Below are 121,896 nucleotides of genomic sequence, written 5' to 3' on the forward strand. Positions count from 1 at the left end.
AAATACCTGCCTAAAACAGAGTTAGTCGTACGTTTCAAACGGCATCTTGAGCATGAGTTTAAGAATCACCATCAGATAGTGATGGTACCAGTCGTCTTCTACAAGACAGACTGTCCTACCCCGCCAGAGGCAGGGGTCACAAACACGTGCGTAGGTAATTCAGTTCTTGACATCACAAGATATCAGGTCATGTGTTATAAGTCGAAATGGGTATTTGCACCTGTCATCATTTTTGTCACAGGCGCTTCATTTGAATAGTATCTTTTAATAAACCTTTCTAAATATTTATTCTGGCTTGAATGCTGTAACCGTGATCAAATATCTTTTAAAGGGAAACGTACGAAAACATAACGACTTGTGTAGTGAAGGGAATACGGCGTTTGGTTTTCTTGAAGATCCGGTTAGGATTGTTCTTCAGTAGCCCATGCTTCTTGTAAGAAGCGACTAATGGGATCAGGTGGTCAAGCTCACTGTCTTCATTGACACATGCTATTGTATCCTAGTTGCGTAGGTCGATGCTCAGCTGTTGATCACTGGATTGTCTGCTCCAGGCTGGATTATTTAGACCATCGCCATATAGCAGGAATACTGCTGAGTGCGGGTTAAAACTTAACTCACTCACTCACTCTTCATTTGTAAGGCCTGTATTCGATTCAGCTCTGGGACACACAAAGAGAAGCACATCCCCTGAAGTGACACTCTAGGGAAATTTTAAAAGGTAAGGAAAACCTACTGACACACTTTTGAATTTATCAATTTTCGTACCCCTTTTCACATTCCATCAGCGCCCAATTATATCCTGAAGAATTCTATACACGAAGGTGTAAATCACGCGGTGTGAATGGGTCTCAAGGTATGTCAAGGTACACTGATTAAGATGAAAGCCTCAGGTGGGACACCGACATGTACACCAGTCATTACTCAGGCTTGTCGTGTTCATTCCACACCTGTTAGTTATCACGTAATGAAGGTGTCAATATTCTGACCGGATGTCGAATGACGTCATTATTATGCAACTGATGTGAATTGATCGTGACACGGTTGATCGATGCGCATGGATGGACTTCGAAGATTGATGGTGATATACGCGGAGGGATATATATTCCTCCATCTCAATTATCTAGATTCTGAGAATAATTCTCTTGGAAACCCACATGGTTTCCTGTTAAACGTATGTGTTTTTTAAAAACTTTGACCAAGCTTAGGATTGAATTCTTGAGTTTTACGCTGCATTCAAGCGATATTTCAACTGACCAGATAAACCAGTGACTCTCACTGACTAATATCGATATATGTCATTAAGACATTAACGTCTCCCTAGCGTACGAGAACCATGGGGCCATTAAGATGAGTTCGAATCCAGTCAGCTTAGGAGGAGGAGAAAAACTGCCTCAACGTATATGTTGCGCTATCTGTCTGATAAATCCGCAGTTACTAATACGATTAGATGACAAGGTAAAACCAAATGGTTATTGTATAATATGGAGTAAACATTTCTGCATTAATTATAACATCAACTTAAAATGTGCTAAAGCCGATGCACATGGCGTTGATATTCCGGTGTGTAACAGAAGGCAGAGCGTCCACGATATGCCCACTGCACCGGTTCACCACGTTACGTGCTGTTGTCTTCATCACTGCACATCTGACTTCCCCACTTACCATCTCAACAATGTCCAAAACAACGAGGTTGAGGAAAGACAGGCAGTTCTGTTCTTATCGACACTTCCTTAGAAAATCGTATTACTCAAATAAAGCGTCATTGGCAAACTGAATAAGCATAACACACACATGTTCCATTGATTGAAGCACGCTGAATCCACACTTACCCACGCAAATCGGAGCGTACCTGCCCAAAGTATATCAAACGCACATAATATGAAAGGCACGTAACGAACAAAGATAGCACTATGTGAAGCCTGCACCCCTCGTGAACTCCGGGTTCGAATCAGTCTCCAAACCGCTTACGCGTGTAAATAAGAGCCAACTTAATACACAGAGATACCCGGCTTGGTGCTTGCACCTCGTCCTGCACCCGTATTTCTAACCAAGATTCGGCCATGTGAGGCCCTCCTTAAGAAAGCTGGAACATTTTATTTGCAGCAATTCATAAACATACAGACACACACGCATATAGACAGACAGACAGACAGACAAACAGAAACTCGGTATTTTCATGTCTAAAATAATGATCGAGAATGTTTACCAACACAAACACACGCGCACGCATGTACTAACAGGGCCACCTTTGCAATGTTGTTTCTTAAGATACCCGTTTAGCGCTTAATCTTGACAATTTTAAGGCAGGTCTGTCTTTGTCGATCCAGCTGTAGCGTCAAGAATGCTCCTTCCATGTGTTTTAAACGATCGGACGACGGTGGAAAGTATGAACGATCCACCAAGCTAACAAGCTAACAGTTCTTCAAGAATTCACACAGTGACGTCGCTCTGTGCAATAAATAAGAAGTTGTTATCATGAAGTCTTAATCGTCGTTATTGACTCACCAACTTTTAGCATGCATGCCATCTTAAATATTGTTTACATCCAACATGGACGACTACCTGTATGGAGTCCAAGAGGTTCTCGTGTAAATGAAATACTATCTCTCAGTATGACACCTCATGTTGTCAATGTAATCACCCGGTCATTAAAATATGCAAAGGTGTCGATTTTTGAAAATGTAAGGCATACTTATACATGTTGTTTTACTTAACTGATGGCTGCACTGACACGAAGAAACATAACCAGTGTTGTACAATCTGTAGAATTCAGCTTGAATATTTCCTCTTAACCAGTTTTCCATCCACACTCGTCAACATTTCCTTCCTTCCTGGCAGAAGGCTGATCAGGTTGTCACCTAGATTTACACAACCATCCGTCTAACTTATCTTGACTAGGACAGTGATACATACATGTCGTAGGTGCGCATGTACATGTACCTTGCTATAAATGCATCGTGACCTTACCGTGACCTTCACGTGCGGAACAGCACTGATCTTATTGGACAAGGGCTGTCATGGTTAACGTGTAAAATATCATTACAGTGTGAGCTGACGTTTTATTTTTTAAAATAAATGCTGGCTCCGGGTATTTGTGAAAACGGAAAGAACATCATTTGAGAAGTTATATACGTACTGTTAGCGAGAAATGTGCGTGGTATTGCTCGCCCATCGTTCTAACATGCACTCGATACAATGATTGTATAGGAATGTCCATAATAAGCAGCGATGCATATTAAAACAAGCTTCAATATAATTTCATAAAGCCGCAGACATGTTTGAAGGCAACGGACATGTTTCAGAATCACAGACATACTTGAAGCTACCAGATGTGCTTCTCTTCTGGTGTTTCAGCACCATGATATCCCGACATGAAACACGGCAGATACACGCCATCAGAAATACCCACTTCCCATTAAGTACATGTTTGAATGGTAATAGCATGACCTGTTTGTGTTGAAGAACAGCTCCTTTGTTGCAAGCGTTTAAGTACACAGCTTCCGTTGTAGAGCAGGAGACTTAATGTCAATTATATAGTCAGTTTACAACCAAAGGGGTTCATCATTTCACATTCCGGGTACTGTTATACGGGTATGGGCGCCGTCCTGTAGTATTTACGATACCAGGGAATCCGACTGTTCTGATAATATCAGAATAAAGACTCTTTGACCATCCACGTACAATAGGCAGTTTCCATTTCACTGTCCTATGTTTATAGGTGTGTGACCACGTTGTGTTAAACGCCTGTCAAGTTAATCAGAAATCCTAGAGCGAGTTTGACAGTACGTGCTGTGGGCTAAATTAAATTTGAACGTGTGGTAGGTATCGTTTTGACTTCTTCGATATATTGATGACACGGAGACAAAACGTTACTCATTTGTTGACAAAAGTCAGACACTCAAGCAACACCCAGACAATCAGGCACCGTTCTAATTCCTCATTTTTCAGCACGACGTGTTGTGGATTGTTTTCGATAAATAACAACACACGGATGACGCCGAATTACTTCATTGTTCTCTATGATTGATACACAGAGTTTAAACGTGCGTCATCCGATAGTTAGATCGTGTCACTTTGGGATGACATACGAACGCACTGTAGCTACACATGCCCATATACAAAAGCTTTAAGTGCATGCGTAATCCTTCCTTCATCTGGTGGCTCCACCCGAGCTAGAGTAAATTAGGATCAATGGGACTGTGTATACAAAGGTACTGAGAGTGACAAATAAACCCTGTCTCAATCCTGCAGGGGAAAAAACCATATACTTCCTGCTTGCGAATGATATAAGAATCTGTATGGAAACGTCACTATCACGAAATAAGATTGTTATCCATTGAGTTTGTGCAGTGAGATATGACATTATGCTTTCTAGTAGTAACCATTCTTTTCACCATGAGCATATACAGTGGAAGGTGTCAAAACCGGCATCTGTCCACTCTGGCAAGTTGTCAACATCAGCTTAAAGTCTCAGTTCCACCCGTGGCTTGTACATTTATCACCAGCTCTACAATCCAGCACGTTGTCTAAAACGGACCATTTCTTCAGTCCTGATGAGTGCCGGTTTAGACAGCTTCCACCGCATTACACTTTCCCAGTATTTTTCAGATGTTACTACGTCTGTACCAACTCAATTGTACTAGAATCGGTGTTTTAATGAGTAATCCCATGTATAGCACGTTACATCTGACCACTTTCTATATGGCATCGTGGTTAGATGCGTTGATGCACTACAGCTTCAGGCTCGGGTGAGCACATTTTGCAACATTTGAGGTATAACCTTCTTGCGTTGTCTAATAAGAGTTTTATCCCTTATTTCCTTTTAACTCTTTCAAAATGTTTCAGGATAGACATGTAGAGTACGGGTCTGCATGTGCTTGAGACAGTTGAGACAGGTAGGGACTAATACACAACCTTTTAGCTATCGCCACGATAAATAAATTCTGATAAAAGGTGTATACTTTTTGTTAATCAACAAATCTTAATACATTGTTAAAATGTGACACAAGTCATTGTCACTGACCATCACTGAACACATGATTGTCAAGGCGAAGGTAATCTGTTCTTGTATGGTGACCATGGCAGTCAAGAACTGCCTAGTATCGTCGCCCAATGGAACCAATTCGATTAAGAAATGTGACCATGGGAACGTACAATCGCTCTTCATATTGTGCTTGTGCCAACTGTTTCAGTCGTTGTGGTTGTTGCTGACGTGATCCCCGAAGTTGATCAAGAGCATCCCATGAATGCTCTATGGTGTTTAGATTTGAAGAACTCCAGAGCCAGTACAGTATGTGGCATTTCTTTATTTTTCATTTACTGTACATTTCTCTATTTTCCATTTGCTGTACACGTGTTACGACAGACGAATGATAACGGAACGTTTTCACAGATAAATAATTAAAATAACACGTGTATTTCATATTGGTGTGTTTGGTCGCAACTCTCCCACGTGGTTTTTATTTTAAGATTCCCCATTTGTTTTCTGTGTTTTTGACCGTTCTTTTTCTGCTTGCACAGTCACACGCGAGGAATTGGTGTTCTTGTTGTATTAACAGAAATAAAACGCAATAAGATATTTTCAATTTTTTAAAACTTTTGTTTTTCGTTTTTCACAGTATACACGTTAATGGTAAAGTCCGACTCGTTTTGTTATGAAATACTTCTCTCAAATCTCGTCTCATTTGTTATTGTTGGTTGTACCATGGTTGGTTGTACCATGGTTGGTTGTACCATGGTTGGTTGTACCATGGTTGGTTGGAGTCTCTAGTATAACGCACTCCAACAGAAAATACATTCGTCTCGGACTGAGGCTGCAACGTAGTCTTCACTGAAGCTGGCATTTTAATTTGACCTGAGTAGTGAAAGTCATTCACACGTCACGTGATGCCTGCGTGTCATACCAGACCGGCGACTATATAGGTCACATACAGATCTCAAATGCCCTCATTGTGATTGTGACGTCATTGAAGGATTTTTAATATGATTCTATAAATTTCGTTTCAATAAACGTACTGAACATAGAAAAGGTGAAAACATGATCTTAATAATAAAAATGATAATAATTTCACCGCGACTGTTTGCTAAGAAAACATCTAGCACATGATTTCGTTAGTGTCTATTAAGTACAACGTTGTCTACAGGTACAATGCTGTTGAACACTTCATACAAACATACAAACAGGATCAATATACATATTCTAAACAGCCGGATTGACAAGGTGTGTATCTTTGGTGAGAGAGTGGTTGAGTGAGTTTTTAATCATATCGTAATTAAAAAAGGTACAAATTTATAGTACTTGAAAGAAAATATTAAATTTCTGTCATCGAAGGACAGTAACAAAACTAGAATATCAAAGATATAAATTTTGAATTTAGCAAATAAATCTAAAATATCTTAACTACACATGACACAATACAATATGAAAGCAGGCTATAGATCGCCAACAACTGAAGGTAGATCACCGTAGTAGAGACCATGGGCACTTACATTGTATTTGTGTCCTGTATTGGCCTTAGATGGATGTAACCCATCCTTCAGATGGTAACAATTTTGGCCCATTTAGCCATAAATACATCTATTTCGAGGCACTTCTGGCAGGGACAAGTGTTGCTGCAGTGTTAGCATGGGAGAGAACTCTATACGAACTGTTCAGGTCTCCCCATTATATCAACCTGACTCTAGATCATACAATTCCGGTTTCAATGACGAATCGCCCTCCACGTGGAGACTGTACGACTGAGACGGATTCATCAAAAGACACAGAAAATTAATTGCCACTCTCCCTCAACATAGATACCGCTTTGAAACATAACTGCTGTAGCTTGGATATTAACAAGCACGCATGCCAAATCAGTCTAGCTCAGAAGATAATGGGTTGTTGTATACAGCAAAGAAAAGAAGGGTACAATCTGTGATAGATATACATTTTCACGGTCAAGTGGACAATAGGGATTAGGTTGATCTCAGGTGTCTGCACCAAAGTCTACGTGTACAGAAACACGTCTACACGTTGTGCTGTATCGTAACGTTTACATCGCCATCTCTTTAAACCGTCACACATGACCGAGCACGCCCATTGGTCGACGTATGTCACATGACATGATAAATGAGCCTCTCTTTCACTGTCCAATCCTGTGTCGTGTTACAGTTGTTAAGAATATGGCCCGTCTCAATGGGCAGAGATCCTCGTTCGTTTTCTTAGCGAAAACAGATATGGCATAAATTGACATGCCAAAACGTGGGTAACCTTGGAGCCAGCGAGGCTAGGGATTTAGAAGACACGTTTATCACCCTAGATCTTATAAAAACATAAACTTTATTCAGGTTGATCACCTTCAAAATTACACGCCTATCGGATGGGCATTTCTTAAGCTTGTATTAGTAACGATGCTAAGATTCAGTTTCGTTGATATCATAGAAACTCACGAGGTTTGACGTTCTCCGAATTCAGAGTAGTTAAATATGGAAAAGTACCCGTATGTGGGATCTTAAAGTAGAGTGTATGTCTTGTCTTTGAGTGCATTTAACACCTTGAAGAATAGCACATGATCCTTTGAACCCAAGTTAGTGACAAGTGAGTTGTTTAACATTCGTAGTGCATGTGTGGGGATTCTCCATTGACTTTCACAGTAAATGTCCAAATACATTGAACGATGGCCCAATATAGATTTCGTGCTTGTCTCCTGTAAGTGTTACTGTGGCAGTTTACAGTTATAAAGTGGGAGAGCAAGGGGCTTTAATGCCGCTTTAGACAGTTTTACTGTTGGACCCCGTATGTCACATGACCAGATGGCGGCCACACGAATACTTCAAACTCCCAGCTGCGGGTACAGCAATGTGCAGCAAACATAAGCAAAGTGTGACTGTGACTGTGACTGTGACTGTGACTGTGTGTCCCAGTCCACCCAGCTGTGCATGGGTACCCCGTAAGGATGGGAAAGCCACGTTAACTTGGTGCGATTAGTAGGTTGCAAGAGTTATATGTTCCCCAGGGAGTTGAGAGTGCAAATACGATGTGCCGTTGTGATGGGCATCCAATGATCGGGGAGAAAAACAAAGCGCCCTTGATCAGTTGAACTGGTGGACTGGATATCGGCGCTGTACAAATGTCTAGTATATATGTTATTACGTGTCAGTTTAATGGGATAGGAAACTGTAAAACAATACTCACTCATACGATACGTTACCGAACACTTTATCACATCAGTGAGGTCCACGATTAGCAGATTCTGTGACGGGTAGGGGTGATAACTATGAGCAGGGAATAAAGTTCTTCAGACGACTGTGAAACACATAACACTTTCGTTAGATATACAAGACTTCACGTTCAACATATTTTATTTTTATTGTATCCTATGTTTAGCAAACTATTATTCCAATATTTTTTTAACTTTAAAAATACTGTTCCGTGTTGCCATTGCTGTTCACAATATCGTTAGTAAGCTGAAACAACCAGTCCGGTGTCTGGTAAGCAGAAACAACCAGTCTGGTGTCTAGTAAGTTGAAACAACCACTCTGGTGTCTGGTAAGTTGAAACAACCAGTCTGGTGTCTGGTAAGCTGAAACAACCACTCTGGTGTCTGGTAAGCTGAAACAACCAGTCTGGTGTCTGGTAAGTTGAAACATTCAGTCTGGTGTCTGGTAAGCTGAAACAACCAGTCTGGTGTCTGGTAAGCTGAAACAACCAGTCTGGTGTCTGGTAAACTGAAACAACCACTCTGGTGTCTAGTAAGCTGAAACAACCACTCTGGTGTCTAGTAAGCTGAAACAACCAGTCTGGTGTCTGCTAAGTTTAAACAATCAGGCTAGTGTCTGGTAGGCTGAAACAACCAGTCTGGTGTCTAGTAAGCTGAAACAACCAGTCTGGTGTCTGGTAAGCTGAAACAACCAGTCTGGTGTCTGGTAAACTGAAACAACCACTCTGGTGTCTAGTAAGCTGAAACAACCACTCTGGTGTCTAGTAAGCTGAAACAACCAGTCTGGTGTCTGCTAAGTTTAAACAATCAGGCTAGTGTCTGGTAGGCTGAAACAACCAGTCTGGTGTCTGGTAAGCTGAACCAACCAGTTCGGTGTCTAATAAGTTGAAACAACCAGCCTAGTGTTTAGTAAGCTGAAACAACCAGTCCGGTGTACGATGAGCGGGGTGTGTCAGGAGAAAACATGTTTTTATGGGTTTTAGGCACTGAACTATTTTTTATGTACAGACATTCAACAGTATCTGCTTATTCCTTCATCGTAGAATATTCACTTATCCGTGAAAACGATCACAGTTGGGAAGATACCTTACAACAGGCTTTTAGTGGTATCATGGGGTTTGTTTGTAGTTGAGACGGGAGAAACCTGATCAGAATAATTAAATACCACTTACCTCCATTATACCAGGATTGTTGGGCTATAAAAGTTAACCCTAATATCCCATTTTGACCGGTAGAACGCTCACAGCCCTCTTCATATGCGAGTGCTGGATTTATTGTAGAGGTGTCTCCAGTGTGTAATTGTTTAACTGCATTTCTAGAATGTCTTGACAGGCATAGATGCTGCGACGCCAGTCCCCCAACCCCTTTAATTCATCCTCTCCCCCTAACACCCTACCCCCATCCCCCACCACCTAGGCCCTCCGTTCCCTCATCCACCCATCCCGACCCTCTCCACACCCATCCCATTCCCGACGCCTGTCCCATCCCCGTCTATCCACCCACTTCAACCATCTCAGACGAACATCCATCCCACACCCATCACCTATGCCATCCCCTTCCCGTTACATCCATCCCGGCTCCTTCCAGCCACCCACCCCAAACACCATATCCCATCCACAAAACCTACCCCATCCCCCCCCCACCCCCATCTAACCCCCAACATCTCTTCCATCTTCACGCGCCAACACCTTCCTCCACCACCCTTATACACCTGATTCCTCATACCCCTCATCTTTCCATCCATCCGACCCCACCTCTTGCAATGCACACACCCTGCCCTCGTTGCCCTCATAACCAGCATCTAAACCCCCGTTCTCTAGTATCCAGTGTGTGACATCTCCATACCATGGTCAGTGACGATGCAGTGATAACGTTCAGCCAGTATGCCATGAAATGCGATAACCCTAATGATATGTTTATATTTTTATGCTTCGAGATTTTCATCTGATTCAGTTTCATCCCCAATGTAAACCGATATGAAACATACAGAGATGACCAAGACTGTCAACCAACGTGAAGTATTTCAGAAATGACAACGTGCCATGGTATGCAGGCTTGTACAGCACTACGCAGTTATTTTAACCCCTAAATACTTATAAATACCAAACCAAACACAGGCCAATGAAGAATTTGTCGGTAATTATGCTTGATGGTGAGCGGAGTACTTCAATAGTTTATTTATCCCAGGTAAATGAGTGATTAGTTAGTCAGCTGGGCAGTATGTTACCTACATACCAAACAGGTAATCTAGGATTTCCACCTGGAATGTCTCCAGCTGTTTGGGGCAAGGGTTGTGAAGGGGGAGAGAGGTAATCAAGTGATAAAGTGTACAACTAGACGGTGAGCAACAGGTAAAGTCAGCTAGGTTGGTTAATAGAAAGTATTACTAGCCAGAGAGGTCAAGTGATAAAGCGTATTATAAACCAGCTAGATTGATTGATAGAAAGTATTACTAGCCAGAGAGGTCAAGTGATGAAGCGTATTATAAGCCAGCTAGATTGGTTGATAGAAAGTATTACTAGCCAGCTAGGTTGGGTGATATAGAGCATTATAAGCCAGACAGATTGGTTGATAGAAGGTATTACTAGCAAGCTAGGTTGGGTGATAAAGAGTTTTATAAGCCAGGTGTAATGTGATAGACAACACTCACTCACTCACGGTATGGTCGATGGATGGCAATATAATGCTGTAGAACTGACATCTCTGTGTTCTGTCAGAATGGGTGATAAGGAGTTTTACAAGCCAAGTGTATTGTGACAGACTAAACACTCACTCACTCACGGTGTGGTCGATGGATGACAATATAATGCTGTAGAACTGACATCTCTGTGTTCTGTCAGAATGGGTGATAAGGAGTTTTATAAGCCAAGTGTATTGTGACAGACTAAACACTCATTCACTCACGGTGTGGTCGATGGATGAGAATACAATGCTGTAGCGCCGGCATGTCTGTGTTCTGTCAGAATGCCACACGTTGTCATGGCAGTAACCTACATGATGGTCAACCCGTGAACTGACCATGCCCTGCACTGTCCGTAACGGACAAATGCAAACTGAATGTGAGCGAATTTGTTCAAATGACTGTTTCAGGTGCTTTAAGCATTCGTTGTATCCGTAAAAGACAAATATTGTATTTCTCCTGATGCAATGCAGGAAGATTTGGGATGTTGTTACATATGTCATATTTGAGAGATTTTTTCTTAAAACAGCACGTTAATATCAACGTCAAGTTCTGACAATATGACGTAGAAACATAACTGATTATATAATTTCTAGAGAAGTACTTAATATAGAAGTTGTACAAGACTGCCACAAGATCGCAAAAACGGAAACTTTTAAGTTGCCTCCAGAAAACACATTCAAGGAAATACAATGAAATACAAGGAAGTGATCAGGCAAATGTTTTTGTGTTGGAAAACGTTGACTTGAAAATATATGTTAACTTTCATGAATACCAAATTAAATCAGCACGGAAATACGAGCACGAGTCCATTGCTATTGAACAGTTCAAAGTTCAAAGTTGAGCATTAGCATTAGGTACCAAATAAGTAGTGGCAAGAACCAAACCCTCACTGCAGAAATCCAAAACAACAATATCACCCCTCCCCCTCCTCAAAACTCCCCCAAACGTACAAAGATACGATGTGTATGTATAATTGGGTTAAAAAAAACCCCCAAAGCAACCCCCCCCCCAAAAAAAAAAAAAAAAACCAAAAAAAAAAAACCAACAAAAACACACACACACACACACACACTTAAACCAAAACTAAAACAAAAAAAGTCACCCACCCAAAAATACACACCCACACTCACACCCAAACGCACACCCACACCTACACAGACACCCACACCCTGTTTAGGTGTACAACTAAGCCGATTTTAGTAGCTGACTAAGCATATCTGGAAGGTTATGCGACAGTTTATATAAGAACTAGACATCGTATCACTCACTGCCTTCCTCCTAGTGGTCGGAGGTACATTTTGTGCATTCTGCTCGCAAACTATGTGGACAATTTGATACCCAGATCTTTCCACTGCAGTAATCACTAGGTTGATGAGAGCAAAAGGTGCATCCAAATTTCAGTCAGTCCGCCGTCGTGATGCATCTGAAATGCATCTGAAATTAGTCTCGCCACCGCTGAAGCGGGTTGTGGGCCAAGGGAGATAACTTGTCCGGAGTGTTAAAACTGTGTTTCTGCACAAGTCGATACTGATATACTGGCGAGCAAAATAAAAGCAACTCTGGCTTTTTGTCAAGTTTTTAAACACATAAACATGAACATGACATAAACATGAAAGCTTACATTTATGAGATTTCATTTTTTCGAAACTTGCGTTTCTTTTGTTGTTCATTATATTTACCACAGTCAGCTGGTTCGGTTATCACACGAATTTCATTTTCAAAATCAGGGCTGAAAAGCTTCGCAACGTTAGGAAGGTGTTGTTGGAATAAAAGAGGTAATATCTACCCTCGGATAAGAATCATATGACCATGGGTCGATGCAAGCTAAGAATACCGGAGCTGACCAGCTCAGGCGTGAGAGGGGCGGTGGGGTAGCGTAGTGGGTAAGGCGTTCGCTCGTCAAGCCCAGGTTCGATCCCCCACATGGGTACAATGTGTGAAGCCCATTTTCTGGTGTCCCCCGCCGTGATATTGCTGGAATATTGCTAAAAGCGGCGTAAAACCTAACTCACTCACTCACTCAGGCGTAAGAACTTATTTGTCACCCACAAGCATTCCGTCAACTTCTTCAGTCTATAAGCATGAATAACTAGTGCCCTGTACTTGATGGTCCAGCGAACCAGTTTAAGGGGGAGAGAGACTGCTAATGCCATTTGATTGTGATGTCATGGTAACCGATGACATCATGATGTGTTTTCTGAATGAATATGTTGTTGATCCATGCCAAGGATATCTCCATTGGAGGCCTGGTTCGCACTAGCGACAAGGAATCAGTGAAAATGCAGCCCTGGCGGGGCGACTGACAAGTCTTTTCACTAGATTAAGAGCAGGAATGTTTCAATATTCCAGCGATGTCACGGCGGGGGATACCAGAAAATGGACATCACACATTGTACCCATGTGGGGAATCGAACCCGGGTCTTCGGCGTGACGAGCGAACGTTTTTACCACTAGGCTACCCACCACCCCTTAACGTAACGACTGTCGTTACTCTAAAATATCGCATTGCTGGGAAAGATTTGTAGAACAACAGATGGAAGTGTGAGAAGATTAAACTGGTAGTTGATGCGTGAAGGAACGGAACCAAGTCGTATGAAGCATTCGTAAAATATAAGCAGCAAGTACGATAAAGGCGTTTCTTCCTCTTGACAGCGCTTATCCGTTCAGGTACGTGTATGTAAGGCTGAGTTCCTCTTTGGTAAACGGTTCATCAGTGCTCATTACAAGTTAGGAAACAGACGTATTTGGACCACAAGCCGTGACAGATAGGAAACATAACAGGTGTTCTTGAACTTTTCGTAGGACATACGTCTTGCCCAGTCGTCTGTGATGCGGGAATTCGCTGCTCAGTGTTGTAAGCCAGAAATCTCTCTGATCTTTGGTTCGAATCCCGGTTACCCCTGGACAATACCATTATTGTGCCCGTGGGTTCCACCGTAGTGGTATACATCTGAGACCTGCCCGCACAGTTGGCAGTTATTGGGATCTGAATACGAATTGTAAAAACGACGTTAAAGGTATATCGCTCACTCACTCATCATGTCTCGGCTTTTCTCAGTTAAGAGACTGAAGAAGGTTAGAATGTGTTTTTAGTTGTGGGACCACGGAGTGAGTGAGTTTAGTTTTACACCGCACAGAGCCATATGCCAGCAGTAGGGCGTTGGCTTGTAAATAATCGAGTTTGAATTAGGCATTCTAGTGATCAACATCATGAGCATCGATTCCTTGCGCACATCCACGAAGGAGATCACGAAGTCCATAAGGTTATGGGAAATGCACCTGTAATTACATCGCACCTGGGGCTCACGTCATGGCGGTGAAAGTATTCCCAGTGTTATGATGCCTATTGTCTGGCAGACATGACAGGCTGCAGTACGTCCATCATAAACATACACACAGGGGCTGAGAGAAACATTCGATGGCACTCGCTGGGACAGTAAGGGCATTGTCATATATGGACTAGTTTGTTGAAGTTTCCAGCTATGAGGAATCAGTTGACACATCTTCTGTTTTTAGCATCTCCTGTTAGTGGGGCTGGTTGCACACGTATGCATCGTCAACTTCTCAGCAACAATGTACAATCGATTTTCAGAACATTTAGTTCAAGAACGTAAAAAAAACCCCACAAGCATGGTATGATCTTACCACAATCTAAGTGGCTGTACAATTGATTGCCAGCAGAGGACTCAGTGCATTTTCCTTCAGCGTTTTTTGAAAAAAAAATATGTTTAAACATTAAAGAATCTGTTGTGGGATTTGCATAGAAGATGAAGACAAAATAGTTCATTTTTAATCACGAACTAACGGTTAGATCTTACATATTATATACATCTTTTTCTGCAAAACATGTTTATACGAATTTGCAAATTTGAGACTTGTAACGACTTCTGTGGGTATATACTCTGTTGCTATACGCTATTTATCAATAAAACATGCAGGAACCATTTTCAAAATATGTTTCAAGTAAACTCAAAAAAAAAAAAAAAAAAAAAAAAAAAAAAAAGAAAAAAGAAAAAAAAGAAGAAAAATCTGATCTGATTTTCAAGGCCTTGAAACATACGTTGCTTCTACAGGTTTCAATGTAAGTATCAGTTTCGGTATCAACTCGAAATGGAAAATACATATATTTACGAATCCCTGGTAGTGTATTTGGGTGCGTGAGTATTCAGTTTCAGTGCAGACGTACTTGGGTTCGTGCATTAAGTCACGTGATGAGTGTGCTTTAAAAGGGTGGATCGCACGTGAATCAGGCACTGGAGATTCACGACTGACGGGGCAGGACTGTGTTGCTTGTCTCAGCTGCACACTACAACATGGAGCACTTTTCGGATGACAGTGTTCAAGATTCTGCTTCTCCGAAACGTTCTGAACAATTCAAAGGTGACGAATTTCAGTCATTTCAGCTGTTCCGTGACTATTTAGACGCTAAACTCTCTATACTTAAGAGAGAACTTATCAGTGAATCTGAGCAGCTGTCTTTGTCTATTGCAATGAAAGTAAAATATGATAAACATCCTGACTTCAAATATATAGGAAATTCTGTACAATATAAGCTTAATTGTGAGATTTTGGATGGTTTAGACAACATTAAGTCATCACTATACAAGAAAGATACCACTGATATGTGTGAAACTATTAACTCTCTCTCTCTGTTAAGAAACGCAACAAGCTCATTCGTTTAGCGGACAAGTCCCCAGCTGGTTGGGGTGTTGTTACAGAGCTGGAAGGTAGCGGCGACCGCCTCAGATTCTGATGAGGAACGTCGTTTTGAGAGAGCCAAAGCTCTCAGAAAACGTAGCCGAGGCAGCATCAGCAGTTCAAGTTGTCCATATGGCCCTACACATACACAAGCCAATCAACGTACATGGCAGCAGGAGATGCACAACTATAACCAGTCTACTTTTCGTAGCCAGAGCCGGAGGGGTCCCAGACCTAACCAGCAGTGTTACTTCTGCGGAGAATTTGGACACTGGAGGCAGACATGTCCGTCAGCAAAAGTGTTGTCTTCCCGTGGCATGCAGTACGACGTCACAGGTTCTGCCACCGGGTGCGACGAAGCCGACTACAACCACAGCAAGCAAGATGGCTGATTTAGGTACTGTACATACGTATTCTCGTTCTTTGAGTAACGTTGATTCCGGCAGGAACAGTTCGTCTGGTACGTCAGTAAAGGGACGCTTGAAAGCTAACGTGAAATTCTGGGAGGAAATTGGAGCTCCGGAGCTAGTTTTGCAGTCTATCAGATCGGGATACGTCATTCCATTTGTGTCAACTCCAGAGAGGATGTGTTCTAGGAATAACAAATCTGATTACAACCTTTCGAGGTAGCTATTTCTGAATTGTTAGAAAGTGGATGTATACTAGAGGTATTTTCACCTCCCCATGCAATCAGACCGTTGTCAGTTTCAGCACAACAGTCGGGTAAAAAACGTCTAATCTTAGATCTGAGACAGGTTAATTCACATGTGTGGAAACAATCCATAGTTTCTGAAGATCACGATTCGGCTTTACAGTTTATTTCTAAGTCAGGTTACATGTTCAAATTTGATTTGAAGTTGGGATATCATCATATTGACATTTGCGAGAAACAAAAAACATTTTTGGGTTTTTCGTGGCATTTTGGTGGAAAAAATAGATATTTTCAATCTACTTTACTTCCCTTTGGGTTGACGTCGGCTCCGTATATTTTCACAAAAGTTCTCAAACCCTTGGTCAAATATTGGAGAGGCAATGGGGGTGAATATTGTGGTTTATCTTGATGGTTTCGGGTTTAGTCAGTCTTTCCTTTTGTCAAAAAGATTCCAACTTTGTGTATACTTTGACAAAGGCGGCTTTTATGTGTTTTGTTGAAAAGTCAGTATGACTGCCTACACAAAACTTGGATTGGCTTGGTTTTAATTGGAATTCTGAACAGGACATTGCTTCTGTTCCCCAAAGAAAAATAGACAATATTGCACGTGAATTAGAACAGGGTTTACAAAGATTTCCTTCATTTACAGCCAGATTGTTGGCCAAGATCACGGCTAAAATACTTTCCTTGACTTTCACTTTTGGAAATGTTTGCAGGATTATGACTCGACATTTGTATAAACAGAATGTAGGTCATGAGAATGGGCCAGGTAGTACGTCAGACCGGCGGAAGGGTGCGTGTCGGATTTGATATTTTGGAAAAATAATCTGCAATGCCTTTCATTTAATGTGAAATTCTTTGAAATGTCACATTCGCCGAGTTTGTCTATTTTTGCAGGTGCGAGCGCTTTCGAACGTGGAGCTTTTATCCCACACTCAGACAATAAGTTCTATATAGCATGGAACGAGGATGAATCCCAAAAGAGTTCGACTTGGCGGGAACTCAGGGCTATAAATTGACTCTGTGTAGTTTTGTTGATACAATAAAAGGAAAGTCAGTCAGGCTCTTTTCAGATGATCAAGCTGCCTGTCAAGTGGTTCAGCACGGCAGTACAGTATCAGAATTACAAACGTTTGGAAGGAGAAGGAGGTGCTTAAACATCCAACTTTGATCAGTTTATCGGAACAGTCACCAGATTTTGTGTTGGCGTCCAGAGCTAAAACTACTGTGAAACAGTATGAAAGTAGATTTTTGAAGTTTGAGGCTTGTTGTAATCAGTTCAGCATCAGTTGTATATTGGCCTCTGAATTTCATATAGCATTGTATACATTATCCCTGAAGCAGAGTGGAAAGAATCCTACATCTATTCAGTAGTCTGTCTATGCGATAGGCTGGGCACATAGTTTAGCGGGCCTGCCAAACCCATGTCAATCACATTTTGTCAAGTTTGTGCTTGAATCTTTTCGGAGAACTCTCGGTGTACAAATCAGGCGAAAAGAGCCTATTACAGCAGATATTTTACAAAAGTTAAAAGATAAGTGTCCTGTTGACAGCTTGTATAATCTGGGAAATTTAACATTCTGTATAGTTTCTTTTGCAGGTTTCATAAGGTTTCCGGAAGCAGCTAATCTAAGATATTCTGACATCAGCTTCCGGGAAGATACTTGGTTATCTTTCTTGAAAAAAGCAAAACTGATAAACATCGAGATGGCCATCACTTGGTGATTGCTGCGACTCAATCAGAATTGTGCCCAGTTGGTATGATGAAGTCATACCTAGAACAAACCTTTAAAACGTAATGTGATGAATATATCTTTAAATCAGTGAATTATTGTAGAAAGTCAAACACCTATAAGTTAAGAGGTAGCAAGCCAGTCTCTTATACACGCATGCGAGAAATTATTCTGAGTACGTTGGAGGCGGTTGGTCTTAGGAGACAAGATTTTGGAGTGCATAGCCTCAGGTCGGGCTATTTAAACGCCATGGTCGGTGGCAGTCGGACACTGCAAAAGACTCTTATGTTTATTACAATAACTGTTCAAGAATAATTACTCGGAACCTACTAATGTAAAATCTACCCTAAGCACACATCCATTTGCCTATGTCCTGTTTATGTGTTTATTAGCAAGACTCAGTGTGTCGAAAAGCTTGGGAATCTGAATGGTATCTCCTGTTATAGTAATAAATGATTAGAAAAAATTGTAATATTCTTGTATTTGCCCGCTCTCTTAGTTCTTGAAGGCGTGCCCAAATACAGAGTTCTGTGATCATTTGTAAATGTTTTATGTTCGGTTGAGTTTACGAATTAGAACATAAATATATTTACGAATGCGTGGTAGTGTATTTGCGTGCGTGAGTATTCAGTGCAGACGTACTTGGGTTCGTGCATTAAGTCACGTGATGAGTGTGCTTTAAAAGGGTGGACCGCACGTGAATCAGGCACTAGAGATTCACGACTGACGGGACAGGACTGCCCGTACGCCGGCCAAGGTCAATATAGGTCAAGTGAAACTTACATCAGTGGATACTGAACTGCGAAATTAATCAGGCGGAAGCTGGGTCACTGGGTCATCTATGAATTGGGTCACTGAACCCATGAGTCTTCACTGGTCTATTCATGTGTTTGGTCAAAGAACCAGTCTTAAAGTCAAAGTGCACAAACAACTGAAATTGATTTGCGAGGGATAGTGTACGACAGTATAGTAGTGTATGAATGTCAGAAATGCTGCAATGTATTAAAATAGTTTTCTAAGTTTTTCCAGGTTTCCGGTAATTCAGATCGAGAAACTCTACCGGAGCAGACTGGCAGATCAGGACGTCCGATAGTAGAGCACTGAAGAGCCATGAAGACAGTGTTTGGACGTGACGCTCTTGGCAACTTCGTATTCAATGTATATGAATAAATTTGCAGCCCCGTCAGGCGACGTGAACGTACCCAAATACAGAGTTCTGTGATCATTTGTAAATGTTTTTGTTTGGTCGAGTTTACGAATTTGAACATAAGTTATGTGTAGGTATCTCCACTAAAGCTGGTAAATGAGGTATACGGTGGTTAGTGTGTTATCTTAGTGTTACTAACTGCATACAGAAAGGCTTTTGTCTCCGTGGACTGAAACCATTTCTTGTTAAACTGAACTCGGTAAAGAGAAAGGATTCGCTATACTATAATAGTAAAGTAACTGTTACATTCATGATGAAAACTGGAAATTTTACAAAGATCATTTTTTCATTTTAATTTGGGAGCTATGATTATGTGGAGAATGATGATGTAACGTATGTTGTCATATTTTTCATGTTCCAAAGGAACACTGAAAAGTACATGAAAACACCACCATGGACCAAATAAATGAATTTAATATGTTTTCAAGAATTAAAGACGACTTGGTAAATTGACAGTGTATGAAGAGCACGATTTTATCAACTTCGCAATGTTTTGCGATACTTGAACACATAAACAGGACATAGGCAAATGGATGTGTGCTTAGGGTAGATTTTACATTAGTAGGTTCCGAGTAATTATTCTTGAACAGTTATTGTAAATATTTGTTGCAAACATAATCAAGACGTCATTTTGAGGCCTTACACTTTCATGTAAGATTGCTACCAACATGTAACACTTAACAATCACCTTTCAACTAATCGTTTCGTACTTACATGTGACAGAAAACTATTTGAGACAATGGGAACATATATTTCTTCCCATCTTCCATACTATTCCAAAATATAACTTGTTCATTCAGCTCTGAAAACAACGTCCAAGGTGGTCAGTATTTCAAAAATCAAAACGTGGAATCTCCAAACAGAGCTGATTAAAGAATTTTTTATAGTTTCGTAAAATTGGTAATGTATGTTTTTGTATCGAATTTTTTTTTGATGTGGTTAATGGTTAAAAAAGGTTAATGAACTTTTGTATGTTAGGTATAAACATCTTGGTAGCATAATGTTTGGAACAAATAGCAATAGTTCATAAATATTACTTTTATATGTATGAGGCAGTAACGACTGTTTCATTCTTAACGATAACGTTTCCAAATTAAACACCGAAGTCATTTGACAAACGTGGCCGTGTATTTCTATTTGGGGGTCTTTGTTTTATGAAACACTGATCCTCATTACAAAATTAGAATTATTTTCCTAATAATGGTTTTATCTCTTGATTACACATTTATGCACCACACGATATACTGGGTATCTATGATTAACTGATATTTACGATTTTGGTGACAACCGAACAACTACTGATTACAGAAGATTAGCTATTATTTTTAACTTCTTATCTTTTGACAAATTATTGATATTACTTCTAAAACCATCAGATGTTTTACGTGCGACAGTAGCATATGTCTCACGTTGATATATACTAAATATCAAAAGAAACGCAACGTTTTTTCTAAAGTTTTACAACAGGAGATACAAACATGAACACTTAAGAGATTTCAGTTTTTCGAAAGTTTCATTTCTTGGCTGTTCAGTATATGTTTTAAATTAACATTTTTGTTTAAAAAAGGGAAATGTTTGTATATGATTTTCTTATACACCTTAATCAGCCAAAGCTGTGTTGCCGTTGGTGACAATATCAAACAATATGTACAGTTTTATTGAGAACGCAAGCATGATTGACATTGAAATCTCTTTGAGTCGTGTATCAGTAGCATCCCTTCACCTTTGAATCAAAGTCTAGCAGTGGAAGGATCCATGAATTGAGCAAATGTCAGTTAAAGTGTTGCTAATGAGATCCGTTCTCTGATTGCAGAAATTCTGCAGCTGAATACTGTATGGTCCCTGCATTGATGACTGACACCTGGAGCAACGGCTGGTAGGATCAACACTCAATTAATTGCTCCGTCCTCCAGGAACTCTTGAACATTGGTTAGAGTGAGTGAGTGAGTGAGTTTAGTTTTACGTCGCACTTAGCAATATTCCAGCTATATGGCGACGGTCTGTAAATAATCGAGTCTGGACCAGACAATCCAGTGATCAACAACATGAGCATCGATCTGCGCAATGGGGAACCGATGACATGTGTCAACCAAGTCAGCTAGTCTGACCACCCGATCCCGTTAGTCGCCTCTTACGACAAGCATAGTCACCTTTTATGGCAAGCATGGGTTGCTGAAGGCCTATTCTACCCCGGGACCTTCACGGGTCACATTGGTTAGAGTCGCCTGTGCATGTTGCAGCTGAGTTTGATAAGCTTAACCTTACACGAACATCTAGAAATATCTGTCATTGATCGTGATACTTACGGGGTACTGCATTGGTTCTTATTTCCAGCAGTTGTTTATTATGCTTATGGGAAGGGATTTGTCTATTGGTAATTCCATTGTCTGTGCCTACCATATCTCTGAATGACGTGATTATGAAGTCAAAGTAGTACCTTTCCAACTCTCAACTCTTCCAACAAGAAAGTCACACACTGTAGTATTTATGCAAACATGATACCGCTAACGTAACATATTTTAAAATGTAAATCAAACAAAATCAGCTTAGATGCAGTGTGTATCTGTGATCCCCCGTGTATATGTGGACGGACGTTTGTCAAGGGAACGTGTTACTGTACGCAGATATAAGATATTCATGTATTGTCTTTGTATGACCGAGACATAGTCCAAGAATACAAACACATCATATACAACGTGAAACAACAGTATGGAAAACAACAACTTTATTGTCAAGACAAACAAGTCTGTATGTACAGTGATAAGATACAACACAACAGGTTATATGTTTTTACATACTAGTATTTCGCCTCAAACAAGGCAAGTGTCAAGCGAGGGAGAGACATCGAGGTTGATAGAACCGGATATATGATATGCAAGAAATGTATTTGTGTTGAAAGTACTTATTTTCTGTCTTCGCGTAGATTTGACTTAAACAACGCCCAAAAAGTAAATGTTCAAAAACATAGTTCAACATTTAATTTCTATGTTTATGATTATCCTTTGAATATTCAAGTATATGAAGAATTATACATTAGTGAATACAGATGCAGTAAAATATCACTTTGGATATACACATTTTCAATTCGTTATTTGTTAAGCTCGCTGCATGCTGTAAAGCTGAAAAATAACGGTAACATTTCCAGACGCTATGAAAGAAGAGAATACAATTTTTGGTGGTTTACTTAAGGACTTTTTGTGGTGTATACATAATTCTCACGTTATTATAAATAGAACATGAAAAAGTATGAAACGAACTGTAAGGTTCTATTGTGTAATTTCGTTTCAATTCGAATATATTTAGTCGTTTTTCACCGTTTCGCAATCTCTGCAAATAAACTGCAGCGTCTTAAATGATAGGTCAAGCACAGATGTTTAAGAAAAACAAGAATGCTAAAAAACTGTATGGAGGTGGACATATAATGTTTTTTTATAAGTGAGAGTCACGTCGAGATAATTACATACATTTCGAGGTAGCCATATGACAAACTACAGAAGTAGTGGCCTAACTGAACTCGACCATGAGTCAAACTGACACTGGTACATTCAAACACAATAGATATAGAATTTCATTTATAAAAACATAAATGACTATAAAAACCTCAACGTCGTTTTTTGCATTGTTCGAAAACATGGATATGAAAGTAGATCATTGTAACACAATACATGCCTTACATGGGTTACCCGTTGGGTCAGTTTAAAGACGTGGGGCTAATCTTACTAAGTCATGTCTCTGTTCGCAACGGCTGTCCTCATACAGTTCACGTTGGGCGGTGGGGTAGCCCAGTGGTTAAAGCACCCGCTCGTTACGCTTAAGAGCCGTGTTCGATTCTCCACATGTGTATAATGAGTGAAGACCCTGGGTGTCCCCTGTTGCTGGAATAGTGGAAAACGCGGTGTAAAACCATACTAGCTACACGTCGGGATATCTTTTGTGTGCACATGAGTTCAAGAAACCGTTCAATAATGTACGTGATCTTTGTCCTTTGTGACACCAAATCAATAACGTCTTTCCGGCCTTATACACAAACATTATTGTCAGGTCTGTGTCAAAAGCAAACGGACAGGTTCATTAATGGACTCCTTGTAGCTATTCTACATCCGGCAATTGCAAAATTATCACTTTTTACAACAGTTCATGTTGACGTTTCATTCCATGTTTCCAAACGTTTAATGTGTTTAGATTACGCCGGTATGAAGCCTCCGAGCTTCTCTCTATTTCCTAGGGTGGACTAAATGAGCGAAACTGAAATGAGTTGTGATCAATGATTCGCTGAGTTTATTGCTCCCCCGATAAACTGCTGATATAACTCGGCTGACATAAAAGCTAAATCATTGTTGAAACCAGGGATGAGTGAATGGCTTCATGTACAACTGCATTCAACAACAGACAATGGATAATGGCAACCCCCCAAGACCACTCAGACGATATTGGTCTGTTTTAGCAATATCGATTTGACTGTAATTCAAACTGTGTGATATATAATGTATCACTTGCCTTTCATATACGTTTATTTATCTCTTGCGCCAAATAAAGTCTGTTTCGTAAGTCATCAAAGTTACATCTCTCGCATTGATGTTGTAGAATACATGGGAAAAAAGTTTGTCCTTATTATCAATACTGACAGGAACTTGACAACAACAAAACAATCAGATCAACGTGAGCTCGTGGCAGAGGGAGGGGTGTTAAAATGTATCGCGGAATAACAAGTGAAGCAATATAAAAAGATGCTTGTATGTGAAACCGAAATTTAAGAACGTTCATTCATATAAATCAGAGTCTTACAAAGAATGTTATTATGCTAAAAATGCAAGATAAAAAAAATGAAGGCTTACAAGTCACAACGTCAGTTTATAACATTATTTGCACGGTAGCGAAAACATTGATATATGGAAACCAACAAAAGCAAGATAAATGTAAACTTTCCACTGAAGGTTAAAGATCAGGGCTGTCAAACTCATATCTTTCTACAAGGACAAGTCTTCTTGGTAAAGGGAAGGGCTGACTGGTTGGTGCGGTAACATGAGGCTCCTTAAGAAAAACAGAACGGTCACGGCGACAATACAAGCATACCAACATCACATCTCCCTTGTGTTATATACAAAGAATAATGTAACAATGTTAGACTAGGTTGAATAGACATAAGATCAGCAGTATTGATCACAGTTGGAGTCGAACTTAGCACATTCACAATACACATTAGTATCTCAAATCTCATCTTTCAATAGATGTTTGACCGTACGCAGAGGTAAAGCATACCATTTAGTATTCATGTACACAAAGAACTGGCTTAATGAAGGCACATCATGGGAAAAAACACCACCTTTTACACTTGTGGCCATTGTTGCTAAGCACGTGCTTGAACATATGTAAATCCTGCAAAAATACAAGTGAGCTGAACATATAACATCAAGCCATCAAAAGAACAGGGTGTTGACTGCTGACTTGCTTTAGGCACCGGATGTAATGCCCCGGATAATCCAGCGTTTCAAACACTGGATAACCGAGGGTGCAGCAGGTATGTCTTTATCGGTTTATTTAGTTGATAAATGAGTGGAGAGGAAGAACGTAAGTATAGCCGACCTACACTGACAGTCGCTTTATTTGCTATAGGCGCAGAGGCCAGACATGACAGATAGTTCCGTTTAGTTATACAAACACACCTCCTTTACGAATCAGCAGGGAACACATGGTGAGATGGTAACTTTCGCTTATTCTGTATTTCGGCCTCTCAGTCCTACCCATCCAAATGTTTCCGTATACAGTAGAACCGGGTTATGAAAGTATCGATTGCCTTATCTGCTGTTGGAATGTGGGTGATTCCCACTTGAATAAACCACTGAGAAACGAGGTGCGTATTTGGACTGAACAAAAAACAATAACTTTCTCCCACCACACCATTTTTCTCACTTTAAAAAACAGACCTTTCACTCTCATACATTCCCCTCTGACTGCCACAGAAGATCGCATCACGTGCAATGAGAAGTCCCCTTCTTTTAAGTGAAGCATGCGTCATTCTTGGGCCAGTCCGTTGTCAGTGTGTCTAAAACTATTTAAATCAACTTCTTTTCCATCTTGATTATAGGATTACAACATATTCACTTGCAGTTGTCAGAAATAGGGAATGTCACGACGAATGGGATAGGGTGAATCTTCATGACACCATATTCAACATAAGTAACAACTACTATTCACGTGTCGGGACGTTTTTTATGCATATGCATCATGCACCATGCATCATGCATATGCATATGCATGTATTTCATGATATTGGTATAGCAACAGTGAATGTCAGAGTACTTCGGATTAAAATATAAATTTACCCTAAGCATATAAATAAGGACTGATTTATAGTGCAGTGGCAGTCTCCAGATATTTAGCAAAATAAAGAAGACAGGTCTACGGGAGGTATAGCAAAAAGTATTTGGTAATATGTCATTCTGGAGCGTTTCCGTGGTTCGGCTGAGCAGTGCTTGGATCTGCACATGCATTCCCAAATTGAAAATCACTATTCATAGTGAAGATATATTCCTATATATATAGCTGTAATGTTCTCTGAACAATAGCATGATTATTATGTAAACACACCAAAATGACATATTCCCTGACACTTTCAGGGGTGGCAACATTGGTTACTAGATACCACATGCTTTCTTAAGGCGAGTGAGTGAGTTTTGTTTTACGCCGCACTCAGCTCCCTAATGGTATTAAAAAAACGTGTATATCTCCAGTAAAGGTGTTTCAATATTTTGTACCAAAATGTCACTGTATTCATATTCCTCGTGACATATGTGAACACAACACTTTACTTCCAAGTGTGTGTGTTCACATGTGCGTAAGCGTGTGTGTAGGGGCATATGTGTGAGTGCATGCATTTGTGTGGTCTTTGGGTGTGTTTGTTTGCGTGTGTTCGTTTAAGTATGTGCGCGCGTCAGTATGTCATTTGAAGTGCACCTTTCTCAATGGTAGGCTCTGAATATCACAGATACGGACTTATTTATCTTACGTCACACATAAATGTTGCTGTCTGACTGGCTGAGCGCTCATCTATTATTTTCAATGTACCCCGCTTACATGAGAGGTACATTTCAATTTACCCCGCTGCCAGAGGCAACTCATTCGGTATTTCGAGGCAGTAATTCTTTATCTCGAATAACATTGAATTACATGTGATATACGGAAAGTACCGATGTTTTGCATATGCAAATTGATGGACGGGGGTGACTGTAAATCTGTTTTTCTTGTCAGCAAAATCTCGAATCACATTGACATAAGTATGATCAGGGAGCCTATATGAGTGTTATAGAGTATCCCTGGTATGATGTATACGTATGACGTATATTATAACGTTTATTGTCAAAGAATTCACTCGTTGATTTATTCATCACACATGTCTGTGTGTTTTCGTTCGGCTTCATATGTATTACGACATTACTAACACGCTCAACTGTTTCAAAGATATCGGTATTGTATAGCTGTCATCGGTAACGTTGTTTGAGTTATCACTGAGTACTTGACGATATATTACTTAATTTCTGACAAACGGAGTACAATTATTGATATCTTAAAATGCTATAATGTTAAAGTATTTCAGGATATCTCTAAAACTGTTACGATATCAATAAACAAATTTCTATCCAACTGTACATGACCAATATAAAAAAATAACAATATCATAAATCTACTAAAGATATCTAGAAATAATTATACACATACACAAATGCATTTAAGATATCCATATGACTTTTCGGTTATATCTTAATTCCTTTCAGATATCAATAATTTATTTCTGACTTTTTCGCATTTATTCAAGACACGAAGAAGTTAAATAATGACATTGATAACACCAGTAATGTCGTGATAAATGTGATTGCTGTTCCATACACTGAACTTCTGTAAACTTCTGACATCATGCTTGTATCGGCTTGGTTTATAAAAAATATATATATACACAATCCCTATCTGTACAGCAAAGGCCTTGAAACTTTCAAAATAGACAGTTCTCACCAATACCACCACCACAACACAACAACAACGTGTATTGTGCTCTCTTGAGTTGCAATAGTCAACGATTTACCACAAATCACAAATCCACATTACAAACACTGATTCACGCCTTGCCAAAGAAGGAGCTGACGTTGGACTTCAGGAGATGCAGGTGTGCCATGATGGAAAGAGCGTCAGCCATTATAAAGGCAACTCCAAGTAAACTCAATAGAATGCAGGCAGCATAACCACCCGCTGAAGCTGACGGCCGTTCATCAGTTGCGCTCTCCTTCTTCCTGATTGTTGAGGACAAGTTCTTGGTGTCCACGTGAAGTTCTTCCGACACCTTCTCGGCTCTCTCGACAGCCGCCTCCAAAGGGGTCTGATTCGGTTTCAGTGGAGGTGGCTTACATCGACATGTGCATGCTTCGTAGATCAAACGACCGTCTTTGCTGTAAAATACCAATGGACCTGGGGTTGTAGGGCTTCCGCTTGTAACGCCTCCGGGACTAGATGTTGTTGTTCCACTTCCAGGACCAACAGTAGCACTGGATGTAGGTCCTACTGTAGCGCCAGGAGTCGCACTTGCAGTTGCACCTGCAGTCGCGCCTGCTGTTGCACCTGCTGTTGCACCTGCAGTTGCACCTGCAGTTGCACCTGCTGTTGCTCCCGTAGGTGCACTCGGTGTCATACTAGCAGTCGCACCTGCCGTCGCACCCATTGTCCCACTGGCCGTATCCCCATCTGTCCCACCAGCTGTGCTTCCACCATCAGGAGTTGCACCAGCTGTTGCGCTCGCTGTTGCTGTGGGGTTGATCGTCGTCTGGACGGCGTTATCACTGCTGGTAGAAGGTATGTCTGGTGCACTTGAAGACATGTCCATCGTGGTAGACATCATGAGGCTAGAGTCTATAGGTGACGAGTCGATGGTTGACATCTCCGCAGATGTAGACATGTCAATACTAGATGACTCTAACATTGAAGACTCAACAGTCGAGGACAAGATGGAGGATGAGCTTTCTGGAAAGAAGAGTTGTAGTGGTACCTATAGAGAGTTGATATTGCTTAACACGTTAGTGTGCATTATTCCAACCATAACACATGTTCCATAGTCTTACATTATTCCAGTAATACTAACCCGTGACCGAGAGGATTAGTAACGATCTACGAGTCTAACCACCCAGTCCCCATCGTAGCCCTCTGACTTGGTCATACAGTGCCATACATGAATATGCATTACATGTGTATACTTCATTCCCCTAATCTCCATCAACGCTTGACCTACATAACCGCTGCCTGACCGCTCGCTGTGTTACATTCTGCACAACTGTGTCTCACTCTCACATTAAGACTTCGGTGAGTCGACATTATGTTTGTGACCAATTACCTTAAATTTGACTCAGTTGTATTGTACATGAACCCTCTCTTGTGAATCTGTATATTTTTGCCTTTGTTTGCTCAATCTAAAGTAATTATTGAAAATATCAGAAGAGTTGCAGTGGTACCTAAAGAGAATTGATACTAGTTAAGACTTCAGTGTGCAATATTCCTACCATAACACATGTTCCATATTCGTACATAGTCCAGTATTCGCAATACTAACCCATGACTGAGAGCATGAGCAACGACAGTATGTGTGACGAAAGCATGAGTAACGATCTACGAGTCTAACCACCCAATCCCTATTGTACTCCTCACTACAGTGCCATATATTAAAAAGGCATTACATGTGTACATGCAGTCCAACTCTTTATTTCCCCAAGATATATCTACTGTTCAAGACAATGACTTTTAGTTTTTGCTCTGAGCAACAGCATTCCGTTTTTATCATCAGCTAAACGCGGGATTTAGAGTTTAGTTTTACGTCGCACTCAGCAATATTCCAGCTACATGTATTGCGGTCTGAAAAGAATCGACTCAGGACCAGACAATCCAATGATCAACAGCATGAGCATCAATCTGTGCGATTGGGAACCGATGGCACAGGGATAGAACAATCATGCTTACACAGGGATAGAAAAAGTCACGATCACATGAGGATAAAACAAATCAGGATCACACTTGGATAACACCAGTCACATCGTTACATCATCACACAGAGAGACAATCAATCATACTGTGACAAAATCACACAATTCAAGGCGAGGGGATATACCACATTTGCCTACCTGGAATGGTCCACGTCCCTCTGATGACGAACATTCCCCCAACACTCACCACGTTACCTGAAAACAGTTATACGAGGCTGAATAAAAAAAAGTGATATGTTTTTCGAGTATCGGCGCGTCCCTTTGATTTTTGCGCCTAACATTTTCTTATTTAACTATATGAGGTATTTATTATAGCGATTGTTGCAAGTCTTTCTTACAGTGGGATGCACGCGGATGGAAGGGAATATATCCAAATGACAAAGCTGGCAATGCAATGTCACCTGGGAAAGAAGCTTTGGTCGTTATTCCAAAGGGGAGACAACTCTAGCATTATCACAAAAGCCATAGCGATAGTGCTATGTAGTCTCAGTTGCCAACATTGAAGACCGGGTGATTTCATCGATACGAAGCGAACACCTGGTATTCCTAAACACAGGTAACAATACACGTGAACTTTGTCGCATAGAAGATAATGACCTTGTTTCGAGAAAATGTCTTCTAGTCTGTTTTAACATAGTCAGGATGCAATCAGTGTAACAATAGCCGAAGTAATAACCATATCGCCCTGGCCAATTTAGTAGTGTATAGCTAATTGTAGTGTTGGAAATTGGTTTCAGTCTCACAGCTGATAATTGTTTCATTACCAGCGAGCAATCATCGTAAAAAATGGTGAGCTTCTGATTTTCCTATTCAGATTGTCTCCTTGAACAAAAACGTCTTGGAGTCTTCAAGAACTGTTCAGTCATGTCTTTGAAGAGCGTTTTCTAAGAATTAAACAGCAGCATCGACAGTAGTAACAGTAATAGTAGTAGTAGAATAAGTAGTAGTAGTAGAAGTACAAGTGATCAACAGCATGAGCATCGATCTGCTCCAATGGAAAACGATGACATGAGACAGCGATCCCGTTAGTCCCCCTCTTACGACAAGCATAGCCGAGCATGGGATGTTGGATGCCTATTCTACCATGGACCTTCACGGGTCATTAGTAGTAGTAGTAGTAGTAGTAGAAGAAGAAGAAGAAGAAGAAGAAGAAGAGGGAGAAGAAGGAGAAGAAGAAGAAGAAGACGTAGTAGATGTAGTAGTCGTAACGTACCAGACGGCCCTAGAATGGAGATGGTGGCGCGGGGGTAGGTGTAGTTGTTGTCCCCAGGCTCCAGTATGACACAGCCACTTTTAATGGCACTGAAGGTCTCTACCTCTCCTTTCCCGTCAAGTACCTGCAACAGACCACCAAACAGAGAAACTAAATACATGTTGCCATATGTTCACATATTCCTTCATCCAAATGTTGTCTCTAAAACTACTCTAAAAATAACTCTAAATCTTCGGATAATAACCAGGCAGCACAACGTGTTTGAGGAGACAATATTTGGAGACATAAAGACTGTTTGGGGATCAGTCGACCTGTGTGGAGGAAGGATTAGGATGGTTCGGCTGGTTGTTTAGCGCTGCATGCAGGAACATTCAGGCTATACGGAGGCGGTCTGTGAAGAGCCTTGACTAGGCGATATAATGATCAACAACGTGAGTATTGACCTACACAGTTGGGGTACGACAACATGTGTCAACAAAGTCAGCGAGAGAATCAATCGATCCTGTTAGTCGCCTGCTGAAGATCAATGCTAACACGGATCTTCACGGGTCTGCGGAGGAAGGAATTGTATAGTTACAGTTTCGGTGTACATGGACTTGATCATGACACATTGTAACCCGGTCGTCGGCAGGACGAGCGAACGCTTTAACCACAAGGCTACCCCACTGTCCCAGTGTTGGATTATAAGGACAGTTGAGTTGTCAACATATCAAAGGTAACAGTATGCAGGTTGGAAGAGGATTTGAGGACTAGGGACCTGTCTTGGGGCAGAACGATTGATTAAGCATGAAAGAGTGGAGAGAGAGAGACACACATTCACATGGGGGGGGGGGGGGAGGAGAGGCAGGGAGCGGAGAGAGAGAGGGGGGAAAGAGAGAGGGGGTGGGTTTGGGTGGGGTGGGGGGTGAAGGCAACTAGACAGTATTTGTACTGACGGCATGGAGTGTCCCAGGTGTGCTGGAACAGGAGCTAGACATCATCAGGTTGTACGTGGGGGGCATCACGTCAAAGTACAAGTTGGTCAGCTGACATTCTTCCTCCTCAAGAACCTGTGCACCGCTCACAAACGCCGTTGTTTCGAACTGCAACATAATGAAGACTACTTGCAACGAATGCATTGACAATATATCATTACTCATTAAAAAGATCCAATGATTTACGTCTGTGTGTGTGGATTTGTACAACCATTGTAAAACAAAGAATACTATGTAGCATCATAAATTTGGTCATTCGAACACAGCAACCTTTACATTTGTTGATTGCCACATTCACTGTTACTTTTGTCTTAAATGTGACTTTCTTATTGCTGAATATTAATCATAATTTTTCCACAAATAAAAAGTGCTGGCATCACTGACAGCATGATCAATCTAAGAAGTTGCTGATAACAGAACTGGAGTCGTTTTCTGACAACGGACTCAACGGACTATTTTCATCTAAACCGGACATCGTTCATGTTGCTGGTGCGTGTTATTTCGATGTGTCAGTGACATTTCTACCTTCTACTTTCCAGAGGCCCTGATTATTGCAGCCTTGACCATAAACATTTTCTACAACATTAAATGAAGGCGTGTTGTATACACACAAGTGCAGAAAGTACATCTTTTATCACGGAATCGTTTATTTATTCCCTAGTTCTAATTACAACATAAGTAAATAACAAATAACATTCAAAACGCATGATGATGGTCTGAAGTTCCCACCGTCTTGAGATTTGTGCTGTTGATGACGACGCTCCCTAACTCGGTAGTGGCGTTTAAGCCCTGGTAAAACTGGACGAAAGATTGAAATCCTGAAACAATGAGACATATCCAGATCAAATATATACTACTACCTTGTGAAAATACTATTTTTGCGATAGTCAGTTTGAAGGAAGTGTAAAAGTATCACGGTTTAGACGACTACTGTCAATATTTTACAGTCCTTCTTTCTAGTACTGATAGCAAAGGCGTCGATCACGTGTAAGATCACTGTCCCTGCAACATGGCGGCAGGCAGACCGCTTTGCGATTATTTCCGTCCAGTTAACGGTCTTTCACAAATTTACAACAAAAAGTATTTAGCTCATTGATAAACCTTGATGGTGCAAATACATCGAGTGAACTGAATTTGCTTTTTAATGTCTATGTGTTGAAGATTAAGCATTTTGTTTCAATCGACATGCAGACTTAACGACAGCTGCCGCCATGTTGGGATGCTGGTAAGGCACGTTACCAGCGATATCCTAGGTACAGTGAAGATGTTCTGAGCATGGTTGATACACTAGCGACACCTGTCGCCATGTTGGGATGCTGGTGAGGTACGTTACCAGCGGTATCCTAGGTACAGTGAAGATGTTCTGAGCATGGTTGATACACTAGCGACACCTGTCGCCATGTTGGGATGCTGGTAAGGCACGTTACCAGCGGCATCCTAGGTACAGTGAAGATGTTCTGAGCATGGTTGATACACTAGCGACACCTGCCGCCATGTTGGGATGCTGGTAAGGCACGTTACCAGCGGTATTCTAGGTACAGTGAAGATGTTCTGAGCATGGTTGATACACTAGCGACACCTGTCGCTAGATGTCACGTGACTGGTCACGAGATTACTGAGCCCATCACAACAAGCAGTTAGATGATAATTGGAAGACTCATCTCACACTCGCTCCCTTTCGTCAGCCATTGTTATGGGTTTGTTTACTAATACCGCTCACAAAACAAAATATGTACCTCTTGTCGGTGTCGCGTCTGAATCAAACACGAAGGTTGAAATGCGTTCTGTGAATGTAAGTGCAGCCAGCATCCTTTTATCGGTACAGCGCTGTGATTGGTCGTAAAGTTCCCCCCTTATTAAATTAAGAAAAACCTCGTATATACTGGGTCGCAGTTTATGAGAAATGCCGCATCATGCATGGCATACCTTACAGAACCGAATACGTTGTAAAGTGTTTCTAAATAAACGTTTTTCAAACGTGAAGATTTACCTGACGTGGCGTAGACGCTGCTGGCAGCGGTTCCGCCGCAGAGTTGCGCGTTGTCGCCATCACAAAGCGTTGTGCAGTCACCTTCTGTTTTCAATGTGATTCCGCTGGGTGCCCCGCCACTGTCGGCCACGCAGTAGCAAGACGTACCCTGTGGGTGGAGGCAAGGGACTCTCAGTTACACAGCACGTAGCTAATTATCTTATATCACACTTAAATGTCGTTTCCTGATTAGCTGAGCGCTCTTCTGTTATTTTCAATGTTCTCTGCTTACAAGCGAGTAACATTTCTATGTACACCGCTGGCACTGGTAACGATTGGTACTTCGTGGCTGTGATTCTTTGTCTCGAATAACATTGAATTACGTGTAATATACCGAAAGTACCCATGTTTTGCAAATGCAAATCGATGGAAAGGGAATGACTCTAAATCCGTTTTTCTTGTGAGCACAATCTCGCGCTCGTCACTGGGTTTTCTGATCCTGACTCGATAAATGACATACAATATATTTGATAGCAAAGTTCAATAGCAAATTGGTAGCAGTTTTACTATATGGGTCTGAAATATTGGGGGCAAGATACTTTGATGTTACAGAAAAAAAAATCACACCCATTATTTAAAAGTTTTCTTACAGGTTGGCAAATTTGCATTTTGACATTGTTGGTTCGAATCACGGATGGACTTCAACGAAAAGAAATACTAGATTTTGTACTAAATTAAGAAAGTGTAATCCCAAATATAACATATGTTACAGATAAGGGTAATAAAATACTGACTGAAAATACTTCAAATTAATTGTTCTAGACATCCATACAGATGCTATGTAATGGGAAACAATTTAGATGATGCTTGATAGCAGGGCTTGTTTTTTATCTCTGAAATGTGCTATTTTACAAGATTTTACCCACGTTTGGTAAACAAGTATGGGTGATTCTATCATGTTTACAACAAAAGTGCAAACAACAGTTGCAAGATATTGATTGCCAAAACCGGCATAGTTTCATATCATCTTCACACAGTTTAAACAACTTTAGTAGTATTAATCATTGTTGCCACCTGAAAAATATTTAATGTTTGTCCCGAATAGGTCATTGATAACAACCGTATGTAAATTTAGAATACCTCTTCATTATTTTAAAATTAACAACCTACGTAGAAACAAAAAAATGAACATGGATATAAACTCTCTGTTTGCAATGTGATCTTCACTTTATGGAGGACGAGTCCCACGTCCTGTTTCATGACCTGAGACTCAAATCATCTCCCAAGCCTATTCAGTGTTAATTAATATTCAGTGAAACTCTTGTGTAGTATTATATTGAATATTATATTAAATACATATTATGAAGATACCTTACGAACACTTGGCATTTTTCTTAAATGTTTTTTTATTGAGACGTAAATCGAAATAAAAAAATTGCTGTATTGTTCACCACTTGGCATGCGTTCTATCAAATACAATTGTATTCTAGGTTGAACATTGAATAAGTATATATCAAACATCAAATATTGTGTCCAATTCAAGATTTACACTCATTTTATATCCCATTTCTATTCTCAGATGCATTGCATATAAGGCAATATACATCACATCCTTGAGGTACACGCATAAAGATATACAGGTATAAAGGTACACAGAATATCGTGACAGTTTCTAAAGAGGGTATATATGATTAAAGAATTAAGGCTAGCTAAAGTGAATCACTCTTAGTGACCACGTGTAACAGTTAACTTTCTATCCAGTGCTGTTGATCGATATCACAAACTCAGATTCCGTTGAAAGCGGCGTAAAACCAACCATTCCCTTATCGGTAACATATCCACAGTCCCCTGTTTTAGCTGGAATACATACCGCCAGTGCGAAATACGCTGTCGCCGTGCACTGTTCGAAGCATTTCATGATGTTTATATTTGTAAAGGTTTGGGTCGCTGAGCCTGACGGTTTCGTATAGCAGCCAAGGTATCCTGAAATATAGACACAACAACTGGTGAGACGACGTATGAAGACGCATTACAATACGAGATTACAATGTAAACATTTACGTGAAACCCCCTAAATGTACGAGGACTTAGATCCAGAATGGGCCCGAAGACTCGGGTGTACAGGAGAATAGATCAAGACGTGGTCAGGAGGCTCTAGATATGCTGGACATGAGATCAGACTCTCTAGATGTACTGGACATTAGATCAGATTCTCTAGATGTACTGGACATGAGATCAGACTCTTTGGACGAGCGAGACTTGAGATCAGACGCTCTGGGTGTACGGGACATGACATCAGATTCTCTAGATGTACAGGGCATTGGATCAGACACTCTGGGTGTACAGGGCATTGAAGCAGACTCTCTGAGTGTACAGAGCATTGGATCAGACACTCTGGATGTACAGAGCATTGGATCAGACACTCTGGGTGTAGGGGACATTGGATCAGACGCTCTGGGTGTACAGGGCATTGGATCAGATTCTCTGGATGTACAGAGCATTAGATCAGACACTCTTGGTGTACAGGGCATTGGAGCAGACTCTCTGGATGTACAGGGTATTGGATAAGCCTGTCTGCGTCACTGTGTAAGAACATGTGATCAAGAGGTGTCCGCGAGACTGTCTAGCTGTAAAGGACATAACATCAGACTCTCTGGGTGTACGTTAGATTAGATCTACATGTATGGGACATTAGATAAGGAAATGCCATGTTTGACCTGCTGGACACGAATGCCCTTCTCGCTAATCGAGGAACATTCAGAAAGGGCCAGAATAGTCGTCTAGGTCTACGGGACTCGTTGGTCCAAACACCAGACAAAGCTGCATTCATGACGTTTCTCATCAAGTCATATTTTACGGCTTACCTGCATCAGGCATGTCTTGTAAGGTGGAATCACTGGAGATGATAATCTCCACCCCGTTGAACGTGTCACTGAGGTAGTGACGCGGGTTGATGATGGACAACAACGTTGTGGCTGAATCATTATTAGAATCAAGGCGAAACCCGTCATTCCTGGAACAAGAGGTGTCTGTTGTAAACATGGCGGGGTCATCGCGAAGGTAAAAGAGATTAAAGCGTCAAGGTTTATATAATATTCGGTTACCATAGCTCAATTTAACACGAAAATCACGGTCTTGTTGTGTTTTCATGACACATGAGGACGAGCTAGGTTGGACGTGACTTAGACTTGAAGATTGTCATCCTATCCAAGCGAGTCTGAAGAAAGATATTGACGGAAAAGACGAGAGATTAAACATGTCTCCTACACAGTATATTCTCTTGTAGCCACCACTGATCCCGAGAAAGGACATGTTACGTAATTAGTATCTGTGTATGGACAGTCGTCAGTTCGTAACAGCTCCTCGCCGAGGTCGTTGTATACGTGCATAGTCATCTGGAAGCAGAAAAAAATGTTACCAGAAAGGGTTCATTGTTCACGTGACAATGTTGTTTATCTGGACGTTCAGATAGGACAAGATGCCCCAGGGAGAGTTCAGTGTGATGTATAGTATAAGTGAATTCAAACGGAGATACATTATGAAGGGGGGCCCATTGTGAATGTCGAGTCAGCGTGAATTAGTGTCAGGGAACCGTGCATTAGAGGTAGTTCAGTATGCACCGAGAGACTTCATACTTAAGATGAAATATTCAGGGCGTGTACCGCAAGCCTCAGTGAATCCGTCAGGGACATCTAGACCAGATAGCTTCCACCATGTAGTTCTTACTACAGAAGGAATGTCCATTTTCCCAAGTTCATCAAGAGAGACTATCTGGGGATACTTCGTATACCTTGTTAAGCTGATAAGAATGGGTAAAGAAGTGTTGGTTTAGGACGAGTTACGTCACATCGTATTGTCTTATGTCTAGCATGCTCTGAATGCAGATTATCATATTATTAATTATCATTATTCGTTTACTGAGAAGAAATAGGATTATCGAGTGTTAAACTATCGAATCGTGTACGTTAGCTGATATATTGGATTTTTTTTCCATTTTGAATTTTTCTCTAAGAAAGGACATATGGGTGAGGATATGTAAACGTTTGTAAGCTTGTTCCTGGTCGCCCATTAGCTTCAGCTGATAAATACTCTGATGAGGGAGAATACATAGACTCGAAGACTGGCATGTATGTAGGGCGAATGGATTGGTGATGTTATACATTATTTAGGCTGGAGGGAATTTTTAATGAGGCTGTGCCTTCATAAAACAAATGGTTGCAAAACAGAAAACAGTACAGTATAAAGAATTAGTTAGCTGGAGACAAAATGACACGACCTACACTACAGCGACGAGACGTGCTCAGAAACGACAATCTCGCTGCTTCACGTCTATTTCAAACCAATAACAGTCGTGTCAATAACAGGTTAATCAATGAAACAGAAAGGAAAGTATCGATTATACCCGTTCTCGGTTCGAAATCGATATCTCCATGAGACATGTGAAGGTATATTTCGAAAAAGAACACGTTTCGTATCACGCTGACAGGTACCATTCCGCTTCACCTGGTAATCCGTTTGTATTGGGCACGGAGCTGTATGTACTTATCTAATTCATACTAATTCGGTTCATTGACGAACGGATTGGCTGTCTCATTTAGTGTCAGATAAATGGTACCCAGGTTAGAATTTAGGCAGGGATATGTGTGCCAACTTCGACGTTTATTGTCTGGTCTACAGTCGAATATTTACATACCGCCGTCGTATAGCTGGATTAGTGCGTCGTTATTGTCGTTAAACAACAATGAAATAAACAAACTGTTTGTTTGATGGAACACTTTCTTGGATCAATGAATCACGCACTACACGTGTCTTACTCACTAACATCTCAAATATATACATGAGTTTATAGGCGTTTTCCCCCTCCGTCCACCGTTGTACAACGTGTAGGTCCCAGAACAAATGTCATATGACTGAAAAGTGCATCTAGCGTCGTAAAACTGCAATTATTGATTGTTTGCGAATGCTGCATTAACACCACAGGTGTTGTGCTTGTGGATTTATTATCACTGAAATCCACAGCTAAGTCTAAGTTAAATCAACTGCGACGTAATGACGTACAGAACGAACAAACCCGTGAAGGTCCTGGTTAGACATGATCTTCACTAACCCATGATTGCCGTATGAAACGACTAACATGAGACGACTAACATAATCCGGTGGTCAGGCTCGCTGACTTGGTTGACACATGTCATCTTATCCCAATACCGTAGATCGATGTTCATACTGTTGATCTCTCGTTTGTCTGGTCCAGATCCGATATTTACATACCGCCACCATAAAGCTGGAATATTGCTGAGTGCGACGTAAAACTAAACTCACTCACTTAATGAGAGATGATCAGACATGCATATGACAAGTGGGTGTGTGTGGTGATATTGACCGAGGACAAGGCTGGGCGTGTTAGACACAGTTGTCTTGCTAATTATGAATCATACGTATATCTTCAACAGGTCATGTTTGATTTCTATATTTTGTTCTCGTGATTTTGAACCCATGTGATAAACTTGTCACGGCTCAAGACTTGCAACTTCTACAACATTAAATATTATGTAGGTACATGTCTTTGTGAGCTTAAAATACCTCACAGTATTTTATACTTTCCATTTGATTGAAAGGGAAAACATGTACATCTTTACATATATGATTATATAATTATGTATGTTGTAGAATGGAAAGAAATGGAGACAAAAACAAGGCATGGTTGTCCAAATCATATACATGTATATAGAATAATATGTCATTGTCACAAATTACTCTTGTGGCATTTAAAACGGACAATCAGTCTTCATTGTTTAGATCACTGATATAGAAACAAAGATTACCGTGACTTCTTCGTAGAAGCTCAAGTTGAACATCCGTTCGCTGCGGAAGGTGCCTTTAATAGCCAAGTCCTTGACAGGAAGCGCTTCGTCATCCACACAGTCGTTCACTCCTACCAGGGTGCTGATGTCGGCATCCCAAAGTTGGAAGGGATCATACATGCCCCCCGCCGGAACCAACATCAGTATCCCACTCTCCGTCACACCTGGCGAACAAATATACATTATAGGTACAGATGGAGTGAACAGCTTCGAGGGGCAATGCAGGGCTCCAGGCACAGATAACTTCATCCGTCCTCTCAATGGTTGACGCAGATTATTTTCGTTCAGCAGAAACAACAGTCATTAGAGGCTTAACGTGGAGAGATGCCTTATAAACTGACGTCAACAGATATCCCACAATTCATTTGCGTCAAAAACCAATATTCCAAATGTGTAATTACTCATTATGTTTCTGGCAAAGGTTAACACCCCAATTGTTAGTGCTTCCGTTTTTTCCCCCTCTTTTAATGTTTCGAACAAAACGCTCTAATTACAAGCCTGAAGATGCCATGGCTGAAGCATGCATTGCAAAACTACCTTGTTGTTCTGTTATTTCTGTATTTGACAATTTGGTTTATGCTGCTTCCGGTAGTGAATTTGAGGTTGCCTGCTTGAAAGTTTAACTCGTAGTTCAGATTTTGGTAGATTATGTTTTTCTTATGTATATCAAAATATACACACAAAGTTAATGACCCCTTGATCTAATTCACAAGTGAAGGAGCCCCGATCTTAACCCTTTGGAGCATAGCTGGGACGTGATTGGTCGTCGTGTTCAACAAAGGGATCCTTCTGTACAAAACCTGCCCAATCGGAGGCTGTTTTACTCGAAGAATGGTGTAGACCGTACCTTCAAGGGGAATCAGGAGGCTGACAGGAGGTATGAGGAGGAGAGTGCTTGCTGTCATGTGGAGATTACACTAAGTTTTGATTTTAAATGGTGTAAGGCATGCAAAATGACGGATTGAATGTTCGCGTTCATCAATGAATTGTACATTAAACATTAGTCCCCTTATTGATATACAACCTGCGATACGATACATCACGATACTAAAATGTTTGTCTCGACAATATATTGCCAAAGTATCCTGCACTTGGTCTGCGATACGATACATCACGATACTAAAATGTTTGTCACGACAATATATTGCCAAAGTATCCTGCACTTGGTCTGCGATACGATACATCACGATACTAAAATGTTTGTCACGACAATATATTGCCAAAGTATCCTGCACTTAGTCTGCGATACGATAGGAATCCCAATATATATGTGGTAATAAGATACGTATCACGACAGTAAAACCTTTAATTAAAACACCAAGTAAAAACTCCCTATGATCAAAGTAAAACAGATGTTTTAATGAAACAAACTTAATGTCGAAATAACTCACCCTAGGCATTTTTTCAATGCGAGAACGATATACATAACATAATACTGTTACAAACATAAACAATATATCAAAAACATCTTTAATATTTGCATGTTTCTGGATGATGTTACTTCAGTCACATTATAGAGTAAAGTTTGTGCTGGTTTTCAAAGCAGCATATCTTGACAGATATCGCGACCCGGCAATATTTATATGATATGAAACAAGTCTCCACTTCCCACAAGCTAAAGCTCGTGACAAGGCAAATTAGTTGACTCGGGACATAAACTTGATATGAAAGGGGAACGAGTTTTGTATCCTATTTATTATCCACGTCTTAAATAATGAAAATGTCGTTAAAATAAAGCAATCTTTTGCTTTCCTATATACACCCATGTAACGCGGATTAATACATCATATTGGTTATTGGAATGTCAACCGCTTCACTCCAGGAAAACGTAGACGGCGTAGAGGCTATGTATTTCCTAAAATTAATAACAAAATAAACAAATTAAGACAGAATCAAGTCGGAATCAAAATTTAATTCTTTTCAATTGAAGATTTGGCATGGCAGTGGCAGTACAACACACGATTGTGTGGAAGGACGCGAGTGGATGCGGTTGACTGTGGCAGTGATCGAGATACAAGAGCGCCGCTCATCTTTTGATGTTGTGTGTTACTGTGCAGTCCTGACAACATACACGCTGATGTTGTTCAAACTCCAGATTATATTCACAAGTCTTCGAACCAATTGTCCTTCAATTTTGACCAAATCAAGAACTTTTACGAGCCATGCCATATTTGTTTACACTCACGAGAGACATACTATTACAGAAACTTGGGTTATTATAGGGATGAAAATAATGTTTGTAACCACACAAAATGAAACAGATTTTATTTAATTCCATGGAAGAGTTTTCATTTTACATGCTCTCAGAAGGTGTAGAAACTTCTGAATGAAAATCATAAATGGAATGAGTGATGAAAGTAGTACCAGTAATGTCAAAGTTCACGTATTAGCCAATCAAACCACTAGAAGGTGTTAAGACAGATATGTGTCATACCAATTTGTTATGAAACACCTTTACGAACTAGCCGTTAGTAATGATCAAAGTTAAACGTCGATGTATCGTGGTCCATTGGCAGTATCGTATCTGGATGTACGACAATGTAAATCTTTGCATCGATTCACCGATGCCATGAATCGATGAATCGATGCGTATCGATCGTCACATTCCAGGACCTTACTTGTATACACATGGTTCTGTTTTTAAAAAATCAGTGTTTTTTTTCAAATGAGCTATTATCATAATAATATCAACATGAAGTACAGTTCGTTTTGTCGTCCTTTATGAGTCAAAGGACCATACGTTTCAGAAATGGTCATTTCTTGCTGTTGTGGTCATGAGACTTTGTGTGTACGTGTTGAAAACCTGTCAGTGCTGAATCAAGTTTTTTTTGTATATGTATCTTACTTAGAACAACACAATGACAAACACCGTCAGTTTCAATGAACGTCATGTCAGTGAAGGAGACCGAGGTAATGCTCGTTCGATATTTGCTTTAAAATGGGTTATTTGTTTCTATTTCCTTAAAAATAAACCACGTTAACATTTTGGATTTAGATATAACAAAACTGACGAAGTTTGTTGTTCTATGCCATGGTGTCTGCACAGGATGTCGACCTTTGGGTAAAATGTCACTGTTCAGGTAAGAAAAAAGGTCGACGTCCAGTCCAGTGGACACTATACCAATTAACCGGGAATTAAAAAAAGACAAAGAAATGGTCCAGTGTTTTCACAGGCGATAATCCGGATTATGCGGGTGAAAGCACAGACAACAGGAAATAAATATCTCTGGTGCTGATGAGTCCATCCCTGAGGTTATGTCTGAGGATGTCCGGGCGACGTTCCAAACCCCTGTACTTCTTTTTCTTCAAGGGACGTTTTTGGCCACCGGCGAACTGTAATAGACGGACTTCTGTGTGGGTCTGTTCTTTAGCAAGAAACGTGATAATTTCAAAGATATTTCATGCGCCATTCCAACCAATCTCTTCGAGTCGAGAATGCCGCCCTTCAAGGTAATTGTTGGTGCACGGGCCGTCGGAATCGTGGTGGTTCCACTATGGTCTATGGAGGTCACCCTCGCCCCACATAGACACTTACATATCGGCATCGTGGACTTGTAGCAATGGCTCCACATGAATTTTCTGATTTCGTCATTTTCACTGTAGGCTTTCTGTAGTTGGTGATGTTGGGTTTTCCTCTATATACACTGGATGTAATGGAAAAAGCACCCTTTCCATTCTGCTTGGGGGAAGATAACTGCAGAGGTATTCCGCACAGCGATCTCATAGTCCATCTGTGGACGCCCAAGTTACCGACGATCTTAAAACAACACCTACTAGCGGATTAGCGTGACTCTAACAACACCTTTCACATCAAAGTCAGCCGCAGGTCGACTTCGTGTCCATATCAAGATTTCAAAAGGTCGACTTCGTGTCCATAAACCCATGCCACACTGGGTCATCCGCTGATGTGAAGACCTTGATGAGAGTATTTCCGGTATCATATCAACGCATCGCCATTGCGTCGAATGTACAAGCCAACGCTCACTGCCTCCACACATGCGATGAAAAAATATGTAGAGAGTTATATTTGAAATAAGAGACAATACCCTAACCTTGTTCCGCACCTAATGTCACGTCACAAATATGGCGGCTGTGGCCACGTTGCCAAGGAGGTATATGACGTTTTGTGCTGCTTTGAATGAATTATTGTATGTACAGTCGGAAAAGACCACCGAACGATGATCACACAACTCCCATTGAATGATTTCAATCCTGCTGAACTATTCCAAGCAAGGTGGATAACTCTGTTTCTGTTGATTCCAACAGCAATAAAAACATAATCTTGTTTCTTATCAGAAAAACATGTTTCATACAACAAGGCCCTAGATGTTGTAACAATGATTGGAGAGTTTTTCCAGCGAGTGTTACAAGGTAGGTAAAGTAAACACTTCAAATACATACAGTACAGTCGGAAACGTTCAGTCGACCCGACGTCTGGCAAGTACATCTTATGATCGTGGAAAGTGTTTAGTCGCTTTTGTTATCATATTATTAGTTTCCATAATTTATCCTGCTATCGATTAGAGATTAGATTAGACACAAGAACAAAACTATTCGTCAAGGAGAACCAACCCATTTGATTATCGATAATTCCAAGGATGGTGTTGTTAGAACATAACAATAGTTTGTAAAACTAATCTGAAGTTCTTGCGAGTTAATGCCACTGCTTGTGATTTTTACGTCTTTTGTGAGGTCATAAGTAGATTCTAGTGGGAATTGATGTTTTAATGGATTTTTCACAGACGACGTAGCGTAATCAGATAATGTTTTGTTCAAGAACTTTGCAGATTTTTTTGACAATATACTAACGTCAGACCACAGGAATGATAATGCTGCTTTTTTAAATTGAAATTGGTTGCCTGAACTGTGTAGACAGAATGTCTGGATATCTTGGGTACGTAGCGCCTATTGTCTGTGCTCTAAGGGAATGGCATTGGTGATAGTAGAATGAGGACACAGAATTGTGCATAATTCATACACGGACGTGAAATAGTTTTGTTATTAAGTTCCTTGAGATACACGTTCACAAATTGCTCTGCTGGAGACCTGACAACACAACCGCCACTAGAACACTTAACATGGTTTAAACATATGTATTTCTAACAATGGAAACAGATTGGTAAACAAGTAGAACCTGAATATCGTTCCTTATTAATGCTCTTCATGTACATACCAATGTTATGATGGTCCCTACAGAGCTGTAGTGTTAAAACAAATTTCGTTCCCACCGAACACCCCGTACGATATACCCACTCGGGTGCAACGTGTGAAGCAATTTATTCTACCCTTCGGAGCTGGAATATTCCTAAAAGCGGCATAAAATCACACTCACTCACCCTAACCACTTACATGTCATTGTAACATGTACATACAAAACATAATACTACCCGCGCTAAACGTTTTATTTGTGAGTGCGAAGCAAGCGTTATTGAAGCAAGTAGCATGTATTAAATCGGACGATTACCTCGCAGTGTCATGCAAAATCCTATTGTCCATCAATCAAATACATATTTCATATTTTACTACAAGTAGAAAGTAGTTTACATTTTGTGACTCTGTGAAAAAAAATAAACAGCATTTATTATCAGACTGTCGGACTTTTGCGACAGGGCGCCGCCATCTTTTTAAATCGTGGCGTCATGGCCTAACTTCAGTTTTTAGATTGTAGTTTGTTTTCATCAAGATAGGAAGTCAACGATTTATAACCATCATGACAACAAGCGATTTCGGTAGAATCGTCTATGCTTACAAGTTGTAACTCGGAAGCTGGGCGAAACAGGTGACACGATTAAATGGCAGTAGACTGTGAAAACATAAAGCTTTAATTTTTCAAAACAGGTTCAGACAAGTCTGAAAACAAGATAATTTACTCTCGGAAACGTACTTGAAGTCTACAGTGTCCAACTCTGGCATACCTCACATTACGTCACCTCACTAAGGTGCTCATCTGATTGGTTGAAATTTCGTTCGCGGGAGAGAATTGTGCACTGTTGTCAAAAACGTCGATTTAAGATAACAAAATGTCGAAATGAGCGATGTTAATGACTGGGTTTCATAACGATTCCTGTAAATGATTTATGTATTTGTACCCCCAAGAGTATATGTGATCTATAAAGTTGCATTCTCATATGAAGCAAAAACATTCTCTGTGTACCTGGAACCGCCAATATTGTGGTATTCGTGAACGAAACTACACATCACATACGCTATGCATATGATAGGAGAGCAGATCAATATATCTGGTCCAATATTTAAACGTATTGACGGCTGTACATGAGTGTGGGACAGGTCACCATTGGAGTACAAAAACCTAACGTCTTAGCAAATATTTACTACAAAAGTTCTTATAGATGACTAACAACAATCCTAAAACAGTATTTGAGACAGGTGGGGTTAATACAATATGGATTCAAAAACATCTGTTTCTAATAGCTTATAATGTCAGAACATGGTCCTGTCTACCTTGCAAACATCATGTACCTACGTACACTCCCTGCACTTACTCATTTGTGAAATGTACAAACAGGTGCAACGTGAGAGACGCTACCTGGCGTTCACCTACATGTTCGTCTAAAATATTCAGTGCTTCTGAGACAGTATCAATTGTCTGCCGGAACGAACACAAAGCCGGTACCCAACACATCTTGATGCATCAGAGCTCCACGATAGGGAAAATGTCGCCTATTCGTCTTGAGAACACAACATATTGCAATTTTCAAGAGCCCATAAGTGCCTGTAACACAGTGCACAAGTTTGTGTGCTCATGCACTACATACTGCTTCCGGTAACCGACAGACTCACATAACCTGTTTCTGTTACAACGAGACGCTGAGAATTTCAGAATGAATGTGTCATCATACTGCAACAGGCCTATGGCTATCAATAAATGTGAGCTATATATTATACGAAAGACCTACTTTATGATAGCGTTGTCGTTCAAACTGATAAAAATCAATAAAAGTATCCAATTCTCACGGGAAAAGGAATTTTTTTGCGAAACCTTATTTGGCAAAATTTGCTGAAATTCAATACGTTTATCCTTACTCTATATGTTGAAGTCACAAGGTTCCCTTTCCCTTACTGTACAATATGAGAGAAACGTATCCAAGATGATTTTTGCTACACTTTTTAATTATCTACCCAAACTATTGCGTTTAATTCAATATATATATCATGGAATATATCATCATAACCTACCTTTTCATAATATCAAAAGATTACCATTAATAAAAACAAAGGAACTTATTTTAACCTCAGTTTAACTTACTAGCTGAAAAAAGTAAGGAATTTATCAAGAGACAATTAAGAGGCAAACCCAAACGAAGGAAGGACGAAAACTTTTAGTTTATTCCCAAAAGCAAACATGGCAATAATGGTCGCATTTAATATTGTCAAAAGCAATGGTTATGTGACGTTAACAAGTGTGTCCATTTCCAGGGTTCTTTCATACAATGCTGAATAAATCACAGAAAATCAACAGCCGATGAGTATATTAATATCTGGTGTAAGTTCCGTTAACCTTAATAACAACTCCTCTTCCTCAGTGGCGTATGAGACGATGAATTTGACGATTAGCTATTGCCTACCATCCTTGCTAGATGGCTTGTTCCAATACACTAAGAAGAGAACAGGAGTGTATTCAGTAGTATTAGGACCAGACGGCTTATGATACAGTTGACAAGTACAATATAAATTACATGTGATACATCAATGCATCAAGAGGCTGTACTCGCGGATCACTCTGGCGTATTCTACGTCTCATAATCTCTCAAAATACTCTTTGGGACTGAGATCTGGACTTTCGGCTATCGTAGAGTTACAGGTGCTTTTTGACGAAGGAAATCCCCAACGACAAATGCACGATGTGGCCGAGCATAATCGTACTTGACCACTCGCCTTGTATTCAGAGGGTGCTTATTGAAAATACTGTCTAGGATGTCAAATTATGTACCGCTATCCTTTCAAATTTCATCTGGTTGTCACAGGGTAAGGTTTTAAGTCACGCGAGAGGCACTCTACACCGTCAATGAGCATCGGTCAAACATTACTTGCTTCAATGTCACTGTGTACCTTCTCTGTATCACCTTGTGTGATTTCTGTGAGAATAAACTGTTCTCTTCTGTTGCAAAATATTCCGTTCTTATTTAATTGTTATTGGATATTCATGTAGCGCACATATCCATACAACTAATGCAAATATTGCATGCTTAAGGCGTTGGTATTTGTTTCCCTCGATCATTGAATATCCGTCTCAGCTTCACACCGTATTATCAGTCTCAACTCCCTGAGGGGTATACAACTCTTGCTGCCACTAAGACGCACCCGAGTGTATTGTGGCTCTCGCATCCTATCGAGGTACCCACTTCATAGCTGTGTAGACCTGGACACATAGTCACAGTACTTTGTCCAAGTTTACGGCACGTTGCTGTACCCGCAACTAGGAGTTTGCGCTTATTAATGTGCCTACTATCTGGTCATATACCAACGGATTCGTGGGTTCTTTTAAGTGCATACAGTGGCGTTCTGCATATAAAATGTGTCTGGTTCAATGAATGCCCTGCCTTCACACATGTCTGAAGGAAAACGACTTACGTCCGACCAGTCGACTTTCCCCTCGGTGACCTTGACACTGACACAAAGTTGTGCTGCTTAGTGCGTAGGGAAAAACAACGACCACTTGACTCTCGTCCGACTTTAGGTGGGTACGGACCATTCTGTTCGATAATTGACGGTGTGGAAGCTATAAACACGGCATGGAAAGATGACAAGCTCCTGTGAAGCTAAAAAGAAGTGCATTCTCCCCGGGTTTTGTCACATGAACCCTGACGGTGAACGCCTTTAATTTACCGATGTCTTCAGGTCTGCATTAGCCTCAATGACATGTTGACATTCAGCATGCCTACAACGCGCCATGTTTGCGCGCTTGTGAGTTGTGGGGGCCCCTTGTTTACTTATGAACAGCGAAATCAATCAATTTTCCATGTTATGGAACTCGTAAGAACAGTTTCTGGAAACTTCTTGTTTGCCTGATGAAGGGCACACATACTGTGCGTGACGTCCCCTTTGATGGTAGCATGTGCATATTTGAAATCAACGTAGGTATGTTCATGATAATAATACACAAACAATTGCCATGTGAATATAGACAACTAATTGGCCATTAAAAATAAGTGTGGCAATACTGTATTTTTCCATATGCATGTTTCAGGCAATGTTTTCGTTTCAGGTGATATTCCTATAACTATAAACTGGATCTGTTGCAATGCTCATTCAAGCTCTCATCTCACCGTGCTAGACCGCATGTTTGTAGATGGTAAACTGTTGTTGGTTGTTGGAGCTGCGTGTTTCGATGAGACGGGACAGAATCATTTAAAATCATGATCACAGAGTTCAACTAAAGTTGTTACAGAGGAATGGCATCAAGTAAATGCAGTCATATATTCTCTCTCAATTCAATGGCTTGAAACATATGCATCCTTGAACTCAATGTCCTTAGCACCGACTAAAATATTTGTTTGGTTAGTTTTACGCCGCAGTATTCCATCAGCTATATGACGTCGGTCTGTAAATAATTGGACCTGGAGTCTGGACCAGACAATCCAGTGATCAAAAGCATGAGCATCAAACCACGTAACTGGGATACAGTGATCCAGTTAGTTGCATTGTACGATGAGCATGGGTTACTGAAAACCAGGTACCGAGTGAGTGAGTTTAGTTTTACGCCGCACTCAGCAATGTTCCAGCTATGTGGCGGCGGTCTGTAAATAATCGAGTCTGGACCAGACAATCCAGTGATCAACAACATGAGCATCGATCTGCGCAATTGGGAACCGATGACATACGTCAACCAAGTCAGCGAGCCTGACCACCCGATCCCGTTAGTCGCCTCTTACGACAAGCACAGTCGCATTTTATGGCAAGCATGGGTTGCTGAAGGCCTAGTCTACCCCTGGACCTTCACGGGTCTACAGGTACCGAATTATTGTAAGTATCGCTGCTGCGGAGATATATACAGGTGGTCGACATCATTCCGGCATAACGGTGGAAACAGCTTTCTCATCAGGACGTTATCACTAAATGTGTGCAGCAACATGCACTTATGACCAGCGCACTTATGACACCGGCGTCATTAGCTCTCGACGTGTTAGCCTAGTGCGTAATCGTCAAAAGCTGGTGCCCGATAATGGAACACATATCATACAGTGGGGCTCGAGAATAGAGATAACATTCTGGACCTGGATTCATCCTCGCATACGATAACTCAGGATCACTGCAGTTGATGCCTACTTACAACAGGAGGTCAATGACAGCAATGAGCAGCCAGTTCGGTGACAAAACCTCCAACATATTGGAAACATGTCGAACAGGCTACAGAAGGCCTCCTCTCAATGCCATGTCATTACAGGAACTCTTTAAGAACTCGTACATTGGAAACCAGCTTTACACTTTTGGGAGCACGATATGGCGGTGATAGCGCGTGATTGTTAGCAAGAGTAGCCTTGACAATGAATTTGTGACCTTTTGACCAAGTAGTGTAATTTTTTTTAATTATCTGACCGATTGTTCGTCATATGTCGCTTCACGACACTGACTCTTAATCATGTCTTTACGTAATATTGTCCCTGGCTATTTCAACAGGCCCTCACAAAATGAAGCATTACCTGTTGTAGTATAACCCAGTTAGTAGGGTTAGTATAACTGCCAGAAAGACAGTTTTCACTTCAATCAAACAACGTGGCAACTACTACTCAATCACAATAATTGTTTTCTATCGCAATAAGAACGGCATAATTTTAGAAACCTTGGTTGTCACAGCTGAAGCGAAACTGTTGAAACGAAATTTCCGTCACCGTGACGTAAGACGTGAATAAAACAATTCTGACCTCAGGGGTCACTTTCGTTGTCAAGGTCGTCAAGGGAATGAAGCACGGCTAGTAAAGACCACACAAATATCAATGTATTATATGCCATCGGGTTTATGTGTCGGAATGTAATGACGAGTGGCACTATAGATTCAGCGTTTTGACAAATGGTGTTAGTGTAAACTATCCGATAAAGCGAACTTTGGTAGGTTGGTAGTACAAATTCACAGCAGCAAGTAGGTATGTAATGCATGGAAGTTTCAGGCGAATCAAAACGGTTACATTTAGGACATAGAATAGTGCCGTTGTGTGTAAGGAATGAAATAGTCTCATTGTATGCAGGACATGAAATGGAGCCGTTATGTGTAGGATATGAAATGGAGTCGTTACGTGTAGGAAATGAAATGGAGCCGTTGTGTGTAAGGAATGAAATAGTCTCATTGTATGCAGGACATGAAATGGAGCCGTTATGTGTAAGAAATGAAATAGTCTCATTGTATGCAGGACATGAAATGGAGTCGTTACATGTAAGACATGAAATGGAGTCGTTACGTGTTGGACATGAAATGGAGTTGTTACGTGTAGGAGATGAAATGGAGTCGTTACATGTAGGACATGAAATGGAGTCGTTACATGTAAGACATGAAATGGAGTCGTTACGTGTAGGACATGTAATGGAGTCGTTACGTGTAGGACATGAAATGGAGTCGTTACGTGTAGGACATGAAATGGAATCGTTACGTGTAGGACATGAAATGGAGTCGTTACATGTAAGACATGAAATGGAGTCGTTACGTATAGGAGATGAAATGAAGTCGTTACATGTAGGAGATGAAATGGAGTCGTTACATGTAAGACATGAAATGGAGTCGTTATGTGTAGGACATGTAATGGAGTCGTTACGTGTAGGACATGAAATGGAGTCGTGATGTGTAGGACATGGAATGGAGTCGTGATGTGTAGGACATGAAATGGAGTCGTTACGTGTAGGACATGAAATGGAGTCGTGATGTGTAGGATATGAAATGGAGTCGTTACGTGTAGGACATGAAATGGAGTCGTTACGTGTAGGAGATGAAATGGAGTCGTTACATGTAGGAGATGAAATGGAGTCGTTACATGTAAGACATGAAATGGAGTCGTTATGTGTAGGACATGTAATGGAGTCGTTACGTGTAGGACATGAAATGGAGTCGTGATGTGTAGGACATGGAATGGAGTCGTGATGTGTAGGACATGGAATGGAGTCGTGATGTGTAGGATATGAAATGGAGTCGTTACGTGTAGGACATGAAATGGAGTCGTGATGTGTAGGATATGAAATGGAGTCGTTACGTGTAGGACATGAAATGGAGTCGTTACGTGTAGGACATGAAATAGCATGGGGCTGTGTGCAGATCTAACATCATCGGTAACTCGTGGTCCGGTAGTGTTATCAATGTGTGCAGAAATTGTATTCGCTATTTGGGTCTGACTTGGATCAGGATCATGGCGATCATCCCTGTTCACCATTGGTCGATTGTCAGCAGTTTGAATTTCTTGCGTTGCTACCTTTTGTCTGTGACAAAACATTTGTCCCTGTAGATTGCCGTCCGTCAGAGTAGAGCACATCAGATGCCTGCAGACGTTCAGCACATTACACACGACACACAGCCTGTTCATTCAGAAACGGTAATTCTTCAAGTAAATCTATCAGCTGTATGATGAATAGGACAAATAACAGGAAAAACAGCCAACAATCATGTATCGACCTTCCTCGAAAGTATCAAATCAGCTCTCTTACCCCACGCACGTGTGTGTCACTATTCTCTGAAGCACGTGCAGACTACAGGAAGTGTTTTGGTGTTTACAGACACTGTAGTTCTTGCATAAATAATTAATGCTTGCCATGAACACAGCATGATATGTCTTTGATGAAGGATATGTATTCACGTCAGTGCAATGCACTCTGTCTTGGCTTGGGTCCTTTACTGAAAGTAAAGGAGCATGCATGGCATGTCTTTGTTGAAGGATATGTATCCAAGACAGTGCAGTGCACTCTGTCTTGGCTTGGGTCCTTTACTGAAAGTAAGGGAGCACGCATGGCATGTCTTTGTTGAAGGATATGTATCCAAGACAGTGCAGTGCACTCTGTCTTGGCTTGGGTCCTTTACTGAAAGTAAAGGAGCATGCATGGCATGTCTTTGTTGAAGGATATGTATCCAAGACAGTGCAGTGCACTCTGTCTTGGCTTGGGTCCTTTACTGAAAGTAAGGGAGCACGCATGGCATGTCTTTGTTGAAGGATATGTATCCAAGACAGTGCAGTGCACTCTGTCTTGGCTTGGGTCCTTTACTGAAAGTAAAGGAGCACGCATGATATGTCTTTGATGAAGGATATTTATTCACGTCAGTGCAGTGCACTCTGTCTAGTTCAGCTTGGGGTCGAACTAAAAAGTCCGAATTAGGCAGCGGCCCAAGTTTCATAGAATTTTGATATGGCGATACCTGAAGGCCCGAATTATTACCAGGTCAAGAGTTCGCAGAACTGAAGTTGTGTTGTTCGGAAGATATTTTACTGTAACGTTGCTGGTGAATTAAATATGAATTTAGATCACTATTTTCACAGTTAAGCGACACGTAGGTGAATTTTGTGAAAGAAAATTGAGAAACGTCGAACTTCAGTATAGAGAATATTACATGAGGTTTCATCACATACGAAACTAGTGTCCTTCCCATGGCATCTGACCACAGGAAGGTCACGAATTTTGTGTATTTCGTATGTAATGGGGACAAGTGTGTATTTTGCTGATTTAATGCGTGCATTGAACTGACAAAATAGGTTATTTTTCTGTCTTTATATCTTCAAACCGAAACCGGTTTAATATAGAGGTTGCGGAATAATTTTGCTCTGTAGTACACCTTTTGCATGACGTCACACTGTATTGACGGGGGTGGTCAGGACAACGGATACTGAAAGTAAAGGAACATTATACTAACTTTGATGTTATTTACGTTACATTTGTCATAGTTAAGTGTTAACTTTCTCATCTTTAAACAGAAATACAGTTCGCTCTATCTCCATGCATATATAAAGTGCACGTTTGCCCTGAACTAGTATTTCATGTTTGTTATGAATGAGAAAGTAGTTCCGTCACGACGTGACCTAACTGAGAGGTCATCAGATATCCAATCAAATTATTAACATGTCAGTCACCACTTAGCAGGTAAGCACAGGCCAGGGGTGCGGGTTGGGGGATATGTGTGTGTGTGTGTGTGTGTGTGTGTGTGTGTGTGTGTGTGTGTGTGTGTGTGTCCTTGTTTTCCATGAGGCTGTTATACCTTCTACTTTTGGGGGTTGAGGCGGACAGGTAGCATAGAGATAATAAATCTGTTCTGTGATGTATTACTTCTCTCTTGCTTGACAAAGGCATAAGGATCCATACCGAAACGTCGCATCATATGTAATAAAGAAGTTCTTATCCATAGGAATCTTTCTCTCTCGTTACTCACCAGCCTCTAATAATGCCAGTCAAACAAATCAAGATTGATAAAGGTCGTGATTCCATAAAACAGGTTGTCCAATGATACAAGAGCGCATTAATTTGTTTTACACTTGTCACGGGCCAAAACTTTCAACAAGGGCGTAACTGGACATGCATTCTGCCAGAGACTGTTCAAATATCTCATTACTGTTGTCTGATTGAATGATTTTATGCATGAGTATCAATTCCGTAATTGATGTATTATCCTGCTATTACTCACGATGGATCAATAGAGATTTGATACTCGTCATAATTACACTGGATCAGATCATAACAGAGACCATATACAAGCACATTGCTTATGTAATTTGAATTGAAAAGATCACATTTCAAATCAACACGAAACTTTCAACAGCTTGAACAAAATTTGTATGGCTTATGTGTAATTTATATATCATTAGTCGATGCAAGAGTTATCACGTCACATTCGATTACGTAACTTCATCAACTTTAGAATTATGAAAAATTAATAGTAGCAACTGAATCAAGTCTAAATTAAGAACTTTGTTTATTTCAAATCTATACGAACATGGGTGTAATACCGTATTGCTATTTACCTCAACGATACATTATATAAACTATTACAACGTAAATTCAAAGTATTCTATTCTGAATGCTTTTTATGTCCTTGCCATTTCGCATCTTGTTTTATATTTATTATGTAGTATTTCCATTTAGAAGAAGATTTTGTAACCTTGTCACCGTTCATTCAATCAATGTGCAAAAATAGTATTTTAGTATTCACTTCTAGTGACGAGTAACAAACACTTACCTCCTGTAACAACATCTCATAATCCCCTTTCTTGCAGACTTGTGTTCATTTACCTGTATAAGCCTATGACACTGCTAGCAATTGTCATCAAAACACTTCAATGCTTCTTCTGATTAACACAAAAGGTTACCTCTCTCGTAAGAAAAGCTAATCTTTGATCAGTACTACTAAATTGATTGAAATAATTGGTACGGTACGAATTTAAAACGTAAAACACACATATGAGTCTCTCGCTGAATGAGAAGTACTTTCTGCTGACGAACATGTGCGGCTCTAGATGAAAAAGAGATGTTTTCATTACCTCCCATACGCTGCTCTAGCTGTGGGTTAATTAGGTTGCCCCACATACGCGTCTCTCGGGCTTAATGAGTTAAAGGTCACATGCAACGTAAAACACAACTTTGCAGATTCTGATACCTTTCAATATGCACTTACAGAAGCAAATCATCAAAAATGCCAATTCAGCCTATAAAGTTGAAAAAAACGCGATGAAAAAAAGTTCAAACGATTCACTAAATTTCCCCCAGCGATGGAGGAAAAAAGTGGCTTAAACAGCTGTGCTGCGCTGCACCCATAAAGCATGCGCAGTAAATAGGTCTGCGGAACTTAAAACAGTAAGCATGCCCGGAGTATAAGGGCGCGAGCAGTAGCCTAATCTTGGTTGTGTACACAAACAAGTAAATAATCTACTCGTTACATAAAAAACGTGTTGATTGTGGTAAGCAGCCTCTCTCACAGAGAAAGCTCAATGTCTGGTTTATTGACACCAATATGTCTGCCTGCCTGTCTGCTAACGACAGTATGAAATACATAACTTCAATCACTTACCACATGTAATTTGAGCTTAACACACAATTTGAACTTAGCACCTATCAGGCTTTACGCCATGAAAAAAATAAATGGATTTATGACTCGTGCACCCGAGTCGTGTCTCGGCCACATTATGTAATTAGGCAGGTGTGATACTTGTACACATGACATGTTTTTTTTTATGTCAGTGGGTTGCAAACAAACTACATCCATTTTTCCCGGATTACTGGATCTGACGGAAACTAGTGCAAGCTCTTGTCAGTTTCAAGTCCTGCTTTGTACTTGGACGAATAACAGATTCCAGCCACGCAGTAGTTCACCATCTCTACGGAGATGATTTTTGAGCCCAAATACAAAATATTGCACTTTTGAATCGCGATTGCACGCTTATAACTTTGTTTATTTGTTTTTTTACAAGCAGCAATGTAGATTATATGCCATGAATAATTAGGTTTGATTGTTTGGTTGCATGTGACCTTTAAGTATGTCATAGTTTGCAAGTAAGTATTCTAAAGGAACAAAGTGTACAACATTCCTTCTGGTGTCCATAGTTACCGGTGATTATCCTCGCTACCAGTATGTAAGCATTATCATCAACATTTCTCAAGAACTGTGGTCATGACAACGACCAAGAACCGTTTCACGTGGTCAGTTGTCAAGCATCTTTACAACCAGATGCATCATTGTTCCTAACACGTAGGGCCTTATAAGGCCATCCTGTGCTGCCTGACTAACAACAACATGAATACTTAAAGGAACGTTATGTTGTCACAGGAGACATTCATTTACTGGAAAACTGAAGTCCGGTGCTACATGAATTATATATTATTTAGAAGACAAATACCCCGTAAACCAAACATCAGTTATCGAAAATGTGTCGTGAATAAATGGAAGTGGCGAGTTTTGACGTATTTAGTTAGTGAGAGACATGCATTCCCGTTTGACAACGGTACAAGACTTCAGTTTCGAAACGTCGCACAAACGAAATATGAACAGGCAGCTGTACATAAACTGTGTACCTATTGTGAAATGCACATGGTCGATTTAAACGAAAAGTCAAAACGAAAATAGAACCATTTGGTACCTTTGTGTGGAGTAAGTAGATAAGTAAGTAAGTAAGATAGTACCACTTAGGGATCGTTCATAATTTATGGCTAAGGGGGTGATGATGATCTCTGTGAAACCGCATGTACAATGTAAATGACTCACTGCATAGTTTCACACGTTCCCTGTCACATATGTAACATACACTGTTAATGGTGCAGTTTGTCTCCACATGTTCCTGGACATTTCTCAGACTGAGAATTTGCTTTTCAGCAACCCATGCTAGTCGTTAGAGGCGACTAACGGGATCGGGTGGTCAGGCTCACTGACATGGTTGACACGTGATCGTATCACAGTAGCGTAGATCGATTGTCATGATGTTGATCACTGGATTGTCTGGTCCAGACTGAATTATTTACAGGCCAAGCATACGTGAACATTTACTGGGTGTTCTAATGGGCACATGCCGTTCGTTTAACTTTGACAGATAAAATGGACTATGTTGTGTAGTTCACGGTGTTTGACGTTATTACTGATTATGCTCTTGAAGATAAAAAGTCATGAGTGAAGCTGGAGCTAAGCACTCCGCGGCTATGTCTTAACACTGAATTTAATACAATACCGCCAAACGGCATTGGACTGGTCTATGCGTTATTCAGAACACTGTAACGTGATCGTATCTCAGTACCGTAGATCGATGCTCATGATGTTGATCACTGGATTGTCTGGTCCAGCCTCGATTATTTACAGACCGCCGCCCTATAGCTGGAATATTGCTGAGTGCGGCATAAAACAAAACTCACTCACTCACTCGCTCGTTCTTTTAATTCTTGGTTTTGTGATTTGTAACGTTGTGTAATGATATTGATGGGGAGGTATGTGTTACAACTCTGACTCATCTCTCACCCTAAACCATCACTCATAGACACAGGTATTGGGGATACATTTTCAACCAATGACATCCTTATTTATGCCAGATCCAGACTATGAAAATTACCGTTATTTCACTATTTCACGTTGTGTCCTTTTGAGAGTGATTTATGATTTTTACTCGTGAACGGAATACGAACGAATTACTGCAGCAAAAGTTGTTCCGTATAGGTCAGAGCTCACAATTTAGTTAATACTGAAATGCATCAAGCCTGTCTCAGCTGCTGCTGTTCCTGCTACTGCTACTACTGCTGCTGCTACTACTGCTGCTGCTACTACTGCTGCTGCTACTATTGTTGCTACTACTATTGTTGCTACTACTGCTGCTGCTACTGCTACTGCTACTGCTACTGTTACTGTTACTGCTACTAGTACTAGTACTACTACTACCACTACTGCTACTGCTACTGTTACCACTACTACAAATACTACTACTGCTGCTACTACTACAGCTACTACTACTACTACCACTACTAGTACTACTACTACTACAACTACTACTGGTACTACTACCACTACCACTACTACTACTACTACTACTACTACTACTACTACTACTACTACTACTACTACTACTACTACCACCACTACCACTACCACTACCACTACCACTACTACTACTGGTACTACTACTACTACTACTACTACTACTACTACTACTACTACTACTACTACTACTACTACTACTACTGGTACTACTGGTACTACTACTACTACTACTACTACTACTACTGGTACTACTACTACTACTACAACTACTACTACTACTACTGGTGGTACTACTACTACTACTAGTACTGGTACTACTAGTACTGGTACTACTACTACTACCACTACTACTACTACTACTATTACTACAACTGCTACTACTAGAACCATCATTAATACTGAAGTACTACTGCCACTATTACATCAGCACCTCTATCAATACATATATTTCAGTACCGCTAAAGTATTACAACCACTATTAATACAGTACTAATACTAATTTGATGCATTATCCGGTCAAATCTGGAGATATCTATAACGGATGTACTTGACCAATGTACATTGTGCGCATCTCTGAGTCATTTCCAATACCTTGTTTACTGAAAACAAGATGGAGGATACAGACTAAAAACTGAAAAATCTTTCCTTAAAGCTAGACCACACCCTGAAACACCACATATGATATTCCAAAACCCCTGAGATCAGCACTGTCGACATATCGCACATCGTGACCTAAAATATAGAAACCGACTGAAAAATACGTTTTACCAGCTAATGAAAATAATAATTTTACTAAAAAATAGTCTTTGTCTTGAAAAGAAGTCCTCGCCGTTGAAAAGCGTTAATGTGTATACGTTCTTAGCTTCGCAAACTTTCGTTCTGTCCTCTCGTATTATACAGAAATGAATTCTGACTGGTCAGCAGTATCGGGTGGCTGTGAAGATGACACTATCGACGACAGAGAATATCGTTATCTGAAAGCAGTTCTTTGTCAGACCGATCGTTCGTCACGCGCATCCTCATACTAAGAGCTCTTGAATATGGTTGCGAAATCTGTTGAACTTGAAACCCGATGAAGCCTCAGACTCAGTGTATTGTTGATGTAAGCCACATTGTAACAACTTGACCTTTACATCATGTTACGGCAAACCCAAGTCCCGGAGCTTTGAGTGTGAAACATGACCACAATAGCAGCGTGAACTCTGTTATTTAACATTGCAGAGTTTGCTAAATTTCTCTAAGAAGGATTGTTGAGTACCACAACAGATCGGTAAACGCCTGCAAGTATGTAGATGCTGAACCAAAAAAGAAATTTCACGTTTGGACAAATGGTACAGCTGCGTTAAATATGGGTCTAATCTGACGCATCCGTCAATTCCAACTGTGGGAACCACGCGCGCTGTACGCAACAGGCTCTTTTGTGTGCATGCTTACGTGGTCACAATTTCATGAAACAGGTGTACAGAATATGCTGGTGACTATAAAAATCCACGTTAACACTCCCATCCCATATAAATGAGAACGTGAACGTGCAAATGACATACTCCGGGATGGCTAGTCTACCTTGGCTGTTGAACGTTACCGGACACCTCAGTGTTAATTTTGAACTGTTTGAAGCATGGCTATCGGATTGTATACTTCAGCCAACCTGTGTGAATTAGACAATTTGAATCTTGCATCTTGCTGATTTTGCTCGTAGGAAGTCGCTGCGATGTCAGTCCCCTTCTTAATATTCACAGGGACTACATATGATCATTTTATCGAAAACTGTTTACTGGAAAGAGAGTCAAATGTTTTCGTAGCCATCGCTAAATTTTGCGGACGACACAAGAAAAACAGATATAGAGTTATCTCACCTTCAGTCGATTTCCATTCGCAAAACATCGGTAATTTCCATGCATCATGCGTCATTTAATGTTATTCGAGATAAGGAAAATACCACGAGCTACCACGAAGTACCGAATGGGTTGTCACTTGGCAGAATAGAACAGCGGTCAGCCAAACAGACACTCAGACATTTATGTGTGAGGTAAGATAAATTCCGTTAGTCAGTTCATTGTTGTGTATTGCGCGCAAACGCATCCAATGAAAAGTGCACGCCAAAACCGTTTTCCTAGTATTGCACATGTAATGTGTCGGAGAAGTAACATCAATTATACAAGATCAGATCAAATCAAATCAATCGTTTCAGGTGCCTGAGCTACATGGATAGATCAGAGGTGGCGGTGCTTCACGGCAGTCTTATCGCAAGCAAATCACCACATCGACCAAATCCTGCAACTTGTTTCAGCACGACAGCGCTTGACCCCTGTAACAGGTTCCTATCTCGCCAACGCAAAAGACGATGTCCTTCCCGGGCCTTCCAAATTGCATGATCTGAACCCGATCGAGGATCCAGGGGACGAACTTGATCGACACTTCCGTAAACATCACCATTGCCCTCAGACACTTGTAGAACATTACTAACACGTTGCAGGAGGAATTCTCTAAACCAAACCCCGACGACTTTTGCACTCGCTTTCAAGGCGGTGTCGAGCAGTGATGGTTGCAGGGGGCAGTCCCGCCAGGTATACTGACCCGAGGGTCTCGTTGTATCCAGTGAGTAAGCTGAACTTATTCTGACAATGACAACAATACATATGCTTATCCGTATGTCGACATACGTACTCTTAAGTACGTTTAATACGCGTCCCTATTTGGTGTCTGTACGTATCTTTTTTTTGCAAAGTTTCTATTTTTGCTATAGGATAATGGACATGTATTCTCGGTTTAGATGTTTCAAAGACGTTTTAAAAACCCTTTTTAATTTGAACGTCATCGCAGCGTGATATTGTGGATGTTTTGTTTTTCAAAGAATTGACTTACTCCACTGATTCATAGTCCTTTGTTGCGGTTCTCCAGTTTTTCTAATTGTCAATATAGTCGAGAGAATCAATGTTTTAAGACCTGGTTTAAGAGCGGGTTTAAGAACGGGCTCATTCTTTCTACGGGCCAACGTGTGCTAACCTGAAGTTCGCAAAAGCCATCAAGAGGGAGCACGAACATGAATATGACATACTGAATTGATATCAACTTCGCTCTGCTTTTTTTCGACGTAAGAATCAACTGTAAAACTTCCTATAAAGAACAAAAAGAAGGTGCTCGCCATAAAACAAATGTCTGCACAAATGTCTGTACAAATTCATCCAGTATTAAACCGAATTATATATGCACAGTTAAACTTTGCATTTACTTATAGTTTGATCGCATAGAAGCCGTCAGGACTCCTAATGTACATGGGGACCTCAAACATAATTGTCGTTTTCGGACTGGCTGAGCGCTCTTCTATTATTTTCTTCGGACTCACGGAACATAAGAAAAAAAAGGAAACAAACATCTAGGATGCATCACCTCAAGTCCCCCTTGTGACATAATAGACCGGTTGTATTTTTATTGTTTGGAAAAAAAATAAGTTTGCAGATTCTCCAGAAATAATGGAACTTTTGTTGTCCTTTTTTTCTCGAAGACACGGAAATTATTACCGATTTTGTATGATCCATTCATATGGGTTTATGTTTGTTTTGCCACAAACTAAGGGCCAGAAAACTGAGACGAATGAATAATGAATAACCGTATAGCAGATATAAAAGATAATCGAATTATTTCGCTTATCCTGTCTTCATCGACTTAAATGTACCCATCGAACTGTTGGAAGCGCTGCATAATGTCGAAACGAGACAATTATTATTGCACTAATTTTCCCTATTGGGAATGTCTACCAATCTCTTCATCACAAACAGTTCAAACGTTTAAAAGTAATTACTTGCGCATTACATGATAATAATGTTATTTTAATAATTTGGATATTTGCAAAATGCCTTGAGATAAAACACGTTTGACTGACACTGTAATCATTGTACTTCAATGCTTGGTACACAACATGGTCCAGGTCTTCCGTTTTACATCTTATCCCACAAGTCCAAGTCTTCCTTTCTACATCTTATACCACAAGTCCAGGTCTTCCGTTTTACATCTTATACCACACGTCCAGGTCTTCCTTTCTACATCTTATACCACAAGTCTAAGCCTTCCTTTCTACATCTTATACCACAAGTCCAAGTCTTCCTTTCTACATCTTATACGACAAGTCCAGGTCTTCCGTTTTACATCTTATACCACACGTCCAGGTCTTCCTTTCTACATCTTATACCACAAGTCTAAGCCTTCCTTTCTACATCTTATCCCACAAATCCAAGTCTTCCTTTCTACATCTTATACGACAAGTCCAGGTCTTCCGTTTTACATCTTATACCACACGTCCAGGTCTTCCTTTCTACATCGTATACCACAAGTCTAAGCCTTCCTTTCTACATCTTATCCCACAAGTCCAGGTCTTCCTTTCTACATCTTATACCACACGTCCGGATCTTCCTTTATTTATCTTGAATATGCTCAGTATATGGATCAAAATACTAGATAATATCGTCGGTCAGTTTAGACATTTTGAGGTTGGCCAGGAGTAAAATATATCTAACTATGTCTTAAGAACATGACAAGTAGAAAATCATTATCAGATGGGGTTACTATGGTGACAAATACCCACAATGTAATATTCAAATAAAACAATATCAAATATAGGTGACGAGATAGGGATGTCATTACCTTCAACTGTCCTGAATATCGCCAGAAACAGAATTGTAAGTATTCCAAAAGAAAACGCCGACATCTTGTGACAGCGTGTAATGGTGACTTGAGCACTGCTTCCTGTCCCACAGATGTGTTTATAGCTCTGTGGTCTCCGTCCACGCATCCCTAAGCACATTGCCTCGACGGCATATCGACGACACAGGCTTCAACAATAGAACAGGCTGATCCAGCCCTCGGTACAACGACGTCGATGAACGTCACCACAGTCTACATATAAAATGCCTTGACGCCGGGGAGATATTGACTGCATTTCGATGCTTCTTTGACTATTGATTGTTGTCTGTGCTTGATGTTAGCAACAGGGCTGGTTGGCAATGAATAATTATAAAGGTCTACACTGGATGATTGATGTCTCCAAGGGTTTGCAAATGGAACTGTATTTACACAATGAGACAACGATAAATGCAATATAATGGAATATTTTAGACAAATAATTCCTTGAAATTGGTTTAATATGCCACCCATTAACATCGGCAGAAAGCAGGCTGATGTTGGCTGTTTTGTTTCACACAAAATACATAATGAAAGGGTGTGCATTATTTCTGATCTATAAACGTTTCAACTCTATTCTGCCTCGTACACCGCATGGAGTCGGCAAGTACGGGAGACTGAATATTCCCTGGCGTTTACATCATACATTTCTAACGTCAAAGTCGTTAACTATTCTCACGATGACTGCAATGTCGTCACTGACTGCACCAACGCTCTCTGACACACACTGTGGTACTGTATGTACCAATACATTATACATGTACGTGTTCTTTTTTCTAGTTCGAACCCCAAGCCGGTATTCCTCATAGTCACCCAAGCATCCTGATTGCAACATCTATATTGTCTGGGTCAGAGCTTTACGAATTCAGTTCTGTGAAACACCCTATACGCCCTCACACAATATGCATTTGTGTAGCTCATGGGCTTTCAGTCATACATCTTCACACTTTGCTTGTTGCTGGCTGTACTATTCAGCAACTCAGGGTGTCATACGTTTTTGTTTTGTTTGGGTCTTATCCGACTTAGAGGAGCCCTCTTCCTCGTAATAAGGTGTACCTTCATAATGATCTAAATTTAAATGGGAAACGTCCGGGGAATACCTCATCCCTTCGCCTATGGGATTCGAATTGTCAAATCATAAACAAAGAATTCACAAAGGTGCATTAATCAAATGATGTAGTTGAATTGCCTACTTCCAAGTTTTTCACCTGAACTAGACTCAAGAGGATCTACCTCAGCGGTTCCATCTCCAGATCTCAGTGTTGTTTCAGAACCAACGGGACGTTTTAAAGAATGTGGACATGGTTTTATCGCATCAATTAGCGTTATAGTTTCTGTTTGTTTAGAGAAAACATGTTTGTCACAGTTAGTATTTTGTCCATTATACCCCTTCATGTGTGTCTTTTAAATAAGTCGTATTTACACTTAAATCTGGTGTTTCCCTTTCAAGTTCATTACAGATGAAATCGTAAATGTAAACGATGAGCGTGACAGGGAAACCAGTCCCGGAAATGATCGATGGATCGAAAATCACAACCCACTGAAAGGATAATGCCAGTTCATAGGGCATGGCTTGGTTTAAACTACCGTACTAAGTACATTATGAGCCAAAGTTGAAGAGACTTGAAAGAATGTAACAACTGCACATCTGAAGTATTTCGCATTATCTTACGTAACGGTGTTTTGTGAATAAATCAAGATGGCGCATTTGTTGAGGACATCCATCCGGGTTCTTTTACCAAGTCAGTATGCGGACGTGTAGTATAACACATGTCCCAGAAACTGACGTCTTCTGAAATATATTGACTTGTTCAAGGATGAGTTGCGTCCCATTGGCTGGCCTGAAACTTATAAAGGAACCTTTGACTGGATGGTGTGCGATTTTGTGTCAGCGATATGTCCAGTTTTCTTGGTTTCACCTGAGGTCCAAACGTTGGAGAAACCCATCACATCGGGCTCATGCATCAAACTAAGGCGCACTGACATGAAGGGAGCCATCGTGAAAGTCAAATCACTTACGTACTGACTTGTATGTGCCACGGTAATCTATCGTGCTGGTACAACGGGATAACCTGCCCACGTAACATGTGATCTGGTAATATACTGAAGGTGCATCACATCATTCTCATCACATCTAACATGATGTAATAAGATTAACTGAGTTGTCAGTTTGTAACTATGGCAGTGATGGAGTTCTTTCGACGTCATCCGTGTTTTAACACTGACGGTAATCAATAAGTTTCAATCTAAAAATATTCATAAGGAAGCTTGTATTATTTAGTTGGTCGATTAAAGACGACGTCATGGCATACGTAAATAAAAAAAACGTGTCAAGCACTAGCAACATCCCCGACAAGTATATGAGAGCCCTTGTCATGTATAAGTAACAGAGAGCTCTGGTGACATCTATTGTTCTTGTGTGGACCTGATAATAATAACAATTGTCCGGTTTAATTTTAACATCGCACTTTACTTTCTCACAAGTTACTATAAACAGTGGCAAATTTTGAATACAGGATAAGCTGCTTATGATATAATAAGGTTGTGCAGGTAACTCCCACATTGTGCCTGAAGTTCTCACAAATGTAAATAAAGGTAAACTCTTGTATGTAAGTTTCTTCACAAATGTAAATAATGGTAAACTCTTGTATATAATTTTTTTTTCACAAATGTAAATAATGGTAAGTTCTTGTATATAAGTTTTAAAGCAAATTAAACACTTCAAATAGTCTCCGAGAAGTTTCAGAATTAGGCTTGAAGGATGTAAAATTGGCACAAGTATTAACACACTGGCGTCCCTTCACATCCACGTGAGAACCCTCTGGCTCAGGTCATGAAGGGAGCACTCAGTACAGTGGCATATGTACAAGGAAGGGAATTTGAGTCCCGGAGTGGATTATCCAACCGTACTGATTAAAAATTGATTCGATTCCATCATCTTGCAATATCCGATTTGAAGGGTGGAGGTTTGTGAGTGTAAACACTTATTTCTCGGGGTGCATTGTCAATAATAGGGGTAAACATTTCATTGTTGACAATAAAAACAGATAATGCTTCACCTTTCAAGCAATGTTCCAACAAGCTTAGTATCAATATTTTAGGAAGAACAGACTTTCTATTTCAAAGATCTCCACACACTTATTTGATCAGGCTTTATCGTTCTGTAACCAGTATGGGTTTTTATAAACAAAATAATGCCTTATATTGAAGATTAATAATATGTTTCCGCATTTGTCGAGGTGATGACTTCGCTTGTTGAGGACTGTGGGTAGCCTAGTGGTTAAAGTGTTCGCTCCTGTCCAGGTTTCGACTCATCAGACATTTTCATCATTCAAAGGTTTCCTTTTATGTATTCAACCACAAATTCGATAGTTCGTTCCAGATTGTGTATCTATGTGTGCTTGCGTAAATAGCGTTTAAAGTACATATTGAAATTGTGACTATTTTGAAGAAAATGCAAGTGCTTATTTTGTTCGTTATATATTGAGTCGGTGCTGTTAATATTGACTTGTCAGACAGATTCTGTAAGCGTGTGATTGGTTACTATGTACTGAGAGTATTTGTGTCCTTTTTCTAGGGTTACTTACACAAAAACACAGTTACAATCGCCATGAGAAACTAAGCGTATGAGTTTGTAATCCATATATCTGAAATCCTGTCCAGCAAAACCTGTCTCCCTTATCGTGGTCTCAAACTGTGGTATAGGTGCTACCGGTCATCGCCAACAGATCAACAGGACAACATTCGACCTCATGTAGCTGGTCTGTAGCAGCGTGATCTTAAACTCTATCCACTTCACAGAGGCGTCAATAAGACAAGAAGACACTACCACTTCCGGTTTTACTCGGCCTAAGACAAGGCGTCAGTCTCACACATGTCGTTTTTATCTCATTGACTGTAAATGTACCACCTTTTACATCACGATATTCCTTGTCACATCTACTTTTGTGCACTGATGTGTAGGACTCCAGCTGAAGCTGCAGCACAGCTGTCAGTCGAATGTCCACTCTCAGGACACTCACAACTTGATCTACTGATCAACAGTATCATTTCAGGTATGGACAAGCACTTATAGTAAGATAATGGCATATTTCCGAAAATATGAAAATGAACTTGGATTTGTTCTTGGTAAACGATGTGATGAATCACCTTATAACGTTATCAGCACATCCTCTGGTGCAACCGACGTCTTTTTACCTCTCAGTGTGGAATAGGCCTTCACCAATCCATGCTTGCCACAAGAGGCGACAATGCTTGTCGGTAGGGGCGACAAACGGGATAGGGCTGTCAGGCTCGCTGACTTGGTTGACATATGTCATCGGTTCCCCATTGCTCATATCTAAGCTCATGTTATTGATCACCGGATTGTCTGGATTGTCGCTTATTTACAGACCGCCGCCATATAACTGCTCTATTGCTAAGTAAATCTCACTCACCCACTCACTCAAGACTCCCTGAAACCAGCGCCTGGGGTGTTGTCAGACCTGGGCCAGTTCTGGTTCTTTCCGTCTCGTGCGAATCAGATCATAGCTTTGCGATCAATCATCAACAGTTGCCTAATGTGGCCAGAGTTGAAGACAAACCACTTGATAATCCTCTGTTTATATTACCGACAACTTATCCTTAGAAGCTCTCAGACTGTTAATCACGGCTACTGGACGCCCGTCACGGAGCTTTGGTAATGGATCAGGAAGCCATCAAATAACAATGAAGAAAACAGAAACAAATACTAGAAAATATGTTGAGAGATTCACACTTTCATAAGTAGCAGTTGACAATGTCTGAACACATGTAATCAAAAAGATCAAAATGTCAGTTAACGCGTGCCGAGATCGCTGATGAACTAACCGTGGCCATTAGCTGATTGTTTGAGCTGAGCGACGAATAACCATTGCTGAATGCAAGCTGTAACAAGGCAATAGACACTATGCATAGATAGCCAGTTACATCGGCTATGACGTTTTACTCCCACTGTGCCTACTTGACAGTGAGTAAACAACGGAGGATGGTGGGCAGTGGTGTATGGTATTGTCTACATAATTAACGTGATAAACATGTAAAGATCTACACGGAAACATCGCCCTATGCATGCAATAACAGGAAGTTGCTATACACCTGTACATACAGTTCTTATAAACGTCCAGTCACCTGATCAAACATTTAAGCAGTTCTCAAAATTTGGGTATCCAGGGCTTAATAGAAGTATGAGGTAGAGAATAACTGTATTCAGCTCAGGATTATCGTAAGACAATTCGTAGTAATCAAAATCGACCCTTAAATACTTACTAGTGCAACGTATCACCTGACCACCCAGTACTTATACGGCCATCTTTACATTGCTGGAATATCGCTAAAAACGGCGTGAAATAAACTCACTCCGTCACTCAAAGCGACAAACTAAGACTTTATGAAAAGGTTACGTGTCATGGTTTATTCCAAAACCAAGGAGACTCGTAAAAACACAGCAGGTGATACGTGCAAGATGGAGAACAAGAGATGTTTCTTCTGAAACTGAAGGTAAGGCCGTCTTCCTGGAACACACATACCCAGCGCATAGTCGTCGGAGAAGTGGACAGTCGCTTGCTGTCCGGCACTGTAAAATAAAAACAGAAAAAACAGGGTTGTAACTTCTAACATAAGGGAAACACAAATAAGTTAAATCAATAGGGGAGATAGCTATAGAGTCGAGCCAAGAAGAAGCGACCTGGGCAAAGGCGATCATCGGACAGTCATGGCCGTTTGCCTTTCTGTACGACCTGTTTTCAGCCACCATCATGGTAAACCTTTAATTGGAATCAACAATCCTCATTTCCTAAAATTACTCCTATTCCCACGGGCAGGCTGACAAACATCTACCTTAAGAGGATAAAGCATGTGTGAGATATTTCTTTCACGCAAGTATACAAATATTGACTCATCGATCTGGAAATCAATTGCCAGCACTAACCACATTAATTATTTAAAATTGTGGTGTTTTGAAATTGCCCAAAATTTTTTTACTGGCTGTTAAACTGTTACTCACATAAGAATTTGAGCATACTTAATGCTCGGCTACTGTGACAACGCATCCTCAAAACGTATGCAAATATTATATATGACGATTCAGTAATTACGAAACCAGGCTAATGGTTCTCCAAGTACTTTCATGTAGTTCTGTCAATTTTGTTTACTGTTGAATGGGACCATTTGTTTGGTTGATTTGTGTAACGTTTATCGTTCTTTAATCCGTTATCTTCCTGCTATGTGAAGAGAGACAGGACAAACCCGTGTGGGGGCCAAACAGTCCGGTGATAGAACAGACATGAAACATGTCTTCTTTGTGGGTATTGTTAAAGTTCAGTTGAAGAAGAATGATGACAATTTTTAAGGTTAACGTCTTTAATTTTGAGAATGGTGACGTTTCGACATAGATTCTAATATCGTTGTCAACGACAGCGACATTAGAATCTATGTCGAAACGTCGCCATTTACAAAATAAAAGAAGCTGTATATCCATAAAAACTTTCATCATTTTTTATGTAATGTGTCACCGGTCCTGCTCGTTAATAACTATAAGCAGTGCGGTATCATTGTTCCTATGGTATAAGCCTGTCCGAAGCGTGTTCCTTGTCCCAAGTCCCAAGTTCAAGAAGGGGTAAAGACACAACACGAGGAAAAAAACTTTACATGCGTTACTTTAGCACACACTTTTTGCATTTGTTGTTCGTGAACAAATCTGACATTACAACGGATAGGTGGAGGCAAACTGAATTTCTGTAAGCTGGTAAGCATCCTTCAGTATAATTAGATCTTGAATCTGTCCCTGAGTTGAGTACATCAGCTGAACGTGTAAACTAAACTGAAAATTTCGTATCCCCTCTTGATTGACCAGGACGTTCGTCATGAGACTATGAAAAGTTTCCTGAAAGTTCAAAATATTCCATGGCAAAATATAAAAAACAACTCATCTTATTAACCTTTTTTAAACAATTAAAATATTTATTTTTCGTAAAATATATCTTAATATTCAACGTTTGTTTTAGATACGTTAAACCATGTGGTTTGAGAAATACGGTGTTTAGGACGATAACGTTAAACGTTGTTCGGAAAAACATAGAAGGGGGAGTAATTCCGTGCTAATTTTATAATTATTGGTCAGTAAACAACTCTTTTTAATGATCTTAACAGTTCAGTGTTCAATTATGTCACAATTAGATAGCTGTTTCTGGTTGCATAGTCACGGCATTGATTGCTAGATGATTTCAAGTGCTGCCTCCAAGCGAACAAGTACATGTTTAATCCTTTGGGAGATTATGGATACTTGGCTATTTAACTTACTGGATTTTGTAATCAAAGATGAGTATATAGCCGGAATACACCGAGAGAAAGATACAAAGGATCACAGGACTGTTCGAGCGTTCCGTTAATATTTTCCAGTTTTCATTGCCACAGTGCTATTAAAAGTTGGTGATGAAAGGATCGCTTGAATTTTCCTGGGATCCTTTATCGGTTCCTCTTAGTATAATTCAGCTGCATGACGGTTGTCTGTAATTAATCAAGTCGCGACCAGACAATCCAGGGAAAGCCTTTGGAGCTCTTGCTGGATACCGCAGCGGTGTTCATATAAGCAGATTTCTTTTTGAAGCTTGGAATCCAGCACAAAAGAGTAATTACTTGGATTCATGTTTATAGAGAAGTCAACAGTTGACACAACCGATACGTGGTTCTTGGTGATTTCGTCCATTTATACTGTGCTAGGTAAAGGGTTGGCGTTATTCACTATGCTACTTACATCAGTTAGAGTTATGGCAATACAAGAAGTAATAGCTTCAAGTGTTATGTTATGTGGAACCGTTAGCGGAACATCCACCAACTGTTCCTGTTGAGTAGCCAGAGGGTAGCGGGGCAGCCACGTGAACCTTCTTCCACAAAGCTAAAGATCTCCTAAAGATCTCAGCCTAAGATCCCGTAACTTTTCTCCGTACCTCCTATATTGTAACATAGACTTTCGAGGGCTTTGTAATACAGGGCACTGTACTTTTGTCAAGGAGACAAATAGAGGTTTAACATTTATGTTTGCTTTCAGAAATAGGACTGATCCCCGGCAATTACAAATCGCATGGTGTGGTGTGGGTAGCCTAGTGGTTAAAGCGTTCGCTTGTGACACCGAGACCCTCGTTCGATTCCCCATAAGGTTAAAGTGTGTGGAACCCATTGCTGATGTTCCCCACCGTGTTATTCCTGGAATATTGCCAAAAGGCTGCATAAAACTAAGCTCACTCATTACCTGGGCAGCCAGGTTGTGCATGTCAATAGGCTGGGACATTACTGATTTCACCTTTTACATATGTGCAATCCACGATGCGACATCACGCACTGACTTAACCCTTCAATCGAAACGTCTTCGAAATCGATCTGTTAAGTATTTATCAAACGTAATATCACCAATGCAGTATTCACTGCGCCAAGCTTAGCTGAAGAGTGTTTTCTTGGGCGATGGGACAAAAGGACCCTTACTGCAGCATTGTGATTCTGACTCCGGCTTGTTTAAACAGTGCCTGGGTGTGGTGTGTTTGCATTGTACACTGTCAATTGGGCAGTGTTTCTCCAAACTATTGTATGGCCGTATTTCCTGTGGAATAGTCCAGTAGTATTTATTGTTTTCTCAAATCTTACATGATATATATTTTTATTGCTATATGCCTCACCCCTCTTGCTATATTTTCTGTAAGTCACCCTTTAAATTAGCAACCATAATATTCAGGTCTGGGTGTTAGTGTTAAGTAAATATTATTACGACCATCTTTGTTTATGAATGCGAGTGGAAACATCAGCAGTCTGTGCTGCTAGAGCAGATCATCATCTCATGTTGATCTTGTTGTGTATTGTTCAGATGTGCAATTCAAATGTTTCGGAACAAAGATGGCGACAAACGGTGACAGGTTATGGATGCCAATCTTCTTATTATAAGGAACAATATGTTTCTAAGTATACTGTTACGTCATCATCAGGTAAGAGGCCACTAAAGTCCTTTCCACCAGCAACACCTGGCGTGAAAAGAAGCTACAAGAAGCCAGAGACATCAACAATTATCTGCGCTGTCAAGATCAAGATGGTTTCTTGATCTTGATCTTGCGCTGTCTTCCATCACGTCGCTCTCACACATCGGTGCTGTTATCCCCTTATTAACCTGTGCTTGGTCACCTATTAGGCTGCATAAAAAAATCATTGTTTCTCGGGACATTTTTTTCAAAAGTGACGAGGGAGGAATACATTTTTTTCTCTCTCAGAAATACAGTTTGGGACTATAACCACCTGTTAATGAGTTATAGATTTAGTCACACTCGTCCTTACAGACACTCATTCTTGTAGTGGACAAGTGAATGATCAGGATGCGGCCAAGTCAAAATTATTTTCTAAATGGCAATAAAAAAGTGTTACGCGCACAAATGAAATTGACGCGCCGATGCCCGAGAAACATTTCACTTTTTTATTTAGTCTTAGGACTATAGACGTCGGGATTTATTCCTGGCTTCCATTATCCATTAATGCAAACCATTATCACGGTGTTGTTTCATATCTATATGTGAAGCTGTTTTTCTCGTTTATCGTTCCCCTCTGAAGGAGTAAGAATATACTCCGATACGCCCTGTTCCTTATAATAAAGATGTTGACATCGATCAGAACATTTTAACGTCTTATGTGTATATTTGTCAGTGCCGTTCTAAGATGTATTCTTCTTTCTCCAAAGGAATTAGTTTCAGTTGGACTTTGTTCATACACAGTCGAATATCAAACACCGGTTTTTAAACGATAAACGGTAAAATTAGAGGATAAGCTGATATGATATTTGAAATGTGGTTGTGATGTTCACTCACTCACTCACTCCGATATTATCTCCTTTCTCTGAAAGGATTCATGACGAGATATGTAAGGTGCTGTAAGGTCGGACTGATTGGCATCTGGAACAATCGATCACAAATATCGAATCAATAGATGATCGATAGACGTGCGAAATCACACACAAAACAGTTACTCATAAAGAATTATTTCCACCTCACTTATCTCATCGAGACCGAAAACGAAACTTTTGTTCTGCAAGTTCTGTTTTTTTCTCGTTCAGACGTCGAGTTCATAAAGTATATACTGGAAAAATCTATGCAACTTTTGAATAATGACCTATTTACTCATTGAAACACTGATAAAATATCAATCATAAAAATACCAATATCCCACTTTATTTTGTCCAGTATTTATAGCACCGACTATAGCGTGGCGTACATTTTCATATCTGTCTGAATGACTTCCGGTGTCCCCCGCCGTTATATAGTATGAATGTTGCTAACATCGTTTATAATCTGCTTCGGTCGTTACTACCACGTAGTCATCAAAGTGGCTGCAAGAGTCATTTAGATTCTTGTGAATCGTATGAATGACGGTGGTAAACAAAGGGCTGGAACAGACAAAATGTACACAACTCGTTCTTGTACTATAGGGGGTGCTACAAAAGCGTCAAGGTATATCGCTTTGTCAAGCCACAGCGCAACAGTGCCTACACATGGTCAGCTAAACTGGGAACGTAAATAACTTATGATAGATGACCTTTTCTTCATTGATGACAATAAAGGGTCCAAAGATAAGGACCTCTCATGACAAGAAGGGTTGAAACATACCACCAGACCAGACTTACGAGGAAATCCGTATTCAAACTGAATGGGCGATAACGCGCACTTGTTTAGGGCGTCACACTGTTGAATATGTTACACTCGCGGGTGGTTGACTCTTCCACATCCGGGAAGAAAGTCTATTGTGACGTAGCGTTGGATAGATCCTTGGTCTTATCTTCTCCGCATTACCATTAATGCATATATTGCAGGCACCGGTTCTCTTCTCCTTCTCCCTCCACCACCCCCCCCCCCCCCCCCAACTCACACACACACACACACACACACACACACACACACACCCCTCTCAAACCGTTTCTAGTGTTGGCCTAAGATATAAATCTATACAACATAACGTTTGCACGCCGTGTTCCCTCTCCCCACGCTCCCCCTCTGTCTCCCCCCCCCCTCTCTCTCTTTCTAACCGTTTCTAGTATTTGCCTAAGAAATAATTAAAATATTCTCGGGCTTTATTAGCACGCCGTGAAGTTACTGCAAAACTGCCGGAACCGACTTTCACCCGACTCACTCACTCACTTTTGATGTGCCAACTTGCTTACAACGTCTATATGGTTCTCTTAGATAGAATGTACAGCTATACAGGTGAAGCATACTGAAATGGAGGACTGACAAAGACAGCACTGTTTCTCCTCTACCAGGTCACATCCGTGGTTACATATACACAGAGTGTTATAATAAACGCGTGGACTCGAGAAATTATGTTTGGTCGGGTAGTGCTGAACTAACAAAGCTTCGGTGGAATCATAACAACACAGATTGCTTGGCAAACAAGGAAATACATTCTTTACAAGAATATAGAGTAGAACACCGTGTAACACACGATTCGCTGCACCATCACACCCAGTAGGAAAGATGGACGAGCGGTCTCATTAAGGTATCTTGTCAAGTCATCGGGTTTCTACAAGGCCTTTACGATATCAGAGCTTACAACGTCAGCACAAAGCCCCATACAGCACGTGGCATGTTTTATAGAGCACATGTCATATGTTTAATAGAACATACTGGTATGTCAACGTGAAATATGTATACACTAGATCTAGAGTAAGGCTTTATAGAACACATCGTTATGCCTGTGTTAAGATACAAATACCCATATCAAGCTTTGAAGAACACACTGGTATGTCTGTGTTATATGTATACAGGAGTAAGGCTTTATATAGAACACACTGGTATGTCTGTGTTATGCGTATACAGGAGTAAGCCTTTATATAGAACACACTGGTATGTCTGTGTTATGTGTATACAGGAGTAAGGCTTTACATAGAACACACTGGTATGTCTGTGTTATGTGTATACAGGAGTAAGGCTTCATAGAACACACTGGTATGTCAATGTTAAGCTTCAGTAAGAGGCCAGCGTACCAGTGTAATGTGTTTAGAACACTTCAGTAATATTTATGATAGTGTAGAAAATGTTGTTTAGTCAGATCGGATTTGTTGGAGAGTTTTCAATACGATTTATAAGTGTATCGCTTTGTACAGGACATGCGGTCTTGTAAATATATCGCCTATTGCACCCAAGTGGAATATGTTCCGTGACATAATCGAAAAATGTTAATCTCCAACGTTGACTTTCATGATGATTCCCCTCTCCTCAACCCCTAAACACGCACGCACGCACGCACGCACGCACGCACGCACGCACGCACGCACGCACGCACGCACGCACGCACACACACACACACACACACAACCTAGACTTACCACAGACACAAGGCGTCCTGAACTCACAAGCAAAAAAACGGATCAACATTGCACCAGTTTCCAACCGAAGTCGATCTCTGGACAGCCATTGTGGAGTCTGAAGTCCCTCGCTCCACTGATGTCTTCACACTCCTACTGATTGAAGAAGACACGCTTAGCCTATTCAACAACATCCCGTGTCATCTCTGCATTTTCAGTATTTTTGCCTTCGTATCGACAGATGACACTGATTATCCCCTGGGGGAAGCGTGAAGTTGGATCGATAACTGTTCAGGGTGTGTGCTTTGGTTATTTCACTTTAGCAGGTAGTGAAGTCATTAACGTACTTTTGTCAACTGACAATAGATTGTGTTTGGATAAAGACTGGTAATGACTTATGGATCCGTAAATAAATATGCATACTATCTTTGAAAGTTAGGAAAATACATCAGCTTCATAAAAAATACAACTAGGAGATGTATATTTTATTTGCAGACTGTTATTACAGGGACGCGATGTAGAGATGTCGATAGCACAGAGCACACATGTGTTCATTAAAACTAGGGCAACACAAAGAAGTCTTTCCAGCACTCGGAAGTTGGATTAACACGAAAACATGACACGTTTACAACATAATGATCCACTTCTTTCACCTACATCAGATTATGATCATACATCTAATGTATCTGGGTCAGGTGATATGTGTACATGAGACATGGTTAATGGTAACAATAGAATGATGAAACCAGTGAGATCAACTGAGACCATCAATCATCAAAAGCATGAACACCGATCTGCGCAATTGGGAACCGATGACACGTGTCGACCAAATCAGCCATCCTGACCACCCGATCCCTCTTACAACAAGTATAGTCACCTTTAGTGGAAAACATGGGCTCCTGAAGACCTGATCTACCCCGGATCTTCACGGGTCGTGCGGTGAAGAGGCTTGGTGTAATAAGAAATACAGAAATACTAACAAAAAATCAACGACCTCAACGTATGGTTGATAACATGATTAAAGGACATGGCAGGACAGATGTGTTCGTCCGTGTTTACGATTGTTTTTTTCTGTGGATGCTGTTAGTGTTTTGGAGTATCCTCCTTTACCAGATCTAAACAGTCTTGATTCATTTTCCACGGACTGTACCAAGGTTCTCGAACCTTGCCCCATCACTGGTCTTTCACTGTATTTGATTGACGTCTTTCCCGTGATCTCATAAGTGAGTGAGTTTAGTTTTGCGCCGCTTTTTAGCAATATTCCAGCAATATCATGGCGATGATCTCATTCGCTTCGTTATTACAGTGTTGTCTTCATACATACATCCCGCCCTGTATATGGCTTAAACATATCCTGCCTTGTACAATGTATAATACCTCACTCATTATTCACCTGATGAAAGGGTACCAAACGTATCTTGAAATGCCTCTACAAAGATGAAAGGAGTCGGTATCCACAAAAGGTGTAATGTATTCCTGACTTAATAATACATTTTAATATATTCATGGGATATGCTTGACGGGACATGGCGAAATGAAAAGTCATCGATATGACAGCCTTTGTTAACTTTTCATCGACACAATCCAGAATTATTGTGTCCCTGTTGTAAAGAGTTCGTGTCTCATGACAGGATGCAGCGGGAAAAGAGACATGGCAATGCAATAATTTTTTTTTAAATTTGTCGCAAATGATTAAGCCATAACACCATCAATAGTGCCGTGTGGTCCTGTGCATAGAGCTCAGGTCACATTCAAGAGAAATTAGGCGGCGTTGGGCGTGGACAGTGCTCGGATGGGTGACCGGCAGTTTGACTCCTGGGAGTTTCTAGGACTTCAGTACTGCCCAATAACGAAGCGCATGTGATACATGTGTTCTCACCTTAGGCAAGTGAGCTTGTTCAAAATCGCCTCTGTTCACCCTGCAGAAAATGGGTACCCGGTAGGATACGCCAAGCATATATTAATGGTTTTATTTTAGCAGCCATCTGCCTCTGCAAACTACTAAGGAAATTGGTTTGACTTTGAAACTGAATCACAAATTTCTGAGAGGATACGTGTAACGTGAGAGGTGTTATGCTTAACGCCATCTTAAGCAGTGATTCTTCTATAACAGGCGCGACCCGTGAAGGGCGGCTAACGGGATCGGGTGGTCAGGTTCACTGACTTGGTTGGTACATGTCATCGTTTCCCAACTGCGTAGATCGGTGCTCATGTTGTTGATCACTGGATTGTCTGTTCCAGACTCGATTATTTACAGACCGCCGCCATATAATAGGAATATTGCTGAGTGCGGCGTAAAACTAAACTCACTCACCTTTGTCGGCTTCGCCTAAGTAAGTTTAGAAACATTCCAGCAATATGATGGCATGGGACAACAGAAATAGACTTCACACACTGTACACATGTTGGGAATCAAACCCGGGTCTTCAGCGTAACGAGCCTAACATTTAACCATACGCTACCCCACCGTCGTCCCCAGTACTCAAGATATATTCGAAGTCGTTAATCGACTCTGATCTTGGAAGAGAAATCTCGTGTAGGTAAGGTTTTCCCTCGTAACCTCATGTGTTCAAAGATAGAAACACGAACAAAGGTTTTACATAATTATTCGGTGCGACGGTAGATATGAGCTACATATCATACAGGTGATCTGACACTGAGAACGCTCAAAATACATCGATACAATCAATAAAAAACATACATCAAACCTTACTGCATTCCTGACTTTCCTCAGCCAAATATACTGAACATCATTGAAAACGCACCACCTGTAAATTTTGAAATAAGGCAATAGAATCTTTTGGAAATGGAAAATTAATGGTGGGAATTTTGATAATAACACACTAGATCGTAAATAACGCTCTACAGTAAAAAACGGATCGTTCGAACACATCATCGAACACATCACATTAAAACAACAAAATTCATGCACATCACACACGAAGGGCACAAATTGCATGCAGAAAGCATGCTGTTCAGGGGTATAAATGACCTTCGGCACAAAACCGTTCTCATTTTCGCAGTACTTTCGTAAGTAAAGTTTTTTCGCCATGCCAAGATTGTCACCAGAGGAACGAGAACAGGCCTTGGGTATGTTGCAGGTCGGCGCTTCAAGCAGAAACATTGCACGACGATTTGGGTGTCATCATTCGACCATTCTGAGGCTTGCTAACAGATACCAACAAACAGGAACCAGCAGGGACCGGCAACGCCAGGTCAGGCACGTGTTACCACCCCTCGTCAAGATCGAGACATTGTACGGCGCCATATTCGGGATCGAACCTTGCCCGCTGCCAGAACCGCCAACGCTGTCCAGGGTCGACGTGGTTTGATCAGTGCTTCCACCGTCCGACGCCGTCTCCGTGCGGCAGGGTTACCTTGTCGACGCCATTACGTTGGACCCATCCTGACTGACAGGCATCGCCGTGAACGCCGACAATGGGCTGAACAGCATCGTGTGTGGTTGTTACGACGTTGGCATGGTGTGGTGTTCTCCGACGAGTCGCGTTTTCACTTGCGAAATGCTGACGGGCGTCTACGGGTATGGCGTCGACGGGGTGAACGTTATCATCAGGATTGTGTTGTGCAAACCGATCGGTGGGATGGAGGCAGCATTATGGTGTGGGGAGGGATAAGTTATCACCACAGAACCGCTCTGATTGTTTGTCGTGGCAGAGTGAATGCCGTTTACTACCGTGACAACATTCTTCAGAACAACGTCGTTCCCTTCTTTCACCAGCATCAAGATCTGCACACATTTCAACATGACAATGCACGAGCCAACACTGCACGTGTTTCGATACAGTATCTGGCTAACAACAACATTCCTCTACTTCATTGGCCTGCATTGTCACCAGATTTGTCACCCATCGAACACTTGTGGGATTACATCGGCCAACGCCTCGCACGTCGTCCGCAGATCAACAACCTTGGGGAACTCGACAATGCCTTGCAGCAAGAGTGGAATGCAGTGCCTCAGGACTTTATTCAGAGACTTATCCGTTCAATGAGGAGACGTTGCACAGCTTGTGTTGCTGCTAAAGGGGGTCATACACGCTACTGACTTTCCATTTTGACCCCATCTTTATTTCATTGTCAGCTGCATTAAATCTTCACTGTTTTGCTTGATTGTTTTTTGCTTCTTTTCTTTATCAAACATTGGTCTACACAAATATGTAAATTTTACATAGACTGCTCACTTCTGCTCTTAGAAATCCACAATTTTAGGGGTGGTGCGTTTTCAATGATGTTCAGTATATTAATGTCTACGAACAAATCCATCCATACGCCCTCTGTCCACACCTCGTTTCATTACTTTATACCGGCATTTTGGCTTTTACATGGGAGACTGATTCTTGTCTGTCTGTGGATTTAAAAATAAAATACTTACAATAAATCAGAACATACAATACGAAGAAATCAAAGCAACGAAAAACCAATTCTAATGAATTCTTATAAAATAATCTGGGCACATTCCGAATATCTGTATTTACATTCCGACTATGCAAGCGTTAAAAGTATTAAAATTATTAAATTATTGAAATTAAAAAATACTTAAAATGATTAAATAGAGATTTTAAGTCTTTATGTATGATGAACTTCTTTATGGCCGGTGTACTCATATAGCACCTCATGCTTGAAGATGGCAAGCGTCTATACCGAAACGTCATACAATAAAGAAGTTGATCTTCCATAAAAAACTTGTAGTTCCTATTGCTTACAATTTCTGGAATGCCCCTCAAACAGTTCCTGATTTTTAAAGCAATATGGTTCTTTTTACGTACGTCTTTCATTCATGAATTGATCGAAATGTAGGATGGGCCAATGCTTCGCAAGTAGAAACCCAATCTCATTTTGTACAACATATTTCTTAATACTTATGGAGGATGGTTTGTTCCAGATCTCCCCGTAAAGAATCTTCAGCAGTCTACGATCTTGCAAACAAGATGTCCTCCATTAACTATGATTAAATACTATCGTTCTGCAGTTATGTTGCACTTTATTACCTGACTAAAATACAATTGTCGAATTAGAAGTATAGCATTACAGCAAACCTTTGAAATATATTTATGTACGCCACAATAATCTCGACCCTCACACAACCCTGTTCCAAACAACACTCATTCCTATTTCGTTTTCTTGACCGCCGGCGGACCTCTGATGTTTCGCCGCAGTAGCTGGATGTGTCTGGTGATGGACGTGATGTCCGCGAGGATGAGTGAACCAAGCGCGATGGTGAGGAGGCAGATTCCGAGATAGCCGCCAACGGCCGCGGTTGTTCTGGAGTCGGGAGCGCTGACCTTCCTCCTCACTGACGACGACAGGTTCATGGTGTCGACCTTTAGTTCCTTTTGTATCTTGATCGCCTTCTCCTTAGCGGCCATCACCTGTATCAAGGAAGACAGAGTTCTCTCCCTTTGTTAATATCGTCCGGTCCTGCCCAGGGCCTCGTTTCACAAAGCAGTAAGTCACTAAGGTAACCTTAGTGCAGTGTTAAAAAATGGGAGTTATGGTTAACCTTAGTAAAGGTTGCTTCGTGAAGGGAGCCCTTGACGTTAGAATTTCTATGTAATGATAACATAACGTTACGAAAAGCATAACTGTGGGCTTTGGTCGTGTTAACGCTGCTGTGGTATCATCGTTTGCACCACTGCTCAACAGGTCTTAAACAGATATTCGGATAATAAATTTATTGAAATGGTTCATGTAGCCACCATTGGAACATTGGTCGGTCGGCCTGTGAAAATAATACAGACAAAATTATCTTAATAATGCTCTTGATTCTCATTTATTGTTATGCTTTTAACAATTTTCGCGTTCTTTGCCAGTGACTGATTATATGACCAACGGTATTCATGACGAGGCGTTTTAGGACAGAGTCGGCGATGTTGGAATTAAATAAAGTTTTTATACAGTTTAGTTTTACGCTGCACTCAGCAATATTCCAGCCATATGGTGGCGGCCTGTCCATAATCGACTCTGGACCAGACAATCCAGTGATCAAGAGCATGAACATCGATCTGCGCAAATGGGAACCGATGACGTGAGTCAAGCAAGTCAGCGAGCCTGACCACCCGATCCCGTTAGTCAACAAGCATAGTTGTCTTTGTCAAACATGAGCTGCTGAAGACCTTCGTGGATCCAATAACATTAGTAGGGACGGTCGGACGATGAGAAACAGACAATAAACATGTTGTCCTGCGTTGTGGTGTTCATAATCTTGTGTATAGTTTGAGAATATGCCAGATAAAAAAATCTTATATTTCCGAAAAAAATAAGTTTGTTTGCTTAATAAGAGAGTTTGAAAGGGCGAGTGAGTTAAGTTAAAATGTTCGCTTAACAATAATCCAGCAATATCAGGGCGCGGGGACACCAGAAATGGTCTTCACACATTGTACCCATGTGGGGAATCCCCGTAACGAGCGAACGCTGTAACCGCCAGGCTACCCCACCGCCCATTGATTGGTTTGAGATGCAGAATAAGGGAAAGGAAGGAACGTCCCATTCGTGCTAGTAGCTGTGAAATAAAATAGAAAATCAACAAATAAAATACACAAGACTGTACGGCACCATGACAGGCCGTATTTGTTTGTAAGCTCCCTGCACAGTATGCCCAACACAATTGTCTCGGGCATCATGTCGTACCTTGGTTTGGTTTTTCTTGAGAGGTTTGGATTTACAGAGGCACGTGCATGCTTTCGTCATGGCGGGCGCTGGACTCGTTGCGTTGTCGTCCAGGTCATTGAAGGTTGTAGAAGCTGGCGTCTCTGTAGTTGTAGAACCAGTGGTGGAAGTCGTGTCCGGAGTGGAGTCTGTTGTAACTGGTCTTGTAACTATAACACAAGACGGTATGTGTCCATCCTCGATATCTCCAGTGTATACGTTCTGATAAGTCTCCACTATACCCTGGATGCACCTACGGCTCAGTCCGATAAATTTATTATCTCCCTTGGCTGGCTTTTTATCCAATCAGGTGTCTACGCTGGGAAGTTGAGCGAACCAATCACGACTCACTTTCGCTTTTCAAATTATCTAACCGATTACACTTGGCAAAACAAACCATACGGAGGTTCTCTGAAAGAAGTAGAAGGAGTTTTTGCATACATTTTCTAAATATTTCGGACCTATCAATGTGTCTGTATGATTTCCCCAAAATCTGAGTCGCACTGCGAGCAAACTTTCGCATTTGCGACCGCTACCTTTGTTGACACTGGCAAGCTCGGTTACAACGGCGACCTAGCTGATTGGCTACTGTGAGACTGCGGAGTCAGCAAAGGAAGGTAATAAAATTATCGGGCCGACCCGTAGATGCGTCCAGGGTATAGTGGAGTCTTATCGGAACGTATACCCTGGAGATATCGAGGATGAAATGTGTCATGAAGGACTTAATAGGAAAAGAAATGGCAGTGGAATTTGAACTGGACACCAACGATTGGCGGGTACTGGTGTGTGCAATGGCGGTCCTTACTTTCGGTTGTATGTAGATTTTTGTAGGTGGAAGTCAGTGCCTTTCTATCCTGTTTATTACAGTGACATTTTCATTTTGAATTCGCAGGCGAGGTCCATGAAAACATGAAATTACATATGTACTGAACATCAAAACAAACGAAAATTTCGAAAAAAAATTAAATCTGATAAAAGTAAGCTTTCATATTTTATGACCTGACCAAATCACAGTTGCGCTTCCTTTGCTATTTAGTATAGAAACACCTGCGTTGTACACATAGCAGCCTTATAGACCTCTGGGTAAAACATTGAGTTTACTATTAATAGAATCTATATACTTATTTACAGCAAGTTACGCCATACATTAATGTTACCACTGGGTCCATATGTTGGTACTGGGCCCTGGATATATGTCCACAGAGCACATCAATACGGCCCAGTATATGGGAAAGCAGTGTGTGTTCCCTGCAAACCTAGGCTACAAAGTGTTGTTTTGGATGTGACTGTTTCGCGTTTATTTCATGGAATGGGAATTACCCCAGCTGTAGAGATGTACGTTCATTTGTGAAACAAGCATACCGACAGGCTATGCTACATTACCATCAGGGGTTGTCTCCTCTTGGCTGCCTGACGTTGTGAAGCTGTTGGGGTGTGACGTCATCCTGTCTGGTACAAGTGTGCTAGAGTCATGCTGTGGCGGGCTGGTGGTGCGGTCGTCAACTGTTGAGTCAGGTTCACTCCTTGTCTGTGCGGTCGATATCAGTGATATTGTGGTGTCTTCCGTTGTGACGACTGGTGTTTCTGTAGTAGTTGTCGTGGTCGTGGTCGTGGTCATCGTCGTTGTTGGTTCTGAAAACATATGTGGCATGCTTCTTTGTTCCTTATATTCCATGTATTCATGGCATGGGGCTACGTAACCAAAGCTTCATGTTTTTAACCTTTGCCAGGCGATAGTTATGTTATATGCTTGGGACTCCTTTCACGAAGCAACCTTTACTAAGATTAACCTTAACTCCCATTCTTTAACAATAGACTTAGGTAACCCTAGTGCAGTGTTAAAGAATGGGAGTTAAGGTTAAACTTAGTTAAGGGTGCTTCGTGAAAAGAGACACACATGTACGCGCGGTATGTAATGAGCCTCAACTTTACACCAACTCTACATGTTCTCGGTGCTTTGTGAAAGGAGACACACATGTACGCGCGGTATGTAATGAGCCTCAACTTTACGCCAACTCTACTTGTTCTCGGTGCTTTGTGAAAGGAGACACACATGTACGCGCGGTATGTAATGAGCCTCAACTTTACACCAACTCTACATGTTCTCGGTGCTTTGTGAAAGGAGACACACATGTACGCGCGGTATGTAATGAGCCTCAACTTTACACCAACTCTACTTGTTCTCGGTGCTTTGTGAAAAGAGACACACATGTACGCGCGGTATGTAATGAGCCTCAACTTTACACCAACTCTACTTGTTCTCGGTGCTTTGTGAAAGGAGACACACATGTACGCGCGGTATGTAATGAGCCTCAACTTTACACCAACTCTACATGTTCTCGGTGCTTTGTGAAAGGAGACACACATGTACGCGCGGTATGTAATGAGCCTCAACTTTACACCAACTCTACTTGTTCTCGGTGCTTTGTGAAAGGAGACACACATGTACGCGCGGTATGTAATGAGCCTCAACTTTACACCAACTCTACTTGTTCTCGGTGCTTTGTGAAAGGAGACACACATGTACGCGCGGTATGTAATGAGCCTCAACTTTACACCAACTCTACTTGTTCTCGGTGTTTCTTTTCATGTGCGTATGCCTTGCAATACAGCCCAATGATAACGATTTGAAACTATGATAGTTCGTAAAACAACATTTATTCTAAATTTAATAATAAAATTCTGAGATTTAAAACTAACTCACCTTCATTGGACCATGTTCCTCTGATGCCGATATAACTGCGACCCACGTCGACCACCCCTGCGTAAATAGAATCTCATCCAGTTAGGTGTGGACGCAAAACCCCGTTAACATAATACATCCGCATGCGTGCTTGCTGCTTGTTCTAACCCACTGGAATACAATGCCCCAATTTAAGATATTGCTCTCAGATGCATTCCACCAGTTCATTTTCCCGTAATGCCGAACGCCACGCAGGATAACTAACCACGAGCCAGAGGTTCGAACAATCGGCCTTCGAACAATAGCTCTTCCGGCACATCTTCAGCTCAATAGGCTATAAAAGATGACTCAGTCTTACTACGAATGCATTTATCGAGGCAATGAAATTCTGGAACGGAACGAAATCATTCCAATAATCCAATAAGACCAATAATCTCACAGTACGCTTTCGTTGTCCTGGGACATCGAACACTGGCTTCACACCCCAGTCTCAGGGTCTCATCTAGCGGTGGGCCTGGTTATTCACAGTGGGCCTGGTTACCTTTGGAACAACGCATGTCTGAAAACGTGCATTTTGTCGCATTCCAATGAGCACACTCGCCTACCCAGAGTTCCATGCGGCGAGCTAGTATACATGTCAAAATATTGATTACAGAGCTGTCTCGTTTCCTGATCACTTTGTTCCGTCCTATTGCGCAACTTAGTGTGATAACCAGTCCATATTTTTTAGACACTGTAATTTAACTGGACGTATAAATGTTAATCAGTATGTACTGATAAGTCTACACAGTTGTATATTGCAACACTAAGCTGCTTCTAACCCTAGCAAACACGTCGTACAGCGTGCTCTGTCATACAGCTAGCTCTGATGAACATAAACCTGGAAATCGTGGAAATCTCAAAACGAGACTGCTGCTAGAAATTTTGGCGATCTCAGACGGAACTGATATTACATCAACTTCATTGTGCGTTGCAGAACTACGCTGAATAAGCGCAAAAAATACATATCAGGTTTAACCAGTGAGCCAGATGCATTGTGAATCATTTTACGATCTCACCAAACAGGGGCAGTCTGTGATTCCATAGTTAAGGTACGCTGCCTCAACCTCGACATAAAGTATAGAATGACGGTGTTATTAAAGTTTAAAATTAGAATTCACTTGCAAATACCATTTTCTTATGAAACAAGGAATTGGAATTCAGTTTAACCAGAGTTGTTTGTTGTGCCAATTTACACAATTCTGACGAGAAAATTCGGATCGGCTGAAAAGTAGGTCAGTGACTGAGACTTATGTTTCGGTATGTACATCTTACACAGTCTACACATAATGTACACATTTCATAACTGTTTCATTTTTGATGGGTCTACGCAGTTATTTCAATATCGTTGTTAAAATGGTTCAAATTATCCTAAAACGCGTAACACTATTTCGATTTGCGTAGCGATCTTGTGTTTACAAGGGTTGTACGGCTCAAAGTGCTGTCATCGAAGCCGAATGGAGAGAAAACGACGCAGCCAGTGTGAAATATAAATATGTATTGTCATAAACTTTACTGACACAACTGTAGAAGAATATTTACGTAACAGTGTAAAACTATATGAAACCCTCGCCGAATGGCTTGGGTTTATGCCAGTCTCAGCTTATTTATGAATATGCGCGTAAGACAAGAGAAGAGTCCGGCCACGTGATATGCAAATTAGCCTGTGGCAGTGATGTTATGCAAAGTCATCGCTGTGCCTCCAAAGAGGGACAAGCCCTAGGTTGTGTTCATACTGTCTATGATTGGTAGTATATTTTTAAAACGAATCATCACAGTTGCAAGACGTCCATATGAACGTAGATCATTGTCACAACTGCCCAGAATACCACGTACTTATTACCACAGCGACACAAATATGTAATACTTATTCCTATCTTGTTATGTATAGACTGCACGGAGCAGCAGGTTTGAAGACTGTTATCTCAGAACAGCTCTCTATTTGTGAATGTACGTTTCGGCGAGAACCTACAACACGTCAGACGTCACCGCTGAGAACTGTTCGATGGCATTGGCACTGGTTATTCTCGTAAGCCATTCATGAACAAACCACATATGTTTGGAAAGAAAACCAGGCTTTTTGGAGAGTTAGCTTCTTTATTGTAATGACTGCGACGTTTCCGTGTAGGTAGTAACATCTCATGCATGTGATCATCTGTCATCTTAACAACTTCAAAAATTCATTCACTCGATCTCCACCCCCCCACGCGCGCACGCACGCACGCACGCACGCACGCACGCACGCACACACACACAAAAACACACACCACCCCGCCCTAGTCTACATCCATCCGGGGTAGAATTGTAGAATTGATCTTCTTACATTCTTGTTGTAAGATCCGGGGAAGAATTGTAGAACTGATCTTCCTTCATTCTTTCTGTAAGAACAGACTAATGGGATCGGGTGGTCTGGCTCGCTAACTTGGTGGACCGCACGTCATCGGTTCCCATTTGCTTAGATCGATACTCGTAGTGTTGACCACTGGATTGTCTGGCCCAGGCTCGAGGTACTCGCTCACTCCATTGTTCCTGTACATGCTTCTGGTTCAACTCATAGCAGCTCATATGATACGGTGTGCAATCAGCACGGAACTGGGGGAAAGCTAGTGATGCTGGTCTTACCTGTACCTGAGGAGCCGAAGAAGACGAACGTAGCCCTGTGGAGGGTACAGTTATGTGGGATGGGCTCGATCGTCACACAGGAAGTCAAGATGGACCCGACCTGCCATGCTGCTTCTCTTCCGTGCACTGTCTAAACAGAGATGATATCAGGTAAGCCAAGTGTATAGGCTCAGCACGCATATTACAAGGTCAGTATTGTTGTCAGTATTTAGTTCAGGCACGATGTCACGTCACCCCTATTGTTACAGTGTGCGATGACTCACTGTTGCCAGACTACTGTTGTCTTGTAGCCAGAATCCTCAAACAAATGCAATCTACCATATACAATCCACTCATTCGACAGGTCTACCACTCATCTACCAACTAGTTTACTTATTCAGGTTCTCACACGCTGCATATTAAAGGTGGATTTCTGAGTCTATATCCGCTATTATTGTCGTGATGACCTCTAGTTCTAAGTCTCAGTGACATGGCTGACAGTGGTGTCATGGACCGTTACTCATGCTTATAATAGTTTGTCTGTACTATTTACAGGTGGAAGAACGCGGCTTTACGTAACATTCATTCCCTCATGATGTCCCTCACAGTCTCTGCAGGGCCCTAATTCGCCCTAAGGCGACACGCTTGGATAAAGTATGTGAGACCCATTTCTGGTGTCCCTCATCGTAGTATTGCTAAACTATTGCTAGGAGCGGCGTAAAAAAACCTCATTCAATCATGGGGCGACACTCGCTCATGCAAAACGCCAACTGTGGATATTTTACGTACCCGCGATATGTTTCTAATGCCATTACAATCCTCGTAGAAGACGACGTTGTATTCGGGACCAGAGACGTTGAAGTAGGTGTTGGTGAGACTGCATTCCTCGTCTTCGCATACCTTCATGTGGGAGATGTACGACGGCCTCTGTAATGCTACCTTGAAAATAAAATAGAACCATGCTGTAATATACAAAATTATATATCTGTGAAGTGATGGGGAATCTACATCATTAAGAAAGACGGGACGCCTAACAGTGCTGTTTCAGCTGTTTTTAAAACACACACACACACACACACACACACACACACACACACACACACACACACACACACACACACCTATATATATATATATATATAGTATATGCAGGGAGGGAGAGAGAGAGAGAGAGAGAGAGAGAGAGAGAGAGAGAGAGAGAGAGAGAGAGAGAGAGAGAGAGAGAGAGAGAGAGAGAGAGAAAGTTCGTGCCCGCAATACGTGTACATGCATTCGTCATTTACGGGCATGCATGGTTAACTGACACGGGCACTTTAGTTCATTTACCATCGTGCTACTGTGGCTGTCGTTCACGGTTTGCTTAGCAATTTCCTTCGTCCCTGTAAAGGCTCTTTCTGTAAACTTCTTGAACATCCAGTAATCTGGGAGGAGATAAATCACCTGATAACGAAGGTCGCACACAAACCAGACAAAATGACTTTGCTCGCGTGCCCCACCGAAAACCCAGGTAGCGTACCCACATCTAGTTTTTTAGTGACTGTGTTTATGTAGACTGACATTAAGGCTTGAGTTTCTTCTTCACTCAAGAAACCCATGTTGTCGAGTTATTTGCGAGAATCTCTCGACATACGACTTGTAAGCGACTTGAAAAGAACACAAATACAGTCTTTGTTACTACAAGCAACTGGTTCGTCTGCTACAAGTAGATACTCTGCTATCGTGAGACCGCACCAAAAACTAAACTTAGGTGTGGAAATGACGTCATGCATATGATCTGGATCTGAACATATCAAGTGGTATTTCATATAGTGTAGTACAGAATGGGAAACTCAGGTATCAATATGTACTATTCATGAAATTCCCCAAACTAAAATACTGTCATTTCTGTGGAGTTTTTGATGCCGTGTCATTCGATCGGAATGCAAAATTGTAAACTTTGAAGCGGTTGATTACTGGTAGATCTTGATAGAGTGTAACAGGGATTACTGTCTCCCCTTGATATAGTAATACTAGTAATAGTACGCGAGGATGTTAACTCCTGTATTGTATTCACCCTAAAATTCTAACGCGCAGTAGGTAGAACGACACAGTGATCACGTTGGCGGTAATGTAGGCTATACTGTTGCATGGTCCCGAGCTGTACAGGGCCAGCATATATAAATCAGACCCCTTAGTCTCGAAACATTCGTAGCCCTAAAAATTCTTAACTTTGATCGTAGCCATTGTGTTAAGAATGGGCTTAAGAAGTTCGTAGGGCTACGAACGTTTCGAGAATAGCTAGCCAGCTCTATATTTCTGACCTTGTGACATTCGGCTAATAATGGCAAGACTTACCTTTGACGTCATACACGCTTGTGACATTGTACCCTCCGCATGTCTGGTTCGTATTGCCTGTGCATAAAGAGCTACACTTCCGGTCATCTAGTGGGTGCTTGTCTTCAGGTTTCCAAGAAGAATCGTACTGTGAGTTCTGAATGTAATTGAAATTCCAAAATCCCTGATCAGATATTTGTAGAAACAGGATTTTCTTTATTTTCCTCTGCTTTTATCACGGGTTACTGAGGTTTCCTATCTCGCTGATAGCTACTTCTAACTTAACAATTGTGGATAGTCACAAAATAAAATATACAAACTCGGCCTTGGAATCATTTAGTTGAAACTTAATTCAAAAGGAAATCCATGGGTCAAATGCTCAGCCAGAGCTGGATTGAAAATTGTTTCTCTAGTTATCTCTGTGTATGGCGACATATACCCAAAGCGAAAGTATTTCTTTAAAGTGGAACATTATTTTTCTGAGCCAAAGCAAAAAGAATGAGCGGTATACTACCCAGATCGACACATGTGAAGTACGAATATAACGTAAACACAACTCCACTGATGTGCATTTGCCGTCTCTTCTTGGGCTCGGTTCCAGATCGAAACAACCTTTGTAGCCTGTTTAACAGAAACAGTGTAACAGTCAGTATTGCGATTATCAACAATCGTTTTGGTAAACGTCGTACCCTTTTCTTGCTATGATTTTCTGAAAAGATGCCTTCTACGACGTCATTGCCATTCCCTTTACCACCATAGAACATCACCGCCATTGTGTGTTAGCTGTTGCAATTAGCTGGCAACTAGGTGTCGTTGTTAAAACGCTTAGTCATTAATGCAGGTGTCGTTGTTAAAACGCTTCGTCATTAATGCAGGTGTCGTTTTTAAAGCGCTTAGTCATTAATGCAGGTGTCGTTGTTAAAACGCTTCGTCATTAATGCAGGTGTCGTTGTTAAAACGCTTCGTCATTAATGCAGGTGTCGTTGTTAAAACGCTTTGTCATTAATGTTTTGTATAAAATATTATTCTTTTCCTGATACGTTAGTTCAAAATGTTGGGGTCATGTGGATTGAATGCAGTTATTTATTACGTCTTTTGTTCGTTAATATTTTGCTCCATTATTCGCCTTTTACGACAGACATGGTTTACTGAAGACTAACTGTAACATGGATCTTTACGAGTGCCAGATCTCTATCTGTTTGTCCTTGTGCCGAATAAATCCTATTCAAGGCAAGAAGACGTATATATTTTCAGAGTTGTGATCATTGAATTGGTCAAGTTTGAAAGGAAAGACAAGTCAGATATACCTGTTTTGGGTGGTTGGACATTGTTACCCGGAGTAGGAAGCAATATCCGCTCCCGTGTGGGGGTGTGGTCGAAGTAGTAGGTGCTGTCATACATCATCGTCAACATCTTGCGCTCGTTCTCTGTCGTCAGTACAAAACCTCCCATTCTGACAAAAGATATGCAGCATTTTCATCTACAGAGGCATATCCACACAAGCCCGGTTTAACAACCAACGTCAAACACATTTATATCTACAGAGGAGATGGGTATAGTGTGTTACCATCTGTACAAACCTGGTTTAATCGCCGATGTCAAACAGATTTACACCACAGGGGCAATGGGCAAAGTGTGTTAACATCAATTTTGTAAACTTGGTTTAATCACCGACGTCAAACACATTTACATATACAGAAGCATAATGTGTTACCATCCATTATATCAACTTGGTTAAATCACCGATGACGAAAACATATTATATCTAAGGCAATGAACATAGTGTTACCATCTGTACAATCATGATTTAATCACCGACATCAAACACATTTGAATTTTCAGAGGCACATCTACACAAACCTGATTTAATCACCGACGTCAAACACATTTACTTCTACAGAGGCAGTGGACTTAGTGTGTTACCATCTATACAAATCTAGTTTAATCGCCAATGTCCAACACATTTTCATCTACAGAGGCAATAGACATAGTGTGTTACCATCTATACAAACCTGGTTTAATCATCGACGTCAGTCACATTTACAAGTACGGAGGAGAGTGTTAATATTAGTTTTATCATCGACTATGCATTCATTCTTCGTCATTAGGTTATCAGAAACATGGTGGACCTCCTCTCATCCAACTAATACAGCACCTGTAGCCCGTTTGATTTTATCTGAGATTTGTGTCATAATTTTGGACACATAATTTTGGAAAAAGTTGTTCAACAAACGATCATTATTTTGGTGTCACTTTTCGTTTTTCCGCCAGGTGTGCGAAATTACCTGTCTGTTCTACCAGCAAGTGTATCTCCCCGCCCCTACCCCCCCCCCCCCCCCCCCCCCCCCAAACGCCACCACCAACCGCCAAATTGCAAGAATGTGTGAACAAAATGACGATCTGCATTACTCGCGTGTCCAAAATAAGAAGGCAAATGATCAGAGTTGGTCTGTTGATTTCATGTGACTGTGCAGAGGTTTTTAGTATTGTTTTTAGTATTGTACACATCAGCGCACCTGTCCAGCTGTCTTCCAGTCACATTGCCAAATGTCTGGTCATCACAATGCAGTGTCCTGGAAACAGAATAATGTCCAAGGTAAATAATCAGACATCTAAAATAAAGCAAAATAATGAACTTCTTCAGGCTTAAAATAAAGTCAAGGGTTTCGTCTAAGTATAAAATCAAGTCAAAGTTTTTCGTCCAGGTATAAGAACAGGAGAAAGTGTATTGTCCAGGTATAAGATTAAGTCAAAGTGTTTCTATCCCGGTACAATATCAAGTCAATTTTTTTCATCTAGGTGATCAAATCAAAGTTTTTCGTGCAGGTATAAGTTCAAGTCAAGGTCTTTTTTTCCAGATATAAGATCATGTCAAAGTTTTTTTTCATCCTGGTACTTCATCAAATCAAAGTTTTTCATTTAGGTGATCAAGTCAAAGTATAAAATCAAGCCAAAGTGTTTTATCCAGGTATAAGAACAAATCAAAGTTTTTCTTGCAGGTATAAGATCAAGTCAAAGTCATTTTAACTGACTGGCTAATGACCTCTTTGTGAAATGCCCAATGCCGAAAATATGAAATGTTTTGTTTACGACGGTTTTATGACTGATAGGTGGGATTTAATATGTGGAGACATTCTTCATTTAAAAGAATATGATGTTTGGTTATCTAAAATCGTTAATGTTTTGTCTACTTTCTACTTGTTTGCAGCCTCTGAGAATACCACATAGGCCCATCGAACATACTTGATAAGCTTGGTTCCGCCCAAAAAGGCTCAATAAAATATTAGAAAACGTTCAGCGTATCGCTCTGTAGCAGCACTACAGTGGGTAACATCTTTGCAACTATCGTGAGTAATTCTATGCTGAATCACACCTACCTTGAATCGTTTACCATCTTGCACCCCTTCACGTTGAGCAGCTCATCCCCGAATAGATTGTACAGCACCAGTTCAAGCTGGGCAAATGAATATTGAGAAGACAAGAACGTGACAAAACCATGTCAAAACACAAACCGCTGTTTATATTCTTGTTTTGTAAGAATATGTAACACGTATGATAATGGCACCGTGGTAGACTAAGTCTCTGAATATATATTCAATTTTGATAGTAACAGACAAACCCATTTCAATTGAAAAGGAGATCCAGGGAGACCAGAGACTTGCTTCATTTAAGGCTTTAGCACCGCGGAGAAGGCTTGGCATTAAGCAAAATAATGTGGTTCAGGGGCTGTGAGACAGAATAGTACCACGGGTGTTTATGTTGAAGTGCGAGGATAGGAACTGTTTGCTGTATTCAAACTGCAGAGATGTGAAATTATCTCCCATAGGGATCTCTGTAATTTTGTATTCACGAGAAGCTTTAACGGGAGAAACGTATTGGCAAAATGGAGCTAGGTTTGGCATGGCACGGAACAAAAAATCCTAATTGAGATTATAGCTTACATACTTCGTTTACTTGAAAATTTGGATAATTTGTAGTGGGTGCAAATATTTTGTTCTTGGGGAGGATCTTTCAACACTTGAAGGGAAACTTTATCTACTGAGGGGAACGTTCTACATGCGAATGGAAATGGCATCGATTGCGGGGAACGTTCAACACTGTAAGGGAACTTTATTAAACTATGGGAACGTTCAACAATGGATGGGAACTTTATTCAAATGTGGGAACGTTCAACAATGGATGGGAACCTTAACCAATTGAGGGGAACGTTCAACAATGGATGGGAACTTTATTCAAATGTGGGAACGTTCAACAACGGATGGGAACCTTAACCAATTGAGGGGAACGTTCAACAATGGATGGGAACTTTATTCAAATGTGGGAACGTTCAACAATGGATGGGAACCTTAACCAATTGAGGGGAACGTTCAACAATGAATGGGAACTTTATTCAAATGTGAGAACGTTCAACAATGGATGGGAACTTTATTCAAATGTGGGAACGTTCAACAATGGATGGGAACCTTAACCAATTGAGGGGAACGTTCACCAATGGAAGACAACTTGATCAGTTGTGGGGAACGTTCAACACTAGAAGTGAACTTTAAACAATAGTGCGGAACGTTCAACAGTAGAGTGGAACATTAATCAATTGAGAGGCACATTCAACACAAAAAGGGAACTTGAAACAAGTGTGGGACACGTTCAATACTGAAAGAGAACTTGGATCAATTGTGGGCAACGTTTAATACTGGAAGTGAACTTAAATCACCTGGGGACAACGTTCAATGCTGGAACTTTAATCAGTTATGGAGAACGTTACATACTGGACGGGAACTTGATTCAACCGAGTGGAATGTTTTACGCTGGAAGGGAAGGAAAAATGGTACATTAGAAAAGTTCTGAAATACTAAATAAGTCAACTACACATTCTTGGGACTGTGTGTTTGAAGTGCTCTCAAGGGTTCTCCTGCATTTTGTCTACTTAATGGATCTGGTGCTTGGGATCCACAAGACGGTTGATGAATGACACCGTGCCATAACGTTTAAGGATTAAACAGTCTTACCTCAACGTTTCTGTACGATGTCAGGTTGTCTATGGTGGGGCTACGGAAGTTGCCTTTGATGCTGTGGTTACGGAAACTGTCTTTCTCGTCCATGACACATTGGTTGACCGCCCATAGGTCCCTGGAGGAACTGAACCACAGCTGTAGAGGGTCATACCGGCCACCAGACCGCGCGAGCAAGAGAAGTCCCTCGTCGGCTGAAACACAACGGTCCCTCGTCACACCTCATCAGTGGTGAGCTAGTGTTCAGAAGATCGCTTCTGCTATGACATATAGGAACAGTATTTTTCAATATAATAACTGGTGATAGGCAGACGGGATTACTATCCACGATAATAGATGTACATACGGAATAATGTTTATGGATATGACTGATGGTAACTGCATTTAATTTTAAAACACAATCTGGTGATAAATACGCATGTTGGAAACAATCAATTTCTTAATTTCTATTCGTTTCGTCAGATGTTTTGTATGCATCCCATATATATTCAAAAAACCCAATCATATTTCGTTTTTTCCTCAAAGACATGAAAATGGTGACACCCGAGGGTTATGAGGTGAATTTGAATAGTGGGAGCAGGAGAGGCTGCGGTAGATAGTGCGGTGTTTTTTAAGGGTCAAATAGTTTCTGAACAACACACACCAGTCGTCGTTGTGAACAAAAGATTCAAGGCCCGAGTTGCTGTTTGTTGTACAACAATGCACAACGCAGATGTAGTAGTTCGCACGACAAGGACAGCATGTTTCAAAATCTCAATCTGAAGACATCGCTGACGTCGGAAAACACTTTTCACAAATACGACTCTACATATACATTCATAAACCTATTTATCTAGCCTCATGTAAGAATGTCGAGTTTTGATTGGTCCACGTGACTCTGATCAAATACCATCACGATCACATCCATCACGATCCGCCAGCGGGAGTATACGACTTTTATCCTCCCGCTACGCCTCGGTGACGACGCGAGAAGTGAGAAAAACGTGCATCGACAAGCCTTTAGTAACGTGCGGTGCATTGAGGTCAAACGATCAGCTGGTTACAACATGGCGTGTTGTCTTGTTTTGATTTAGTGAAAACATTCAGCTAGATAAATGCGTTATCACATCGTGTCGAGGGAAATACGGGGTTTTATCTGTCCCGAGTAAGGTTGTATTCCCAGAGCTGGAGGCACGATGTGATAACTTATAATATAACACACGCGCTCACACAGGCTCACACACATTACCCTCACAAGCATACACACACAAACGCAAACATACATACACAAAGCCACACACAAACATATCAAACATATACATAGACACACATACAGACACACGCATACACGTAGACACAAGAGAATGAACATATTCATAGACACACTTATACACATACAAACACAAGGACAAACACAAACATACACGTACACAAACATATTCAAAGACACACTGACATACATAAAGACACTCACACACGGGCACACAAACGTACACATGTGAGTGAGTGAGATTAGTTTTACGCCGCACTCAGCAATAGTCCAGCTATATGCCGGCGGTCTGTAAATAATCGAGTCTGGAACAGACAATCCAGTGATCAACAACATGAGCATCGATCTGCGCAATTGGGAACCGATGACATATGTCAACCAAGTCAGCGAGCCTGACCACCCGATCCCGTTAGTCGCCTCTTATGACAAGCACAGTCACCTTTAATGGCAAGCATGGGTTGCTAAAGTAAAATTATTTCTGTTTGGAGAGAGGCCGACGAAACGTGGAGTCCGGAATGTCTAAACGTCTTGAAATGTCCTGTCACGGCAAGTGTAATGTTTTGGGGATGTACTGGTTACAATGGTGTTGGCGTACTGACTCCGGTCGAAGGAAATATCAACTCTGGCAAGTATATTGATGTACTGGATACCAATATGTGGCCTATTTTAGCTGACCCGTGAAGGTCCCGGGGTAGAATAGGCCTTCAGCAACCCATGCTTGCCATAAAAGGTGACTATGCTTGTCGTAAGAGGCGACTAACGGGATCGGGTGGTCAGGCTCGCTGACTTGGTTGACACATGTCATCGGTTCCCCATTGCGCAGATCGATGCTCATGTTGTTGATCACTGGATTGTCTGGTCCAGACTCGATTATTTACAGACCGTCGCCATATAGCTGGAATATTGCTAAGTGCGACGTAAAACTAAACTCACTCACTCACTCACTCCTATTTTAGCTAAAGAATTCGGAGACGGCCCCTGGATATTTCAAGATGACAATACGCCTATACACGATCTCGGAAGACCACTTCCTGGAAAACTAATAATAACATCCCAGGAATGGACTGGCCTGCACAATCCCCGGACATTAATATAATAGAAAATGTGTGGAGATGTGTAAAAAATTAAACTTCAGAAACGCTGTGAAAACATCAACTCCCGTGAGGATTTAATAGCTGCTGTACAGCAAATCTGGGCCGCTCTTCCACAAGTGTACATTCGGAGTTTATACCGGTCGATCCCAAAGAGAATTAGAAGTGTTATAATCCAGAAGGGTTTTATTACCAAATATTAACAAGTTTCGGTAGGTCACTGCATCTGTTTTTATTCTACGACGTATTTTTGTTGAGCCCGTTTGGCTCAACACCGGTGACGTCAGCCATGTTTGTTTGCAATACTTATGGCACGTCACTGTACATGTACATGGACAGGTGCGGTTGGGTAGTTGAGAGGTTAAAGCGTTCGCTCGTCACGCCGAGACCCGGTACTGCATGGGTACAAAGTGTGAAGCCAATTTCTGGTGTTTTAAGCCAAGACATTGCTGCAATATTACTTTTAGCGGATTTACACAAAAGTCACTCACTCACTCACATACACGGACACACACATACACACCGCTGTGCGGAAAGTGACAAAAATCTTCTCAGCATTCCAAGCTTAAGTACGAAACAAGAGTGAAAACGGGTGGAGAATTGTAACCGAGGCCAGCACCGATCAGCTCTATGTCTGTGAACTATTGATTGTGAACATACTCCAGTTTCCACTGGAAGTATAAAAAGGAAATGAATACTTCGTTTCCATAGTAACACATCAATAATTTGAAGAGTGACTTTTAATGCCTTAGTGCAACATCAGTTTCAGCAGGTGCATTTGTGGTGGACGAGTTGGTAATCTGGTTTAAAACAATTGAAGTAAAACAAAGCAAATACATTTATTACAAAATAGGCACTTAGTTGCCATGGTTACATCTTAAGTGCAACTGATAAGAAGGCGGCGTATTATGAGTAAGTGGACTGATGTTAAGTAATCCGACCCGTGAAGGTCCAGGGTAAAATAGGTCTTCAACAACCCATGCTTGCCATAAAAGGCGACTATGCTTGTCGTAAGAGGGGACTAACGGGATCGGGTGGTCAGGCTCTCTGACTTGGTTGACACATGTCATCGGTTCCCAATTGCGCAGATCGGTCATCATGTTGTTGATCACTGGATTGTCTGTTCCAGACTCGATTATTAACAGACCGTCGCCATATAGTTGGAATGTTGCTGAGTGCTGCGTAAAACTAATCTCACTCAATCATACCGGCAGTTAAGTCATCCGATGTCAGAGGTATGACAATAAGTCATAACAATTATGTGAAACATCCGAGGATCTCTACGGGTTACGTCTGTGATTGGAGGCTTCAACAACGACCCGTTCCTCAGTCAAACGAGATCTCTCCAAACAATCTCATATAAGAATACATATACTAAACTGCTGGTGACATGTATACTTTCCAGAAGCGTATAACGGGGGTCGCCTTTGGCCCTTTTCCAGGGCGCGGCCCAGTTTGGCCTTCGAAACGGTTGGACGTTGACGTCGGCGCGCCAGACTTCCCGACGTCTTCCATTGGAGGAAAGACGTGATAAAAATGGTACTGTCGCGGTGTTTTGCAGGTGAGGTTAGACAGTTACGATATGTGCATGTATAGAATTTGGTGACGGCACCCTGGTTTCTGTACATCGATTGGGACACGCATTATCGAATGTAGACTTGACGTCGTCGATAATACGGCTAGAAATAATGGCGATGTGACGTAAAGCATACTAAACCCAACTCTTAAGTATGGTACGTACAATTGCCGTGGATGCAGACTTGATCTCGTCGCTTTATGACTAAAATAACGATGCGACACAAAACTTAACACAACCCGTTACCGCCTTAAGCGCCCTGTGCGGTGCCTATCATTAACATTTTGTGTCTGCAGAAACCTTTTCCAAAATCTGCAAATTACAGATCAACACACACTGGCTTTCTCTCGGCGACTTCGACCCGTGAAGGTCCCGGGGTAGAATAAGCCCTCAGCAACCCAAGCTTGCCATAAAAGGCGACTATGCTTGTCGTAAGAGGCGACTAAGCGGGATTGCGTGGTCAGGCTCGCTGACTTGGTTGACACATGTCATCGGTTCCCAATTGCGCAGATAGATGTTCATGTTGTTGGTCACTGGATTGTCTGTTCCAGACTTGATTATTTACAGACCGTCGCCATATAGCTGGACTATTGGTGAGTGCGGCGTAAAAGTATACTCAGTCACTCTCGATGACATCTACTAGCCTGAAACACGGAACATGGCTCCTGGGCTGCCATCACACTTCAGACGATGCATACCAAGCCTATCACAAATACTGCTTTGATAATGACAATAAACGAAGTACATTGACCAGGTGGAATATTTAGTTTGCTGGGGCGTTAGGTGTTAGTTCCAAATCCGTCCAATGTCTCGCGGGATAAAACTGATCATGCTCCTAACGACTGACAATAGCATCTAAATTCCTTGGTCCTTCGGTTTTGGGACATACGATAATTAGTCAGTAGACGTGGACAGGTTTTATGCATTTTTAAATACTGAACGTATTTTGTTTGTACCTGGCATGACCTGTTCCATAATATCGAAAAGAATATTGTTGTAACTTTTTACACTTTCCTTTAATAAAAAAAAAATCTTACTAAATTCTTACAGACGCTTTGAAACACACTTACCATTTGTTGTGGTCCATACGAGAAGAACACAAATCAAACCGACGAAGTCAACATTTGAGTGCAGCTCCATGTTGATGGGCAAACAATGAAATGTCTGTCTCAGTAATCCCTATACACACACTGTTACTTGCGCAGACATGGCCGATTTCAAAATGGCGGAGTCAAACCAGAGAAATATGATAGACCGAAGGCAGTGATAATGAATATTTAATTTAGAAGGATAGCGTTTCATTCGAAAGGTTAAGGTATCACTGTAAGACCTGAGACTGAAGTTGGTTGTTTTTTTGTTTCTTTAGAAATATCAGAAATATTAGAGTTGTGCGGTGACCGTCTGTAAACATTCCAGTCTTAAGCAGACAATTCAGTGATCAACAGCACGAGCATCGTTCCACACAAATGAAACGCGATGGAGCCTGACTACCCGATCCCGTTAGCCGCCTTTTCATGAGTTGCTGAAGTCAATACTGACCCGAGTTTTCACGGCAATGGGATATTCAAGTGATTATACTACAAAGAGTTCTCGCCATTTAATTACAACACATAATTGTTCTACTAGTGTTTATTCAGATCACATATTTCAGAGTGCGATTTTGGGGTTGAAGGAACCTCTGCCCCGACCATCCTAAACCAATGTAAAGCATGGGAGCTAGGATCATCTTGGGACTAAGGTCACTTTAATGATGGGACCCTGGTTCTCCACTGTGTTGCAACGAACATCAGAACCCCAACACCGAAGTTGAAATGAATCACAAAAGCATTCTGTACTTGTTGGTTATTTTAGTTTTTATTCTCGCGTCAGTTTGTTTCATATACAAGGGTAAACATCCAACAAACAACATTAAGCAGATTAACAAGCTCAACATTTCAGATCACTGTGGTTTCATGGATACAGACTTCAAAAATGTAAAACCTCTATTCAACAAAATATATATTCAGAATTCTTGACATGGGAATGGTGGAAGGACTTTAATCCCGAAAGGGAAAAACGCTGGGGAAGACCTTGTATCACGTGAGCTCTAGTTAAGGGTATCATGCATCTTGGCAACTACAGAAATGGTCTCTACCTGGGGTATGTGGGGTGTGTGTTACCAACAGTATGACTTCTTTGTGCAAATGCTTTATATTAACTCAGTAATATAATCAGTAAAGGTAATTAATTCCTAGGGATGGTTCCATTTAACCATTCAACCATAAGGTGCATTAATAATATTCACATGAATACGATACACAAAACACTTTCTGGTATTGATTCTTGTGACGTAATTCATTATTGATTCATATTCATAGTGTCTCACTGTTTCAAACACTGATCTGTTCCTCAATTTTGATATCTGTCATTTCTGGGGAACATATACAATGCATAATAAAATATTTATGTCCACGCAATAATGTACTGACTGAATGAGATGTTTCTATTCGCAAATATGAAAACTGATATTCAAGAAGTTCAAATACTGTAGATAAAGGAAAAAAAATGATTCAAAACTAAAACGAAAAATGTTTTCAGAATGTATCATATTGCGAAACTTGGAAAATGTCCTCATCACTAGCAAAATAACAGGCATTGCCATGTTCTGTGAAACCCTTCAATCCAGGAAACTAGCTTTCTGGACATATTACCCTCTGAAATATCTAAATCTATGTAAAACTATCAATACCCACACGAAATACATATCTCCCTAATCCTAACTGTTTAATCCAGATGGGTAATATCCCAATCAACTGCTTGCTACTGTGAGTGAGTGAGTGAGTGGGTGGGTGAGTGGGTGAGTGAATGAATTAGTGTGTGTGAGTGAATGTGTGAGTGAGCAAGTGAGGACAAAGACACCAGGTATTGAAAGGGAGGTGGATGTATCTGCAGGTATCTCACACACATATATAAAATAATTACAATGAAAAATAATTCATCATTGACTTGGTATGTATCACAAACTAATCTATCTAATGGACGGAGTGTGACATATATTTGTATACCTTGATTATAGTGATTAAATTATACTTACATTCATATCTGTCTGATGACATACAAAAGGTTACATTGATATATGGATAAATTGCTAACACTGTGATGAAATTCGACTTTGATGCAATAATGAATGCTGTCCACTGACTCTTAGACTGGAGTCTGTAAACCTTGAGTATTTGTACACTGAGATTCCAGTTTCAGTGTTCTTAAAATGTAAATGGAGAATGAATCATTACGTCTGTACAAAAACGGTATTTGTTAATGCTTGTCTCCTTGTGTTCATTGGCCTTGCTGGCAGTCATCTGGGTAACAACATAGGTTCCATGAAAGAATGCTTGTTGAAAGATGGACTGAATGGATGAAGTATCTTAGCTGATCATGTCCCAACCGCTACAGTTTTATATGATGTCATAAAGCAGACTTTTTAAATTAATCAGAAATACATGTACTTGATGCCCTTAAGGCTAGTTTGAACAAGGATCTCTTCCCATTCTTGTTTTGCTATTACAACAAAGGAATACTATCCAAGTAATATCCCATGTTACCATAGATAACAGGTGTTTCTGATCCTTGTCCATATTGAGCAAAACACATTTGAACTGATAAAATAGAATCCAGAAAAATGGCACACACTGGAACCAGTTCAATGGTTCATTCTAAGATGATATCCAAACATAGGATGGTAGGCGATGACAGACTGCTTAATGTTTGGCAGACCATATAAGGCATGGCAAACCTTATAATGCATGGCAGACCATTAAGTAAGAACTGACCATATAACGTATGGCACTGACCATATAAGGCATGGCAGACCTTTAAGAATATATTTACTACGTCCTTAAATAAAGAGGCATCTTGGATGGCTGGCAGCTCTCATCTTTTCCCCAGAATACTGGCAATCCTCCTCCTGTTCTCAGCCACACTCCCACCTCGAATCTTACCAGGAGGCTTGGCTGATTCACCATGGTAACCAATGTTGTTTGTAGGTGGTTGGTCACTAGGTGGCGTTGTGTTGGTGCGGGCAGACGCAGGCTGACTTGGGACGGATGTGAGACTGATGACACTGCCTGGTTTGCGTGAGTTGTTGCCATTGTAACCACTGCGTTGTGACCCCGCAGATGCTGGGTACCCACCTTCAGAATATAACATATTGATGTTGCAAAACTAGATATTATAAATCCTGTTATTCTGGCCATATACACATCAGCTTGTAAGCAGCAAACAGCAATTTTCTTCAGGTAAATATTTTATGCTCTAGAAGTAATTAAACATATATATTATGCTTCATGTAATAAGCAAATCAAAATCCTCAAACCTATTTCTGTGAAAAAGTTTGGTGTTTGTAGATACAGACAGCATGAAAATGCACCATAGGCAATAAGATAGACAACACTGTACACTTTCACAATGTTTCTACAATATCAAATTATTTCGAACACTGCTTTACACACACATTGTGGATCATCATTATCAACAATTGTGGCCACATGCATTCAAAGTTGAACATCAGTTTCTACATTAAGATAATATGTTTCTTTTACAACATACACTTTAATTAACAAACAATAAATAATGTTCTGATCATGAACCTCAAATATCTGCACAGCACTCTATTCTAGTGTTGGGATCATGGACTCTTATGACGGCCAAATATTGAGGGTTGTCTTCTTTGGTTAAGAGATTATGAAAGTTGCCTTTACTGTATGACATTTTGGTAGACCTACATCCCCCACCCTCCCCACCCCTCCATCCTCAAGATGCATGGCGGTGTCCCTCCCTTGGATTGATGGGTAATGGAGATCCCCCCTTGGGACACATGAGGGTGGTGTTCCTGGTTGGGCGCATGTTTCATGGTTGTTTTCTTCAGGGTTCACTATAGGTAATATATATATGAAATACTTTCATGCAGGTGTTTTCATTGCGTTTTGTTTGTTTCTTGTTCAGAAAAAATTCAAACTATAAGGATGCGATCTGTGAAAAATGAACCTGGACCTGACAGTCAAGTGATTGACTTTATGAGCACATGAAACAACCCAGACAGTCCCACCATCCAATCCCATTAGGCCCCTCTTGGGTCAAGCATTGGTTGATGAAGATCAATTCCAACCCAGATTTTTCCATTGGTGATGACAAGCAGGACACTGGGGATTATAACAGGATCTTACCTGCTGGTCTCTTCAGCTCCAGGAGCTCCCGCTTGGCTTCACTGAGAGCCTCTGTTAGCTCGAACCTCTCCTCGCACTCCTTCCTCACAGTCTCCTGCAGGAACAGGTTCTGAAGCAGGAACAAGGTGCATGTTTAGTGAAATATAACGTTCGCATTCAGTCCACACAAGGCTTGCATTCAGTCCAACGCAATGTATAGGTTCAGTCCAACACTAGGTTCACATTTAGTCCAACTCTCTGTACACGTTCTGTCCAACTCAAGAAATTCCAGATGCAGAGGTTTAGGCCAAGTCAATGCAGGGATGCCAACCCTGAATTGAAAGAAAGTGGAGTCATGCCTTGCTAAAAGCAATTCCTGAGCCCTGAAGGTGCAAGTTGGGGGTGAGCGCAAGAGGGGGCTCAGCTACTTTTGACGTTCGGGGTCTGGGCGGGCCTCCCTTATGAAAATCATTAGATTTAGCCTGAAATATGCAATCTTTGGACATACTTAACCAGTAATACTTAACTCAAATAAACATATTTCAATGGCAAACATTCTAAATTTATAAACATATTTATGTTCTAAAAAATCAGAGTTTTTTATAGACAAATCAGAGTGTGGATTTTGTAACTGAAAATCAGAGTTGCTCGTCCAAAATCTTAGTGGTTGGCATCTCTGTCAATTTTCAGGTTTAGTCCAACACAAGGGAGGGCTTCATCAAACACTTCAAACCACTCACACAATACCCCTTTCATTTCATCTCTAACTACTTCCAACATTCCCAACCCCTAGCATTGTACCCCTCAATTCTTCCAGCCTCCCCTACTATTTGTGTTTTACCTCTCCCATCTTCAAACCTCTACACCACTCACACCCCACCCCTTGTCCCACCTCCTCCATGGCCTCTGCGAGTCTGGCTTCTGTCCCCCGGACATGCTCCTTCTGCTGGTCTAGGTCCAGACGCATCTGTGACAGCGTCTCCTTCAGCGTCTGTGTCTCCTCCATGCTGCCCTCACTCATCAAGCCTGGAGTGATATTCACAACCTCTCATAGGTCTTGTAGGTGATGATACACTTATAAAATGTCTGTCACTTTGTTACGCATTTCGTTGTTTTTTCAGAGCGACTACTGTATCATGTCATCCATCAGTCCCCATGGTCAATGATTAATACAGGCTCTAAAAGATTATCAAAAAATACAATTCTCTACACAGTTTCATCTCAGGACCCTCATGCTGCATGAAACGACACTTAAAACTAATAACTACGGGTCCCCAGGACAAACAGGTATATGAGTTGAGGTAAAACCCTTCACACAAAATTATTTATATTTTGAATTTACTTTCTAGGATGAAGTTACTTTCTTGCAACAATCTTAAATCTGAGTTATGACTTAAATTAGATTTTTCACTCAAATTTGAGAAAACGCAGCAAATTTTATTCCCAAAATAAGCTGAAATAGATACTATACTCAAACATAGCAGACAGTTTGAATTTTGTTGATAGGTTTTGTGACTTGTTTTGGCTTTTTAATTCCAGAAATACAGTTGAGTTAGAAATTCATCAGTTTTAAATTGTCAAACTCAGTTTGAAATTTGAGTAAAAACTAAATCTGGATCAATTCCAACTCAGGATATGACAATAATATTCAGCATGAAACTATCTCCCTCACCAAGTCTGTTCTCCAGGTTGGCTATGATGGCTTTGAGACTTGCCACCTCCTTCCTCAGATCCTGCTCTGTTTCCTTTGTACGTGCCAGTTCCTCTCGAAGGACTTTCAGTTCCAAGTCCATTTTGATCCTCATGTTGGTCAAATCTTTCTCGTACTGGTTACGCTGCTCTGTGAGACGCCGTTCAACCTGATGGATCATTCACCACCATTCAACGCTTGGATATACTGAGCTTTTATAATGAATTGTGGAAGTTGTGGAAGTTGTGGAAGATCAAGTTTCTATTTGATGGGACACACACAACAATTGCGTTCCCTTTTCAACCTCACATCTGTATCATTTACCTGATCCCAAATAGCTGCATTGCCTCGTCAAGTCTGAGTCAGTCACAACTATACCCGACACAGTGATAACTGCACCCGACACAGTGATAACTGCACCCGACACAGTGATAACTATACCTGACACAGTGACAACTATACCTGACACAGTGATAACTATACCTGATCCAGTGATAACTATACCTGACACAGTGATAACTGCAGTTACTTGACACTATACCCAAAACAGTGTTAACTACCGATATACCTGACACAAGTGATAACTAAAATGTCTAGAAATCGAATAATTTTGTCAAAAGATATGCCTTTCTTTGCCAGGTGACCACTATTGTTGATAAATCCCAGAAGTATGTTCTCATGTACTGAACCAAAATGGACCGAACCAAAGGCCTTGTACCACAATACATAGCATACCATGGAAAGAGTGTACCGTTTAACCCCTGCAAGCCATTTTGGTGACGTTTCCAATGAACATAAAAGAAAGAAAGAGCAAGTGTATATTTCCTTATAAACCTAAGTTACATGCTCTGGTGTCAAGTGGAGGAATACTGCACATCTAGTACAAAATCAGGGCCAACTAGTACTTGATACCACTTAAAAAAATCACCCAAAAGTTTAATCAGTCTTATACTCTTGATTAGTTAAAAGCAATGGCTGTTTGTACAAGGTATGATCTCACCTCAGAGTTCTTGCCACGACTCTCAGACTGATACTTCTCCAACAGCTTGTCATATTTGTCTTTCTCTACTTGAAGTTCCTGACAAATATATGATAAAAATATAAAAATAACCAAATTCAAACTGTAGGAACGTTAATTGGGGTTTAGGTATTGTGCATGTTCAAAATTGTTTCAGTATACAAGCTTTGTGCTGCAACAGTTGCAAGTTAATGTTATAAACAGCAAAAGAAACACCCTTGGGACTTGGATGTTGAAAGATGGATGCCTAGCAATTACACGTGAATAACCACACTGAGTTACATGAGCAGTGTTCTTACCGACACAAAGTCTTCTTTGAGGTTCTGTGAGAAGACAGTCATCTCGACTTGGTGTTTCTCACGCTCGGACTTCAGGGCTTGCTCAAGCTGATGATACACAAAGTGATACACATGTGAGACACAATGGCTAAACACAGATCTCAGACACACAACATAAAGACACACATCTTAAACACTCACTATGTTAAGACACATCTCAGACACACACAATAGTAACACACATCTCAAACATACACAATGTTAAGACACACACAATATCAAGACACATCTGAGTCAAAAACAATGTTAAGCAACATATCCCAGACACACACAATGTTTAGACAAACACAATATGAAGACACATCTCAAACACAATGTTAAGCAACATATTCCAGACACACATAAAGTTTAGACACACACAATATCAAGACACACCTCAGTCAAACACAATGTTAAGAAACATATCCCAGACACACACAATGTTCAGACACACACAATATCAAGACACACCTCAGTCAAACACAATGTTAAGCAACATATCCCAGACACACACAATGTTCAGACACACACAATATCAAGACACACCTCAGTCAAACACAATGTTAAGAAACATATCCCAGACACACACAATGTTCAGACACACACAATATCAAGACACATCTCAGTCAAACACAATGTTAAGAAACATATCCCAGACACATACAATGTTGAGACACACATGTATCCAAAGTCTTCACAACAAACCAATATCCCCAAAAATATTTATGATCCTTGATTTATTTAGCTCAGCATTGTTGATGCACTGAATCAAACAAGCCTTATGGTCGGGATTTATGGGACGCAAATTCCTGAGTCTTATATGTATGATGATTAACAATGGATGAAACAATAATTATTAGCGAGTCCACAAGGATGCAAAAAAATTCCAAATAATTTTTGTAAAAATTACAATCAAGTAATGATCTGGTACTAGCCAGGTTATGGCATCGTTTGCAATTTAATTCCTGTAACAATGTGATGATCATGATATATGATATAATAACACTGACTGAATTGCAACAATATTACAACATGGTATTAAGAACAACATTAAAGTGTCTGGGACCCTTTTGTAGTCCAGGACCCCTGAAAACTGAAGAACGAGTCCCATGGACCCTCAAATTATGGACTCCAGGTAAATCCCTCTCAGATTTGCTGATCAGTCAGCACTTGAAAAGTCCCTAACCCAGGATGACTTGAGTAAGGTAAACAATTAGTCCATATTTCACCCAATGATAAAAAAGTCTCACTTTCTCTGGCCAGTGTTCGGCTTCTGCCAACTTGTTCTTGAAGCTCTCTCTCAGCTGTTCGATACGATTGTGGTGCGATGTGATCATCAACTCCCTGCACAGCAACAACATCAACAACAGCATGAGATTATTACCACAAAATGTTTCATCATATGCAAAAGTCAGATATCAAGTACCACCCTGTGGCATTCCGGGTTTCTCAGTGAGGCTTCAACTGGTAGCCACAGGGACAGTCAGCAAAACAAATACAGTGGAAGCTGTCAAAACCGGCACTCATTGGGACTGAAGAAACAATCTGGTTTAGACAATGTGTTGCATTGTAGAGCTGATGATAAATGAACATAAATGAAATTTTGTGTTGGTGTTGACAACTTGCCGGATTGGACAGATGCCGTTTTTGATAGCTTCCACTGTATATAGTGCTTCCATCGAAATTTGAAATCAAATATCTAGATGTTTCTTCATAAAATCTGAAATGCATTCATTTATGCAATTTAACACAACCTGCCTGATACTAACTGCATCAATATCACACAAGAATATGGCCCTGATATGGAGTGTGACATTACTCACCTCTCTGCTTTAAGTGCTTCCATGTCCCCCCGGAGTCGAGTCAACGCTTCCTTCAGTTCCTTGCTCTCATCTGAAACAGGAGGACATGAAATATATGTCAGGATGAAATGTCTTTCCTAAATATGTCATCAGTTCCCAATTGCCAGATCGATGCTCATGCTGTTAATCACTGGTTTGTCTGGTCCTGACTCGACCAAGTCACAGAGCCTGTTCTCTTAATCATTATCAGGGTGACAGGTGACAGGTGACAGGTGACAAGAATGGAGGTGACTGAGTTTCACATAAAAATACCCACTGGCACCAAAGGGAGAGGAATTCACCCTCTGGAGGTCCTGAAGGGGAACTGGAGTCAACTGATCTTCTTTACATCCCACTGGGACATGGCACACCAGAGTATGTATCCCTAGATACACATACAACAGGACAAGGGAAACTATAAAGTTGGCCTTTGAATTCCCAATGGAAACACAGGCAGAGAAAAGAGTTTACTTTCTGGAATTCCTTTGAAGGAAATCAGCACTCAGTTTATTCCTTGGATTTCTGTTAAAGGAAATAGGCACAGAGAGAGCCTGTGTAGAGGGAGAAAGTGACCTTGACATACTGATAGTTGCCGCGGTTCTGGTGTTGAACTCTTCCTCCTTGCGATGATGCTCCACAAATCTATTCTCCATGTCCTTCAGCTTCTTCTTGCAGGCTGCCAGGTCTGCTATCTTCTCCTGGAGGTCCTGGGTCACTCTGAAACACAATGAACCTGGGAGTGAAGTGTAAGGAAGAATGTCCTAAACATGGGGACCTGAATCATGAGACATTCGGAACAAGATGTGGGGACTGCATCATACAAAATGTGGAGCAAGATGTTGCATGTGGGGACTGTATCCAGAAAGAATGAGACCAAGATGTTCAATGTGGGGACCAGGGAATGAAGTGAAGTGAACAATGGGTTCAAATCATGAAACATGCTAACAAGATGTTCAAAGTGGGTACCATATTCTGAAATATGGGGAACAAGATGTTCCATGAAAGGACCATATCCTGGAAGATGGGCATCAAGTTGCTAAACATTGGGGACCAGGGAATGAAGTGAAGGGAACAATGGGTTCAAATCATGAAACATGCTAGCAAGATGTTCAAAGTGGGGACCGTATTCTGAAATATGGGGAACAAGATGTTCCATGCAAGGACCATATCCTGAGAGGTGGGCATCAAGATGTTAAACATTGGGGACTAGGGAGTGAAGTGAAAAGAACAATGGGGGTCATATAATGAACCATAGAGAACACAATGTTCAGTGGCGTGATCGCATCATACAAAATAGGGGCCCCATCCTGAAAGATGGGGATCAAGATATTAAAAGTTGGAGACCAGGGAGTGAAGTATAGGGAACAACATGCAGAACATGAAACCTGTGGGAATCATGTGAGACATGTGAGTGAGAGTGAGACATGTGAACAAGATGTCATGCTTAATGTCTGTCCAAATAGAAGACTGAGGCGTTTAAAACAATATAAAATAAACATGCAAGCGCGACAGATATGTGCACAAATTTGTGTGTCAATCTTCCCAAATGACACCTTAAAATATCACAGACTTGATATTATATATTTTATAAAGAGGGACTGCGAGGGAGAAGTATATGTACTTCCCAGTATTGTCTCATATGAATCATAATCTGATACAAAACAGGTAACTGGTGACTGGGTGACTCACTGACTGAGAGATGACTCCAGATGCTGATCTCGCCTCCGACTCTGAGTCAGATGGTCCTCTGCCTCTTTTGTCTTCAGCCTAGAACACAATCAAACACTGACATACTCAGAATATCAAGGGAGACAATCAAACACTGACATACTCAGAATATCAAGGGAGACAACCAAACACTGACATACTCAGAATATCAAGGGAGACAACCAAACACTGACATACTCAGAATATCAAGGGAGACAACCACTGACATACTCAGAATATCAAGGGAGACAACCAAACACTGACATACTCAGAATATCAAGGGAGACAACCAAACACTGACATACTCAGAATATCAAGGGAGACAACCAAACACTGACATACTCAGAATATCAAGGGAGACAACCAAAACTGACATACTCAGAATATCAAGGGAGACAATCAAACACTGACATACTCAGAATATCAAGGGAGACAACCAAACACTGACATACTCAGAATATCAAGGGAGACAATCAAACACTGACATACTCAGACTATCAAGGGAGACAACCAAAGAAACCAAGTTAAGTTGGCTTGACAAATATACAAACATTGTTTGCTGGTTTTCTTGAGGTTGTAATAAGACCTAATTTACTTTCTTGATTCACACACAAACCTTTAAGAAATATAACACCAAGGCATATTCAATTCAAAGTTGTTTCTTAAGCATATTTTGTGTGAGTTTGTTTTAAGAAACTTTCAATCAATGATAGTTCTTACATATGAGTTAGCATATCATGTTCACAAAGCATGTAAGTACATTCTACAATCATCTTTTTCAAGCTACTGACTGACATCTGTTTGCATAGCAATAAATTGCTTCAGCTGCGTGTTTGTTGTCAAGGATTTTACCCTATAATATCCCAGCTGTATGACATCCATCTGTAAATACCAGGAACAGGACCAGACAATCTATCAGACACCTTGAGTATTTATCAATGCAGTTAGGAGACACTGTCATGAATCAGCTGTGTGTGTGAGTCTGACCACCTGATACAGTGACTCACTTCACACCATGCACCTGAAGATCCGGGTGGAATAGGCCTTCAGCAACTCATGCTTACTTTAAAAGGTGACTTGGTTGACACAGGTTATTGGCTTCCATTTGTGCAGATATATGCTGATGCTGTTGATCACTGGATTGTCTGATTATCTACAGACTGCCGCCATATAGGTGGAATATTGCAGAGTAAAACTACACTCACTCATTCACTCATGAGATGCACAGCTTGGTGAACACAAATTTAAGTCAGATATCATTATCAACTGTAGTAATGAGTCCTCATTCTGACATACCAAGATTTACAACAGGGCCAAATGGGAATTTGAGCAAATTCTTGTATGGCTAAGGGAGGAAAATCTGCTCAGTATTGTGTATCCTAGATCTGTGAGTTAGTTCTTGAGTTCTTGGGGAACTCACCTGAGCTGCTCCTGGAACTGCTGAGCCTCCATACTGACTTGCCTGTTTAAGGATGTCAGGCTGGACACCTCGCTGGTCAACTCTGCAGTACGTAGAGTTACGATACATTAACACACAAATACTATACACTAACACACAATTACCATACATTAACACACAGTTACTATACACTAACACACAATTACCATACATTAACACACAGTTACTAAACACTAACACACAAATTCCATCCATTAACACAGTTACTACATACTAACACACAATTACCTTACATTAGCACACAGTTACTACACACTAACACACAACTACCATACATTAACACCCAGTTACTACACACTAACACACACTTACCATACATTAACACACAGTTACTGCCCACTAATGCATAGTTATTACACACTAACACACAATTATCACACATTAACACAGTTACTACACATTAACAAACAGTTACCATACATTAACACGCAGTTACTATACACTATTGCAGTTACTACACATTAACACAAAGTCACTGCGTATTAAGACACAGTTACTATACATCAACACAAAGTTCCCACACATTAAGACACAGTTACTATACATCAACACACAGTTACTGCACATAAAGACACAGTTACTATACATCAACACACAGTTACTGCACATAAAGACACAGTTACTATACATCAACACACAGTTACTGCACATAAAGACACAGTTACTATACATCAACACAAAGTTCCCACACATAAAGACACAGTTACTATACATCAACACACAGTTACTGCACATAAAGACACAGTTACTATACATCAACACACAGTTACTGCACATAAAGACACAGTTACTATACATCAACACAAAGTTCCCACACATAAAGACACAGTTACTATACATCAACACAAAGTTACTGCACATAAAGAAACAGTTACTATACATCAACACAAAGTTACTGCACATAAAGAAACAGTTACTATACATCAACACAAAGTTACCGCACATAAAGACACAGTTACTATACATCAACACAAAGTTACCGCACATAAAGACACAGTTACTATACATCAACACACAGTTACTGCACATAAAGACACAGTTACTATACATAAACACACAGTTACTGCACATAAAGACACAGTTACTATACATCAACACACAGTTACTGCACATAAAGACACAGTTACAATACATCAACACAAAGTTACTGCACATAAAGACACAGTTACTATACATCAACACACAGTTACTGCACATAAAGACACAGTTACTATACATCAAGATATACAGTTACTAAACATTAACAGATACCATACATTAACACATAGTTACTACATATCAACACACACTTTTATCAGTATCTCATCACACCACCAGTAAAGATGCTGTCTGCCCTGTCTTCAAACAAACCCTTCAAGAAATGCGGAAACAGTAAATATTTTACTTTTTTCTAAAGAGATAAATACATTTCATACTTCTACCTCATCCCTCGGAAAAAATGAGAAAGTTACTACCACAATGAAAGGGTTCATTACTTGGTAAAAGGAGTGGAGACACCAAAGTGATGAAGGCCAGCAGCAGTTACTTCTGAAGGCGTCCCACTTTGCTATCAGTCAATGTGTAGATGAGTCAGTGAGTATGGTGTTGTGTTCTTTTTAGCAAGTATCCAAGATAATTTCAACAGGTAGAAAAAAGACCAGAAGTACACACCAAATATGAGTGCTCAAAAGGACGAACTGACGCTTTTACAGCTAGGGTACCCCCAACCCTTCACAGACCAAGAATGACGCTAATAGTAGCAAAGATTCAAACCTATGGATCCTGGTATTAAACGAAGATGATGATGATGACCTGCAGTGACATTCACCATTGGGCCACCTTTCTCCCAAATGTTTGGCACATATGAATACCACAGAATTACAATGAACCAGAAAGGGTAAGGCTGTAATTCCTCAAGGGATACTTACTGGACACTGACTCCTTCAGCTGGTCGCACTCAGCTTGGACTGTGGTCAGTCTGTCGGCCTTGACCTTCTGTTCAGCAAGCTCTGACTTCAATGTCTTGGAGGACTGTGTGAGAACACTGTTCTCCATCTCCAGGACCCCCAGCCTTGACTCCATCTCTGCACCACCTGCTCCCACACATTCACAACATTACATGATGTATAGATTTTACTACATACTGATCAAAACCTTTACTGATTCAGGATACTATCTGCAAACAAAGTAACTACAGATATGAGGATAAGCTGAAGTTGTGATATAAATATAAGGGACTCCTTTCACAAAGCAACCTTTACTAAGGTTAACCTTAAATCCCATTCTTTAACACTGCACTTAGGTTACCTAGGTGACTTATGATCACCTTAGGGCTTTGTGAAAGAGGCCCAGAAGTCAAATTTTACAGCTTTACATTTACTTTTTACATCCAGTCTGGAAAAGTATGAAATATATCTCAATGCTATAAGCCAGCCAGGAGAACTAGATGCTTCATTATATTTTCCTGTTTTAGATCTTGTAGACAGCTAGCAGAAGAAACTATATCTCAGGTTTCAATGTTAGAGCCTTATTCTGAGCCGTTTCAAACAGCTAAATGAATCTTTTCTCTGAACGAAACAATTCCATGTGTAGGGCCTGTTATGCAACTATTCACTCAATGACTGAAAGTGCAGGATTCACTCGGCACTTCTGATGCTGGTCCATGCTCTACTGGGTAACATATAATATTGTTTCCTCACTTAACTGGCTAAGGTTAGAATGAAATAAAGTTAGGGACCGTTCATAATTATGGCAAGGGCAATGTATGTGATTTTTATGCAGAAGCATGTACAATGTGAATGACTCCCCCTACCCCTAACATTTACATACAAAGTAACTGACGATCACATCCAACCTACCCCCCATCCCACCCCTAAAATCACCATCATTAATTATGAATGAACCCTTATATTCAGAGCAAGCACATGTGACACATAGCACAATCCTAACATAGAGTCACTTTACCTATAGGTCTAGCTTACAAGTGGCTTGCTGAACCTACTTTTAGCATAGGTTTGCCATGCTTGCAGGATCTGTGTGGACAGCTTCTTGATGAGTTCGCTGCAATCAGTCTTCTGTTTGTTTGCCTGGTCCTTCAGGGATGTTATCTCTGTTCGATGTTGTTTCAGTGAAGAGGATGTTTTTTGCAGCTGATCACACAGATCTTTATTGTGCTTCCTAAAAAAATTCACAAAACGGACACTGAGCATGCAATTTTCGGACTAAAATTGATATTTTATACTTATCCTGACTCATTCTTATTATGCCCATCTCCTCCATCTACTCTAAGATAGTGGAACACTTGAAATCCCTTGAAGTTCCCTTCTATTCGAAGCTGACGTACAATGCACTCACCCACCGGAAGCCTCCCTTTACCATCAATACAGTCATATGACCAGCCACTCTCTCAGAAATCTTACAAGTCTAACACAAGAATTACTGTGAATTCAGCGTGCCTGAGAGGGGCTGCTGGGAGGGATTGACACCATGAGTCAAGGTAAGTATAAAATATCAATTTTGTGCAGAAAATTACACATTTTTCCTTTTCCTGACTCAAGCCAATTATGCTTACAGAATCTGACAAACAGTGGTGGGTCAGGCCATGCTGGATTCTGTTGACTGCCATATAAGTACGTCCAGTACTTCCCCCTATTAGTGAACTATAATGGCAGTAGTTCGGTCCTGTTCTTCCAATATTCATCCATGAGATGGAGGGATCACATTGAGTCAAACTTGTCTTCTCTTGAAGCATTTGTTGACTAGAATGTGATGATATATAGATCAGCTAGCATCTTGTTGGTGTCTAATGCAGCTGTACGTCAAGAATTCTTTCAAGACCAGTTGCCACCCTTCTTCGTGTACAAGTATCTTCATTATGAGTACAGGGTCCTAATCACTCATGCTAGCTTGTTCAAGACGTGCACATGGACTATCAACCATTACACTCCGCAGAACATCTTCATCACAACAAGTCACGTGATAAAGGGGTGAGTGAAATGAATGAATAGGCGCTTGAAACGTAGTCTCCTAGTCTTGGTACACTGGAGGTATATTTTCAATGCTCTGACTGGGCATAATGATAAATCTTGTGTATCATGTGGCCCGAGGACTGTAGATAATTGTCTGTCCAGTTGCCCAAGCAGCTGATTTTTGGCGATGAAATCCGATCTCAGTCCTAGATGTACAATCCCTTGATGACTGAGTTGAATCATGTGCAACTGAAGTTCAGAGCATGTATCTCTAACATCTGTGCAGCTGTTTTCTGTATCAAGAATTCAAACAATGTCTGGTCTATTGGATTGTAGACATCACTCGTGAGGTGTTGTAGTACGACATTCAAATCTCATGCTGGAGCCTTAAATCTGTGTTGTTGGTCTTTCAGCTTGAACAAGCGTAGTACCTTTCAGTCCTCTGATATGTTGTAGATGACATAAGTAGTCCACAACTAGGGGATGTGTGGTGTTCCTTGCAGTGAATGCCTTCTTCCTGGCGTATCTTCTACACCGCATCCATTTATCAGAATTTAAGATGAGGGTACATCTACATGGAGCTTAGGTGACTGCCATTGCCGCTCTGGTAGAACATCCTTCATGTTTTAAGCAGGCTTTCATATGATCCAGACGTAAGTGGGTTGCTGTGTACTTGTTTGGCTTGCGAATGGATGAGTAGGTTCTGCCACTCTGGAAGTTGTAGTGTTGTTTGTCCCAGTTCTGTTGTTGGCCAATAGGATGCAACAAAAATCAGCTTCGTCTGTTTTATATTTCTGATGACTTTTGGTAATATTACTGGAGGTGGGGAGGCATAAGCATGAGCCCTTCCCATGAGAAGCTGAGAGTGTCTGTTGCCCATGCTAATGGATCCGGCACTGGAGATATGAATGGTGGTATCTGCTTGTTGAACCTTGTAGCAAATAGGTCTATTTGAAGAGATCCGAATGTCTGAGTCCAAATGCCTTTTGGTGTTGCATCCATTCCGTTGCAGATGGTTGTGGAGGGCATGACAGCACATTGGCCATGACGTTGTGTGCACACGCCTCGTGGAGGTGCAAGTCGTTGACGATATTGAATGTTGAAAGGTCAGCTGTAGCAGTGTGAACCATCAGTAGGTTGGTCCTCAATGCTGTTGACCAGTGGACGTACTTTGTTGATTACAGCTATCCTCTCCAGGTGGTTGATATGCTGAATTTGTTTGTTGCTTGTCTAGATTCTTGCTTCCACCTAGTTGTCCAGGTGAGCACCTCAACCTTGTAGAGACGCATCTATGCAGAGATGGTTGTTGTAGACCGGCTCTTGAAAATAAGTCCCTGTGCAGACATTTGACTGGCAGAGCCATCCCACTGCTGCTCTAATTCCAACTTCAGTACATTCACAAGCCATACGAGTTGAGTTAGCAGCCTTATGATGAAGTTTAACTGTAGTCTGAGTTGACTTGTCTTGTGATGTGTTTGAAAACCGTCATCTAGGTAAAAGCGGCTGCAAGGTCCCCGTCGACTTGGTGACCTGAGTAAATAGCCAAGAGGCCAATGATATTCCAAACAGTAGAACCATTGGTAGTGGTTACTGTTGAATAGGAAGTGCAGATATTTCCTGGAGTACAGATGAATCAGAATGTGCAAGTAGGTGTCTTGTAGGTGGACGCCGGTTAGATAATCCCCTGGATGGATAAGATGCCACAGCGGTGGTTGATGGGGGGGGGGGGTACCAGAAAAGTTGGGGAGTAGAATCCTGGTGTTGGTCGATCCAGGTGTAGTTTTATGACTGCGCCTTTCTCTAGAAGAGATGATATGGCATCAGCTAATTTGTCTCCTTGATCCCTGGCATACACAGAGAGTGCTGGGTCTTGTGTGAGCTGTGGTGCAGCCTGTAGCAGGATCTTGTAGCCGTCTCATAGGATTCTCATGACATAATCATCGTTGAGAAGGCCCCAATTCTTCCAGTAGCGTTGTAGATGTCCATCCACTTGTGATGGTTGTACGGGAATGGCTGGGGGTTGAAAACTCAAGTCGTTCTGAACCTCATCTTCAGCGCTTTAATCCATTAGTGCCACTGGCAGGATGTCCTCTTCCATGGAAGTGCCTGCTTCCTCCGGATGAGCGATGAAAGGAGTTCTTGCCGCCACACGCGTTGTACTTCTTGTCTCTCGCTCTCTGGACCAGAGAGAATTTTTACTAGTGGGAGTAACGGAGAGATGTAGATGTTGCTCATGAGTGCTGATGATCTGTACCTCAGGTAGTAGTTGTGGGGGTTCGTCATAGATGTGTCCTTTGTCGAAAGGGAAGATCTCACCGAAGTCTAAGTTGAAGAAAATGTGCCCAAAACACATAAATATTTATAAATTTTAACACTGTTTTCACACCATGATGAAAATAATTACAATCCCAAAAACGAATACAACACAATTTAGATTACAGCACCAAAATATAAGAAAAAAATTATTCCCATATCAGGATCCAGAGAGCCTGCAACCCGTCCTTGTCATGCGATGAAGGAGAGAGTAACAAGCGTGGCAGGTCATGTGACCGTATTGGCAGGAAAGGGAGGCTTCCAGTGGGTGAGTGTATAGTATGTTCGCTTAAATCAGAAGGAAACTTCAAGGGATTCCAAGTGTTCCACTACCTTCGTATAGAGGGAGGATAATAGCATAATAAGCATGAGTCAGGATAAGGAAAACTTAATCATTATGGAGTCTAATAATCACGTTTCATTGTCTTCAGATTGCAGTGCAGAAACAGAAAAGTGTTATCTGATTAAAATGAAGCTTACTTGGCATGGAATATTCCAATACAGGTGCAAGTGAGAGTGAGTATAGTTTTACTGGGGACACCGGAAATGGACCCATGTGGGGAATTGAACCTGGGTCTTCAGCCAGGTTTGTCAAGTGAATGCTTTAACCATTGCTTCATCCAATACGGGGATATATAGGTTTTAGAATTTGAGGTGTAACAAGTGGAAGTGAATCACAAGATCTGGATCCATCAGCATGTGTGTGAACATGGATCTTACTATATAAACTAAATGGTGTCTCATAAATCAGGCTGTTTCTCTCCAATATATCTGCCATCCCACCCACACTCACCCAGCTTGGTGGTTAAGGTTCATTTGTTTGCTGAATACATACACTTACATGACTAAATCGAGGATTTAGCAATAATTCATTATGTCTCTTGTCTGTGCTGTCCATGTTCAGTTCTCCTGAACATACAGACGCAAATATCGTGAGAGTGAGTCAGCTTGGTTTAATGCTGGATTTCAGAAGTATCCCAGTTACACATGGTGTATAATGCCAAGACTTTAGTGAGTGAGTGAGTTTAGTTTTATGCCGTAATCAGCAATATTCTAGTTATATGGTGGCAGTCACCAAGACTTTAGTGACGCAATGTCAGTGGTGTTACATTGCATATACCGTGTGACACAACATACCTGAGTGCCTCTGTGGTCTAAAATACCTTAGTTTCCTCTGCAGTCTAACATATCTGAGTTTCCTCTGCAGTCAAACATACCTGAGTTTCTCTGCAGTCTAACGCATCTGAGTTCCTCTGCAGTCTGACATACCTGAGTGCCTCTGTGGTCAAACATACCTGAGTTTCTCTGCAGTCTAGCGCATCTGAGTTCCTCTGCAGTCAAACATACCTGAGTTTCTCTGCAGTCTAACATATCTGAGTTTCTCTGCAGTCTGACATACCTGAGTGCCTCTGTGGTCTAAAATACCTTAGTTTCTCTGCAGTCTAACATACCTGAGTTTCTCTGCAGTCTAACACACCTAAATTTCTCTGCAGACTGCAGTCTAACATACCTAAATTTCTCTGCAGGCTAACATACCTGAGTTTCTCTGCAGTCTGACTTATGTCATTCTGACCCTGCTGGATAACATTCAGCTTCTCCTCACTTGACTGAATCACATTCTGTAGTCCTGAGATGCTGTAAGTTACACAAAAGGTGAGATAACACCATTTCCATCACCACGTGTCAGCTGTTGAGAGTGAATTATTCAAAGTGAAGCAGATGTTTTACCCACAAGAATACACAACAAATCCACAAGCAAAATCTCAGTAAACAGAGCTCTAAATAAAGAGCATCTTCGCATGTTACGTAATAAAGACTCAGTTTCGTTGCAAATCTAAGGGACATAACTCCAGCTAGAAACAAGTCCACCTGTGTCCCTCCTTACAGGAACCTATGTCAAGATAAGCTGATTACTTGTCAGAATGTCCCACAGCAAGCAAATCCATTCTGTGAATGCAGTTTCTGCATTAATTATCTATAGCAGATCTGTCGTCTTGACCTGGGTTCTGGTAAACACATACAAGTCAGGTTTTGGGTCCTCAGAATAGAATACAATTCAAAATTACTACAAAAGATGTTCTAGAGTAACAAACTAAACACTTCAAACAGTCTGAACAGGAAATATTTTCAGACCTTTATCAGGTGTGCAACAACAGACCTACCACTCATCCTTATGAGCACCTTCTGCCTTGAGCAATGTGATGATGTCTCGCTGTTGATTCAGCTGACTGGTCAATTCCTCCTCTCGCTGTGGTCCCCCACGGAGATGTTGTAACTCTGCCTCTGCAGCTGCCAGCTTTTCTTGCAGCGCTGGATCAATAGAAAAACCAACAATGCATTCGAAATTAAATGTCAGTGAGTGAGCTCTTCCAGCTTAATCAGGTCATTTTTGCAAATACAAACACAAGAATGTCCTTCAGATATTGCACCAGTCATGATGTTTTGGGTGTGAGACTGCTACATAACTGATTATCTTACCTCACGCATGAATGTTGCTTTCTGATTGGCTAAGCGCTAATCTATTATTTTCAATGTACCCTGCTTACAGGCGATGTATTATTTACAATGTACACAGCTGGGAATTCCAAACTCTTCTGGTGCTTCATGGTGGTACTTCTTTATCTCGAAAAACATTGAATCACGCATGAAACACGGAAGTTACCAATGTTTTGAAAAAATTGAGGGAAAGGGAGATAAATCGAAATCTGTTTACCTTGTGTCGCCTGCAAAATGGCGATTTGCCTCGCATTCAACAGAAGTGCTTCAAACAGTTGAAAATTAAAATTCAGGTGTTCGATGAGATAAATATGTTGATCACTGGTCCCTCGGTGTCCATGGGCTCATCTACCCTCGAGGTTTGTTTATGTTCACATAAACAAACCTTGAGGGTACATAAGCCCATGGCCCCATTGTGACCAGTGGACAACTTATATTATGGTTCTGTTTGCTCCCCATGATATCACTCATCCCCTTACCTTTGATTTCATTATGTATGAGATAGCTGACTCCACAGTACTGGCACACTGTCTCCCCCCGGGGCATCTCTTGTATGGGGCCAGGCAGGGGATGTTGGGGAGTGTAGTGGTGGAAATCTTGTGGCATTCCATTTTGTGACATCTTAATTATCCTTAGGATTTGACTTGACTACCGATCACAATGATGTGCCTCGATTTCCAGGCACTGCTTTCACATCACCACACCCTGAAACAGTAACAGTGATAGCTCATTTTACTTGATTGAGTAAAGTCTTGTAAACTTTTAAGACATACCCAGTCAGTCATAATATGTCAGCTTAATGTGGAGGAAAGACCAAAGTGATGCTTGCCTTCAACAGTCTTATCCTTGGTGAAACCCACTCCAAAGCATAAGAGACCATGTAGGCGGATTTGATGGGGTGTACGAACCGTACATCTGCCAAATCTGTCATGTGACACACTACACAGGTTGTACAAATGGCAACCTTGGCAAATATGGTCCTCAACTGCTGGTTCAAGACCTGTTGCATTAATGTAATGAAGATGGATGCATTTAGATTTCTCTTACTGGCTGCTGAAACCAGCTACACACATATATAAATGACATATGTAAGGTTACATTAAAAATCAAAGGCAAGGACTCCAGCGTATCCCCTTTCATTGTCAGTGAGTGTCTCCCTTGCTTTTATAAATCTCAATTTGAGTTGCTCATGCTGACATCTGTTCTACATGTGGAATACCTAACACAGTGCTCGCTGGATGACTGAGAGTTGGAGTGTTGTGTGCTTTAAATGTCAAAGTCTCTTGTCATTTTATGTTCATTTCATATTTAACTTTGTAGTTTATGAGACGTACATACAAAATGGTAATATTGGTCTTTGCTTCTAAATCATCTTTATCTGTTTTATTATCACTGATGTTGTTTGTTAGACAATGACTCCTTCAGTGTTGTTCTGTGAACGTTGAAACACAAAATCTGTAAACTGATCAAATTAGGCTTGTTCTGCTGTAACGTTACTAGTGTTGAGGAAGACTGCCCTGAAGACTCCTCGTCGGAGAATTAAGGAACCTATTTCACACCATGCCAACAACTAATCCTTGGGCTAAACGCCAAAAGGTCGTGCATAAAAAAATGCCACATTTGGTCTGTTGAAGTAGGGCGCTATGGACTATCGGTGTGATCGAAAACCGAACAGTTTATCAAACATTTTCTGTGATGAGAGCTTTCAACCAGTCATCGACTTTCGTTGAAACACAAGAGAAGAAGGTTACAACATGAACATATTCTTACGTTTCGACATGGCACTAGCTTAAAATATTCACACGGCAGAATACATTAATCCTTCAAACCGTATTTCAACCTGTGTTCCTTGGCAGCCATCTTGGAAACTAACCAAAACAATTTAGTGACTGGTTTCGTGTAAATAAACATTTTTGTCAAAGTAAATGCTGAAGTTATTCACATCGATAACAAATATGATAAAGCAATGTTTTGAGCTTCATGATCGAACACATGTCTGAAAATATGTCTAAATTAGTACAAATACTGCCAAGAAATGCTTTGCGAC

General features: G+C 40.9%; 3 protein-coding genes across 3 annotated transcripts; all 3 read right to left on the minus strand.

Annotated features, from left to right (window-relative positions):
• Positions 1 to 26,965: 26,965 nt before the first annotated feature.
• On the minus strand, positions 26,966 to 62,398 carry LOC137268180 (pneumococcal serine-rich repeat protein-like). The gene is made up of 11 exons (XM_067802713.1): positions 62,276 to 62,398; positions 39,166 to 39,368; positions 36,611 to 36,738; positions 36,208 to 36,356; positions 35,214 to 35,326; positions 33,365 to 33,512; positions 32,104 to 32,192; positions 31,336 to 31,482; positions 30,401 to 30,524; positions 29,326 to 29,382; positions 26,966 to 28,177 (listed from the first exon to the last, which is right to left on the minus strand). The coding sequence occupies exons 1-11, from the start codon at positions 62,337 to 62,339 to the stop codon at positions 27,282 to 27,284; spliced, it is 2,118 nt and encodes a 705-aa protein (XP_067658814.1). The 5' UTR covers positions 62,340 to 62,398; the 3' UTR covers positions 26,966 to 27,281.
• Positions 62,399 to 79,737: 17,339 nt separating this feature from the next.
• LOC137267768 (uncharacterized) lies at positions 79,738 to 99,021 on the minus strand. The gene is made up of 14 exons (XM_067802214.1): positions 98,952 to 99,021; positions 93,963 to 94,159; positions 92,334 to 92,410; positions 91,473 to 91,529; positions 90,264 to 90,409; positions 89,471 to 89,577; positions 88,978 to 89,113; positions 87,970 to 88,064; positions 87,433 to 87,582; positions 86,665 to 86,794; positions 84,025 to 84,096; positions 82,704 to 82,952; positions 81,303 to 81,490; positions 79,738 to 80,044 (listed from the first exon to the last, which is right to left on the minus strand). The coding sequence occupies exons 1-14, from the start codon at positions 99,019 to 99,021 to the stop codon at positions 79,784 to 79,786; spliced, it is 1,935 nt and encodes a 644-aa protein (XP_067658315.1). The 3' UTR covers positions 79,738 to 79,783.
• Positions 99,022 to 101,714: 2,693 nt separating this feature from the next.
• Positions 101,715 to 120,528, minus strand: LOC137267874 (uncharacterized). The gene is made up of 16 exons (XM_067802316.1): positions 120,329 to 120,528; positions 119,516 to 119,663; positions 118,890 to 118,988; positions 114,074 to 114,249; positions 113,001 to 113,165; positions 111,055 to 111,136; positions 109,617 to 109,694; positions 108,511 to 108,644; positions 107,910 to 107,979; positions 107,337 to 107,430; positions 106,069 to 106,155; positions 105,752 to 105,829; positions 104,734 to 104,920; positions 103,954 to 104,087; positions 103,083 to 103,191; positions 101,715 to 102,050 (listed from the first exon to the last, which is right to left on the minus strand). Exons 1-16 carry the CDS (start codon positions 120,468 to 120,470, stop codon positions 101,791 to 101,793), a joined length of 2,043 nt encoding a protein of 680 aa, XP_067658417.1. The 5' UTR covers positions 120,471 to 120,528; the 3' UTR covers positions 101,715 to 101,790.
• Positions 120,529 to 121,896: the final 1,368 nt, after the last annotated feature.

The sequence above is a fragment of the Haliotis asinina genome, chromosome 16 (assembly GCF_037392515.1).
Source record: "Haliotis asinina isolate JCU_RB_2024 chromosome 16, JCU_Hal_asi_v2, whole genome shotgun sequence".
Classification (NCBI taxonomy): Eukaryota; Metazoa; Mollusca; class Gastropoda; order Lepetellida; family Haliotidae; genus Haliotis; species Haliotis asinina.

Bases quoted from the DNA above. Each gene is read 5' to 3' on its own strand.
- LOC137268180 (XM_067802713.1), bottom strand. From the start codon at position 62,339: ATGTCGGCGTTTTCTTTTGGAATACTTACAATTCTGTTTCTGGCGATA. The intron at 39,369-62,275 runs GTAATGACATCC...TTTGTTCGCCAG, and splicing joins GATATTCAGGACAGTTGAAG to GTGTGACGGAGAGTGGGATA. The intron at 36,739-39,165 runs GTAATCTTTGTT...TTCTGCTTCCAG, and splicing joins GCTTCTACGAAGAAGTCACG to ATGACTATGCACGTATACAA.
- LOC137267874 (XM_067802316.1), bottom strand. From the start codon at position 120,470: ATGTCACAAAATGGAATGCCACAAGATTTCCACCACTACACTCCCCAA. The intron at 114,250-118,889 runs GTATGTTAGCCT...GAATTTTTTTAG, and splicing joins CAGACTGCAGAGAAACTCAG to GAAGCACAATAAAGATCTGT. The intron at 105,830-106,068 runs GTAAGAACACTG...TATATTTGTCAG, and splicing joins TCAAAGAAGACTTTGTGTCG to GAACTTCAAGTAGAGAAAGA.
- LOC137267768 (XM_067802214.1), bottom strand. From the start codon at position 99,021: ATGGAGCTGCACTCAAATGTTGACTTCGTCGGTTTGATTTGTGTTCTT. The intron at 92,411-93,962 runs GTAAGACTGTTT...TCATTTGCCCAG, and splicing joins CATCGTACAGAAACGTTGAG to CTTGAACTGGTGCTGTACAA. The intron at 80,045-81,302 runs GTACGACATGAT...TCCTTGATACAG, and splicing joins TCAAGAAAAACCAAACCAAG to GTGATGGCCGCTAAGGAGAA.